The sequence below is a fragment of the Bidens hawaiensis genome, unplaced genomic scaffold (assembly GCF_021521415.1).
Source record: "Bidens hawaiensis isolate Kalapana, Puna unplaced genomic scaffold, B.hawaiensis_p1.1 tig00015206_1, whole genome shotgun sequence".
Classification (NCBI taxonomy): domain Eukaryota; kingdom Viridiplantae; phylum Streptophyta; class Magnoliopsida; order Asterales; family Asteraceae; genus Bidens; species Bidens hawaiensis.
In genome coordinates this window covers 362,629-506,807 of record NW_027492352.1, presented here as the reverse complement: position 1 = coordinate 506,807, position 144,179 = coordinate 362,629, and the positions used below count along the sequence as shown (strand labels likewise).

Below are 144,179 nucleotides of genomic sequence, written 5' to 3'. Positions count from 1 at the left end.
TTTCCACATATTGGATGGGTGACTTCATTAGTCGTAACCGTTGATTGACGGTTGATTCATGTTGAGTCATCCCGTTTGGTAGTCTATATTGGCAGGTGATTTATGTGCAATCGTCCCATGATTGTGCCCATTTTGGCGGGTGATTTATACTAAATCATTCCGTGATGTCGCCTATTTCGGCGGGTGATTTATCTTAAATCATCCCATGTTGGCGCCTGCTTTGGCGGGTGATTTATCTTAAATCATTCCATGATGGCGCCTATTTTGGCGGGTGATTTATTTTAAATCATCCCATGATGTCGTCTATTTTGGCGGGTGATTTATCTTAAATCACCATCATTCCATGAGTGCGCCCATTTTGGTGGGTGATTTATATTAAATCATCCCCTGTTGGCGCCCATTTTGGCGGGTGATTTATATTAAATCATCCCATGTTGGCGCCCATTTTGGCGGGTGATTATTATTAAATCATCCCCTATTGGCGCCCATTTTGGCGGGTGATTAATATTAAATCATCCCATGTTGGCGCCACTTTTGGCGGGTGATTATTATTAAATCATCCCCTGTTGGCGCCCATTTTGGCGGGTGATTTATATTAAATCATCCCATGTTGGCGCCCATTTTGGCGGGTGATTATTATTAAATCATCCCATGTTGGCGCCCATTTTGGCGAGTGATTATTATTAAATCATCCCATGTTGGCGCCCATTTTGGCGGGTGATTTATCTTGAATCATCCCATGTTGGCGTAACCTTTTCTGCCAACACTTACCGTTTCTGTTTCCCTTTATGTGGATGACGTGTAGTTTGGCGTTGGTGAGTGAATTAAATGCAAGTCAGTGAAACGACTGCTGGACGTGACAGTTTGACGACGGTTGCTCTGCCTTGCAGACTTTCTGCCTGTGTCAGGCGAGTGGGCGAGAATCCCGGTGACGCGCCCAGCTGTAGTGCATACCCTCTGTCACGTTATTATCGTGGTGCTTTCCGATTGGGCCACGTGTTAATTATCCTTTTTGTACCCCTGTCCCTCATTAATTGCGATTAGTATAAATATGGGGAGGTTACACCGCCTTAAGCACCATTTCTCATCGTCTTCTTTTTCTCTCATTTCTTCTCATTGCCTTCTTTATTTTCATGGCTGAGTCTTCCCAAACCTCAAAGACTAAGAAGAATAATTCTATGGTGTTCGTCGGTTGTCGTATGTCTGCCGAGGACTTCAACGATATTGTCAGGGTGTACAATCTTGGCCCTGAGTATGAGCCCGAGTTGCCTGCCCCTGGCAGGACTGCTCGAGAGGCTCCTGCCGGCAAGATTGCCATGTATCGGGAGTATTTCTTTTTGGGCAATCTTCGTTTGCCCCTTACCCGATTTTTGGTGGATGTTCTGGGTGTTTTTGGGTTGCATCTTAGCCAGATTCATCCGTTCGGAATGGCTCGTCTTTTCCATTTCGAATATACCTTTCATTGTCTCGGTATTACTCCGACGGCTGATAGGTTATCGGCTTTTTACCGGTGGCGTTTCACCCAGGGATGGTATAACTTGAACACCCGCCCTGGTGCAAAGGCCATTGCTCTGGATGAACCACCTAGTTTGCATGAGTGGAAGAGTCTGTTCTTCTACGTCTCCGCTCGTGTGGTGCCACATCCCATGTTTTTCACGGATGTGAAGGAGCTTCCTGAGCCGAAAGTGGTTCCTTATTCTGGTTCGGACTGGTTCACCACTTTGCAGGCTAGCCTGTCTCCGCTCCGTCATTATTCGGAGCGCGCGTTGGCGTTATTCGGCATGAGTCGTATCTGGGATGATGCGGCTTTTGTACCGGTCATTCTTAATGGCGGTCAAGGTTAGCAGCAGTTTTAATTTTTGTTTCCAAGTGTGAATTATTTCTGCGATGTTTTAACTTGATTTTCTTTCATAGGTGGCGACCGTTTGCTCCTCCTGCCGCCTGTGCCTGAGGGCGTCAAAGTGGGGCGGAGGGAGTTAGGTCCCCGCGAGGAGTCAATCCTTGCTCGGACCGCTCGAAACTTTGTGTTTCCTCTTCCTATGGGGCGATTACCTGCATCGCGACCGCTGCCGCCTCCTAGCTCTGTTACCCTTCAGAGTGGTAAGTTCTTCAACTGTTTCCACCCTTTGCTTTGTTTATTTTACTAACGTTTCATTCTCCTTTACAGGTAGACGATCTAACGTTGTGCGCCTTCCTAAGTGCAGTGGTAGGGGCGCAGTGGTGGGGAGATGGTTGCGTTTCCGATAGACACCGCCGTAAGAGACGCCGTGGATGACGATGACGATGTGGTCGAGGTCTCTGCCGTTCCCTTTGGGGTTCCGGCGTCGTCGTCGGTTTCATTGCTTGAAGCACTCGGTGTGAGTGCCAGCGTGGCGTCTTCCCCAACCACCTCCGCATAGGTTTCTATTGGCTTCTCTTCGCCAACATCTTCACAGCCTGTGGTTGCTGTGTCTGCGCTAACCACATCGGTTGCCACTCCCATTTTGGTGACGACTGATGTGTTTTCTGCAGCTGCAGCTTCTGGAACCGTTGTGGATACAAGTTTCGTATCTACCGGTCCATCTTCTTCCTCTTCCTCCTCAGTGGGTGGGGCGTTCACTGTTCCACACCATTTGGGTCCCACCCCTGTGATTAATGAAGATGATGAAGAGGTGCTCCGCGCCGTCAAGAAACCTCGTCTTGGCGGTTTTGTCAAGCGTGGTCTTGTTAAATCTTCAGGTATATATTTTTCTATTCTTTCTTTTGATTGAACTTGATCATCTCTGAAATCATTTGCTTATTTCAGGTTTAATGGCGATTTCTTCGTCGACTGTTTCTCCCGCAACTTCTGTCGTTACATCTTCTCTGGCGGTTCTTTTTGCCAGTTTGCCGATGATGACAAGTGTTGGCAGCTTGTCAGGAGGCTGGGCCAACTGTACAGATGCTGAGTTTGCCAATGATGGCGGGTGTGGTTGGCCCGTCTGAGGCCGAGACCATTGTGACGACTGTTCGTGCTTCAACTGGGTCAATTCCAGTTGTCTCGCTGCCGGTGTCGTCTGCGCAACCAATGAAGGCGATTGTGGACGAATCGCCTAAGGTTAGTCTTGAATCAGCGGGTCTCTCTGTCGTTGATTTTTTGAAATCAAGACAGTCCTCACCAGACAAGACTTTAATTCTTGTTGGTGATGAGGCTGTGCCGCTGCCTCCTTTTCTCCTTGGTGCGACGGTGCAGGGTAAATTTTTCGAAATCCAAGGCAGTAGCAGCGGCGGGTTCAGCGGGTGTTTGAGTGGGGGTGTACTGGATGTGGATATGGACCCCCGCGACTCCATGGAGGCGAGCCAAGTTTTCCGCCCCCGCTGGAAGGTTAATTGTGGGGCCAATTTTGAGGATCCCGCCACCTGTTCCGAGTTTTTGGAGTATGTTGTTCCTCCCGGTGAGCGCATTGCTCGTAAGATCCAGCCCCGAGGCACTTTGTACTATGATGCTGCTTTTCACCAAGTCCAGGCCTTCTCTTGTTTTGCAGAGTTGCTGCGCGAGAACCGTGCCCTTCGTGAGGACAAAATCGATGCCGGTGTTCGCATGAGAGAGATGGAACAGTTGGTGAAAGACGCTGAGGCCGGCGCCTGGAAAGCGGGTAAAGAATCGGCTGATCATCGCTGATATCATGCTAAATATTTATGTTTCCCGTGTATATTTTAATAGTTTTTGTTTGTTTTTAGTCGAGATTTGTATACTAATAACGTTTTTATGTTTCGTAGGTTTCGGGATTTGATCGTGATTAAAAAGGGCAAAAAACGACCTAAAACGAGTCGAAACGGAGATCCGTAACGCATCAGGAAGGAACCGGACAGAGAACCGGTCAGACCGGGTCGGTCTGACCGGCCCCCATAGAGGAGCACGCCGCGCCGCGCCTAGGAAGAAGGCTAAAAGCCCTTGGCGCGGCGCCTAGGCACAGCTGGGCTAGATTATTTTCGTTTTTGCTTCTTGTCGGGCCTTGTTTTGGGTATTTAAACACCTTTAACTTAATCCTGACATAACCTGAAGCCACCAGACGATTTTGGAGAGTTCTTGGAGCTATTTTACGAGTTTGTTGGTGATTTTGAAGACACGAGAACAGCCGGTGAAGAGCTTTACGTTCAAGATCGAAGACTACGGGTTTTATCGCCTTTAATCTTTCGTTTCTCATTATTTCACCATGTTTTCAGTTTCTATTACTTTGTTTGATTTAGATTATATTATGCTAGGCTAAACCTCATAAACTACCTAGATCGTGATGAACCTTAGTTCGGTTTGAGTTTTATTTGGATTTTCGTTTCGTTATGGATATTATGTTCTAAGTAAACGGTTGAGTTTTATTTAGTTGATTCATACGATTGCTTGGTTTTGTTTACTTGAATTTATTGTTTCACATTTCCCTTGTTGATTGTTTCATAGGATAGGGTTTTGTTAGTTCATTTACTGTGTGTTCTTGACTAGTTTATACTTGATATCGATTAAGATCATAGAAACTATAAAATCAATTAAACAAATAAAAGTGAGCTGCTAGTCTAAAAAGCTGTAAAGTGATAGGCTATTAATAGATCTTTGCTTGTCGGGATTGCTAGATTTAGTTCTTCGTAAGGAGTCCGTCTAGATTTGATTGTCAGCTTAGTCTATTAAATTAACCGGGTTTGCTTTGCTATCTTTTGAATTCCGCGCTGTAAGGTAGGTTTTCTTCATAAAAGATACTTAGACATATGCAATTTAATAACCGTAAGTAAGTTTAATATAAAACTGGTGAATCTTAAAACTTGTTAGAAATCCATAGGCGTCTTCTTGAAGTTCAAGGGTCATGTTCGGGTTTTTTGTCAAGGGTCTATCTTATGATCCCGGTTCCATAACTTGCGTTTTTCCATTTAAATTAATAACCGTAACTTTGGGGATTCCGGCCTGGGTAGTTATTTTAATCATCTGAATTAATCCAAGTTTTCTAAATTGTTTATTAGTTTAAAGTAATTAGGGTTAAAGGTTTATTAATTAATTAATTGAGTTTAAGGTAATGATTATGTTTTATTATTATTATATTAATTAGGGTTAGGTTTTAATTAGTTTATTATTAGTTTAATAGTTAAGTAATCATTAGTTAATCATTAGTAAGTTTTAATTATTAGTTAATTAGTATTTAGAGTTTTAATAATTAGTTTAAAACCCCCCCTTCAAACATTATTATTAAATAGTCACGTCTTAAAGTTGAGTCCAATTAGCTAGTATACGTAATTTATAGAGTCTCGTGGGTTCGATATCCGGACTTACTTAGCTATACTAGAGTCGACCGGTACATTTGTCGGTTAGTAGTTTAAGTTACGTTTAAGAGTCTAGAATTATTACTTAGTGTCTAGATTAGCTTATTTTTAGTTAATAATTATTTGACTACTTCAAGCACACCAAGTTTTTGGCGCCGTTGCCGGGGACTCTTGGCGATTGCGTTATTAATATTGATTGGACTTACTTGCTATATACGTGCTATTGTGTTTTTGCTTTTGAGTTTTTAGGGTTTTAGTTAATTAGCTTTTTACGTGTTTATTTTTATTTTTTTTATTGTGAGTCGTAGGTGTCTAATTGTCCGTGTCTTTTGCTTGTTTAGATTCTTGTAATTATGTGTGAAATTTGTAATGGACCTCATAATACCATTAAATGTCCATACAATAGTCAGGCCGGGTGGTCGACGGACCCCGGCCCGACATCCCGATAGGCCCGGATTTTTTTTATAAAATAAATATTTATATATTTTTATGAAAAACAATATGTATATATAATGTTTAAACTTAATTATACAACCACTAGCTTGGTTTAGTGGCAAATATGTGTGACTTTCAACCAAGAGGTTGTGAGTTCTAACCTCACTTGAGACATTTTAATCTATTTTTATAAAAAAAAAGTTTTTGACACAACCAAATCATAAGGTCGAAAAAATTAAAGATTATTTAAAAATTAAATTGTTTAAACCCAACAATATACCTCTTTTTATTAAAGCCCAAAATTTTTTTTGCCTTCGGCCCAAAATTTTTTAGCCGTTCTCGGAGCCGGGCCTGACAATAGTAACCTTAATTGTGATACGTGTGGTGATCCTCATTTACACTATGATTGTCCATACAAGGGTTCTCGCTTTATTTGTTATAGATGCGCTGGTTGTCATATGACTCGTGCATGTCCATATGATCGTACTAACCCTTCGGTGCAGCCGGTACAAAATTTTTCACAGGGACCTTTTCCGTATTATATTGATAATTCGTATCATCAACCTTAGCAAAACCAGTAGCAGTGTTATGATCAATTTTCTAAAAGCCTTTATGATGAGGATGTAGCTGCTATGGGTAGGATAGAAAAGATGTTGGTCCAATACATGGCTACAGATACCCAAAAGATGCTCGTTGAGCATGATACCATCTTCAAAAATCACCAGGATATTATTACAGATCTCCTACGTCAAGTAGAAGAAATTTGTAGGAGACTGGAAGAAGAAGATGAAATGGAGAGGTTAAGATCCTTGGAATATGTTGAGCATTCAGATGAGGAGATCATTCAAGTAACATAGACAAAAATGGATGTTGAAGTTCCACCTCCGGTTTCACATGCTATTATTGATTTTTGGAGTGACTCTGATGATGAGATAAACGAAGAGGAGAGTGTGCAGCTGGAGGAGCAACCGACACCTGGTTATAAGTATGATGAGAAAGGCAACTATTTGGGATATATGAATCGGTTAGGCGAGTTGTTCCCAACGTTTCCAGAAGAGGGGAAAGAGCCAATCATGAAATATGTATATGAAGAAGAGGAGCTCATCCCGGATACGGAGACACGATTGGCAGATGAAATCCCACCTCAGGTTTCACGGGTATATGTTGCTAATTGTACTGAGTTTTGTAGTGACTCCGATGATGATTGTGACGAGGAGGAGTGGGCTGCATATCTGAGATCAGTTATGGTGAAACCTGTGTTTGAGGAAGAGATAAAATTGGGAGAGTCATTCGAGCTAATGTTTGGTGTTGAGGATATGGTAAAGGTTGATAATGAGCTTAATGAGGAAGATGAATTCTTGAATCTGGAGTTGGATGGATTGTCGGATTATGACGGGGGAGACACATTAGATGTTAATGAGGATGTTGCGTTTTTCGAGGCCCTACTTGTAGAGGACAATGTAGATGAGGATGTGGTGTTAGAGGAAGAACACCATTACCGACCCGCGGACTGTGTTTTGAATGCTGATCAGGAATCAAAACCACGGGACAAGGCCGAGGATGATAGGTTACCTGAAAACCGAAGTTGCGTATACTTTAGAAGATGGTCTACGGGAGTGAAAAAGCCATAAAAAGTCAAACACGACCAGTCTTCTTGATACTTACAACGCATTCGGCTCTTACCAGGTAAGTTTAAATATAGGTGGTCTGAACTGTTACTGATTTTTAATTCTAATTTAATATTTTGCGGTTCCATCATTGAGATATTAATATTTGATAAATTCCGGGTGGAACTAAACGGGTTAGATAGGGTCCAGATTAAGGAGAAACCTCCTGATTAAGTTCAAGTGTGTGGAGGCTTCACAGAGTTTGTATAATTTATCGAGTCACTAACGTAGTATTTTTTAGTTCTTCTTTGTTTTGGTGTTTTTGAGTTTTGCTAGGTAAAAGAGAGACTGAATGAGCTAGAGAGAAGATCCCCCAAGGAAGACTTTAATGAAAAAGACAAGTGTGGGGATGGAGCATGTAGATTGTCCTCTACAAGACTTTAAGTCTATAAACAAGATCATAAAAGTAAAAAAGTACAAAATTCATTACAGACTTGATCATCCACGCTGTTAGCCATGTGAGGTCCCCTTGCTCGCGTCTCATTACCATTAAGAAACAGACCACAAGGGACACGCTACATGTAATCCCTACAGATGAAATTTTGCATACTCACCTATGGTGATGGGTTCGGGGTGTTGCTTGATAACGGGGGTATGTCATGTTGTGGGGAACACTAGCTATAAAATAATTGAACCTTAATCGTATCTAATGGCTGCTTGGTAGACTTTGATGCTTAAGCTTAGGTGGATAAACAATACCCTTGATCGTCTTAGCTATTCATGAAAAAAAAAATAGATCAACAAAAGTTTTAAATCTGCTAATTTTGAGGTTTAAGTCAAGTTGGGGTGGTCTGGTCCGGTAAAAGCTGAAAATAAGCGGGTCTTAATTGTATAAACCACTGAGTAAAAAATTGTCGGATCATATTTGTCCCGGTAAAGATTAAGGCATGGGTTTAAGTGGACAACAATATCGGTGATCGCGGTTTTTGCGTTTTTCTGAGCTTTAAAAATTAACCTATATGTTTGTTAGACTTTATTTTCCAATTCTGATCGAACTGCATCAAACTTTTTCAGGGACAGAAAAAAGAATAAGTGTGGGGATATTTGATATAATGCTAAATATTTATGTTTCCCGTGTATATTTTAATTAATATTTTAATAGTTTTTGTTCGTTTTTAGTCGAGATTTGTATACTAATAACGTTTTTATGTTTCGTAGGTTCCGGGATTTGATCGTGATTAAAAAGGGCGAAAAACGACCTAAAACGAGTCGAAACAGAGATCCGTAACGCATCAGGAAGGAACCGGACAGAGAACCGGTCAGACCGGGTCGGTCTGACCGGCCCCCATAGAGGAGCACGCCGCGCCGCGCCTAGGAAGAAGGCTAAAAGCCCTTGGCGCGGCGCTTAGGCACAGCTGGGCTAGATTATTTTCGTTTTTGCTTCTTGTCGGGCCTTGTTTTGGGTATTTAAACACCTTTAACTTAATCCTGACATAACCTGAAGCCACTAGACGATTTTGGAGAGTTCTTGGAGCTATTTTACGAGTTTGTTGGTGATTTTGAAGACACGAGAACAGCCGGTGAAGAGCTTTACGTTCAAGATCGAAGACTACGGGTTTTATCGCCTTTAATCTTTCGTTTCTCATTATTTCACCATGTTTTCAGTTTCTATTACTTTGTTTGATTTAGATTATATTATGCTAGGCTAAACCTCATAAACTACCTAGATCGTGATGAACCTTAGTTCGGTTTGAGTTTTATTTGGATTTTCGTTTCGTTATGGATATTATGTTCTAAGTAAACGGTTGAGTTTTATTTAGTTGATTCATACGATTGCTTGTTTTTGTTTACTTGAATTTATTGTTTCACATTTCCCTTGTTGATTGTTTCATAGGATAGGGTTTTGTTAGTTCATTTACTGTGTGTTCTTGACTAGTTTATACTTGATATCGATTAAGATCATAGAAACTATAAAATCAATTAAACAAATAAAAGTGAGCTGCTAGTCTAAAAAGCTGTAAAGTGATAGGCTATTAATAGATCTTTGCTTGTCGGGATTGCTAGATTTAGTTCTTCGTAAGGAGTCCGTCTAGATTTGATTGTCAGCTTAGTCTATTAAATTAACCGGGTTTGCTTTGCTATCTTTTGAATTCCGCGCTGTAAGGTAGGCTTTCTTCATAAAAGATACTTAGACATAAGCAATTTAATAACCGTAAGTAAGTTTAATATAAAACTGGTGAATCTTAAAACTTGTTAGAAATCCATAGGCGTCTTCTTGAAGTTCAAGGGTCCTGTTCGGGTTTTTTGTCAAGGGTCTATCTTATGATCCCGGTTCCATAACTTGCGTTTTTCCATTTAAATTAATAACCGTAACTATGGAGATTCCGGCCTGGGTAGTTATTTTAATCATCTGAATTAATCCAAGTTTTCTAAATTGTTTATTAGTTTAAAGTAATTAGGGTTAAAGGTTTATTAATTAATTAATTGAGTTTAAGGTAATGATTATGTTTTATTATTATTATATTAATTAGGGTTAGGTTTTAATTAGTTTATTATTAGTTTAATAGTTAAGTAATCATTAGTTAATCATTAGTAAGTTTTAATTATTAGTTAATTAGTATTTAGAGTTTTAATAATTAGTTTAAAACCCCCCTTCAAACATTATTATTAAATAGTCACGTCTTGTAGTTTAGTCCAATTAGCTAGTATACGTAATTTATAGAGTCTCGTGGGTTCGATATCCGGACTTACTTAGCTATACTAGAGTCGACCGGTACACTTGCCGGTTAGTAGTTTAAGTTAAGTTTAAGAGTCTAGAATTATACTTAGTGTCTAGATTAGCTTATTTTTAGTTAATAATTATTTGACTACTTCAAGCACACCAATCACCAAGCTTTAAACGATGTTGAAGCGAAATTGGCTAAGGCTGAGGCAGACCTGGCGGAGTCTTCCCGCGACCGCGCCGCCCGCTATAAGGAGTTTGAGGCTGCGTGCAAGAAGTCAAACGCTGATCTTGCGGACGCACGCAGCCGTGCTGTTGCTGCCAAGGAGGCTTCCGCTAGACTCGAGAGTGAAAACGCTGATCTTCGTAAGCGTATTGAAGAGTTGGAGACGGAAGCCGCGGTGAGAAAGGCGGATGCTGGTAAATTGGCTGATACGCTGGCTTCTAATGAGGAGGCCATTAAGGTTTTGACCTTTGAGCTTGCTGCCACCGCTGCCGACCGCGATTGGTTGCTGAAGCATGCTATTTGCAAGGTATTATCTTCTTTCGCTACTCTCCCCCCCCCCCTTATTATTTTTTTATTTACTCTAATGATGTTTTCCTTTGTTTAGGTTGCTCAACGCATCATTAGTGATGATGATTTAACGCGTTGCGTTGGAGCCCTTGTCAATGCTTCTCAACAGCTTGGTCATAAGGCTGGTTTTCATGATAGTCCTTCCATTTGAGGCCTATGCCCTTCACGCCATTGACGTGGAAAACGAGTATGCTGCTGCTGAGACAGACTATGATTCCCTCACGTTTCCTATTCTTTCGGAAGTTGCTCAGTATGCCAAGGAAGAGAATGGCGTGCAGCTGTTGAGGAATTTGCTTGAGCCTTCGCAGGCTGGTCCTTCCACCGCTCCTGCTGGTGATCAAGAGGATATTTCGGTCGCTGACTCTGGAAGGAGTGTCAACGATGTAGATTAGGCTTTTTCTTTTGTGTTCTTTTTCTGTATTTCTCCTCTTTTTCTTTTTGTGTGTGTGGGCGTAAGTGCTCGCCTGTAAATTTTTGCTTATAAATAAAAAGGTTTGTTTTGTGAAATTCGGAGTATCGTTTCCATTCATATTTGACCCTTGGCCTGTTTTTACAATTAGTATCGATTTACATATAACACATTCGAAATTGTGCTGCGTTCCATGTTCTAGGAATCGCTGAACCATCGAGTTGCATCAAAGTGTAGGCGCCTTTTCCCAATCCTTCCTTGATCTGGTATGGGCCTTCCCAAGATGGCGCTAGTTTGCCTTGCGGTTGTGCTCTTGATGCCTTGTTGTTGCGAAGGATGTAATCTCCGATGTTGAACTCACATATTTTCACTTTAGCGTTGTAATACTTTTGTAGTTGGCGTTTGTAATTTTGTTCTCTTATTGCCGCCAACTCTCGACGCTCTTCAAGAAGCATTAGGTCTAACTTCCTTACTGCGTCGTTGTCTTTCGGTATTGTGATTCTTGGCGACGGGACGCCAACTTCGGCGGGGATCATTGCTTCGGTACCATAAGTTAGGCTGAACGGCGTTTCCACGTTGCTTGTGTTTTTATGCGTTCTTATGGCCCATAGTACGCGAGGTAGCTGGTCGACCCATCCGGATTTGTGGTTTGCTAATCTTTTCTTGATTCCGCCCACGATTGTTCTGTTGGTGCGTTCTACTTCGCCATTCCCTTGTGGATGAGCAACAGAAGTGAATGTCTGCGTGACATTGAGCTCTTTCAACCATTTTTGGATATGTTGGTCAGCGAATTGTGTTCCGTTGTCACTGACTAAGCTCATGGGTAATCCAAACCGACAAATTATAAATTCCCAAATAAACTTCTTGATGCTCGTTGCGTTGATTGTTGCCACCGGCTTTGCTTCGACCCACTTTGTGAAGTAATCGATCGTTACGATTAAAAATTTCACACGGCCTGGCGCCTTTGGAAATGGTCCGGTTATATCAATTGCCCATTTCTGAAATGGCTAAGAAGCTGTTACCGGTATCATGGCGTTTTTTGGACGCAGGGTGTTTGGTGCATGGCGTTGACAAGCGTTGCATTTTCTCAATTCTTTCTCGGCGTCAACATGCATGCCTGGCCAATAGTATCCCGTGTTCATGATTTTCGCCACCACCATCCTCGGACCTGCGTGTACGCCACATATTCCTTCATAAATTTCTCTAAGCAGGTAATTTGCGTCCTGTTGGTCTACGCATCTGAGGAGTGGGCCCAAGTATGATCGCCTATATAGGATATCTCCTTGGATTGTGTAATTCAACGCTTTATGGCGGATCTTCCGCGCATCTACTTTCTTTTCTGGCAAGATGCCTTTCGCGAGGTAATTGATGATTGGTGTCATCCAACTTTTTTCTGCTTCCGAGCAAACGAGAATTTCTTTGTTCATTATTGAAGGCGTAGCTAGGCCTTCGATGCGGACGTCTTTTGCGAGGTGCTCGAACCCGACGGATGCAAGTTTGCTTAAGGCGTCAGCCTGTTTGTTCTCACTTCTATTGATGTGTTTCACCTTGCATGTGGCGAAAGTTGCCATTAGCGTCTTAGCTTGCGCTAGGTATGACGCCATCTTATCGTCCTTTGCATCATACGATCCTTCAATTTGGTTTGCCACTAACATGGAGTCCACATGTGCTTCCAAATGGCGGCCCCCTAGCTTTCTAGCGATTTTTAACCCTGCTAACAATGCTTCGTACTCCGCCTCGTTGTTTGTGCTTTTGAATTCTAGGCGTAATGCGTACGTGAAGTGTTGCCCTTCTGGGTTGGTTATCTTTAGGCCCGCTCCAGCGCTTTCGTCATTAGAAGCTCCGTCTGTGAACATCTTCCAGACTTCATCTTTCTTTTGATCTACATGGACTTCGATCTCTCTTTTGCATTCTTCCTCTTTTTCTTGAGGGATTTCTGCGATGAAATCAGCCAAAACCTGGCCTTTAATTGCTGGACTTGGCTTGTATTCAATGGCATATTCTCCCAATTCTATCACCCACTTGGAAAGTCTCCCCGACAATTCTGGCTTGCCCAGTACATTTTGTATGCGAAAGTTGGCGAGAACATGTATTGGATGCCCCTGGAAGTATCTTCTCAAACGTCGCGCTGTTTGAACCAAGGATAAGACTAACTTTTCCAATGTGGAGTATCTTGTTTCTGCATCTGCCAGTGTGCGGCTTATGTAATAAATGGGTGTTTGAACACCATTTCTTTCCACCATCAAGACTGCGCTGATTGTTTTTTATGATGCTGCTAAGTATACTATTAATGGTTCTCCAGGTTTTTGCGCTGTGAGTGTTGGTAGCTCTTCCAGTCGTGACTTGATTTCTTGGAACGCCGTTTCTGCTTCTTCCGTCCATCGGAATTGAGACTTCTTGAGGCAATTTCTCAAGGTTGAGACGAACGGGAATGATTTTTCAGCGTGACTAGACAAAAATCTATTCAGGGCGACTAACCGGCCATTGAGCGTTTGTACTTGTTTGACCGATTTTGGCGATGGCATTTTTCGCACGGCTTCCAATTTCTCTGGGTTGGCTTTGAAGCCACCATTCGTCACGATTACTCCTAGGAATTTTCCTTCTTCCATGTCGAAGGAACACTACCCGGGTTGAGCTTTATGCTAATTGACCTTAGAGTTTTGAAGGTCTCCTTGATATCTTTTAACATGGCTCCTTCCGTCTTGCTTTTAATGACGAGATCATCCATGTAAACTTCCAGGTTCCTCCCAATTTGAGGTTTGAACTCTTTGTCCATCAACCTTTGGTAAGTAGACCCAGCGTTCTTGAGGCCAAATGACATCATTTTATAACAATATGTTCCGCTGTTTGTTCTGAACGCCGTTTTGTCTTGGTCTTTTATCGCCATGTGGATTTGATGATACCCCTTGTAAGCATCTAGAAAACACTTGAACTGAAAGGGTACCAGTGCGTCAACTTTAAGGTCGATCTCTAGCAAGGGGTAGCAATCTTTTGGGCACGCCTTGTTTAGATCCTTGAAGTCAATACACATGCGCCACTGGCCACTTGACTTGGGTACCATTACCGGGTTTGCTACCCAAGTTTGGTACTGGATTTCTCGGATTATGCCTGCATCGCTAAGTTGCTGGACCTGCTCGTCACAGGCTTTTGCCTGTTCTGGCCCCATTTTTCTTCGCTTTTGTACCACCGGGACGAAATTTGGGTTAACTTTTAACTCATGTTCCGCTTTGCTTCTTGGGACTCCCGTCATATCCGCTGGGGTCCAAGCGAAGACATCGATGTTTTTGAGTAATAAGCTCTTGAGCGCTGCGCGTGCTTCTTCTGAGATAGTTGGGCCAATAGTTATGCGTTGCTCTGGGAATTTTTTGTTGAGCGCCCATTTTTCCACTTCTCTGATCTTGCTGGTTTTTTGCATCTTCTGCGGCGGTGTTTTTCTTTCCGCCATGTTATATTCCTTGTTGGCGTGGATCATTGCTATCCCGGTCGGGGTTGGTATCCCCACTATCCCGTGTGCTGTTGACGGGGTAGCGTTTAAGTCACCAATGGCTTCTCTTCCCAAGATTATATCGTATTGTGGGTGAGAAGTTTCCATGACTAGGAAATCAACCTCTTCTGTTTGGGAGTGGAGCCCATCGCTCAGTTCGACTGGGAATTTCAGCTGTCCCAACGGGTATGCGATACTTTGGTTGAACCCTGTGATTGGAGCGTTCACTGCTGTCAACCGGCGTTTGTCTTCTTCGTCTACTAGGTCGAAACACTGGCGGTACATGATATTGGATGTTGCTTTTGTGTCGACAAAGAAGCGCGACGTCCTGTAATTACCGAAAACAGCTGTGATTACTAAGGGTGCCTTTTTGTTCGCCCCTCCTTTGACTCTTGGAAAGATGACTTGTTCTTCCTTCCATGGCGCCCATTCTGTCCTCCTTTTCTTGCTCTGAACGTTGCTCCAGATCATATTAGCGTGTAGATCTTTGATCTTCTTTTCTGGTCTTCTGCTATCTCTTGGAGGTGGGCGTCTGTACTTCCCTTGTATGTTTCTGACAAGGTGATCCAGTTTGCCATTTTTGACACATTCTTCGATCGCGTCTTTCAAATTGATACACTGATTTGTCGTGTGGCCATGTTGCTCATGAAAGTCGCAATAACTTTTCATATATGGGCTTGGCCCCTGTTTGACTGGTGCCGACTTCTTCAGCTGGATTCCTTCGTTATACATTATATGGGATGGGCTTCTTGTCAGCGGGGTCCATCTGGATCCGTTCGTTTGGGGCGTACTCGATTGACCTTTTTGTCTTGCTTTGGATGGATCGAATGTGGACTCTCTTTCGCTGTTCAACCTCGACCATACGGAGGACATTCTTTTGCCCTGGCGGGCCCTATTAATGTCGTTCCTGGCATCGTTCTTTGCCAGTTCTTTTCCCAAACTTTTTTCCATACACGCGTATCTCTTGGCCGCGGTCATAACATCGTCTCATCGCTGCGGCATGCCATCTCTACCCGTAAGGTTCCGTATGAGATCGTCGCACTTTACGTTTTGGCGAAAGGCTGCCCGCAGAAGTTCTTCGCTTACGCCGCCGATGTTCAGGCCTTCTTGGTTGAATCTAGTGATGAAGTCTTCAAGCGTTTCGTTATCCTTTCTGATGACATTCAGAATATCCGTTGGGTCATTGATGTGTCGCCGTTGCTGGCTAAACTGTTGAGTGAACTTTTTTGCTAGGTCTTCCCAGCTTGTGATTTGGTTATCTGGTAATCTTTCGAACCATGCTCTAGCGGCTCCTACTAGGGTTAGTGTGAAGATATGGCACCATAACGGCATGGTCCACCCTGATACTAACCCCGCAGCTGTGAAGGTTTGTAAGTGATCGTCTGGATCTGAGAGACCATCATATTGACCCACCGTTGGCGGGATTTTGGGGTTTTCTGGTAGTTTGGCTTCGGCTATTCTTGCCACGAACTTTGATTTTCCCGCCGATGTTGTTGGCCGGTATGGTTTGGAAAAATCTACCGCCGCTTCTGGGTGGTATTTTACTAACTTTCTGGCCTATGGTCCTTTCCCGCTCTCTTCATAGTCAGGGTCGTCTAGGCGTGTGTCTGCCTTTTGGTTCCACCTATGGGCTTTCTCTCCTGCTTTGCTGTTTTGCTTAGCAGGAGGCGTTTTGGCGAATGGTGTTTTCGCCTGAACCGGCGTGGAGTTTTCTTCAGATTCTTCTTCGTTGCTAATAGAATCTGTCTCAAACAGTGATCTAGGTTTCACAACGGATGCCATTTTTTCTTGTACTTTGTCTCTCAACTTTTGTTGTTCAACCTCGAGCCACGCCATGATGTCCGGCGGCATGGCTGCTTTGGAACGCGCTTTTGTTTGCTGCTTATCTGTCATGGTAGGGTGAACGGTGGAGGCATTAAGGAGACCTCCGTCCGTATTTTCTACGTCCAGATTTTTTATGTTTCCCTCTAGGTTGGTTTTTTGGCCAACCTCCTTTGGTGTAGTCTTGCCACTCATCTGAGCCAAGAACAGAGTGAGTTACTGTTCTAGCTTTATGCACGGATGGCGCTAATGAAGAAACACGAATCCACCCCTCAAGGTCTAACACATTAGTCCGAGGGTAATGGCTAAGTATTCTACACGATGGGTTATAAAACCTTCTTGGCGCAGACAAGTGTATCCTGCAAAATAGAACACCGTGAGCTCGTTACGAGGAATGGGGGGATTTCCTCGTAACCACCATCCGGCGTGAGAATCAGTATTTGATAATACGAGGTAGTATAATTTGATAGTGATAGTTAGAGAGAGTCTGTCCTTTACCATTTGGAGGTTTACTGGTATTTATAGCCGGATGAGAGAGTGTGTGACCAACCACCTTGTCAGGTTCTCCACCAATAATATTCCCCACTCGTGCGGTCGTGGTGGTTGGTGGAAGTTGGTGGGCATCATGGCCTTTTGACAAGGATTTGATTGTACTGTTTGTACCATCCTTTATGTGTTGTCCAATCCCCATTTGTTTGGTGTTTATCCCTACGTGGGTTACCATCTTTTTGTCCCATGCTGGTGGGACCTTTGCATTACCATTCCCGAGGTGTCAGGAAAAGTTATATCGGACTCCACTCTTCGCGCCATGCACTATGCCCCGCGTTAGTGGCTTCCTGGCGCCTAGTGTTCCGCCCGGCGTATGCCATTAGTGTCATACTTAGCCAAATGGTGGGTTTCATACCCTACCTCTACATTTGGCGACATGGCATAGAGGTTTAAAGCCTCTAGTGCTCACGTGACAGTAACATGACACTGTAAGGAGGCTTTAAAGCCTCCTCCGCTATCTAAATGTAGTAATTTAAGAAAAAATGAAAAGAATAGTGACATGCAATATCAACGCACTTCCATAACTATTATTTTTATAGAATGATTTATTTTACGTCATAACCAACTGAATTTTTGTAAGTGTTAGCACTATACCACCATTCCATACTTTTGGTAAATAAACAACAATCATGCTCCAAAAGAGTTAGTTTCTAAATCGGCCATTAACTAGTGCTAACTATAACGAATATAAGCTTACTCTCATGGATTAAACTGCTAAAACATCTACCCAACTTTTACATCTTTAGACGTAACAAATTGTGCCTATCGTCATCATCGACCTATTTGTTTGTATAAATTTACTTTTTGTTTAAGTTCACGTGTTATTTTAAACTAAAATGCTAAAACATCTACCCAATTTATTGATATTTATACGTAATAAGTTGGTAGATTTCCATCAACCAACCTATTTGTCTAGATATATATAATTTATATCATAATTTGGTCCATTTGAAGGTCTAACCACACGACCGATAAATAGAAATCTAATGTTTCAAATAACGAGGAGCATTGTCGGGTGTTCTTGGCCCTTTGCTCGATGGGTAGTCTTAGATTAATTGTAATGTTATTGTTGCGTGTCACTCGATCTTGAGCATTTGTGAGGATGATTTGATATATTGGTTTACATTGTAATGACATTGTGTTTCTAGAGCTATAACTTTTCGAACATGCATGTACGGAGATGTTCGAGGTACAATAACTATGCCATCGAATTTTTTAAAATGTGTTAATCATCTTTTCTTTTGTTAAATCATAGGAGAGGGGTTGAGGGGTAAATGTGTCCAAAACAGAAAATTCAAAATATAAAAGTTTATACATATCACAAAATCATTTCACGCTGGTATATTGGATGAATGTATTGTGTTCTTGGTGGTCACAAAGGTCCAATGCACCGTTAAAAAATCCAAACGTATCGTGAAAAAATATGTTTTAAAAAAAACTTGTTTTTTTTAATATAGTAATACTATACTCAAATTATAAATTAAAAAAAATACTTAATTGTATGTGTATAATAACTACTCCAATAATAACATATAAAAAGTTATTTATGCTTTAAGAAAAATGATGAAACTAAATAAAAGTCAACAATGATAGTGTTTTTTTATATATGTTGTCCATCCCAACCTTATATCTCGTTCAAACTGAGTCTAGGTGTGCACCAGTATATATACGTTAGCTTTGATTTCACCTGACCTGATCGATGGTTCACAATCTTTTATTATAATTTTAGACTTCATTGCATTTTTAGCACAAACTCATGCTATACACAGAGAGAGAGAAAGTTTTGATCAAATACAAATATAATTACCGTATTAATCGTGTTGACTGAATGAAAACGGAAAATTGGTGGTGTCAAAGTTGTAAATAAACAATCAATCAATTGATTCTTTGTAAAGACTACTTAATCAAATCAATTGAGGTTGTGAATATAATTAATCAATCAAATGAAGTTACAAAACTTGAAGTTAAAGAGGGTTTCGTAGATCAGAGATCGGATGATATATTGCACAACGATTCTTCTCGATGATTCAATTAAAATAGAACTTGATCAATTCAAAAAGCAGGGCATGGGTTTTTGCAATTGTTTTCAGGTGAAATGACGGAATCAATTGAATCGATAAACTAAAATAATGAGTTATTATATTGTAAGAAACCTGTTTTGAACACGACTCTTAGCAAAAACCTTTATGTTTCAACTTCATTCTTATATAATTATATTATTTCAATTATAAAAGTACGCCTAACTTACTTGCTTTCCCTTGGTTATTGTATTGTTATAAATTAAAAGTGTTTAATTATATTTTATACTAACGGTTTCATAGTTCATACAATACAAACATGTGTTGAAATGTTGAAAGATGCTAAAAGTGATATCATCATATATTCAATGAACCTATTTTTTGTAAAAAAAAAAGTTGTATAATCAGTATTATTGTTTGACACGTAGACATGCTAGCTACAACACATCAAGTTAGATGTAACCTAACCTGACTTTTATGATTTTAGTAGCTTCTCACCGACAATTATAACTTAGAAGTACTAGGTAACCTCATTAAAACAATTACAGCCTTGCATGTAAGAATGTACTTTTATTTTAGAACCTTCCACTAATTAAAAGCAAATCAAGCATTCATTTTTCACCATAGAATAATACTCCATAACGTAGACACCATGCATTTGCAACATAAATTATAACCATATGCATGCACAATATGTCTATATAGTCATATACACTCATTATCTCTTCACCTATTCATAACACAATTCAAACATGACACATTCAAAGTCCATAGCTTTAGGAATTCAAACTCAATTCCTTATGACCTCAAATTCATTAAACACATCACCACGAAGTCTTTCCTTCAATCTCCACCACAAAAACCCGCTTATTTCAGTCAGGAAAACCCCAAATCCACAAACAAATGCCACAACTACCCGCAGCTGTTACACAACGTCTCCAAATGAGACGTTGTATGACTTGCTGGATATATCACAGAGCTGGACGCTCTGTGATATCAAAAGAGCTTACAAAAAGATGGTGCTAAAGTACCATCCAGACGTGTCAACACCTAAAAAGGTTGACGAGTATACCACGAGGTTTATTCAGATTCAGGAAGCGTACAAGAAGTTATCTGACCCGAAAGCTCGGGCTATGTATGATTGTAATTTGGCGAAGGGTTTGCACTTGACTTTCTCGGTGAAGAAAGAGTCGCTGTTTGGGGATAGACCGGAGGATATGGCGCAATGGAAACAGTCATGGGAGGTGCAGGTAGAGGAGCTGCGACAGTGGAGCACAGCATCGGGTCAGGACGGAAGGATGTCGTGGGCCTCTCGGGTCCGAAAACAACGTGAGGGTTCGAACCTAGACCAAAAGCAATAAGGGAATATCATTTTGCATATTTTCTAGTATTAACTCTTACATGTAGTGTGAATTTTATTATATTAATGTTACTAATAAGGGTTATATATAGTTGTGAGCCAATTTCGAGTATTTCATAGTTTTATCATTGTAACTAATAATGAACATTCAATTAATTGTCATCATATACAACAAACTACAAATGATTTACAATGGAAAGCAAAAAGTAATTACAAGTGAATTGAAATGAAAAAAAAAAAAACCTGAAATAAAACTCTAAGAATTTGAACCAACCACTTTACTTTTTACAGGTCAAATACGATACCACTAGGTCATGGGTTGATTTTAAAGAATTTTATGTTAGTCAAACTGCTAACGATGGTTATTATTGCGCTTTTAACCACTCAACCATCTCTCCTACAATTATTATCACCCAAAAACAAAAAAACTAGTGTCAAATTATCAAAAGTGAACCATTGAAACTTGAAAAGAACAAAGCGGAATCGTTACTAATGGTTTGATTCACATTTTAGTTTTACTGTTAGAACTATATTGTGTCGTTGATAAATATTTTATAAAAAAAATTTTCAAAATACAAAAAATAAAATAAGCTATTAAAAAACATTAAGGAGATGCGACTTATGTAACATGATTAGAGCATTTATGATGAAATCTTCAATACCCATTCATATTATCAAACTAAAATACATATTTGTCCTTCACTTTTAAAACACTCCATATTCAATTTCTGATATCTACGTATTCTAATAAATTAAAATAAATATAGATACGTGTCAATTTATGGTTAATTCTCACAATTTTTTCTCTTCAAAAATAATATATATGTCATAGATCAATAAATATTCATTTTCTTTTTACACTATATTTATATTATATACTTTTCTTTAAACTCTATTTATATTATATCTATACACTTTTATATATAAAAAATATTTACGTATTGTACTACTATACATTGTTAAAATATATTTCACAACACACTTGGTGAAATCCAAAATCAACAACAAACCTTGTTTGTTAAATAGTGAAAATAAAATAATTTTAAATGCTATCATTAACATATTTTACCATGTATATTGTTGAATAGTGTAAACTTTAATTAATTGTTGCGGGTTAAAATTTTGTAAATAGATCGTTTCGTACAAATTAAATACATTTGGCTTAAATTTATTACAGGTAAAAAAAGGGTAATCTAAATATTTTAAAAAAATTGAGAATGCAAATAGATTTATCGTCAAACTTGTTACGGGTTCAAAGTTTTGAGTTGAAAATTTAAAAAAAGTGAAAGTTAGATTTTTAAATATGATTGGGTTTCGAATTTATTTTAAGGACATTTTTGAAAATAGTCAAAAGATTCGGGATTTTGTACATTGAGTATTTTTTCCATGACTATTAAAATTTAAGAACAAATGATAAACACTTTCGACATGCCACTTCCAGAGTTTCAGGGCTATTAATGCCTCTAAGTTTTATCAAATTAGAAACATTTGTGTCAACATTAACTTTCCTTGAATAGTGATAAGAATGTTGTATGTGAAGCATGTCGTACAAATTATGCTCAAGTGAGGCAAAATAATCATAAAATTGAACAGGTTAACCTGCTATTTGTGTCAATTGGCAAAGTCGAGAAGCCTCTCAAATTTATCAAAATCTTTTTTACGGTGTAACTCAAAACTATTATTATATGAGAAGTATTATTCGAAATTGATTCATAACCAAATTTCTTTCAATTATAAATATATGTTACTGAGAATGATTTTTCAATAGATAGAGTGTTCTTGGGTAAGTTTTTGTACGTGAATTATTTTTTTTATTAAGTTAATTTTTCTTTTAAAAAAAATCATTTTGTGATATATATAAAATCAATTTATGTATAATGATACAAGCATAAATGTAATACATTTTTCTATATAGATTACGTATTGTTTTATTTGTAACTTAATTATTTACATCAGCTCGTGTGTTACACAGACTCTAAAACTAGTATATTTATAATTAATTAAATAATATATTTTTTTTCACTCAAACCACGTAAAAATATAAAAATGGGGTATGGTGAACCCTCAAATATTAGTGTGTACATTTTTTTAAAGTATAAGACTCCAATGAGTAAAGTAAATAAAATTTTATATTTCTCTCTAATTCGAAAATTGAAGAAGGGATAGGAACTCTGTTGTAAGTTTTCTTTTGTTTTCTTTGAACATCAAATTTTATATCCATCTAAAATCTCTTAAACCTTGCACATGCTATGCAATGATTTGAATCCATCACTTTCATTTTGAAAGAATGGATACCATATCACTAGATTAGGTCATGAGTTGTTATAAGTTTTCTTTAACATATTTATATATGCACATGTAAAAGGTTAAAAGAGAGAGAAATTTAATATTCATGTAAAATAAATTCATTACAAAAGTAATTGTTTCTCAATTTTGTCAATAGTTATCTTTAGAGAAGTAATACAAAAGAGAAACCAAATTAAGATACTACATGAACGACTCAATTCGTTCGTAAGTTATCTATAGAAAGAGGATACAAGATAGAAGCCGAATTGAAATAGTATAAGAACCAAAACAGAAATTAGAACGTCTAAGAAGCCTATAACCAAAATAGAAACTAGAAGACGTACAAAGGGGCCGGGGCCCCAAAGCGAGTTGTCTTTGTTATTTTCTTTTTTGCTTTCTCTTCCTTGTCTTCAAAACATAACTCATGTTTGGTAGGCCGATCACAATCTTGAATTTATAATAAGTGATCCAAGAGATTAGACAATACATATGAAGAGTATTCTTTCCTAAGTTGCACTAGAAAAATGCAATATCAAAATGTATATCTAGAGTATGTATTTTATTTGCGCGTAGTGACATATTAAATAAAAACAAAATCAAAACCAAATCATGCACTTATCTTATCACCATCGTTGATGTCGTTGTCACAATCATTGCCGCCATTGATTATCCAATTCACTTTAACTGAACCCTCTTTTGATAGACCCAACCTAATCCACGTGTTTTGACACTTATACCTATATCATAAGTAGCGTATAGATATTTATTTATGATATTTTGCATCTATTGCGCTTTGTAAATTGTTGGAGGCTCTATTCAATCACGATTATGAGTGGACTAAGAATGGGGAAAGGGGATTAACCGTCATTGTCACACCTCGATCAAAGGCGGCGGAACATGCCGGGGTGCAACGGATTGCCCAAGAACACAAGACACTATTAAAGTGACAATATTTAATCAACTCATTAATTTCATTCAATCATCAAAGTAACACATATTGTTCATACAAATTAACACCAAAATATAAGACTTAGATATTGTTCATTCTTCTAATGACCTAGCGGTATCAAAATTGAATGACGTCTTCGAACTCCAACTCAAGTAATAATCAAACCTGTAACAATGCATAAAATAATATTTGTCAACACGTATGTTGGTGAGCAATTTCATGGTTTGAGTATATATAATATGAGCGAAATCCACAAACGTATATGAGACTATAATTAAAAGCATCAATCATCATCATCATCATCATCGTACTCAGTATATCCCACCAATAGCAAAGCTATAGTAGGGTCTGAGGAGGGTAAGATGTAGACAGCCTTACCTCTACCCCATAGGGATAGAGAGGCTGCTTCCGGTGAGACCCTCGGCTCGATAGTAGTTTTGCATCAAGCCTTGGACATAAGACACATAACACTCAACCATCGGGACACCGACCGATTGGTGCATGTACCCTTGTCTTTCGGCTATCAACGCCACCACATGATGCCTGATTAACCTTCCGCCACTTTTAACGTTATTTTCACGATATTGGTAAAATAACGTCAAAATTAGTGCAATTTCGCTTTTGCCCACCCGAGGGTTCACACATATATACATTATATGCGTGCACCGCAACCAGGGCGTAATTAAAAGCATACTTGGATAAAACATATGTAAATGAGGATCCTTTCTAATCGGTAACAACCGACATACTTGGATAATGAGGCACTATTCTACTAGCACAAGGCTAAGTAGTTAGGGGAGCGTATGATCATACTTAATGAGGCTCAACAACAACATAAAAATAAACACTCGAGCACGTAAAGCATATGAAAAATATAACACACAAAATAGCAAGTATTGTAAGTATCATAAGTATCATACACCCTAAAGTTTGTGGTTTGAGAAATGTGTATAATAAATCATTCTTATTTTGAATAAGTATGCATGTTACCCCAAAAATATAAAAGTGAAAAGGGGGGATGAATGCACTCACGTTAACTAAGTAACTTGAAAGATTGATTCGTGAATAATCGGAGGTCGGGTTAACGAGCAAGACCTAGATTAAACGGGTCTTAAGTTAGTAGGTAGTCTTGGAAGGGTTTAAAGTAAAATATGACAAGTAAAGTAAATAAATGAAGTTTATGGTTTAAAAATGTAAATATTTGGGAAATTAAAGACATGCTCTAAAAAGTAAGTTTACTCGAAACCGGGTCTTGGTATTTCATTCATAAATATTACTCAACCTATGTTAAGTAACTTATGTGGGTTATAATGCACTATTGCAAGACCCTTGGTTATATAAATACCAAAACAAGGTTTTAATCGAGTGTTCGGATTTGTCAATTTGGGTTTAGATAATTAACTAAACTCAAAGTCAACTTTCCAAAATGTTTTAAGATAACTCAATAAAATCAAAAAGACTTAACCAAGTATATAGTTCTATTGTGAAGAACCTTAACGTCCGTTAAGCGAGTATTTGGTTTCACTGGTCCAAACTTGTTATAAGATTAAGTTGGATTCCAACACACCAAGTATGTTGATAAAATAACTTAAAATTAGTTTAAAATACATTCTTGAAGAAAAGATGAGTTTCGGTGGCCAAAAACACACTTGTGTGTCTTAAGCAAGTGAACTCGGCTTAGTTCGGTTTTGGTTCGACCCTTAGCTCGGAATGATACCGAGGATTGTTGCCACATACCCAAATACCATAGAACTATAAAAATGATTTGTAGAAGTTATAATATTCAAATCTTACATAAACATGTTTATTTAACTATTTCAAACAAAACTAGTAAACAAAACTATTTAAAACAAAAACTAGTAAACAAGAGTCCGGTCTTGGTTCGGTCTTGATTCAGTTCTAATCACGGGATAAAACCGAGACTAGTGACTTCATACCCAATACCATGGAACTCTTTAAACATGAATAAGAAAACTAAACTACTTACAATATAAACAAGACTAGTAAAGCATTAAAGGAAAATAGTATAATCAAGAACTACAATGAGTCCTCCATGAAGCCTTGCCTTGTAGCATATCACCTCAACCGACCATGTCCGAAGAAGATGAAAGCCGAAGAAGACAAGGGGTGCATATTATATATATGTTGTACCACAAGATTCAATTAGTAAGTAACGAAACAAAATTAAAGAAGGTTGCTGCTTGATTATTAAGAACCTTGAAGGTTAGATGGTGTTCTTTGTTTGAGAGAGAAAGAAGATGAAATGAGCAAGAGGAAATGAAAGGGATAAGCTTGTATATATAGGGTAGTAGTCAAAGTTGTTTTTCATGGTTTATATCAATACTTGCATGTGTTTAAAAAAAGTTTAAACAAGTCAAATAATACAAACAAGTAGCAAAATCCAAAAAGTAAGAGATGATTATGAAACATAAAAACCCATTATTTTATATTATTGAAAGATTCGGTTTACAAATCGGGTCAGGTTTTGATACAAATACAAATACAAATACAAAAAGAACCGAAAATGACGAATGTTACAGTCACCCACGAAAGACAATCTACACCCAAATTTTTCGGACACTCTAAGGGTTTTTTCAGTCACCCACGAAAGACAATCTACACCCCAATTTTTCGAACACCCTAAGGGTTTTTTCACAATGACACCAATAAATTTCATTTTTTAACAATGGCACTCAAAAAACTTTATTTAAAGTATCTAATATTACAAATGCTAACTTATTTGAAACAAAATAGTAAACCCATTCAAATTAACAAATAAAAGAGTTGCGTGATCGGATTGATAATGAATATTTGAGCGATAGTTGTATACGTTACATGTAAAAATAGTTGTTTAAACACGTTTGTATATGAGATGTAACTCGTAGAAAACAGTTGTCATGATACTTAGTTTATTATGTGTTTTTAATTGATTTGTATCATCTTTATCCTATCGAAACAAAAAGTTATAAAAGAGTGATAAACATCAACAAAGATTAAGAACAATCATAAAAATTTTTGGGTTCGCCATCAATCAAACCTAACTATCATATTACAAATACTGGTTAAATTCCGCACTAGTTACTCTTGATATTTTTGTTTCCTGAATTCTTAAATCCTTTTTGCTTCATTGAGTTGCAATATAGAGTATAAGTGATACTCTTTTCCTTAGTAAACTTTAATCCTTAATTTAGTTATTTGTATACGTGAAAGCTCCAATTTCATCGGTCTTATATCTTAATTTATAATTTTAAGCTTGGACTTATACATCCACTTTAGCTTCCTTGACTTAAGCATTCCTTCAAACTTTTAATTTGCCACATGCTTATCAACTCCAACAAATACAATAATATAACTCTCACTCAAACTTTTGACACCATATACCGTTAATTAAGGGGTGCTCATCGGTTTGGATATTGGTTATTCAGTAAGTTCTAATCGGTTTATTTGGATTTCAATTTTTTTATTCATAACTTAATCCGAACTGATGCGGCTTTGGTTAAAATCGATTTTCTTCTTCTTCTTTTTTTTTGTAGACATTGGTTGTGTATTGAATGCGTAATTAGATGACTTGCTAAATTTGGTTAATTCGGTTTAACTGAATTCAAAATTCAAAACTTTGTATATCCGATCCGAAAACCGAATTTACAATTCATTTTTTTTGTTACGGATATTGTTCGGTTTTCGATTTTTTTTCGGTTCCAGTTTTATTCACACCACAAGTAATATAACTTACAGAGAAGATATATGGGCCAATATTAATACATAACCATCCAGATTTAAACTAAAAACCTTAGGCCCAATTAAACAGCCCAAAACTCTATTCCATAACCTCCGATTTCATTCTGCAACTCCATTTTCTTCACAACAAACAACAACCAACAATGGCGTCTAATTTCTGGACATCAACGCACTAGTAAGCTTCCTATCATCCTCACCATTAACGTCTCACACTCATATCCGTTCGATTTCCGTTTAATCGCACCATTAGGTTCTAATTTGAACAAATAATAATAATAATAATAATAAACACTGATTAATAATTATTATGCAGCAAGGAATTATTGGACCAGGAGGAAGTGGGTGTGGTGCATAATTTTGATAAGCAGAGAGGACTCACACTTGATGATTTCAAATTGATTAAATTGCATATGACTAATTGTAAGTTAGTTATGTATCTATTTGCATTTAAATTTATGTATAACTTGTTTAATTATGTGTTTATTTGTTAGTATCGATCTATTTGCATTGCTAGTTTGGTGCTATTGATCAAAATATTGGTACCGATAATATTGGCTATATCACTGATTTTCCCGGTATTAGTTTTTTTAAGTCTTAATTGTCACTTTTTAGTGTTTAATGTTAGTGTTTTAAGTCTTAATCAGCTCCTACGTGCTACAATTGTTAGTGTTTTGTAAGTTTCAAAAGGTTAGTTTGTTAATAGTAGTAGCCTAGTAGGATAGTATACTAAATTGTTGGTGTTAAATTGCTATATATAATATAGATAAATTATGCATGGTATTAAAATTACCGATAGGCGATGTCCCACCGCGATAACTGATATCTCAGATATCGGTCCTCGTCTGATATCCGATATATTCCAGCATTAACTGCATAGATGAATTATTTTGTATCTATTTGTGATAGAACGATTAACCACAGAGGCAATACACCTTATAAGAAGATTAATGGAAAAGTATAGGGAGAAGAAGCGTGATCTACATATGGTGTTTATTGACCTAGAAAAGGCCTACGACAGTGTGCCACGACAGGTGCTCTGGGAGTGCTTGGAGGGTAGAAGAGTGCCCAGGAAATACATAGAGATAATTATGGATATGTATACCAGGAGTGAAACAAGTGTCCGTGCGCCAGTGGAGGATACTGATTTCTTTCCTGTAGAGGTAGGTCTTCACCAGGGGTCAGCGTTGAGCCCGTTTCTTTTTGCAGTAGTCTTGGATGAGTTGTCAAAGTCGATTCAGGGGACTCTCCCGTGGTGCATGATGTTCGCAGACGATATTGTGTTACTTGCTGAGAAAAAACAAGATCTAAACATGAGGCTTGAGGAGTGGCGAACAACCTTAGAGACAAAAGGTTTAAAGATTAGCCGATCTAAGACGGAGTACCTACACTGTGATTTTGGTGAGATAAACGACAGTGAAGACGTACACATCACAATTGAAGGGCAGGTGGTCCCGCAGGTAACGAAGTTCAAGTATTTAGGATCATTTGTACAGAGCGATGGGGAATTAGACAATGATGTGACCCACCGAGTTCAGGTAGGATGGTGTAGATGGAAAGCAGCCACAGGTATATTATGCGACAAGAGTTTCCCGACTAATCTGAAGGGAAAATTCTATAGGGTGGCAGTTAGACCTGCAATGCTATATGGAACAGATTGTTGGGCCATCAAGAAGGCACAAGTGCGGAAGATGGAGGTAGCAGAAATGAGAATGCTACGTTGGATGTGTGGGCACACAAGGCTAGACAGAATAAGAAACGTTGTGCTTCGCGAGAGATTAGGGGTGGCGAACATAGCAGACAAGATAGATTGAGATGGTTTGGACATGTAAAGAGAAGACAGACGACGAATCCTGTTAGATCCGTAGAAAACATTACTATAGAGGGGAGGAGGGGTAGAGGACGACCGAAATTGACTTGGGATGAGAGGATTAGGCATGATTTGATAGACTTAAACCTCTCCGAGGACATGGTTGAGGATAGGAATTCGTGGAGAAGTAGAATTAAAGTTAAGGATTTTTAGAGAGAATTGAATACCTGAGGGCTTAGACTTAACTTATTTAGGTCACATACCATAATGGTATTTCCCTTACATATTTTATTATTATTATTATTAGCTTTTATATTGCGGTTAAACTGTGACCTTTTTATTAATATTATTATAATTAGTAGTAGTTTTTATATAACTGTTAAACTTTGATTTCCTTTTTTTGCTTCATACACATGTTCTTAGAGCCGAGGGTCTCTCTGGAAGCCACCTCTTTATTCCTTTGGATAGAGGTACGGTGTGCCTACATCCCACCCTCCCCAGACCCTACCTATAGCTCTGCTGTCGGTGGGATTTTACTGGGTATGATTGATTGATTGATTGATTGTGATAGAACGATTAAGATTGAGTAAGCGTTTATGAATATGATTATAGTGTTGGGTTTAAATGCATAGTCTTTTAAAAGTAGGAAGCCGTAGGAAGGGCATCAAACGTACTCTGATTGAACTCAAACTAGCGGCATTGGAGTTGCCTACGATATTAGATATTAGGTTTTCGCCGTTTGATTTCTAGCTTGTTGATTTTAGAATTTTTGTTCAGATTATTGTGTCTTTTTTATTTATCATTGTGTTTTTTGTTTATTTCGTCATTGTATCTTTTTCCTTGACATTGTGTTTTATAATCTGCATTGTGTTATGTATTGCGATCCATTGTGTCTTTGTATCCTTCATAGATTTAGGAGACTGTGTAGGATAACTTAACCCTATGATTATATACCAGTTTGTAAGGATTTGCATGGTGATTGCAGAAATTGATTATAATAATTTGTGCATTTAACATGACTGCACTTTTTTTGTACCTTTAACGTCAAGGTTTTATAAAGTATCACATTATATTATATTGGCTGTAAAATATCGTGTGAATAGTTTTTTAATACTGTATATCTTGTTTTGTTTTTCATTCCAGACATTGCGAGATTGGCTCAAAATGTGAAAGTGAGGCAAAGGTTAGCCTCGAGTTTTGTTGTTTTTAATGAATTTTTATTCTATATTAGACAGTCATGAAAACTTTAATTCATTCATAGAACTTGTTGTTTTGGATAAATGGATAAATAGTTATATTCACGAAATGTAGTTCATACGATTTCTCAAATACTTTGTTTATTATGTTCTAGTGATGAATTCTCATTGCATTGGTTACTACTTCTCTATTTCAGGGTTGTGGCGACTGCTGTAACATATATGAGACGTGTATATACAAGGTATTTATTTCAGATGCTTTATCAATGAGTTAGTTTTTCTAGATAACAACAGATTTCTTTGCAGCAGAGTGCAAACACGTTATACTCAATAATCTTATATAGTTATAGATTAAATAAAAAATTGTACTTATACTTTGCTTTTACATGTGTTTACATATACATATACATATACATATACATATACATATACATATACATATATTATTTAATATCTTGACTCTAGTGAATTGAGTCACGAGTTGAATATTTAGGATCTTGAGGCACAAAGCGGCAATTATGGTGTTATTCGTTAAATATACACTTAGTGGTTAAAAATAATTTAGTGACATAATTTTATTTGTTGAACCAATTTGATCCGTTTGCTTTTAATTTGATTTGTTATATTCTACGCGTTTAACCTATTAGATATAAGAATTATGGGTATTGATTGCCACCTCTACTTTCTCTAAGTTAGGTTTAGTGCTTATACACACATTCTTGATTTACTTTTTTTTCCCAATCTTTTTACAGTTTTGTATAATGAAAATTTTGCTAAGTGTATATTTTATGGACTTTTAGGAAAAGTATGACTGAATTTGACCCGCGTCTATTGGCACCATCCTGCTTGTATTTGGCATCAAAATCTGAAGAAAGCACGGTGCAAGCTAGACTTCTTGTATTCTACATTAAGAAAACAAGTAACAATTTTCTTTAAACTCAAGAGAGTTCGTTTTGTTCTAATTAATGGATTAGTAACATGGCATCTTTGTTTGCAGATCCAGATGAAAAATGTCGCTGTGAAATTAAAGAAATACTTGAAATGGAAATGAACATTTTGGAGGCGTTAAACTATTACCTTATTGTTTTTCATCCTTATCATGCATTGCCTCAGTATGTATTTCCTTACAACTTATACCTATTAGTTTTGACTTTCGACTAAATTACATGGATAATCCCTATGATTTAGGGTAAGTTAGGGATTGGTCTCTAAGCTTTAAGATTTACGGATTTGATCACTAGCTACCATGTTTGCTTTAATCCATAGTTCATGAGTATTGTTAACTTTCTTAGTTAAAATTAGGGGCATTTGATGAAAATGCCTTTTGACTTTAATGTAAATTAACACTGTTATACGTTTTGACCATGGATGAATGCAAACATTGCAGCTGAAGAACAAATTCATAAAATTTAAAGCTTAGAGACCAAACCCGTAACTTACCCCAAATCACACAGGGCAATCGTGTAATTTACTCTATATGATTATATATAATTGATGCATCAATATATAATAATGCCTACAAAATAGCGTTGTTACCTTAGGAGGTAATATTTTTGGCTCTTTTTTCTTATTCGCTAAACTTGTTTCATCTTACCCGTTTGAGATAAACAAACCCAATTTGGCCCATTCAAAAGTAAGCGAGTATCTAGTTATAACATAAGGTGCTCATTTTGAGTTGAACAGGTTGGTTCATGATGCTGGTATGAGTGATGCAACACAGTTGACCTGGTAAGAGCTAGGTCACCAGCTAGTTTGACTTTTTCCAAACAATTTGACTTTTGTAGCATGATTTCATCTTTATACAATTCTAATTTAAGTGTTTCGAATGAGTTGTTTAGGGGACTTGTGAATGACGCCTATAAGATGGATCTAATTCTCATACACCCGCCACATTTGATTGGATTAGCCTGCATTTATGTAGCTAGTGTGCTCAAGGAGAAAGATAATACAGCTTGGTTTGAAGATCTACGGGTCGACATGAATGTTGTAAGTCAAGGGGTAAAATTGTAAATTAAAGTGCATAGCTAAAAATGAAACGAGTTGAACAGGTCAAATATAGCGGTGGCAATTTCTGATACAACAGAAAAATGATCAGGTTTCGGGTTGGTATATCTAACCCGACAATAGAACGCGCCATGTCTGGGTTGACATGTTTAATTGAAACTGTTATAGGCTTGTAAATGAACCGAACAGAAATGAACGGGATATGTTCGTGTTAGTTTGTTAAGAAAATTATTACGTTTGAGTTCTTGTGTTATTGGTATAAACTAACGGTTTATGAACGTAAATGAACATAACTGAACATAGATGAACACGCATTACTGAGATTAAGTTGTGGTGGATCTAAAAAATTTAACAGAATACACAAACGAACGAATCTAACCACATGTAAGCTAACCAACATAAATGAGCATAAAGGAACAAACATATATGAACATAATGAATGAACGAGCCACGTGTTCATGTTTGTTAGCTTATTAAATAAGTGAACATGAACTTCCAGCCAAAGAGTTCATTGAATGTTCGGTTTGTTTACAGGCCTAAACAGGTCGTTTTTGGGTTGACTAGTTTAATCCGCTTTGTTAAACAGGTTAACGTGCTAACTTGTTTAGTTAAAACTTAAACAGGTCGACTCACTAACTTGTTTAAGACCCATTTAACTATTTTTATCAACCCACGAGCCTGATTAAACATGTTCACATTATGTTTTGCCAACCTGTTTGGCACTTTTAGATAATGGTTAAATGGGTCGTGTTTGGTTTAGGGTTGATGTTTTTGACACGAGTAAAAACATGATGCGTGTTCGGGCCGGAAATTTTAACCTACCAACCCAACACGATTGGCACCCCCTAGTTAAATGTGTTCAAACACTTGTACGGGCCTTCTTTTGTTGCAATTTATGACGTTTTTGATTATTTGATTTAACAAGTGAAGAACATAGCAATGGAAATACTAGATTTTTATGATACCCACAAAATGATAACTGATGAGAGAGTGAATGCTGCCATGCACAAACTACCCACAAGAATATAGATTGCAAGCTACAATTTTATATGTAACCTTTATTAAAATGGTTACCATGCCCGCTTTTATGGCCGAGTACTTGAAGTTGTAGCGTTAATTTTGTTGTTGGAACAAAATTGTTGTCATGATCATTGATTCAAAAGCAAAAAAGAAACACAATTTACAGTGTTTGATATGGAATCAAATCAAAGAATTGAGTACTATTGGATTCTAGTTTTCGTTTGGAGCAACTCGAAGCCCTAATTAAGGTTTGCAAACCTTAAATGGATCAATATTAACCGTCTGACATGGTTTGCAAACAGTTCGGTCCCAAATTCATGAATTGAAGTATGAGCTTGTGTTAATTTTGATAGCGTTTTGTGGCTAAGATGACACGGTTTCAAGTTTACAAAATAGTTGTCGTCTAGACAGCTTTATGAAAACTGTCAACCTCTATCTATGGCTTCGAGAAGAACAAACCGAACTAGCCAGGCTAGATGGCTTGATTTTATTTGCTTGGTGGTTTAATGGTTTGGTTTTGGTTCTTTGGAACAATTTTATTTTATTTTAGTTTTCCAAAAAAGGTTCAATTAGTTTTTATTATAACTTTTAAAATGATAAAAATTGTTTATGATTATAATATTTATACGTAATTGTGTATATTTAGATATAAATATTATTAAGGTTGATCGTTGATGGGACAAACTTGTTAATTCAAACCTTAAATCCATTGAATCTTAAACCGATCGACTTGCTTTTATTTCAACAGTTCAGTAGGTTCAAGCGTTTAACAGTCTTTGACGACCCAATGTGGTTTCTTTCAATTTGATGGATTCAATGCCATAGTTTAGGAGTGAAGTAGCCACATGAGAAAATATGGAAGATTTCTATGAGCTTCACTAGTTAGACCACTCTCATTGGCAACCCAATAATGGTTTGGGTTGCCACATGGCAGTTATTTACGGTTTGCATTTTACTTTAGGCTTGGTTCGATGGAATCTTGAAAGGAAGAAAAAAACCCCTTGGAAATATTATTATGCTCCCAAACGCTCCTTTCACGTTCATGTAAATTGAAGAGTGTAATTGAGGTATTTATTGGATACTTGGAGAGTGATGGGGCTTAAACTCGCTATGTTTGTCTTATATCTTAATTTAAATTTGTCTTCACTTTTATCTATCGTGTTAAACTGGATATCAATACTCTTCACTCAGGATATATTTAGTTTACTTAATGGAGTTGTTTAAATTAGCTTTCTAATCATCTTACAACATTCTTATTAGAAAAAAAGATATACTTATCAGCATCAAAGTGTTTCCAATGTTGTTTAAGTCACTTAAATGGCTTATGTATAGGTGAACCACTTAACTTTCATAATGTAATGTGTTCTGACTTTATGAAATTTTTTATCTTTTACATGTTATGAAGTTAATTTTTTTATTTCTTTCTTTTATTGCACTATTTCAATGATTGGATGATTGATTGTGATGATGATTGATTGTGATGTAAATTAATGTCGTAACTTGAAAAATCTTCCGTTTTCATCGTCGATGCATAAGCCGGATTCTAAAATTTTCTCACTTCGAATATAAAAAAAAGTAGCTTGTTTCTAAATCACATAATTTTACGCCAACTAAATTGTCTTAGAAATATCAATAATAAATATTGACTATTTTCCTAACTAAATCAGAATAAAGAGAGTATCATGAATAGGATGATACAGTAATTTTTAAAATTTAGTGATGTTGCACGTGTGTGAATAGAACTCGAATTGTGATGGTACATGGGTGAATGGGTGGGTCGTTTGGGGTTGAATTGGAAGAGGTAGTGGACAACTTGATTGGTCCTGACCTAACCTAGTGGTAGGGAATAAAGGAGCTATTTTGTCTGGTCAAATGAATGTAATAACATCCTTAAAACTTGCTAAATATATACTTTGTTTGGCCCCGTCAAGTTAAGCAGAACATCTAAGAAGCATATTCTTATATGAAAAAGCTATTTTTTCTTTATGTTGTTATGTATATCCGTATTAGCGTAATTCTACATGAAGGAACACCAAACTGAATTTAAAGTAACGTAAACACAAACAAAAACTTGCAAACTACAAAAATTTCTTGTCGTGAAAATGAGTATTAATGAATACGCTACAAGAAAGTTGGGCTTTCATCTAGGGATGTAAAGTCGCGGGAAAGCACAGTCGGAGAATTACCGATGGAAATATAAAATCTATACTATATTGATGTCGGCGATAAGTGGCCAATTAACGTCTTTGCCAGGCCTTTTTAAATATTTGATTCTCAACAGTTTGTCTGACACACACGTAAATAGTTGGCTTTACACAGGTTCATATTGTCTTCCATTTGAATTACAAACATCATGTGTGTCGTGGTCATAGAGTCTAGATGCCATCCCTCACATAATCACGTGGTCTATAACACATGACTTTTTTTAATAACGTTTTGAACTACTCCAATTGCCCGAATGAGTCTTTCTGGGCATATATGTCAACCATTAATATTGAGTTTAACGTTACATATATGACTCATTCAAGAACACTGTTAAGAAAGAAACTCATTATTCTTCTAGTAAAACTTCTTGAGTCATGTTTCGAACTTTTAAAAAATATAAGATACCAAACCTATCACTCTCATAACATAAAGAAGGGAAGTTAGTGATTTTCATAAGGGGGGACGGGGCGGTGCGTGATGAGCCACCCATCACGATTGATGGGTAATTGAACACCGCCGTCGGTCCTTTCTTCAAGCGTGATGGTTATAGTTGCGTGATGGCCATCACGCAAGTGATGGGTTTGAGTGATGGAACTCTCTCTCTCACACAAAAACCTATATGTATATATATACACCCCAAATACACTCCTCTCACTCACACAAAAACCTATATGTATATATATATATATATGTATGTATATATACCAAAACCTATCACACCACACCACCCCTCCTAAAATCCATCAAATATGATAGATTTGGAGTTAGTGATGTGGCACACCACCATTGGATGGTGCGTGTGAAGAAAATGGAACCACCCCTCCCCCGTAAGTATAAATTGTTTTGACTTTGTATATAAATAAGAACACATTAACTAGATCTTTAAAAACATTAAATGTAAGACGACCATATTAGTGCGAGTTTTTGAGATCTGCAATCATAGGGATATAAAATATTCCAACTTTCAATGGAAAAAAGTCAACTTCCATGGTGGGTTGGTGGAGTCATGATGTCACACCATTCTTGACCCGACCCGAACCCAACCCAACCCAACAGACGGTTGGTGAGTGAGTCGTATAAACCCTACTTGACCACCACCACCAAAGTGACCAAACCAATACATACACACACACACCCATGTATCTGTATCTATATATCCCACACCCACACCTTTACGTATGTGTAACAGTTTGACAACGATAGCTTTCCTACCCAGATCTTGCATCCTGGGCCCACCCCCAAAAAGACACAGCCGCCGATAACCCTAATTCATCAACAACCTCAAAGATCCAAGGTTGGGATTGGATCTGTTATTATTATTATTATTACTATTACCATTTCTTCATTTTTATTATTATTAATTTAATAATTTAATAATAATAATAATAATCCAATACATACATACACACACATACATACCCTTTCACAATCTCTATATAATTCACACAAATTGCAACCGTTTTCTCTGCCCCATCTCCCATATCTCTAACCAGTGGCCACTTTTCCTTTATCTATTCAATTCATCAAAATATTAACCAAAACAATTATTATTTGTATTTTCCCATCTGGGTTTTTCAAATTAGGGATCTTTTTGATAAAAAGATTCAATCTTGATTGAAAAAGGTGAAGACTTTGATTGAAAAAATTGAATCTTGATTAGGGTTTCTGTTTCTTTCAATGGGAGCTTTAGATGAGGGTCACTATTGTGTGGTTCTTGAAAATGGTGTGAAGCTTGATGATGATTTTGAGCATCAACCAGAGACTGTGGCTATTGAAGATGCTGTCAAGGTTTTGTTGCAGGGTTTGGGGGAAGATGTTAATAGAGAAGGCCTTCGAAAGACGCCTCTTCGGGTTGCGAAGGCCCTTCGAGAAGGGACCAAAGGTAATCTTTTTGTTTTTGTGTTGAATTATGTGTTTTAATGGTTTTATTGATCTTGGTTTGGTTGAATCTGATTTGAATTTTGAGAATTGGAATAAGATGTTTTTGATAGTGGATTGCTTAAAGAAATGATAATATGTTGATTGTAGGTTAGTGGTAGTTAGATAGTGTACTTGGAAGTTAGGTGGATGTTAAAAGTGCTTGCCAAGTAGGAAGTTAGTTGAACGAGTCGTTGAAAGTCAGATCTGTCATTTTATTTCATCAGTACATGCAAAAGTACCTGTTTTTTATCTGCTGTGGTTTCTATAGATGTTGATCTCGAGGTGGCATTTTGAACTGTTAAGTTATAAATGGGTTGATCCTAGTATGTGTTATCTCTAACGGGTCAAAGTGGGAAAATGAATCTATAGCTATAAATAGGAAACTAGCTAAACGGGTCGAAAGTCATCCAAAGCGTGTTTTAAATTCTAATGTTAAAAGCCTCATAGATCATTTTAATGAATGGTTGGATTATTATTATTCGAATACTATCACCATTATAATCACTTAACGCATTAAGTGTTCATGCTCATAAAGAGATTTGAACTTGATGGATAAAAATGTTTCTGACCTGACATGTTTGACCTGTGCAAAGTGGTAAAATAAATAGATAGCTAAAATAGGAAGCTGATTAAACATGTTGAAAGTTAAATAGGAAGCTAGTTAAATGTTGCAAAAGTCATTCAAAGTATGTTTTTAGCTAATTCAGCCTGATCTTGCATGTGTTGACTTGTTAATGCAAAAGTACCCGTTTTGACCTGCTGAGGCTTTTTTAGATGTTCACCTGGAGGTGGGATTTTGACCCGTTTACTTATGAATGGGTTGATCTTGTTTCAAAGTGGTAAAGTAATTAAGTAGATAAATAGGAAGCCATTCAAACTGGTCGAAAGTTATTCAAAGTGTGTTGTAATGTCAACCCCCCACCCCCCCCCCCACCCCCCACACACACACCCCCACAAAAAAAAATCATCTTTATAACGATTGGATTATTATTAGAATGCTATAACCTTTATAATCTTTTCACATGTTGATTGTTCATAAAGGTTTTTAACATGTGTGTTGTTTTGGGCTTATGCAGGGTACAAACAGAACGTTAAAGATATAGTCCAAGGTGCATTATTCCCGGAAGTCGGTGTAGAAAACGGAACCGGGCTAGCTGGAGGAGCTGGTGGGCTTGTTCTCGTTAGAGATATCGATCTCTTCTCATACTGTGAGTCTTGTTTACTCCCGTTCCAGGTTAAATGCCATGTGGGCTACATTCCATCCGGTCAACGGGTTGTGGGCCTTAGCAAACTCTCCCGGGTCGCTGATATTTTTGCCAGGCGTTTCCAAGACCCACAACATTTAGCAGATGATATTTGCTTTGGTTTACATCACGGAATCAGCCCGACCGGTGTTGCGGTTATTCTTCAATGCTCACACATTCATTTCCCCAATTTCCAGTCGGCTTTTCTCGACTCAAACCACAAAAGATTTGCCAAAACTATAGTCGGGTCGGGTTTGGGTACTTTTGAAGATAAAGATTCGGTCAACTGGATTGACTTTTTTGGGCTTTTAAGATGTCGAGGCATAAGTTTAGATAATATTCGTTCAAGAAACTCGTTAAAAGATTCTTGGTGCCCGTCACGGTCCCAGAAAGTGGGGCCTGGTGGTAATCCTGACATGGAGATAGCCGTTGTGTCAATTTTAAGGTCGTTGGGTCAAGACCCATCTAGAAAAGATCTTGTGGGTACGCCTAGTCGGTTTATAAAATGGCTCCTGAACTTTAAATATTCAAACTTGGAGATGAAGCTTAACGGGCTTGCCACTATCCCGTTGAGGCCCATTGGGCTTGGTAATACTAAAGAACTTGTTAGATCCGAGGTTAATTTATCTTTATGGTCACTTTGTGAACATCATTTGCTTCCGTTTTACGGGTTGGTTCATATAGGTTACATGTCAGGTGAAGAAATAAACCCGATAGGGAAATCTTTATTGCAGTCGATTGTACATTTTCACGGGTTTAAACTACAAGTTCAAGAACGACTGAGTCGACAGATTGCAGAAACGGTTTCTCCATTATTAGGTGGGAATATTATGGTAGTTGTTGAAGCTAATCACACCTGTATGATTTCTAGAGGGATTGAGAAATTTGGTAGTAATACTGCTACAATTGCGGTTTTGGGTCGGTTTTCGAACGACGCGTTAGCAAGATCACAGTTTTTACAAATGATTCCGAGCTATTCTTTGTAGACGTTGGGAAGATGATGATATTTGATCCGAGTTCATACACGTTTCTTTGTGTTTTGTTTTTTGTTTGCAATTTAAGAAAGAAAGGTGACAGATTGAATTTTGGGATGCTGGTTTTTGTGGTGATCATTCATGTTTGTATCCTTATATTTTATGGGAATTTTGTTGGATTGATAGGGTAATGTTTTTGCTACCATTTATAGAGTGCTATACTACACTAACTATACCATTTAAAGTGCTATAATATTTTCCATTTGACCAACAAACACTTTTCCCCACAATTTTCAAGGTGTTTAGATTCTTTTTAAACGACCATTTGAATTATTAACGGGTAATTTACTTACCCGATCATCTCCATTTCAAGGTTTTTAGATGTAAATAACGCTTTGTATATGACTACAATAACTATACTTTTAACATAAAAACACTTGATGATAAAAAAAACATAGCCTAATATCATTTATGCTACTAATTTTTAGATGGCCAAAAACTTGAGAACATAAGTGTACTTGATTAAAACATTCAAACACCCCACTTTAGGTTAAAGTATGAATGATAAACATGTTTAACATGTCCCAATCTATGAGAGAAGTGTACACACAACTGAACTAAGAAACTGATAGGGTGTTTGGTTCGTGAACAAAATCGAATATCTACGAATATGCTCATGAAATAAAAAGGAAAGCAAGAAAAATGAAAGACTATGAATGAAGTAATACTTGGAACTGATAGTTTTTACAGCAAATAAGTATTATGTTGAAGTGTCAAGTAGTAAATATGAACGTAGTGGTAGCATAGTATCAACATTTTTGCAATTCAAAACCGTCTTCGGGTACATTGATAAACAAATAATTAGTTTAAAATAACTTATCTTGGGCCATCTGGTCTTAAGTTAAAGATATTAGCACATCATACAGATTCAACAAAGCTTTCCAGTATTATAACTTTGATGCATTACTGGTCAACAAAAAACAATAAAAAGAGTTCAATGTCCAAGCTTTCTCTGTCGTTTACTCGTTTACAGTGAAGAACCCAGGAAATTTTCTTACATGGGTCGGGATTTTTTTTGGATCGGTGCTCAACTATAGATAAATATAAAATTTTTGTGTCCACTTCGACAGTTTGGGTCGGGTCGGGTCAAATCGGTATATGTATACATATCTTTATTTTTCTGATGTTCGGCAGTTCCGGTCGGGTTAAATCGGGTTGGATCATATAAGAAAAGAATAGGCGAAGAAAATATCATATAATCAAAAAGGTACGTGAAGCGTTCTTAAAAATGCATATATAGAATAGAACATATGAAAAGTCCTTATCTACAAGTTTACAGTTTTTGAAATCTAGCTATAACATCATCTCGTTTGACATTTATAAACAAGTCTTTATCAATAAAAATCAATGTACTATGCGCATTCGTTTAATTGTTTTTAGAGGATTTGATAAAAGTTTACTAATGTTCATAAAAAAAATATTTTGGTAAATAATATCTATACAAAAAGAACGTTATTCATATATTAACGAAAACCAAAAGCTTATTGAAAAGAGTAATAAATAATATACTAAATAATGGATGAGTAATGCTAGTATGATACGCAAACAATAATGACTCTTATTTTATACTAGATTTTCATCCGGCGCATTATGCCGGGGCAATTAGAAAAAATCTCAACGTTGAAACATGGGTGTTGGTAAAACCCGAGCGTTACGTCGGTGAATTGATGTGAATTCAGTTAGTATTGTTTACGATATAGACACCATTGGTAAAACGGTAAAACCTTAGCGTCCAAAAAATATATTTTCGACAAACTAACATATAAAAAAGATAAATTATTTAAAATGAAGTTTGTTTGGTCAGTAAACCCGGACAGTGGTAAAACCCAAACGTTGTCAGTCTGGTCATTGAGGTGGTAACTGGACACAAATTCGGTAGGTTTCGGCTATATACGTTACGGTACCAGAGCTAAAAAAGAAAAAAATATATATAAAAATGGAGTGGGCCAATGGTGTGGTGTGGTGTCGGTCAGTAAACTCGGACGTTGGTAAAACTAAGTTTTGTCGGTCCCAAACGTTAAGTATATGCGAATTGGGTCGGTTTTCGTCACGCTAACAAAACGAAACAAAAACAAAAAATCAAAATTGTGTGTACAAGTAAGGTGCCGCCAAGTGGCCCAATAACGACTTAGCGACACCAAACTTATAAATTATATATATTAGATAATTAGGTTAAGTAGAAATAAAATAACCAGATAAAAGTGTGTGCAATAATATTTTGTGGAGTATATATTTATTTTAACCTTAGCTCAACATTGGGCCATGAAAGATGTAGGTCTAGTTCCGTATCTACTATCTAAACAGATATTTTTTAAACGGATATGGGTTTTATCAAACCTAGATATTTCTTAAACGGGTTATAACATCTCATTAAATTAAAAATTAATCTCACCAAATATTTGATATAAAAAACTATAAAGTATGGATAAACTAAAAATTAAAATATGATTTATTTAAAAAAAGATGTATATTATTTATAATTAAAAAACCAATTTTATAGTAAAAAAATAAGCGGGTCTTGGGTCTCATCAAATCCATATATTTTTTTTATAACATCTCATTTATTTTTAAAATAATTTATCATCAAACCATAAGTATATAATTAACTTTCATACAATAAAACAACGGATAAAACTAGTATATATATAAAAAATCATCCCACATTGTTTGTTATAGTTATTTTGATAAGAATATATATAAAAAAAATGAACATAGGATGAGACGAGATTCTAATTTTATTTAAAGGATTGTAAAGCTATCCAGAAAAACCACCACTATTTAATTTTTATTGTTTTTATTATTATTAATTTTTTGAATAAAACAATATAATACTTTTATAATTAATTTTGTGCAGAAACCGCCATATTACGTAAATAAATAGGGCGGGATGAATTTTCAATTCAACTCAATGCATTGTTTGTTTTCCCCATTCGCCTTCACTAATACAATTTAATCCTAATCGTAGGGTTTGTTAATCTCGATCAGTAAATCGATCTGTTCACTCGTTCTTCTTTCTTTCTTTGTTCCCGTAGCAATATGGCGATGGCAAGTAATAATAATTATCATCTTCTTCCCCGGGCAGTGAAGGTTAAGAATAAAACACCTGCTCCCGTTCAAATCACCGCCGACCAGATTATACGTGAAGCGAGAGACCTTCACGAACCCCATCACCGAAAGCGGAAAGAATTCGAAGACTCGGTTAGGAGAGTCAGGTGGAACAAAAGAGTCTGGGTCAAGTATGCTAAATGGGAGGATTTCGACCGCGCCAGGTCCGTCTGGGAGCGCGCACTCGATGTCGATCCCAGAGACCACACAATGTGGCTCGAGTATGCTGACGAAAAACAAATTCATTGATCGGGCCAGGAACGTTTGGGACCGAGAGTGGATCAGCTGTGGTATAAATATGTTCACATGGAGGAGATGCTCGGGAACGTTGAAGGCGCCAGGGTAATATTTGAAAGGTGGATGACTTGGGAACCCGACCAACACGCGTGGCTTTCGTATTTTCAATTTGACTTACGAAACAAGGAGACTGACCGTGCAAGATCCATCAACGACCGAGCAAAGGGTCGCGAGGGTGTCGATGAAGCAATTTTGGCGAAAAGGCGGTTTCAGTACGAGGAACAACTTGTAAAGAACCCTTTGAGTTATGACACGTGGTTTGATTACATCAGACTGGAGGAAAGTGTCGGGAACAAACCGCGAATTCGTGAGGTTTACGAAAGAGCGATTGCGAACGTGCCTCCGGCCGACGAGAAACGATACTGGCAGAGATATATTTATTTTTGGATTAACTATGCATTGTATGAAGAGCTTGATGCACAAAATGTTTCTAGAGCAAGGGGCGTTTATAGCGAGTGTTTGAAACTGATTCCACATAACAAGTTTTCATTCGCGAAGTTATTGGCTGCCCAGTTTGAGATCAGACAGTTGAATCTCTCGGGTGCGCGCTCAAATCTTGGTAATGCAATTGGAGTTGCACCTAAAGATAAGGTTTTTAACAAGTACATTGAGATTGAGCTGCAGCTTGGCAACATAGATCGTTGTCGGAAACTATACGAAAAGTATCTCGAGTTGTCGCCTGAAAACTGCTACGCGTGGAGCAAGTATGCTGAGCTGGAGAAATCTTTGAGTGAGACCGAGCGGGCCCGGGCAATTTTTGAGCTTGCGATTGCACAGCCTGCACTTGACATGCCAGAGTTGTTGTGGAAGGCATACATTGAGTTTGAGATAGCAGAAGGTGAATTTGAAAGAGCAAGACAACTATACGAGAGGCTTTTGGACCGTACAAAGAAGCTGAAGAGAAAACGGGTTGAATCTGATGATGGTGCTGCTGTACGAGGAATGCATGGATTATTTGTTCCCAGAGGAGGAATCATGGGCGTCTAATTTGAAGATCTTGGAGGAAAAAGCAGAAGGTAGATGATGAATGAATGATATACACCTCTAGGTTATTAGAAATTAATGATGTGTGTTTGCATATCTGTTTTGATTAGACTTTGAAACTGTTTAATGTGACTGTCTAATTATAAGCTGACTTGATTAGCAAGATTATGATGATTGTTTCCTATATAGTTTAGCTCTTGTAATTGTTTCCTTTGGTTGTTTGTTTGTGGTTATGGTGATTGCTTCCTTGTGTCTAGTTTTAAATAAACCCATATACAAATTATTTTTGTCTCATCAACCCATTTTCTTTTAAAGAATTGAGTCATATATTCTCACACAGATAAGTGAATAAACCTGACATAGGCGAAAAAGCCAAGCAAATAATAAGCCGGTTAGGTTATCGTTCCATGCATGGGCGGATCTAGTAGTGTAGATACGGGTTTACGGGAACCCACTGAGTTTCGAAAAATTACTAGAGTAGCTATATAAAAAAGTATGAGTGAACCTCTTAATAAATTTGGAGTGAACCCATAAACAAAAATGAAGAAGTTTATTGGTGGTAAGGGGATTTAGTTTACGTCTGTTGGTCTTGGGTTCAAGGCTAGCCCGTGCCATTTCATTTTTTTTAAATGCTTACTTTGCTATATTAACCAAAATTTCTCAAGATATTTGTAGTAGTAACTATTTTTTTTAATCATTTAACATTTTGCTCTCTTCTTGATTCTCGTTATTGGCATAGCAAGGAATCAAAATATATACAATTATGTACCTGTAGCTAGGCATGAAAATGAACATAACGTTTAATTAATTGTTCGTGAACCGTTTGACGGGAAATTTGTTTATGTTTGTTTCAATAAATGAACGAACATGAATAAAAAGTTTGTGTTCATTTAATTTAACGAAGAAAATGGACACACGTTATGGTCGTTTATTTATGTTCATGAATGTTTGTCTATTGATATTCGTTTATGTTCATTTTTGAATGAAACTTTCGCTGGATCAATTACTTAACGCTTTATATTTGTTCGTTCGTGTTCATTTACGTTCACTTATTTTTGTGTTTATTTACGTTTGTTCATATGTGTTCTTTTATCTTTGTTTCAATTGTGTTCATTTATGTTCGTTTTGTTTATATTTTAAATGAACGAACACAAAAAAACGCGCACATATTCATTTTTTTAATGAATGAACTTGAAGACAGATTTTTGTCCGATTAAGTGTTCGTCTCCGTGTTCGTTTAAAGTTATGTGAACGAACACGAACATGTCCATGTACGTGTTCATTTGGTTCGTTTACAGGCCTATCGGTCCCTATTTGTTCTTTGCTTTCCCTTATTTAGAATAAAAGCGCATTCAATAGGTTGCTATGAGACACGCTTAACAGGTACGATATTGAAAACACAGGCCTTTTCTGTGAGTATTTTTAATTGCTGACGATGATGTTTATTTTTTATTATTGTATCGTGTTTTAATTTTATTATTTGATGAACCTTACCTGACTCGAATCATCGAACAACCTGGAAAAAATTGTACTTCGTAGTATCTAAAAAAAGTGAACCCACCGAAAAAAAATTCTGGATCAGCCACTGGTTCCATGAGCCGGTGCTGGAAAAAAACTTTCATTAGTTGAGAGCTTGGGTTAGCAAGAATTTGAATAAATATGGTAAGACAAACAAATGGGACAACTGTGTAATCTTAATATAGATTGAAACATATCTGCCATGTTAGGTTGACCTACAAAGTACAAGCACATTCTGTTGGATTTTTAAGGTTCTTAGATGCAACTAAAGCTTTATATATGGTTACAATAACTTTATTATCACCTAATGATGAAAAACATAGCATAATATCATCTATGCTACTACTAGTTTCTTGATCACCAGAAACTTTAAAAGTTTCACAGTATTAACAAGCAAGATCACAATTTAAAGTGTACTTGATTAAAACATTTAGAAACGCAGAAAAAAAATGAACTGAAATGAACCGTCGGTGTGAATGATAAAAACATGTTAAACACGCCCAAATCTATACAACAAGTGTACATACAACTAAACTAAGGATCTGATTGGGGTGTTTGGTTCGTGAACAAAACGAATATCTACTAATATGCTCATGAAAAGGAAAGCAAGAAAAATAGAAGACATCAAAGTAATACTTGGAAATGATACTATTTACAGAAAACAAGTGTCAAGTAGTAAATTTGAATGCAATAATAGCATAGTATCAACATTTTTTTTTATTGCAATTCAAAACCATCTTCAGCTACATTGATATCATTAGTTTAAAATAACCCATCTTGGGCCATCTGGTCTTAAGTGAAAGATATTAGCACATACAGACTCAACATAGCTTTCTAGTGTTATAATTTTTACGCATTATTGGTCAACAAAAAACGATGAAAAAGAGTTCCATATCAAATGTAAGGCCCCGTCACCGGTAACCCTACTTTCGTGTTGGATTTACTCATAAACACAGTTCTAAATATCAGAGTTAATTAAAACTTTACGCAGAATATAAAACTTTCATAAAACATTACATATCAATTCATAATCATGTCGTAAAACATTCCTTTTGTCTTTCCAAAATTAAAACATAACTTATAAAACATATCAGGTCTTCAGATGCCAGGCTTTAGTCTTCTGCCATGTGTCCTCCACTCAAGCCAGCTGTCTCATCCTACTCACCTGCGTGCATACTAAAAGTCAGCTACGCTGAGTGAGTTCTAGTTAATCATACAATACCATACAACACCTTCTTACATACATACGTACTTAACCTCATAACTTTCTTTTATACACACATAAGTACTCATACCTTCATTCTTACTTACATACTTTCTTTCTTACTTACATACTTTCTTTACATTCATAATCATACGTTTTAAAGAGCCTTTCGCCCTATAACCTCACAGATATTATAAGGGTCTGGTCCCTAACATCACAGATATTTTAAGGGTCTGGTCCCTAACATCACAGATATTGTAAGGGTCTGGTCCCTAACATCACAGATATTATAAGGGTCTGGTCCCTAACATCACAGATATTGTAAGGGTCTGGTCCCTAACATCACAGATATTATAAGGGTCTGGTCCCTAACATCACAGATATTATAAGGGTCTGGTCCCTTGCTTTCGAATATTAGTAGGGTTCAGTTTCCTCTTCGTTACCATACAACCATGCAACATACCTCGAGTATTATTAGGGCTTGGTACCCTTTTCGTAACCATACAACCATACAACCGTCATTTCCTTCTTTTATTAACTTTATTACGTTCATAGACATAAACATACATATCATACTTGCCATATTTATAACGTTACAACCTGACAGTACGTGCAATATCCGAAGATCGTTCACGTACCATCAAGCAATCATTCATACATATCATACTTACCATATTTATAACGTTACAACCTGACAGTACGTGCAATATCCGAAGATCGTTCACGTACCATCAAGCAATCATTCATACATATCATACTTACCATATTTATAACGTTACAACCTGACAGTACGTGCAATATCCGAAGATCGTTCACGTACCATCAAGCAATCATTCATACATATCACATATATCACATATGGCATACACTTATCACTTAGGATAAATGTATTAACAACACATCAAGTATGCACACAGCCCCGAAAACATAACAAGGAATGGGGCTAGAAACTCACCTGGATCCTGTTACGCTCGCCGTTGATCGTAATTCCTTTCTTTAACTGGGCTCGGCTAACTGTATAATATTTACACATATCAATTAACTACTACTACTCGTTTTGTATTTCTATCTATATATGACCCACAACGAACGGGGGTCCGGGGGCAGCGCCCCTGGCAGCGGGGTTCTAGGGGCGGCAGCCCCTAGCGGGGTCCAAGGGGCAGAGCCCCTGGCTGGGGTTAAGCTGCCAGGTCAGCTTGGAAAAATTTTATTTTCGATAACTGCCTTAACACATTTTCCATTAGGTTTTTAATTTATTTTCTAAGCGAACTTCACTTTAGGCGAAGTTAAACCTTAGGCGAACTTGGCTTTTAGGCGAAGTTAAACCTTAGGCGAACTTAGCTTTTCAGCGAAGTTAAACCTCAGGCGAACTTGGCTTTTAGGCGAAGTTACCATTTAGGCGAACTTAGCTTTTCAGCGAAGTTAAACCTCAGGCGAACTTGGCTTTTAGGCGAAGTTACCATTTAGGCGAACTTAGCTTTTCAGCGAAGTTAAACCTCAGGCGAACTTGGCTTTTAGGCGAAGTTACCATTTAGGCGAACTTAGCTTTTCAGCGAAGTTAAACCTCAGGCGAACTTATCATCAGGCGAACTTGGCTTGCAGGCGAAGTTCATCAGGCGAACTTAGCTTTCAGGCGAAGTTCATCGCTTGAAGGCGAAGTTGCCCAGATGAAGGCGAAGTTGTCGCGCTGCAGATCTGTTGGCCCATAACTCCTTCGTTTCTTAGCCAAATAACTCGATTTTGGTACCCACGGAATCGTATGATCGGCGCCTACAAATCCCAACCATCAAATCGGCCTAAAATCGACGTTTTAGGGGTCCGATTTGGGCAGTTGGGTTTCGGGTCCGATTAACCCGTCAAATCCTAACCATTTTCAGTAATATTAGCTTTGCGGGATTAGTTCTTACCTTTCCAACTCAGATCTACCAGCAAAATCTCGGGTCTCGACTTCGGATCTCGGTCGGTTATGTGTGTTTTTGAGTGTGTAAAAGAGAAAGATGGAAATAAATGATATTTTGGGCTTGGGATGGGTATTTATATCTCTCAAGCCCACGGACCCAAGGCCCATTCTCATTTAACCCATCTTACGTAATCTAAGCCCAACTCCCTCCTTACTCGACATTAAATAATTAACAGCGTGAAATCACTAAACATAACTTTCTTTATTTATAATTAAAATTTAGGATGTTACATCAAAGCTTTCTCTGTCGTTCAAACTGTCAATCATAGATGAAATCAGCTGAGGTCGGAAAATAAAAATTAGTGTTCCAGCAAAAAAAAATGAGGAAGAAATAAAAATTTATAACGTTTCTCAAATGGTGTCTGTCGTCCTTTGCACGAGGACACGATTTAAGAAACGATACAAATTTATCAAAAAAGGACAGCTGTGTGTTCAACCTCAGCAATTTTAAGTGATCCTAATAAACATCTCTGTCGATGTGGGACAAAACATAATACTGTTACAAAATTTATAATACAAAACTACTCCTTAATACAAAGTGGACCCAAATAACATACAACATTGAAATGACAAAATACCTCACACACTTATAAAGACATCCCTAAACGACTCAAACAACCGAAGTAACTAAACATCAGTAATATGAAGACACGACTTCAGGAAGAACAGTCACAGCTACGTTAGAACTTGTCTCAAACAACCCGAGCTCCTCCAATCAATCTCTTTACCAAATTCCCAACTGCATATGACACACCCGACTACCCAAGACCACAACTACGGTAGTCAAATAAAACGTAACAGTTTAAACGTACCCCAAGAACCGTGCACCGATCAATGAGCCTTGAATATCGCTAGAAAACCGACACATACCAAAGATGCAACTGCAACAATCACCATGGTGAAGTCATTAACATTGCTTGTCTGCAAGCACATTCTGCTACTGTGGAGGGATATTTGATGCCTTATTATTACTACTCTCTGTCAGCATTTCGGCCCTGATCACACTTCTGAGCCCGTCACCTGATCGAGTTTTGCTGATAAGCGGGATCAACGATTTCTAGACCATTTCCACCTTCTGTTATGGCAGTTTTTTCTTAGTGGGTTGAATTAAGGTTAAAAACGCCTCACTGTTGATGCAAATGCAACTTAGTCTATGTTTCTTGTTGAAAGTTAATATCATAACGCGTTTAAAAGAAAGTTGGAGGGCTAAAGTGAAAGAGTTTAATTAGTATTTAGTTAATAGTTTGAATGCTTAGATTTATCGGTCCAGTAGTTTATGTTTATCTTATTAGTTTGAAAGTCAAGAAAGTAAGAGTTTGATGTTTAGGAAGTTAATTAGTTTATATAAATGGTTAGGGGTATGTAATTAGTGTACAAGTGTAAAAATTTATTATAAACATTAAAGACTTGTTTCGTGTTCTTGGGCATGCTTTCCAACATTTTGCTCTTTAATTTGGTTGATTTATTTATGTTTAATCTCAAACTGTGTAATGCTAATAAAGCTTGAAATAGATCAGATTTGTTAGTTTGCCTACTTTTGAACACTGTTGAATCTACGGGTTTGATCATTAAAGCATTATGTTGATAAAGAAATTATTGTAATCTCATATATAAGGCATTAGTTATATATTGTATAAAACTTAATAACTGAACAAAATTCGTGCGGGTCATCCTGGAGGGCCATGCTAATCTTCTCTATATCGTTACAATTTTATCGGATTTGCCCAAAAAGACGATTGTAAACACACACCTAGATAATATAAAGCAGACGAAAGTTTCTCTTCTAGTCGATGTGGGACGAAGTGCCTTGAGACTAAATAGTTACATGAACTACTTTTTTCAAACTGAGTTACATGAACTACTTAAGTATTTTAATTCTTTTCTTACTCTATTTTTTCTCTTAAATAAAGCTATGGTTTTTTTCTTTTTTTCAAACTTAATTATAATTACATTTAATGCGTATTTTTATTCTAGATTACTAATATTTTATTTAGTAAATTAGAGGACATAATGAATATAAATATAACAAATTACCAAAAGGTTATTCACGGCATATTATAACGCTAACATAAGTACATAACATCTCACCTACATACTATTTTCCAAACATTCTTTAATTCTTTAACCTTATTAAGTTGTTGGTTTATATGAACTTAGGATGAATAAGTGGTTTATCGAGAAACACACCTATAGAAACTGATGAGAATAATAATGTCGCAAATCATGCGTGCAAGATGAACACGAGATCGGATTAGTTGAAATATGAAACGAACTCCACGGTAGAACTAATTTTTTATGAAAACTCGCATACAGAATTGTGTTAGACCCACATTAGGATGACGAAATTCTAGGTTGTAAATTGTAACATGTTATATAATTACATTATTGTGGCATATATCTCAAATAAGTATATGTAAGAAATTATTAAGTGGTAATTATTTGATAGATTTAAGAAATAGGTATTATTGATAGTTGGTTTGTAAATAACCATTTTTGTAACACCCGTTTATAAATAAACAAATATAGAGAAAAAAAGTAAGAATTAGCAGCCGGTTTCTTGTCGGGACGGGTTTTGTGAATTTTGGGACATGCATTTGAAGGTGCTCTACGAAGCCCCATAATTTAATGGACCCAAATATAAAATGCAATTGATTTGGTTTTCCAAAACTACACGTGACGTGCATAGTGAATTAATCTTTTTTCTTTTTTTTAAAGGGATGAATTATTAAATAAAATAATAAGAAAAACTTAACATTATAATATAAAATGATATTATTAAACTTTGCTTATTATATTTTTTTTAACTATATCTTACTCATAACCAAATTGCTTATATTGATATCTTACATTTTACATTGATATTTCATAAATTTATTCATTAGTTCTTTGAGTTGTATAATAGTTTTTTTACATTAATTTGATTGTAAATAATATAATAAGCTTTATTTAAATGTTACATGATTTGAAATTTAGTAAACTCAAACAAAAAATAATAATAATAATAATAATAATAATAATAATAATAATAATAATAATACTTGCTTTAGTTGTCCAGTCATATGTCGTAAAGTTCAAATCTTTTGTGCAAATGATTTTTTTTTCATTTTTAAGTATGGTTGTTCGTAGAATGATCTACAAACAAAAAATGTGATGTTATTGTTTATAGGTAAAAGTGTAAAACCGTGAAACAAATCATTTTTTTTTATTTATTTATTGCAGAGTTGTATTTTAAATACCTTATGTATTTTTCCAAATTCTAGATATCATACATATTCATTTTTAGTAATTAAAATATTGTGCATATACATTTTGATATAACTTATCAAAAACATAATATGAAAATGTACCCATATTTTAAAAAAAATATCATATTTACCTCTTTTCTTAACTCGGCTTTTTTTACTTTCTTTTTTATTTTTGCTTTTAATACGATTATTTACTATGATTTTAAACAGTTTAACCGTATTTTCATGTTTTTCTTACATTATTATATGTGATTTACAAAACCCATGATATAGGGGTATTTTTCTTTTCTGAAGATTTTTGGCAAATCGACATTCCACAGTTGGGGTTGCGACATTCAATGTCTGGAATGAAGAACGAGATAGGGGCTCTTCTGTAGCCTTTTAATGATTTCATTAAAAGACTACCTCTGAATCGATCAGCCTTATGTTGGGTTTAACAAAATGGTAGAATGATACATCTAAATTGGTCAACAAACCTCTTACCCATTAGATTTTAAGATGATACTGAATGAAAATTTTGCCATTTTGTTCATTCACATGTGTTTACAACCATTAGTCTATCACTCATGTACCATCTCCTCGACCCACCGCCACCAATCACCACCATATTGGCGTACTCAACAGTAACTCGACATTTACTGGCTTAGGGTCTTTTGATAATTTAGATCTATTATAAATTAAGCACTAAGTTACTGGTGTAGAGTTTGCCAAACAGCCCATTAGGTTGTGAGGTATACACCTCTAGTGGCCACTCGTAGTGTTGAAATGAAACGAATGGTTTTACTGGTACACCGTGCCCACTTCCAATGGTCACTAGTGACAGGGTCTCTCTAAGCTAAACCATGGAGACCGCGTCCAATCATTTCTTTTTCATTCTCTTTTTTCATTTACTTTATATTTAAATAATTGGAACGATAGCGAATGATGGAGAATGGAGTATAATGTAGGTTGAATTGTAAGTTGAAGGGTGGAAGAAAAACGTTAAGGTGGCACTGATATGACGAATAGTCCAAAATGATAGATCGTATAGTATTACATTTATTTTGATTGGCGATATTACAATTAGAGGCTGTAAAATCTTGCTCTAACAAAATAATGTCAAATGTAGCTAACATGGTTTGCAACATCTTTAAAACCTTATCGGTCATCTATAGAAAGTTGATGTTGTGTCATTCATAGACCATCAAACATCAAGACATCTTACAAAAGACACTACTTTATATAACATCTTCATTGAAATGTCTATACACACCCATCCCCAAATACAATATATCTAGCAAAATTAACCATCCATTACAAAAGAAAAGCCCTAGTTTACTTGTTTCAAAACTGTTTAAATAGTAACGAAAGATTGTGCCACAAAATCGTCCAATTCTACGATATTATAGTAGGAAGGTAGTATTTCATAAGTAAACAAAAATCTTATGTGTGATGGTTCTACTAGAACTTCTACAATTCTACCATTGTTTTTCTACATAAAAGGTGATACGGTAATTAGTTGATTGAATTCATAATCAGTTCAGTTAAAAAGAAATTCTTTATTATGAGTCTGAACTTATGTTGCGTATTTCAAGGGCTTTCTAAAACATCTGAATTTTTTCATTGACAAAGGTCTAAAAAAAAGTTGTAGTGCTTAGAAGAAGTTGTATGTGTCATCGTTGAACATCTAACTATTCTAAAATAAATGTCGACACTTGTCATGTTTTGGTTAATTCTCACAATTTTTTCTCCTCCAAAACTAAAATATTAATTAGCCCTAATATATATATAATAGATCAATAATTATTCACTTTTCTTTTACATTCTATTTATATTATATGTATACATTTTTATAAAAAAATATATATATTAACATATTATTTTACTATATAATCCAAAATACTAAGTGAAATTTAAAAATTAACAACAAACTATTTTTGTCAAAGATTGAAAAAAATATAATTTCAGATGTTATCATTAACATATTGTACTATGTATATCGTAGAAGAATGTAAATAAAAACAAAACTCGAATATGTTTTCATTTTACAAAGTAATTTTTTTAATCATTAATTTATAAATATATGCTTAAAAGTCTAGCACTTTTTTAAATCTATCCATTAATCTATTATTATTATTACTATTATTATTGTAAATTGTCATATAAATTTATAAATTATAAATATATGCTTTAAATCTATCTATTTATTTTTTTGATTAATTTAGTAAACTATATATATGTTAAAAGGTAATTATAGTATATACCAATCACTTTCAGGCATAACAGAGTTTATCATATTTAATTTCTTAGTTTTTTTATCAATGATTGTTTCGGGTTTTTTTTTAACTTAAATATGATTTTTATTGGTTAAAAGTTGGTAAATAAATTGTTTGATACAAGTTAACTACATTCAGGTCAGAATTTATTACGGACCAAAAAATGAGAAATCTGAGTATTTTTAAAAGTTTGAGAATGCAAATAGACTTATCATCAAAATTGTTACGAGTTCAAAGTGTTGAATTGAAAATTTCAAACGGATGAAAGTTAGAATTTTAAACATGATTCGGGTTTCAAGTTTATTTTGAAGGGCATTTTTAAAATAATTAAAATGTTCGGGATTTGACAAATTGACTAATTTTCCTTCGAATATTAAAATTTAAGAAAAAAATGCACACACTTTCGAGATGCCACCCCACGCCTATCAATACTTTTAACTTTTATCAAATTTACAATATTTGTGTTAGCATTAACCTTTCTTTCAATTGTGAACTGAGCGTTTTATGGGAAGCATGTCATCAAAAATTATGCTCAAATGAAGCAAAATATTCACAAAATTGAATGGGTTAACATGTTATTTTTATGTTGTCATTATAACAAAGTCGAGAAGCCCACTGAAACTTATCAAAATCTTCTTCATGGTTTAGGTTAGAAAAACATAGTTTTTGAAAAACATATGTCATTACAATTTAATGCTCTCATTTTCTTCGATAGGTGGTAAATTGAAAAATATATCAATAAACGTAACACTCCTATTATACTCAGGCAAAGTGGTTAGAACTACTATTGTATGAGAAGTCTTATTTCCTAAATTGGTTCATAACCAAAATTCTTTTAATTATACATATATGACACTAAAAATGAAATTTTCAATAGAAAAAGCATTCTCGGGTACGTTGTTGCACGTGTATTTTTTTTATTAAGTTTATTTAAAAAAAATCATTTTGTGATATATGTATAAAATCAATTTATGTACACATGGTATATAAGCAATCATAGATGTAATACATTTTTTTCATATACGTTACGTAATTATTTCCTTTACTTGTAATTTTATAATTTGGGTCATCTTATGTGTGACACAGGCTCTAAATCAAGTTTTATTTATAAAAAAAGATGTATTTGTTTAAAATCACATTTATTTGATTGAATACATAGTTCTTCTATTACTATTTGTCTCTCAATAAATTTCACTATTTTAGTTTGTAATTGAAGAAAATAAGTGTTAATCAAACTTTTTTTTGGACGGTTAATTTCTTTATTATTTGTCGTCGTCTATGGGATTTGAACCCAAAATGTTTAAAGGTTTTGTCTTTGTTAATGGATCACCAACCTAGTGGTTAATCAAACTACGATTTTGATAAATAAACTGTAAGAGTTTTGTTTAATGTAGAATTTATTATTTATTATTTTTATAATAGAATTTATTACTATTATATTTAAAATATTATAATTTAACTATTATGTTACAATCATTTGATGCACATAGAATATTCGGTTGTGGACGTTAGTTTCATGCTGCACCGTTGGTTTTTATAGTACTTTTTCCCTCAAGTTTTGTTGTATACCCGACATTCAACTTTTATATATCAGTTTTTATGGTTCTAACCATGTTCTATCATTTTGTGAAATTTAATGAAATGATTTAATATTACTTTATGAAAAAACATATGTCTTGACATTGCAAATCAATTATGTCGACCATGATTGATCCTAAGATTCCACCAGTCACTAGTTTGACCAACTCAATGAATGGTCTTGTTTTAAAAACATCTGCAACCACCTTTGGTGCTTGTAGGACATTGATACAAAGGTGTGATGAGAAAGTGTCATCTTGTATTAAGAATTCGAGTCTTGTCATGAACAAAGATTATCTTATAACGAAGCTGTTTTTTCCATGCGAGAGATTGATGGGGCTTTGGTCTCATTCCTCCCGGGATGAAACCTTGATAATTATATAAATAAAGTGGGATGAAACCTTGTTATTAATATAAATAAAGTGAAACGAAATTGGTTGAAATGTGGACAAAATTTAAAGTATAATTTTGTTATACCTAAGAAATAGAACAATATCGGAATATGTTGTCCTTAATTATGATTTTAAACATTACATTTGACCAACCACCCCACACCGAATCGGCAGTTGGACATCCCTTTAGCCAATATGAAAGCCCCTAAATTCCTCATATCACATCAATTTGGAATAATAAAGAAGGGTTGTTGGTTTTTTTAATACTCATAATTTATACTCATTGGTCTGTAACACCCTCAACTAACGATTTGCCTCTCAACACTCCCAACTTGTAACGTGGTTTCTTCTATCACTCGTGAACATAACTGACTCTAACTCCATTAGTTTCTTGATGACGTGACATGTTTTTACTTATGTGACATTTCTGACATGACGTGACATTTTCTTCCCCGTCAAACCTAGCCCCATGCAAAACCACCACCGCCCACCTCGATACTATTTTCCCAATTCACGTCGACTAATTATTATTCGTCAAAATTAAAACACCTCTCCCGTTAATAACGTCATTCTTTCACCTATAAAATATTTATTATGAATTATTTATAATAATTAAAGAAAAGAAATATCATTGAAATCAAGGTATTCAACAACATTGAGAGAATCTCCCTTGTAAATTAAATTGAGAAATCTGTTGATAGAGAAATTGAAGTGAAAACATAACCACTGATAAATAAATTCACTTTAGATATAGTTTAAAAGTTGTATTTAATCATAAAATTGTTGACATGTAATTTGATTGGTCTTATTCAATGACACATAAGTACATAACATTATCTCACAAGGTGAAACAACGGCATGGTAATTTTGATCGGTTTGCTACCTATGACACATATATATTGTGACACAATTTCATTCGATGGTTTTGACACACAAGTATAGATTTTATGCATCAAACGACCTAGAAGTATTGATTTCATGTGTCAAATGAGCACAAATACGGACACGTGATAAAAACAGTTTAGAATGTACTATCGGAAATAAAAGCTTTGAATTTTATTTTCACATTTTGTTGGTCAACATGACTTTTGGACACCTAAACTTTCTCATATAACTTTTACACCTTCATTTTTATAATTTCTTTTCATAAAGTTGATCTATGTTGTCGTAACTTGTAAGCGTAAGGTGCTCAATGGGTCGTTTCACGGGTTGAATTTAACACGATTCATAGACTTTCGATCGGGTAACCCGGTCTATTTCGGGTTAAAAATAAAAATGGTCCAGCTAAATGTGGTGACCAAAAGCTTCCATTTAATTATATCTTTTAATATTAGATAGCCCATGTTACATTAATCTGAACACAATTTGTTTAAACTTAAAAACTTTGTCTTCATGGCACTTCTTTTATTACAAATTTATAAGAAGACAAATCTTAACCCGACTATTTTTTATGTGTTGAAAAAAAATATACAACTTGTTTAAATTGGAAAGATACTCTTTAAATATTTATAGATATAAACTGGTCGCCCATGATTCTTCGTCTAAGTAGTTGACCAAATACTTCAATTTAAAAAAATGGGAGTTCTTTTATTCAAGTCTCGTATGTAACAAAAAATTATAGAGATTCAGTTTGAGCTAGAATATTTTCTCACTTATGATGGGTTTCCTCCTGAATGTGAAATGAAGATGATCGGGCGGAACAGTGGTCTGTCAGCGATCTAACTAGCTGTTAAAAAAAAGTTATAAGCCAATCAATACGCAAAGTTAGCCAACAGTTAGTGACGAATCTAGAATTTTTTTCTAGAGGCTTCACTGTTTTTAGTTGATATAATTTCATAGCATCGAATATAAAATTTTTGGATCGGTTCATCGGAGTTTGCGGTCCAATTTTGATGATTTTTAGGTCAATTCGTGAGCCAAAGCGTTCGTAATGGTTTTTGATTATCGGACACTGAAACTAAACCAAACCGAACCGTTACGAACAATTTGGTTCCGGTTTGAGCTTATTGGGCCTCATGTAAAATACACAAAATAAGAAAAATAATTATGCAATAATACGCAATACAACGACAACAATAAAAATACATTATTATAGAGAAAAGATATCACCATAAATCATTTTATAGGTGTTTAGATAAGTATACAATATTGTTAGTTGTTTCCTACTAAACAGGTAGAAGAATGATCAAAAATTGAACTTAACGGTTTGAACACCCCCTTTTTTTTAATGTTCAGGTGGAGGTTCAATTCTGTCATAGAAATGACAATAGTAAAAAAAATCAAAGCGCAGAGTATTTAACAACGGCTTGAACACGAATTTTAACATAACATGTAAAAAAAAAGTTTCAAAATTTACCGAATCAAAAATCAAACCCAAGACCTTGAGTTTATTATTCCCATGACTTATTCACTACATCACTTGCTTAGTTTTTTAACAGGTTTACCCCGGTTTTTTCTATACAACATTACACCATTATTTTAAAACTTAGGAGTTTCCCATGAACCTATAATTTACGATGTAGATCCGCCCCTTCCAACAAGAACCCTTTTAGCAAACAGCTTCGACCTAAAATCGTTTCACAGAAAGAATAAAAGGAAGTAAAAACTCACTCTCATTTTTCCCTTACACTTTACCTTTACTCTTTTAGAGCATTCTCAACATATTCTTTAAAGTTGTCAAACTCATATAATTTAGGGTAAATTTTAAGAAAACCATCAAAATCACCTCTCCAATCTATTCTCTATTATATGGATGAGTTATATGGCAATTAAAGTAAATCCCTAAATATAGGGACACATTTTTTATCCATACCATATAATATATCACATATCTTCCAATCACCATTTACTATATAATAAAACAAAAGAGAAAAAAATAATAAAGAATTAATTTGTGAATATGAATAGGAAATAGAATGTGAAAGAATTTTGAAAAATAATAGATAAATATATGAAATAATGTTTTTTAGTTAAATTATAAGGAAAATATATGAAATGTGATAATGCTCTTAGTATATCTAACAAGTAATCATTACTTGAAAAGTACAAATTATGTGTACGTCATCAATCTCTTTATTTCTCTTGCAATTCACAACATGTGTATTGTCTAAAAACTTGATTACCAATAAAATATCTAATAAGATAATAATATCCAATAGTCACAATATTACATATCACAAAAAAAAACATATTAAACTCCCAAATCCACCATCCTCTTTTTACCTATCTTCTCACGTTCCTTCAACTTTATTTGCTAAAATACGCCTCACATAACCTTCTTTTTTTCCTTTATAATCCCACAAACCATCACTACCTTAAACCACACAAACACAAAATCATGGTCGGAAACATTAATTTCCAACCATTTTCCTGTTCTTTTAGATTATTCTCAACCCCAAAAGATGACCATGAATCATCAAACTTCAGATCACTTTCATTTTCATTCTCACAAGACTCTTTCAACTCTTCATTCTCCTCTAGATCAAGCCTACCGCCGTCACTCTCCACCGTTATAACACCGTCAAACACCGTTAACCCGGACTGCTTATTCACAATCAAACCCAACTCTTGTCATATTCTCTCTTTAATCCTTACTAAAAACCACCTCTTTAGTGGCTCATCTAGCAACATAATCCACCGGTGGCCACGTCACCCTGATGCCACGTCGGACGAAGAGTTTATTTCTGTTAGGTGTAACAGTGCGGTTAAGTGTTTACAAATGGTTGGTGATGATATTATTATTAGTGGGCATCAAGATAATAAGATTAGGGTATGGAAAGTTAATAAGTTTGGTATCGATATTGTTACGAGTTTGCCTACGTTAAAAGACCGGTTGACTAAGGTTTTGTTTGCGAAAAACTATGTGACAATTCGGCGGCATAAGAAGCTCACGTGGGTTCATCATAATGATGCAGTGTCTTCGTTGGCTGTGTCGGTTGATAAATCTAGGATTTACTCAGCTTCATGGGATCGGAATTTTAAGGTAATTAAACAAGTTGTGACTTGTGTGATGATTTTAATTAATTAGTTACATAAATAATGTAAATAATAAGGTGTGTATGCGTCGGTTTTTGGCTTAAACCAAGTGAAAATTGAAAAATCAGTTTTCAGGTCTTTTAAAATCATTCAGTTTCAGTGTTTTAGTTTTTTTTTTCGTGGTTGCGGATTTTTCTGGGTAACATTTGAGCTTAAAATTTATGTATGAGAAAAATGTCAACAATAATGAACTTGTGTATTATATTTTTCTGGTTAACTAATGATTAACAAATTATTACATATTTGAAGTTAAGATTTTTAAGCCACACCTTTATTAATTTTGGAAAATTACTTTAAATAGGTTTTTTTATTTCAGTTAAATTACAGTTGTCGGGCTTTTTCAGTTTTGGTGGTTAGCAAAATCAAAACAGAACAAAAAAATGTTCTTTTTTAAAATTAAAACTAACTTGTGAGTTTTTTCTTATTAAGTTTGGTTACATTGGTTATTCCGGTTACTGTTTGGTTCATTGAATTTCGTGCACAACTCTAAATTAAGCATAATTGCAAATTCCGACCCCCACATCTTATCCTTCATTTCTTTCTTGACGCACACAAAAATCGGTGAGACTCGATTTGAAGATTTAGTGACCCAATTTGAGAAAAATATGAATGAGTGATCTATTTAGAACACTTTTGAAAATTTGATACTATTCTATGAGATATTTCATATAATAAACTCTAACTAATATATTATGCCATATTATGTCAAGGTATGGAGGAGTTCCGATTTCAAGTGCTTAGAATCGGTTTCAAACGCACACGATGACGCCATTAACGCGATCATATTATCTGATGAAGGTTTTGTTTACACCGGCTCAGCAGACAGGAAAATCAAAGTATGGAGATTCAATCAACAAGTCCGAAAACATGACTTAATAAGTTCATTAACACACCATAAATCCGCAGTAAATGCTTTGGCTTATGACAATAATTTTTCCGTGTTAATATCCGGTGCCTGTTCGGGTGTGATGATAGCTTGCGAGAGAAACTTCTCCGGTGATGGCGACGGTGGACACATGATGGTTGTCGCGGCGCTTTTGGGGCATAGAAAGGCGATTTTGTGTGTGAAAATTGTTAATGAGTTGGTGTGTAGTGGTTCAGCTGATAAAACAGTGAGATTGTGGCGGAGATTGGCGGGAAAAAGTTATTCGTGTGTCAGTGTTTTGGAGGGTCACGGTGGTCCAGTGAAGTGTTTGGCCGTGGCCACAGAAAATGACGATGACGATGACGGTGACGGTGACGGTGATGGGAGAGAGTATATGGTGTATAGTGGTAGTTTGGATGGTGATATTAAAGCATGGAAAGTTTGGGTTCCTTTAGCAAATCTTGATGGTTGATTTTATTAATGTAGTTTCTATAATTAGTGTTTATAGTCACATATGAATTGGATAAAATTCGGTTCTGGAAATTGTATAATAGTTTGATTCGAGTAATATACAAGACTAGTTTAATTATATGGGACTTGATGATATTGTTTAATTTTGTTCTTAATATTTATATGGGGACTTGATGATATTAAAAATCTCGTCGGGTGTGTCAGATGTATTCCACATGTTAAGTTTTGATTAGTTTAAAAATCTCGTCGTTTATTTTACCAATATGTCGACTCAGTATATATTTGATGGGTTAATTTAGGAATTAGAACATTTAGGATCGTTTTTTCTCTCTCTTATTTTGGATATTGTTTATTTTGTTCTTAATTTAAGTGTAATAAATTAAGATAAATTGTTTTCCTTAATAAACCATTATTTTTGGTTTGTAAACTTTCGGTCACAAGCTTCCAAATATCTTATCTTTTTAGACCTAGACTTTTTGACGATGAAACCAAGGAAATTATATATATTCACCTCTTTGAAACTAAGTCGTTTTTAACTTTTGAAACTAAAGTATGAGACTAATCAAAGGAGTGAGCAAGAAAGGGTATTTGTGTAATTTGCTTTTCTCTTAGGTTTTAATTGTTTTACAAGTTTACAAATCGAGCATTTTATATTTTTAATTAAGTTAATTCAGTAAAGGGTCTTTGGTCTTAAATCTTAAGTATTAAGGTGTATGATAAAGACTTTTCTTTTCGGATGATATAGGGTCAACTCCCATAGTTTTTAAAATAAAGATATAAATTAGGAGTAGAATGTATAAAGTATGTGACTAATCGTTAAAACTTTTTTAATTAATTTTGATTTCTTAAATACATTTCATTAACCAAAAATTGAAGTTCACTAACTGATTTTATACCATGCAAATTGCGTGATTAATAACATATATTGTAAGACAAATGATTTAATTGAAAATTTGACAAGTTATCATAGATATAAAATTTTATTAAAGAAATTTTGTGATTGGTTTCTTTTTTAAGGGATTTAATACGCTTCATGTAACTTTTGTCATAGCTAATACAATGCTACTATATATTTACATCTTTTATCTGGGTAAGAACCCGAAACTCCCATCAAAAAATAAGAATCTCTACCAAGTGGTTAATTTCACATTGGCTAATGGCTATACTTGTTCGGTTTTTTTTTTCTTGGAAACGAACCCGGTAACCACTATTTTTGTCAAGTTACTTTATGAATGTTGATTATACCAGTTTAAAGCGACAAATGACAATACTGTACTTTGGTATAATAATGTAGAAAGTGTTTTTCATCTAATCCGGTTAGGTAAATTTTGTAAATAGACTTTCTTAACATAAAATGGTAATTTGGAAATAAATGATCTCATCTTTTGTGTATTTACCAATAATAAATTCATCTTTAAAAATCTATGTCAACAGTCCAACCTTTCAATCATTTTGCTCTCAGTAAACCTCTGTTAAAAAAACACTTAACGTAGTTAAATGTTTTCTAATTTCAAACCGAAGTCTTAGGATTTTGGTTAGAAGAAAGACACGAGTCGACTACTGTAAAACTTATCTTAAAATGGTGATTCAAATGACTTGATTTCTGTTAATTAGAAATTCAAACGCCTGAATTAAAACACTGTTCGTTGTTTAGATCACCATTTCGAGATAAGTTTTACATTGGTCAACTTGTATTCTTCTTCCTATCAAAAGCCCTAAAACATCGTTTTGCAATACGGAAAAAAGGTAAACAAAGTTAAGTGTTTTTAATGGAGGTCAATTGAAAGAAAAATAATTGAAAGGTTGGACGATTGACAACGATTTTTAAAGGTGAGATTATTATCGGCTAACACAAAAAAGGTGTGATTATTTATTTTCAAGTTGCTATATAAAATTTCTTCATTAATTAGAAAAAAAGATACGTTACTTAATTTTTTTCAAATGGTCATTTAACTTAATGGAATCAAGAGTTCGATTATTGGTATGGACTACAAAGTAGAACTAGGAGCATATGAATGAGAGTGTGAGTCGAAGTTCTAAAAAAATAATTTAGTTTATTCTCTGAAAGATAATCAACCATGCAGGGCCGGCCCTACAGTATTAGCATATAAAGCTAGGGTTTGAGGCCTCCAAAAAACTAGGGCCTCTGTTTAAAAAAAATTACGTATTTATATATATATACAAAATCGGATATTTATTATCAATAGTTGACAAATTAAACAAACTGGTATTCTGGCCTAGTGGTTAGTGCCTTCTTCTTCTATTCCACCTTCCTATTAAACAAAAGTCCACGCAGGTTCGATTTACTCTCCAAGTAAATGTTTTTTTAATTAACTACATGGTCACTTTTTATCTATTTGTCTCTAATTCTTTTTTCAGTTGTGTTCAATTACTTCTTTTGTACTTGCATGCTCAAATTTTAAAATAAATAATCTAAACTTTAAAATTCAAATACGAATCATGTTGGTCGGTAAATCAAAAATAGGATGAAGAGTGTGTGTATATATATCCTTTGATTTGTATTATACATTAATCAAATGAGTTTTCAGAATCATAACTGGAAGTATTGTATTTTTATATACAAAACACAACAATTGCTCGGTGAATTTTAAAAACAGATTTATAAATTCTATAATATCATCTCTCAAACTTTTGGTAAGGGCCCTAAACTTTTATTTCGCTTTAGGCCTCTAAAATGGTTGGGCCAACCCTGCAACCATAAAAGTACATACAACCACCATGTTTCTTATAAATCGCACTCATATCAAAACACTAAGTCCATCTCAATTGATTGAAATACTGCTTCCAATAAGATTCATGGTTTCAAAAAGCCACACTTAGACCTTAGAAGTATACAAGGAACACAAGAATAAAAACGATAAAATAAACAACCTAGAGAAACCGAGACAAGAAAAAGGTGACATGCAAAGACCATGAGCCTCTATGATGCTACAATAAATTTGTACAAACCTCTAAAGTCCTTGGCATTGATCCTATCTTTGTAGTATGTTTAGGGGTATTTAAAGGGCTGTTTGGTAGTTTTTAATAATTGTTCATAACCCATTAATGGTTAATTAGTAACCTTAAGTTTGAATGGTAAGATGTAACATTAAGTCTCAATGTTTAACTTTTAATTATTCATACTTAAAATTACTTATTAACTATTAAGATATAACCTCTTAATGACCATTTAGAGGCTATCAAATTGTCCCTAAGTCCATTTACACATAACCATTTAGTAGTTTGTAGATCTTGTGTGTCATTTAGTTTTAAATATTATAAAATAATAATAACATAACTAAATTTCTTTAAAGTTTTTACAATACAATAAGTTATAGAAAATATTGTTTTTAATTCTAAAGAAAAGTACGTTTACATTTATTACAAACACATGGAAGATAAAATGCAAGATGTCCTCAACTAATACTCACACCGTTTAACCGTTCAATTTATTATTACATGTGATATTATTCATCCTGCATGATTTATAAGTAAAACTAGTTCGCTACAACAAATGTCACGTCTCGTCAATACATTGGAAATCAATAATAGTTTTTGTGGTTTTAAAATGAGCGTTAAAATACACAGAAGCATATATAAAAAAATAAAAATATATCATATATATCCAGCTTGGCTTTGAATGTACAAATATTACGTCGAAACAGAGGTAAGCACAATTTTGAACCAAATTTAAATTGAAACATAGATATCTAAAAATACGCATGTTGTCTCACTTCGAAATGGGGACTAGCTCGGATTTGAACGAACTTTTTACCGAAACATAGATAAAAAATAATTATAAGAATCAAGACAATTATAAGAAGAATTTGTATTTTACTTTACGAGTTAGTCTAAATATTACATATATAAGTTTTCTTAGGATGTTATTGCGTTACTTAAAAAAATGTATTTTATGTTATTATAGTTTTTATATCATTTAAGTAAATAACACATATGTCCCCCAAACTATTAAATGATGTTACGAATTCACATAAATAGTTATTATATGTAAAATGACTTAAATACCATTAGCCTTAAAAGAAAATGTCAACAAAGTTACATTTTTAAAACGTTAGTGGTGGGATTGTCAAAATATTACGTTTTTAAATTGAAAGGGTTAAATTAGCCAAATCACAGTAGCCAAGTATTTTGTTAAAATTTTGATGAATGAAAGTAGTTATTTAGTTTCATTTTTATCTTTTCAAGTTATTTCAATATATTAACAGGTTATATAATCTCAATAACAATTCAACTTATGGCGAAAAGCAGAAGAAAGAAAGTGGATTTGACAAAAGGTTAAATTCATAGCTACTTTTGACCTAATTCATTTATTATTATCATTTTTTTTAATAGCATTTAGAGACATCTCGATAAGCCCATGCATCATCACATTTTACATTTCACACTATCACAACACATGCTCTTATATATAAAATGTGACCATTTAGCATAACGGACAAGGTATAAAGTTATGAAGGCCTACATATAAGTCAGACGTGAGACAAAACTGATTATACAACTTGTTTTGATTATTTTTATTTTTACTGCGATTAGATTTCTATGCTACAGTTTGACAGCTACCTTCTTCGTAGCATGCTCATCGGTGTTGTTTGCATATCCGTCTTTAGCCTTACTCAAAAGGCAGATAATATTCACTATGCAATCAATCTCTTCAATTTTTGGGATCACGAGTAAAGGTCATAGTTACTTTCCCGATTGGGTTTATCCTAGGCAATATATCGTAATTAAGGATTCGGTCATCAAAGAGACCTTTAGGTGACAAGACTTTGACGTGAGATTAAGTGTTTGGTACGTAGGGTAATTTGAGAATGGAGAACAGGATGTATTCTTTATGTCAATAAATTAAGACGTATTTGGTTAAAGTTGCTGGACGCATTATTGCCTCTTATTCAAATGCCTTATATTTATAGTTTTAGTTGGAACATTAATGTAGCAGTACTACGTCAATTTGACTTAGTCATGTAACAAGAACTAATCAAACCGTTGTCCTTTCTATAGGGTGTGGATGTGTCGTGTACTATTTAATATTTACTGTATAACGCAATGCCTTTTTGTACTTGATCTGGACTAGCATTGCTGAATGATACAATATATATTGTTCGAACTATCATCAGACCACAATTGTTGGTCCATAAGGCTAGGTGAGTTAAGCTCGTGTTAATGTAGGTTTATACTTAATATGATCATATTAAGTTCGATTTATCCAGATTTTACTATGTATATTCTTGTAATATCATAAACAGATAATGACAAGTACAATCAACAAGTGATACAACCTGTATGAAAGTGTTTCGTTTCGTACGACCTGTTTATCTAGGATTGTTAGTGACAAAGTGATATGAGTCTATTCATACGAGCTATATCAACATTTACCTTTTTAATTATATATTCAATAAAACTATAAATTTTTAACGGATTTAAACAAACTGTAACTTTTGTGATTTAATTTTTAAAATTATTTTTTTTATTAAAACTAGCTTTTATTTATTTTTTTAATAACTATAATCTATTTAATCAGTTTTTCAATATTAACTACTTTTACTATAACTACTTCAATATTAAAAGAAAACAAGTATATTTTCTATGCATCAAGTTATACAATGTACTAGCTTGAATACTCTCATAATCCGATAATTCGATAATCACGCTAATACTCATTAACAATCTCATCATTCGGATAAATGATACCAATATTTAATTTAATGTCTCTTAGGAGTGTGATGAGTGATAAAACTTGTACCAACTAGAGCATACATAAATAGTGGCTCTAGTTTGAAGGAACCATTCACAAACAACAACTCGAGTGATCTGAGACAACCTCAGAAGCACATCCTAATGGTATCTTTAGATGACATGCTAAGCAGTGGCGGATCTTGAATGCAATATATAGGCGGGCAAGAATAATAATTTAGATGAGTCAGACTCAATACATATAATTTTCTTCTTTTTTAACCTTTTTAGAAAAAACACACTACATAACGAAAAAATTGGGTGGGTCAGGCCTGGCCCACACAACGATCTACCCATGATATTAAGATAAGTTGAGAGAACGGATGAAAAACTCTATGAAATGTATTGATAATGTATAGTATATAGTAGATTTTGACGGAGTCTTGTATTGTATCAAATAATTTGGCACAAATAAGGAGAAAGCTTATCTTGTAGTATGGGTCGTATTACACCAATACGAACCATGTGAAAGAAAAAAAAACATGTGTATGAATCTTGAATAGTCAGTTTTATTATGGTCGTACGAACCGTATTCAGCAATATAGCACGTATCAATTTACAATGAATCTGATCTCTTGTGATATCACTAAAATAATATCAGTCACTTAAATTCAAACCTACCTTTCACCTAATCTTTTTTCGAATTTTTTAAGATAATGGCACATCATTAAAGCTCGAAATAATTATAGTATGAAAGGTCTCTTCTTGATTTGATGTTTTGAATAGTTAAAAGAGAAGAAAGGGAATATAAGAAGTGTTGGTGTTCTTTTTAGAACATTCAAAATTGTGAATGGTTAAATAACTATAGAGATTGGATAGTAAAAAGCTCCAAATATTCATGAAATAATACCTGTGGGTTATCTAGAACTTCCTCAGAAGTCATCCGCGGGTCATCTTCAGCACCCACATAGAAAAAAGAAGACACGCACTACAGAAATGCAAGTTCAAGTAATTACCCTAAGGAGTAAAAGACTACCCGCATATGCGGAAGCCTCCCAAATGTGGAACAAAGAAAGGCTGACGTCAGTATAGCAGTTGTAACCAACTTCCTCTAGAAAATTGATTCAAATACTTTCTGAAAGGGACACTCCGCTTTTCGTAAAGAGCACGTGACAAGTGGCCAATCAGAGAAGGAAAACTTGATAGCTTGTTATAACCATTCACATGGCTAGCTGTCACTTCCTATCAAATAATTCCACGTGTCCAGTCAGTTAGAAAGAGAACATTCAAGAAAAGGACAGCTACACCAATAATATTACCTAAACCCCCGGTTATAAATGCTCAACCCATCTTCATGAGGTTTTCATTCAGACTTCACATATTACATCAATCACTTTAGTACACTCTCTATAAGAATTGTACTTATTATCACGTTGGATGGTGGTTACGGGAAGACCCCCACAGGGTTGTTCTGTTTTGCAGGCCATCGTCGTCGAACTGTTTGATTTACACTTATGTTTACCTATTACCCATTCTATAATCCATACCCGATGGAATCATCGATCTAACCTATTCGGGTTTAACTCCGTACTTCTTCAATAACAATTTCAATTCATTTATAAATTTATTCGTTTTCATTTTACGTAATTGGTTTATTTTAGTGATATCACAAAAGATATACCGAGCATCTCCGTTGTTTGTTTGCGGTGCTTTTGAGTAGAAAGTTTGATGTGAAAGAGAAAAGAGAGTCGGTTAGAACGCCCTCAAAATGAATTTATATAGGCAAAGAGAAAAATGAGAGAATGTTTCAGGTTGTGAGTGGTTGATTCTGGTTTGGTAAGTCGTTAAGTGTACGTGTATTTTAGTCTTCCTATTTGACAAACCCTAACTCGATTTCTACACAACTTAAAAAGTATGTTGAATTGACCTATCTTGTGTTAGTATTTGCTTACAGCATAAAAAAAAGAAAAATCAATGGACATGGATCTGTCTGATTTAAAGGTAAACTTAATAAAACCTAATATACATTCAATTTAATAAAAAAAAACCAAGTAAAAACATGATTTATATGTATATAACTATATATAGACATATAGTGCATAATAGACATAATCACTTTAATATACAGATTATCAACATTTTATCATTAAAACTGTTTATACTCTTTTAAACTTTTATTTGCATATTTATTATAGTTGTCTTGTACAAAATAATGTAACCTTAGATATTCACTTGGTTAAATATGTCACAATGATTAAAGAACAGACATCCCATATGCAAATAATTTCCCATCACCCTTTGTACCTTTCTTTTTCTGATCAGTCTATTTCAAACAGTTTATATATTTGGACAACTTTTATAAACTAAATTCCTTCAACAATACACCAATAAGAAAACAACCCGAATTATAAAATCGACATCAAGATAACGTTGTTCGGTCTTATTAACATATCTCACGGCTCGATGACCACCTTCCCGGTAGCATGGCCCGCAATGCTCTTGGCCCAACCCTCTTCTGCCTGACTTAGCGGGTACCTCGAGTCGATAACGGTTTTCAATTTCCCTTCTTTAACCAATTTCAAAAGATAATCAATCTGTTCAGCTTTTGGAGTCACTAGTAACGGGTAAATTTGCTTTTTCGAAAACGTTAATTTATTAACCGCGTAAGTCCAAAACGTATTACCACTCGGGGTTATATCAACTACCTTCCCGGTTGGGCTCAGGTTGGGCTCGAAGGTTGACCATGGGATACCAGTGGTGCAGTTGAGCACGATGTCGTATTTCTGGCCTGATGGGCTTTTGACAGCAGCTCCATCAGGTGTCTTGTAGTCAAGAACCTCGTCAGCTCCTAAACCTTCAACGAATTTGATGTTGCGGGCCCCACATGTTGCGGTTACATGGGTGTTACCTAGTTTTGCCAGCTGGACTGCGTAGTGGCCCACGCCGCCTGAGGCGGCAGTTATTAGGATGTTGGTTCGTGCTTCGGTTTTTTCAAGTTTTAGACCGCAGGTTGTGGTAAGGGAGTGGAGAGCAGTGCAGCCTGCAATAACAAGACTCGCACCCTCTGCAGCTGATACTTCGGCTGGTCTTTGAACCGTTGAGCTTTCTTTAGCCACAGCATACTCGGCAAACCCTCCTCCCGCAGCCCCCTGTCACCCAAGCAAACGGGTTCATGCATACAACTTTCTAAATTGTTTTGTTATGTACTTATGTTATTTTGCGTGGTCATGTTTAATGCGTTAAATGATTAAACTTCCTTTGAATGACTAACCGTAGATGCGCCCACCCGACACCAAATAAACCCGACCCGCCCAGTTTGACACATCTAATAAGAACCATTAAGAAAGATGAAACTCACAAGACTTGAAACAATTTTGTCGCCAACTTTAAAATTCGTTACTTCAGGTCCAACTTCCACAACTTCTCCTGCCACGTCACCAACTGATGCAAACAACAATGATATTACCATTTATTGATTTATTAAGTAAATACAAAAAAAGATGCACACGGAATTCATTAATCTCTGTAAACAAGCGGAGTTTGAGCAAAGGTAAGCTCGCTCGTTTGGCACCTTTAAGTTAAGCAAAAAAATATAATGTTCATAAGTTATAATTCAATACCATTTATAAATAAGCCCACTGAATATGGACCATGAGCCACCCTTACTCAAACTAATATTGTTTTTTTACTTAAAATTCTACATTTTAATTGAAACAAGTTGGCTAGACTTGAGCTCAAAATTTCAGCTCAGTAAGATAAACGAGTTGAGCCAACCTGGCTCGTTTAACTTCGAGCCCAAGTTGGTTCAGCTCGACTCGTTCCCTATGTTTTATAGTTAGTTATGGATTTAGTCCTTATTTGAAATTGAATGTACAAAGATTATCACTAATTTTGAAATGGATGAACATTTATAAGACTTAATAGTTATTTGAAATTATCGGTTTACCCTTACACATACATATACAGGATTGTCGTTCTATACAGAACCAATTTTAAGTAGAGCACCACGAGAACTACCATTTGTGTAATTTACTCATAATTTTTTGCAAATAAATGAAGAAAACAACACCAACAAGTATAAAACAACAAATAGAAAACTATAGGCTAAATGATGAATGCCTTCAAAGTATCAGCAATCAAACTAACCTGGTATAAAAGGAAACTTTTTGGGTAAAATAGGGCGTACAAAGCCGTTCTGAATCTTCCAGTCAATTGGATTTATGCTTGCTGCTTCTATTTTAACCAGAATCTCATCATTTCCAGGAATAGGGATAGGGATTTCAACATGCTGCAAAACATATAAATAACGCTATCAGAATCTGGTACATCATGTATTCATGCATGATTCTAAAAAAAGTAGTCCAAAAAAATACCAAATTTAATTAACTGAATAGGCCTGTAAACAAACAGACGAACATGAACGGGGGCATGTTCGTGTTCGTTCTTTTAACTTTAACCGAACACGGACATATAATCGAACAAATTTTTTTTTGTTCATGTTAGTTCATTAATAAAACGGGCATGTTTGTGTTTGCTTGTTTAAAACCTAAAGGAACAGTTTGTGAACATAAACGAACACAAGCGAACATAACAAACAAAGTTAAATGAACACTAGTAAGCATAACTGGCCAAACATAATTACATAAACGAACAGAACAGAACATATGTTAGCATTAATGAACACAACTGAACAAGTCTAATGCATCGCAAGTCATCCAAAATTACATCAAAATTAGTGGTTTAAATTTACATGACTCGTATAAAATATCCATCAACATTACTACTAGTTTAAACGAGCCCCTTTTATGTTTATGTTTATATCTATATAAATATAACTAATTGTGTATTTACTAAAATTTAAACGAGCAAACAAAACTGAGCGTAAATAAACGAACGTTCACGAACATAAACAAACTTTCGCGGGATAGTGGTCACGAACAATCATGAACGTTCGGTTCGTTTACAGGCCTATAACTGAATGATGTTTCCATTTCCAAATTGATGTGAATTTTAAAGGTACTAATGACAAATCTATAGTAGTTTAATTACAAATACCTCCTTTTAAGTGTTAATTTTTGTTCTTTTTTTCATTATATTGGATCAAACCTAAATACTGTATAACCTAAAGCAATCGATAAAATGAAACTAAAACTTGCCTAATAATAATAATGATAACAGTTAAATAGCAAAATAATTTGCACACATGAAATAAAATGATAACGAGTATTGAATCACCTTTAAACCGGCTGGGCCTCCGCCGTAACGAGTGTACCAAACCGCCTGCATCACTTTTCCGGCCATATTATTATTGTTATTATTAATCAGTCACCGATCCAAGCAGTCCGCCTCGAAATTAGTGGTACAAGTGAGTGAGAATGTGACAGCATTTATAATTCATTTTCTATGATTCCTAAGCAATTCTTTTTGGACTGTATGGTTCACGCATTTTGACTATTTCTTTTTCTTTTTTTTTATGTGTTACAACGACTAGGTTTTTGTATTATATGGGAATAATATACAATTTATGTGAGAATGACTAAAGACTGTCATGAAAATAACATTTTTAGTGTTTAGGCTATGTGTTATGGAACTTATCGTCAAGTAAGTAGGGTTGTAAACGAGCCGAGTTGATTCAAGCCATAATGTGCTTGAGCTCAAACTTAATCGAGCTGGCTCGAACTCAGCTCTTTTCCTTTATCGAGCTGAAATATCGAGCTTGAGCTCGGCTCGTTTAAAGCTCGAGCTCGTTGAGCCTGACTCCTTTAATTTTTTTAAATTTTTTATTTATTATTTTTTTTGTATATTTTACAAATTTTGATATATAAAAGACAAAAATTATAATTTTAACATACATTATATATAAAATTTATAAACTAGAGAATCTATTACTTTATATGTTTTATTTTAATTATTCTTTTATAAGATTTTAGATATCAAGTGATAATATATATATATATATATATATATATATATATAATTTTTACTTATTTATGACTTGGTATGCTATTATTATATATAGATATAAAAATTTATGGTTTAATCTAAACGAGCCAACGAATCGAGTTAAGACCGAGTTGACCGTGCCTCAAGCTCGGCTCATTTACAATCGAGCTTTTCCAAGCCGAGTTTTTTTTCGAGCGAGCCATGGGCTTTTTGAACAACTCTATCGTCAAGTGACCATATAAGGTAGTGTTTGGTCACACTACTATCAATCATTCAATCCCTTCCACCATTATACAAAAGTGATCAAGACGTGAGGAAAAATACATGACTATGTCACATGGCTATGGAGCATTAGGATTTTAAATAGGAATAATTGGGGTAGACCGTTTAATTGAAGGTGTTTCTAATTGATAATATAATGAACCATCGCAAATTAAACTAGTGGTGTTTTCGAATTAACATAAATTAATTTATAAATACTAAGTTATATTTACAAAGTTTTTATCCACATAAAATTTCTAACTTTATTAGCAAAACCCTTTCTTCATACTATGAAATCCTAACAACCGGTATTAATATTTATTTTTTTGAATATGTTATTTATTTAGGCTATAAATTTGTCTTTAATTGGTTTTTTTATTGACTTATGAATTTGTCTTTAATTAATTTTCTTTGAAATAAAAAATAATTAAATAACGTTAAAAACATAATATATGAAAATAAAATTGAAAATAATTGTGGTTAAGCCTCTTTGCCAAATAAGTGAATTGTAGGTGATGAGAAAGACAGTCAACGTGTTATTGTAATCGAGCCTTTTGCCCTTTTCTAAGTTAGTTGTTGTAATAACAATATCAAGCATATGGCCCATCATTCAAGTCAGGTTCATGCATCCGATTGTTCTTCTATATTAAACAAGAGAAGACAAATTTTTTTATTTTATTTTTACTTTTTTTATGATGTACAATTTTATTTGTGCGAATGTGCGACACGTGAAATGATTCATACATTTTTAATAAGTTTAAATAATAGTTACGTAGTTACTAGTTAATGTACGGTGACCACTAACTTTACTACCCAAGTTAATTGTTAATTATTGGGAGTTTGGGACCACAATTCATCTATTGTTTATTTATTTTTATTTTTTTGAGATACATATAGGTGTTGAGCTTTTTAAACTTTTTTATTTGATATTTTAAAAATAAAATCATCTTTGAAAAACTTTATTTTAAAGGGATTTTGCCAAACATCTTTATAAACAAAATTTAAAAGTTCACACAAGCACCCCCTATACTTAAAAGAAAAAATAAATAAATAAAACCTTAGAGAACTCGTATGACTCCGTCTGTGTGTAACGGATTCAAATATTGTCTTTTCTTTTATTTAATTTTTAGTTAAAACCACTACACCGTTGTTAACATTTGAGTTTGTTAAAGTCTTACTTTCTACATTTACACCACAACACATGGTCCTGAAGCTATTATTATATATAAATTGGGAGTATTGTTATTCACTGGGTATTAAATTATTTAACCATGTTCATCGGATAGTATAAGAAGATAGCAAAAATGAATATGCAATTTATCTGAAAACATTGTATAAATCGACCATAGTCCATTTGCATTATCGGTGAAATCCCTCGACTGAATAACTCCATCAGTGGCAACTAAGTTATTACTAGTAGCCCATTTGTTGCTCATAGGAATGGCAATGGACCAGGTCCACCGGTAATGGTAATCCCATGCCCATACCGGCATACCCGTTTGTAAAACCGTGTTTCATACCTGACCCATTATCCGTCAGGTATCGGGTGTACCCATTAGTTTATTAAAAGAAATTTTGTTAGAATTTTCAAGTATATTTTTTTTACCATTATCATTCTTTTATACCTTTTATTCATATAACAACTATAAAATATGAACACTGCACAGATATAAACATTACAATAAATAAATAATATCATCATAATTTTTATGTTATATATATATACTTCACAACCTAAGATATATATAAAGTATCAATAACAATATATCACATAAGGAAAAAAATATTTATTTTTATCTATGAACCTATTAAAAGGAAGCATTTGTAGACAAGGGTTAAAGAGAAATTAAAATTAAAAATAAAAAATCATTCGGGTATATGTTTTGGGTGAACGGGTATGCGGTTTCGTGTAATCAGGTCAGGTATCATCTAATCCCACACTCGGCCTCAACCAGCAAAAAATTTAAATCTCAATCCCGTACCCGGTCCATACCCATCAGGTTTCGGGTATGTCCGTCCAAATATGTCGGTTTTCGAGTATACCCATCTGACTTGTGCATTTTTGCTATCCCTAACTGCTCACGGAAGTTATTACTAATTATTAGTTATAGCTAATGCATTTGCTATCAATGGACCAATTTATCACATCTCAAGAGTGACCTATTACGAATGATTACCACTTAGAACCAATAAGACTATTATTCAGCTTTCCCGTAAATTTTCGTCAATTATACAAATTCGAAATAACTTCTAGTTAAAGAGACGCAACTAGGGGCATTGTCCCAAAGAGTCCTTACCGAGGTGTTATGTGTGAAATAAGATTTAAAGTAAGCTTGTATTTCATACCTTCTAACTCATATCAATATTTATTTTATTCTCTTTTAGTCTAAAGTAAATCCAATTATAGTATTAAAATCATCACCACCTAATATTAGAATAAAAATAAACACAAGACTATTATTGAGATAGAATACACTAAAAATAGTTAATACACATGATTTCTTTGTTTAATTTTTTACTACAACTTCTATAAACCAAGACCCAAGCCTTGACATAAATACTTATACTTTCACAATTCACAATTCACAATTCACAATTCACAATTGTACATAGGTAAAACACAAAAGACACTAAAACACTATGAAACTTAAGTTTTCACCATATTCTGTAAAAGAGACTAAACACACATAAGATAAATCTCTTATGTCAAACACTCCACAACCACCTTCCCAGTAGCATGACCCTCGATACTCTTGGCCCATCCCTCTTCAACTCGGCTCAACGGGTATGTCGAGTCGATAACACTTTTAAGCTTCCCTTCTTTCACCAAATTCACAAGCAACTCCATCTCTTCTGCCTTAGGTGCCGCAATTAACGGCACGATTTGCTTCTTCGAGAACTTAACTTTATTAACCGCATAGTTCCAAAACGTACCACCACTCGGCGTCAAATCAACCACTTTGCCGGTTGAAGTCAAGCTAGCCTTAAAAGTTGACCACGAAATCCCAACCGTGCAATGTATCACTAGATCATACTTCTGGCCCGATGGGCTTTTGAGGCTAACCCCTTCCGGGGTCTTGTAGTCTAGAACCTCATCGGCCCCTAAGCTGTTAACAAACTCAATGTTGCGGGCACCACATGTTGCGGTAACATGGGTGTTTCCTAGCTTTGCGAGTTGGACCGCATAGTGACCAACCCCGCCTGAACCATTGGTTACTAGGACATTTGTCAGTGGTCCGGTTTTGTCTAGCTTCAGCCCGCCAGTTACAGTGATGGCATAAAGAGCGGTGCAGCCTGCGATAACTAGACTTGCAGCGTCTGCAGCTGAGACTTCGGGTGGTCTTTGAACCGTTGAGGTCTCTTTAGCCACCACATACTCGGCTAGTCCTCCACCCCGACCCCCCTATTATCCAATTAAGAAAGTAAATCACATTAAGCAGGTTAGAAAGTTTAGTAATTTATTAGTGTGACTATAATTCCAATATTATAATTAGCAATAAATAGAATCAAAGTTATAAAAATGAAACTTACAAGGGAAGTAACAACTTTGTCACCAACTTTAAATTTCTCAACTCCAGATCCAACCTCAACCACCTCTCCCGCCACATCTGAAACTACACCGAAACATAGATAAAAAATAATTATAAGAATCAAGACAATTATAAGAAGAATTTGTATTTTACTTTACGAGTTAGTCTAAATATTACATATATAAGTTTTCTTAGGATGTTATTGCGTTACTTAAAAAATGTATTTTATGTTATTATAGTTTTTATATCATTTAAGTAAATAACACATATGTCCCCCAAACTATTAAATGATGTTACTAATTCACATAAATAGTTATTATATGTAAAATGACTTAAATACCATTAGCCTTAAAAGAAAATGTCAACAAAGTTACATTTTTAAAACGTTAGTGGTGGGATTGTCAAAATATTACGTTTTTAAATTGAAAGGGTTAAATTAGCCAAATCACAGTAGCCAAGTATTTTGTTAAAATTTTGATGAATGAAAGTAGTTATTTAGTTTCATTTTTATCTTTTCAAGTTATTTCAATATATTAACAGGTTATATAATCTCAATAACAATTCAACTTATGGCGAAAAGCAGAAGAAAGAAAGTGGATTTGACAAAAGGTTAAATTCATAGCTACTTTTGACCTAATTCATTTATTATTATCATTTTTTTAATAGCATTTAGAGACATCTCGATAAGCCCATGCATCATCACATTTTACATCTCACACTATCACAACACATGCTCTTAAATATAAAATGTGACCATTTAGCATAACGGACAAGGTATAAAGTTATGAAGGCCTACATATAAGTCAGACGTGAGACAAAACTGATTATACAACTTGTTTTGATTATTTTTATTTTTACTGCGATTAGATTTCTATGCTACAGTTTGACAGCTACCTTCTTCGTAGCATGCTCATCGGTGTTGTTTGCATATCCGTCTTTAGCCTTACTCAAAAGGCAGATAATATTCACTATGCAATCAATCTCTTCAATTTTTGGGATCACGAGTAAAGGTCATAGTTACTTTCCCGATTGGGTTTATCCTAGGCAATATATCGTAATTAAGGATTCGGTCATCAAAGAGACCTTTAGGTGACAAGACTTTGACGTGAGATTAAGTGTTTGGTACGTAGGGTAATTTGAGAATGGAGAACAGGATGTATTCTTTATGTCAATAAATTAAGACGTATTTGGTTAAAGTTGCTGGACGCATTATTGCCTCTTATTCAAATGCCTTATATTTATAGTTTTAGTTGGAACATTAATGTAGCAGTACTACGTCAATTTGACTTAGTCATGTAACAAGAACTAATCAAACCGTTGTCCTTTCTATAGGGTGTGGATGTGTCGTGTACTATTTAATATTTACTGTATAACGCAATGCCTTTTTGTACTTGATCTGGACTAGCATTGCTGAATGATACAATATATATTGTTCGAACTATCATCAGACCACAATTGTTGGTCCATAAGGCTAGGTGAGTTAAGCTCGTGTTAATGTAGGTTTATACTTAATATGATCATATTAAGTTCGATTTATCCAGATTTTACTATGTATATTCTTGTAATATCATAAACAGATAATGACAAGTACAATCAACAAGTGATACAACCTGTATGAAAGTGTTTCGTTTCGTACGACCTGTTTATCTAGGATTGTTAGTGACAAAGTGATATGGGTCTATTCATACGAGCTATATCAACATTTACCTTTTTAATTATATATTCAATAAAACTATAAATTTTTAACGGATTTAAACAAACTGTAACTTTTGTGATTTAATTTTTAAAATTATTATTTTTTTATTAAAACTAGCTTTTATTTATTTTTTTAATAACTATAATCTATTTAATCAGTTTTTCAATATTAACTACTTTTACTATAACTACTTCAATATTAAAAGAAAACAAGTATATTTTCTATGCATCAAGTTATACAATGTACTAGCTTGAATACTCTCATAATCCGATAATTCGATAATCACGCTAATACTCATTAACAATCTCATCATTCGGATAAATGATACCAATATTTAATTTAATGTCTCTTAGGAGTGTGATGAGTGATAAAACTTGTACCAACTAGAGCATACATAAATAGTGGCTCTAGTTTGAAGGAACCATTCACAAACAACAACTCGAGTGATATGAGACAACCTCAGAAGCACATCCTAATGGTATCTTTAGATGACATGCTAAGCAGTGGCGGATCTTGAATGCAATATATAGGCGGGCAAGAATAATAATTTAGATGAGTCAGACTCAATACATATAATTTTCTTCTTTTTTAACCTTTTTAGAAAAAACACACTACATAACGAAAAAACTGGGTGGGTCATAGCCCAGCCTGGCCCACACAACGATCTACCCATGATATTAAGATAAGTTGAGATAACAGATGAAAAACTCTATAAAATGTATTGATAATGTATAGTATATAGTAGATTTTGACGGAGTCTTGTATTGTATCAAATAATTTGGCACAAATAAGGAGAAAGCTTATCTTGTAGTATGGGTCGTATTACACCAATACGAACCATGTGAAAGAAAAAAAAACATGAGTATGAATCTTGAATAGTCAGTTTTATTATGGTCGTACGAACCGTATTCAGCAATATAGCACGTATCAATTTACAATGAATCTGATCTCTTGTGATATCACTAAAATAATATCAGTCACTTAAATTCAAACCTACCTTTCACCTAATCTTTTTTCGAATTTTTTAAGATAATGGCACATCATTAAAGCTCGAAATAATTATAGTATGAAAGGTCTCTTCTTGATTTGATGTTTTGAATAGTTAAAAGAGAAGAAAGGGAATATAAGAAGTGTTGGTGTTCTTTTTAGAACATTCAAAATTGTGAATGGTTAAATAACTATAGAGATTGGATAGTAAAAAGCTCCAAATATTCATGAAATAATACCTGTGGGTTATCTAGAACTTCCTCAGAAGTCATCCGCGGGTCATCTTCAGCACCCACATAGAAAAAAGAAGACACGCACTACAGAAATGCAAGTTCAAGTAATTACCCTAAGGAGTAAAAGACTACCCGCATATGCGGAAGCCTCCCAAATGTGGAACAAAGAAAGGCTGACGTCAGTATAGCAGTTGTAACCAACTTCCTCTAGAAAATTGATTCAAATACTTTCTGAAAGGGACACTCCGCTTTTCGTAAAGAGCACGTGACAAGTGGCCAATCAGAGAAGGAAAACTGGATAGCTTGTTATAACCATTCACATGGCTAGCTGTCACTTCCTATCAAATAATTCCACGTGTCCAGTCAGTTAGAAAGAGAACATTCAAGAAAAGGACAGCTACACCAATAATATTACCTAAACCCCCGGTTATAAATGCTCAACCCATCTTCATGAGGTTTTCATTCAGACTTCACATATTACATCAATCACTTTAGTACACTCTCTATAAGAATTGTACTTATTATCACGTTGGATGGTGGTTACGGGAAGACCCCCACAGGGTTGTTCTGTTTTGCAGGCCATCGTCGTCGAACTGTTTGATTTACACTTATGTTTACCTATTACCCATTCTATAATCCATACCCGATGGAATCATCGATCTAACCTATTCGGGTTTAACTCCGTACTTCTTCAATAACAATTTCAATTCATTTATAAATTTATTCGTTTTCATTTTACGTAATTGGTTTATTTTAGTGATATCACAAAAGATATACCGAGCATCTCCGTTGTTTGTTTGCGGTGCTTTTGAGTAGAAAGTTTGATGTGAAAGAGAAAAGAGAGTCGGTTAGAACGCCCTCAAAATGAATTTATATAGGCAAAGAGAAAAATGAGAGAATGTTTCAGGTTGTGAGTGGTTGATTCTGGTTTGGTAAGTCGTTAAGTGTACGTGTATTTTAGTCTTCCTATTTGACAAACCCTAACTCGATTTCTACACAACTTAAAAAGTATGTTGAATTGACCTATCTTGTGTTAGTATTTGCTTACAGCATAAAAAAAAGAAAAATCAATGGACATGGATCTGTCTGATTTAAAGGTAAACTTAATAAAACCTAATATACATTCAATTTAATAAAAAAAAACCAAGTAAAAACATGATTTATATGTATATAACTATATATAGACATATAGTGCATAATAGACATAATCACTTTAATATACAGATTATCAACATTTTATCATTAAAACTGTTTATACTCTTTTAAACTTTTATTTGCATATTTATTATAGTTGTCTTGTACAAAATAATGTAACCTTAGATATTCACTTGGTTAAATATGTCACAATGATTAAAGAACAGACATCCCATATGCAAATAATTTCCCATCACCCTTTGTACCTTTCTTTTTCTGATCAGTCTATTTCAAACAGTTTATATATTTGGACAACTTTTATAAACTAAATTCCTTCAACAATACACCAATAAGAAAACAACCCGAATTATAAAATCGACATCAAGATAACGTTGTTCGGTCTTATTAACATATCTCACGGCTCGATGACCACCTTCCCGGTAGCATGGCCCGCAATGCTCTTGGCCCAACCCTCTTCTGCCTGACTTAGCGGGTACCTCGAGTCGATAACGGTTTTCAATTTCCCTTCTTTAACCAATTTCAAAAGATAATCAATCTGTTCAGCTTTTGGAGTCACTAGTAACGGGTAAATTTGCTTTTTCGAAAACGTTAATTTATTAACCGCGTAAGTCCAAAACGTATTACCACTCGGGGTTATATCAACTACCTTCCCGGTTGGGCTCAGGTTGGGCTCGAAGGTTGACCATGGGATACCAGTGGTGCAGTTGAGCACGATGTCGTATTTCTGGCCTGATGGGCTTTTGACAGCAGCTCCATCAGGTGTCTTGTAGTCAAGAACCTCGTCAGCTCTTAAACCTTCAACGAATTTGATGTTGCGGGCCCCACATGTTGCGGTTACATGGGTGTTACCTAGCTTTGCCAGCTGGACTGCGTAGTGGCCCACGCCGCCTGAGGCGGCAGTTATTAGGATGTTGGTTCGTGCTTCGGTTTTTTCAAGTTTTAGACCGCAGGTTGTGGTAAGGGAGTGGAGAGCAGTGCAGCCTGCAATAACAAGACTCGCACCCTCTGCAGCTGATACTTCGGCTGGTCTTTGAACCGTTGAGCTTTCTTTAGCCACAGCATACTCGGCAAACCCTCCTCCCGCAGCCCCCTGTCACCCAAGCAAACGGGTTCATGCATACAACTTTCTAAATTGTTTTGTTATGTACTTATGTTATTTTGCGTGGTCATGTTTAATGCGTTACATGATTAAACTTCCTTTGAATGACTAACCGTAGATGCGCCCACCCGACACCAAATAAACCCGACCCGCCCAGTTTGACACATCTAATAAGAACCATTAAGAAAGATGAAACTCACAAGACTTGAAACAATTTTGTCGCCAACTTTAAAATTCGTTACTTCAGGTCCAACTTCCACAACTTCTCCTGCCACGTCACCAACTGATGCAAACAACAATGATATTACTATTTATTGATTTATTAAGTAAATACAAAAAAAAGATGCACACGGAATTCATTAATCTCTGTAAACAAGCGGAGTTTGAGCAAAGGTAAGCTCGCTCGTTTGGCACCTTTAAGTTAAGCAAAAAAATATAATGTTCATAAGTTATAATTCAATACCATTTATAAATAAGCCCACTGAATATGGACCATGAGCCACCCTTACTCTAACTAATATTGTTTTTTTACTTAAAATTCTCCATTTTAATTGAAACAAGTTGGCTAGACTTGAGCTCAAAATTTCAGCTCAGTAAGATAAACGAGTTGAGCCAACCTGGCTCGTTTAACTTCGAGCCCAAGTTGGTTCAGCTCGACTCGTTCACTCTCCTACTTGAAGTAGACTAAGAGTAGATTACACAAATGGTCCCTATGTTTTATAGTTAGTTATGGATTTAGTCCTTATTTGAAATTGAATGTACAAAGATTATCACTAATTTTGAAATGGATGAACATTTATAAGACTTAATAGTTATTTGAAATTATCGGTTTACCCTTACACATACATATACAGGATTGTCGTTCTATACAGAACCAATTTTAAGTAGAGCACCACGAGAACTACCATTTGTGTAATTTACTCAAAATTTTTTGCAAATAAATGAAGAAAACAACACCAACAAGTATAAAACAACAAATAGAAAACTATAGGCTAAATGATGAATGCCTTCAAAGTATCAGCAATCAAACTAACCTGGTATAAAAGGAAACTTTTTGGGTAAAATAGGGCGTACAAAGCCGTTCTGAATCTTCCAGTCAATTGGATTTATGCTTGCTGCTTCTATTTTAACCAGAATCTCATCATTTCCAGGAATAGGGATAGGGATTTCAACATGCTGCAAAACATATAAATAACGCTATCAGAATCTGGTACATCATGTATTCATGCATGATTCTAAAAAAAGTAGTCCAAAAAAATAACAAATTTAATTAACTGAATAGGCCTGTAAACAAACAGACGAACATGAACGGGGGCATGTTCGTGTTCGTTCTTTTAACTTTAACCGAACACGGACATATAATCGAACAAATTTTTTTTTGTTCATGTTAGTTCATTAATAAAACGGGCATGTTTGTGTTTGCTTGTTTAAAACCTAAAGGAACAGTTTGTGAACATAAACGAACACAAGCGAACATAACAAACAAAGTTAAATGAACACTAGTAAGCATAACTGGCCAAACATAATTACATAAACGAACAGAACAGAACATATGTTAGCATTAATGAACACAACTGAACAAGTCTAATGCATCGCAAGTCATCCAAAATTACATCAAAATTAGTGGTTTAAATTTACATGACTCGTATAAAATATCCATCAACATTACTACTAGTTTAAACGAGCCCCTTTTATGTTTATGTTTATATCTATATAAATATAACTAATTGTGTATTTACTAAAATTTAAACGAGCAAACAAAACTGAGCGTAAATAAACGAACGTTCACGAACATAAACAAACTTTCGCGGGATAGTGGTCACGAACAATCATGAACGTTCGGTTCGTTTACAGGCCTATAACTGAATGATGTTTCCATTTCCAAATTGATGTGAATTTTAAAGGTACTAATGACAAATCTATAGTAGTTTAATTACAAATACCTCCTTTTAAGTGTTAATTTTTGTTCTTTTTTTCATTATATTGGATCAAACCTAAATACTGTATAACCTAAAGCAATCGATAAAATGAAACTAAAACTTGCCTAATAATAATAATGATAACAGTTAAATAGCAAAATAATTTGCACACATGAAATAAAATGATAACGAGTATTGAATCACCTTTAAACCGGCTGGGCCTCCGCCGTAACGAGTGTACCAAACCGCCTGCATCACTTTTCCGGCCATATTATTATTGTTATTATTAATCAGTCACCGATCCAAGCAGTCCGCCTCGAAATTAGTGGTACAAGTGAGTGAGAATGTGACAGCATTTATAATTCATTTTCTATGATTCCTAAGCAATTCTTTTTGGACTGTATGGTTCACGCATTTTGACTATTTCTTTTTCTTTTTTTTTATGTGTTACAACGACTAGGTTTTTGTATTATATGGGAATAATATACAATTTATGTGAGAATGACTAAAGACTGTCATGAAAATAACATTTTTAGTGTTTAGGCTATGTGTTATGGAACTTATCGTCAAGTAAGTAGGGTTGTAAACGAGCCGAGTTGATTCAAGCCATAATGTGCTTGAGCTCAAACTTAATCGAGCTGGCTCGAACTCAGCTCTTTTCCTTTATCGAGCTGAAATATCGAGCTTGAGCTCGGCTCGTTTAAAGCTCGAGCTCGTTGAGCCTGACTCCTTTAATTTTTTTAAATTTTTTATTTATTATTTTTTTTGTATATTTTACAAATTTTGATATATAAAAGACAAAAATTATAATTTTAACATACATTATATATAAAATTTATAAACTAGAGAATCTATTACTTTATATGTTTTATTTTAATTATTCTTTTATAAGATTTTAGATATCAAGTGATAATATATATATATATATATATATATATATATATAATTTTTACTTATTTATGACTTGGTATGCTATTATTATATATAGATATAAAAATTTATGGTTTAATCTAAACGAGCCAACGAATCGAGTTAAGACCGAGTTGACCGTGCCTCAAGCTCGGCTCATTTACAATCGAGCTTTTCCAAGCCGAGTTTTTTTTTCGAGCGAGCCATGGGCTTTTTGAACAACTCTATCGTCAAGTGACCATATAAGGTAGTGTTTGGTCACACTACTATCAATCATTCAATCCCTTCCACCATTATACAAAAGTGATCAAGACGTGAGGAAAAATACATGACTATGTCACATGGCTATGGAGCATTAGGATTTTAAATAGGAATAATTGGGGTAGACCGTTTAATTGAAGGTGTTTCTAATTGATAATATAATGAACCATCGCAAATTAAACTAGTGGTGTTTTCGAATTAACATAAATTAATTTATAAATACTAAGTTATATTTACAAAGTTTTTATCCACATAAAATTTCTAACTTTATTAGCAAAACCCTTTCTTCATACTATGAAATCCTAACAACCGGTATTAATATTTATTTTTTTGAATATGTTATTTATTTAGGCTATAAATTTGTCTTTAATTGGTTTTTTTATTGACTTATGAATTTGTCTTTAATTAATTTTCTTTGAAATAAAAAATAATTAAATAACGTTAAAAACATAATATATGAAAATAAAATTGAAAATAATTGTGGTTAAGCCTCTTTGCCAAATAAGTGAATTGTAGGTGATGAGAAAGACAGTCAACGTGTTATTGTAATCGAGCCTTTTGCCCTTTTCTAAGTTAGTTGTTGTAATAACAATATCAAGCATATGGCCCATCATTCAAGTCAGGTTCATGCATCCGATTGTTCTTCTATATTAAACAAGAGAAGACAAATTTTTTTATTTTATTTTTACTTTTTTTATGATGTACAATTTTATTTGTGCGAATGTGCGACACGTGAAATGATTCATACATTTTTAATAAGTTTAAATAATAGTTACGTAGTTACTAGTTAATGTACGGTGACCACTAACTTTACTACCCAAGTTAATTGTTAATTATTGGGAGTTTGGGACCACAATTCATCTATTGTTTATTTATTTTTATTTTTTTGAGATACATATAGGTGTTGAGCTTTTTAAACTTTTTTATTTGATATTTTAAAAATAAAATCATCTTTGAAAAACTTTATTTTAAAGGGATTTTGCCAAACATCTTTATAAACAAAATTTAAAAGTTCACACAAGCACCCCCTATACTTAAAAGAAAAAATAAATAAATAAAACCTTAGAGAACTCGTATGACTCCGTCTGTGTGTAACGGATTCAAATATTGTCTTTTCTTTTATTTAATTTTTAGTTAAAACCACTACACCGTTGTTAACATTTGAGTTTGTTAAAGTCTTACTTTCTACATTTACACCACAACACATGGTCCTGAAGCTATTATTATATATAAATTGGGAGTATTGTTATTCACTGGGTATTAAATTATTTAACCATGTTCATCGGATAGTATAAGAAGATAGCAAAAATGAATATGCAATTTATCTGAAAACATTGTATAAATCGACCATAGTCCATTTGCATTATCGGTGAAATCCCTCGACTGAATAACTCCATCAGTGGCAACTAAGTTATTACTAGTAGCCCATTTGTTGCTCATAGGAATGGCAATGGACCAGGTCCACCGGTAATGGTAATCCCATGCCCATACCGGCATACCCGTTTGTAAAACCGTGTTTCATACCTGACCCATTATCCGTCAGGTATCGGGTGTACCCATTAGTTTATTAAAAGAAATTTTGTTAGTATTTTCAAGTATATTTTTTTTACCATTATCATTCTTTTATACCTTTTATTCATATAACAACTATAAAATATGAACACTGCACAGATATAAACATTACAATAAATAAATAATATCATCATAATTTTTATGTTATATATATATACTTCACAACTTAAGATATATATAAAGTATCAATAACAATATATCACATAAGGAAAAAAATATTTATTTTTATCTATGAACCTATTAAAAGGAAGCATTTGTAGACAAGGGTTAAAGAGAAATTAAAATTAAAAATAAAAAATCATTCGGGTATATGTTTCGGGTGAACGGGTATGCGGTTTCGTGTAATTAGGTTAGGTATCATCTAATCCCACCCTCGGCCTCAACCAGCAAAAAATTTAAATCTCAATCCCGTACCCGGTCCATACCCATCAGGTTTCGGGTATGTCCGTCCAAATATGTCAGTTTTCGAGTATACCCATCTGACTTGTGCATTTTTGCTATCCCTAACTGCTCACGGAAGTTATTACTAATTATTAGTTATAGCTAATGCATTTGCTATCAATGGACCAATTTATCACATCTCAAGAGTGACCTATTACGAATGATTACCACTTACAACCAATAAGACTATTATTCAGCTTTCCGTAAATTTTCGTCAATTATACAAATTCGAAATAACTTCTAGTTAAAGAGACGCAACTAGGGGCATTGTCCCAAAGAGTCCTTACCGAGGTGTTATGTGTGAAATAAGATTTAAAGTAAGCTTGTATTTCATACCTTCTAACTCATATCAATATTTATTTTATTCTCTTTTAGTCTAAAGTAAATCCAATTATAATATTAAAATCATCACCACCTAATATTAGAATAAAAATAAACACAAGACTATTATTGAGATAGAATACACTAAAAATAGTTAATACACATGATTTCTTTGTTTAATTTTTTACTACAACTTCTATAAACCAAGACCCAAGCCTTGACATAAATACTTATACTTTCACAATTCACAATTCACAATTGTACATAGGTAAAACATAAAAGACACTAAAACACTATGAAACTTAAGTTTTCACCATATTCTGTAAAAGAGACTAAACACACATAAGATAAATCTCTTATGTCAAACACTCCACAACCACCTTCCCAGTAGCATGACCCTCGATACTCTTGGCCCATCCCTCTTCAACTCGGCTCAACGGGTATGTCGAGTCGATAACACTTTTAAGCTTCCCTTCTTTCACCAAATTCACAAGCAACTCCATCTCTTCTGCCTTAGGTGCCGCAATTAACGGCACAATTTGCTTCTTCGAGAACTTAACTTTATTAACCGCATAGTTCCAAAACGTACCACCACTCGGCGTCAAATCAACCACTTTGCCGGTTGAAGTCAAGCTAGCCTTAAAAGTTGACCACGAAATCCCAACCGTGCAATGTATCACTAGATCATACTTCTGGCCCGATGGGCTTTTGAGGCTAACCCCTTCCGGGGTCTTGTAGTCTAGAACCTCATCGGCCCCTAAGCTTTTAACAAACTCAATGTTGCGGGTACCACATGTTGCGGTAACATGGGTGTTTCCTAGCTTTGCGAGTTGGACCGCATAGTGACCAACCCCGCCTGAACCATTGGTTACTAGGACATTTGTCAGTGGTCCGGTTTTGTCTAGCTTCAGCCCGCCAGTTACAGTGATGGCATAAAGAGCGGTGCAGCCTGCGATAACTAGACTTGCAGCGTCTGCAGCTGAGACTTCGGGTGGTCTTTGAACCGTTGAGGTCTCTTTAGCCACCACATACTCGGCTAGTCCTCCACCCCGACCCCCCTATTATCCAATTAAGAAAGTAAATCACATTAAGCAGGTTAGAAAGTTTAGTAATTTATTAGTGTGACTATAATTCCAATATTATAATTAGCAATAAATAGAATCAAAGTTATAAAAATGAAACTTACAAGGGAAGTAACAACTTTGTCACCAACTTTAAATTTCTCAACTCCAGATCCAACCTCAACCACCTCTCCCGCCACATCTGAAACTACACCAACAAACGGACATGGTTATTTAAGGCTTGGTGCTCGGATATGTTGTTGTCTCATTTTCTAAGTCGTACACTTGTATGTCTGAGTTGAATACTTGTACCATCCAATATAACGTGCAATACACTATATTGTACATTTGTACGGTACAAGTGAAGTCAACCAGACAGGTGTACGACTGAAAATAAAATAACTAATCTTTACTCGGTTTTGAAACTAACCAGGTATATAGGGAAACTTTTTGGGGAAAACGGGTCGAGCGACTCCTTTTTGAATTTTCCAATCGATTGGATTAATGCTTGATGCTTCGATTTTAAGCAGAATTTCACCCTTTCTAGGAGTAGGAACAGGTATTTCAACATGCTGCAGAAGACATAGATTCAGCATCACTAACTAACAAATTCTTTGGAACAGGTATTACTAATAACATTAGCAATATTGACTATTCAGCTTAAGTGTCATTAAGTGGCATTGTCTATCTAACAAAACTACAGGCTAAACAACCTCGACTAAGCTAACGGCTCGTTTAAGTTATAGAGAGCTCGAGCTCGAGCTCGGCTTCATAAGTAATTTTTCAAGCTCGGTTCGTTTATTATTTACTAATTAACTTTTTTTAGTAATTTTATATACATAATAATATAATGTATATTATTTAGTTGTTTTTATCGTAATCGTATACATATTAATAACTAGCTTGAGACACTTGTACTACACGTACAGTTATTTAAAAGAACTATTTAACATATAATCAAAATACACTTTAACAATATAGTTATTTGTAAATACAAAGCCATAGTACAGTACAATTTACAACAAACTAAAAATAATCAATTAGTTGATTACCTGACATTATTTGTTGTTGTGTTTCTTTGAGACTACACGAGTTTTATAAGAAAACGTTAACGTATAAACAAAAAAAATCGTTCTATATAATGTCAATAGCACTGATCTTGTTAAAATTTAAAGATATAAGGAAACCAAAATCGTTAGGATTTTTTAACTTTACATGCATACTCTAAATATTTTATGTAAAAAAATTATAGACATAATAGTTAAGGGTCAAGCTCGTTTTAAGCTCGTATCGATTCAAGCTTTTTACGAGTTGATCTTGAGTGAATCGAAGTGAGGTTTGATTGTATTATTACCTTTAAACCGGCAGAGCCTCCACCGTAAGAATCGTACCACACCGCCTGCATTAGTTTTCCGGCCATATTCTTATTATTATGTTACGAGCACTTTCAGTCACAGGTTGTGTTATGAAATGTGTAGAAGGATGGATAATGTGTGAGATATGTGACAAGAGTTTATTGATTTATACACAAAAACAGAACTTTAGGTTGAAGTACATTAGTAGAATAGTCTTAGTATTCATATAAAGGCTCTCACCAGGATGGTTCCTTCAAGGGTATCATTTGAACACCAAGTTGCATGACGGGGCCATAATGAGGGATTGAGGGTGGTCATGGTGGATGCCTTACACCCAATAATTTATTTTTTAATTTCTTTTATTTTTTTTTATTTCCTCCATTATCGGTTAACTTCCGATTACCACCCACCGTCGTCAACATTCTCTTTCAAGCATCAACCACCGTCTTCACCTACATCAACCGCCTCTTTTACTTAATACAAATATTTTTGTTCATGTTGTTCGTTTAAAAAAATCAACATTATCGTTTTCGTTTGTTAAAAATCTAAAAAACCTACAAATTCAATTGAAAAAGTCCAAACGTTAAAAAAATAATGAACGTAACAAACTAATATATACATATTAAACCAAAACAAAATTACGTTAAAAAAATAAAACAAATCATTATAAAATATAAAGTAGCAAAACTATTAAAAACAAAAACCTAAATAAACTTCCGTGACACAGGACTTAAACTAGTGTATAATTGGAAATTGAGTTTTATTTGAAGAAGATCAATATAATATATTTTTATTTCTTATTTTGAAATTGAATTTTATTTGAAGAAGATCAATATAATCTTTTTATTTCTTATTTGGTTTCCTGGTTGAACTATGAATTTCACCTGTAAGTTGATTTAAGGCTTATTATTTAGTAGCTTTATTTGTAGTTTTATTATTGTAAAGAACATTTTTTAGGTTTACTGAACCATTTGATTCGTTGATAGCTTTCGTACACACATGATTAAATTTTATGAAATGTCTACGTTATCAGGTATATTGGAAATTTCAAACTCACGAAAAAATTAAAGGCGGTCTCAAAACCGTCCAAACCCTAATGAAGCGAGTGCTACCTGTCCAAATTATTTCGGGTTTCAGATATTTCCTTCGAGTTTGTGTTCATTTCGTTGCCATCCCTAGTTGCAAAATGGATCGGTATGAAGACGTACATAAAAATTAATAGAAACAATCTAACAATATATCCTTTTAACAAATAAACATAATAGTATGTTTACTTTTGAATGGAACTTTTTGAGTCAAAAACCATGGCTATGACCAAAATAAAAGTCATACTCAGATACATGGTCGTAAATATTTGGACTTTTCTTTAAAGCATTTCTTGAACATAATTTAATGTTTTCATATTTATTTCTTGAAGGCAAACTTATATTAAAAAAAAATTCTGCGGTTAACAAACCGCCAACCCGGAGAAAAACAATCAATTACATGAAGAGAACGGGGGGTTTTCAACCCCTCTGTCCAACCAAACTTGCATTTACTATCACGACTAGAACACCACAAACACGAAATGGAAATAATGGAATGATTCGAATACTCCGTGAAGCCGAAAAGATGATAGCTTCGATCAAGTACTTCTTTGTCCTCGGGACATGATTCGAATCCGACCAATTCAAAATGGATTGTTGGCTTTTTAATGCTTTCATATTTATTGTTTCACACTTAGATATGAATTAGTTGCTTCGTGAAATGCGTCGAGAATTTTGTACAACTTATTACTATATTTTTACGTGTTTGGTGTTACTCTTTAGGCTCCGACATCATGTCGTAGTAAACGTGTTCTTCTAACAAATGGCCAAATACTCGAATCCAACTTTGTTACTCAAGAATAAACGATAAACGTCATGAACAACTTCAACTCGTGATATTAAACTAGAATTTGAGACCAAAACTTCTTTATAATCAAAAGACAATAAGTATTTAACCATTTGGGTTGCTTAAAAGATCAGAGAACCAATTTGCATAAAAGATGTGTCCGATCTATAAACTATCGGTTTTACCCCTTGAACCGTTAGGTCAATTACATTCATTTACGTGGAATAAGATTTAAAATGAATAGACATGTATTTCATGTTAAACGAGACGATATTTAAGGGCGGTTCGGTAAATCTCATGGGATGGCTTGGAGGAGATTTAAATAATAATTCGTTTATTATTTATTAATAAGTTAGTCTTTTTTTTAAGTTAGTCTTATCATAAAACCTATTTGAGTTAGATTCAAATTGGGTATTTGAATACGAGTAGGACTCGAATTAAGGGTGTTATATAAACCCTTGGTTCACATAGGTTTATTAAGTTTTTTCGTGTGTCGTTTTCTTAATAATAATATTGAGTTGTTTTTGTTTGTCAAAAAGTCTTCGTCGTCCACTGTTTGCAATTTGAAAAGTGCAGCCATCATCCAAAGCTTTTTATTCTTTCTCCTTGCTGTACGTACAGCAACAATAAGAAGATTTACTATTGTGTGCAGCTCAACAAAAGTTTGTCATCTGCTTTCTTTTGGTTCGACTAACAGTGGGTATTCTTTGAGTTGTGAATAACAAAGTCAAGAATAAATATTAGTTTTCTTGCTCTGCAAATTAGTCAAGTTAGTTCTTGATTACATCAGGTTGTTTTCGGCTCAACTTATATTCAACATTTCATACCTTCTATATTTATTTTATTCTCTTTTAGTCTAAAATAAATCCAATTATAATATTAAAATCATCAACACCTAATATTCGAATAAAAGTATTTAGTTTTAAAGTAAATCCAATTATAATCATAATATTAAAATCATCAACACCTAATATAAGAATAAAAGTAAATACACGACTATTATAGAGATACAATACACTAAAATAGTTAATACACATTTTTTTTTTGTTTAATTTTTTATTACAACTTCTAACCTTCTATAAACCAAGACCCAAGCCTTGATACATATACTTATACTTTCACAGTGGTACATATTTAACACACTAAAACACTATGAAACTTAATTCTGTAAAAGAGACTAAACACACATAAGATACATCTCTATCTCAACACTCCACAACCACCTTCCCAGTAGCATGACCCTCAATACTCTTGGCCCATCCCTCTTCAGCTCGGCTCAACGGGTACGTCGAGTCGATAACACTTTTAATCTTCCCTTCTTTCACCAAATTCACAAGCAACTCCATCTCTTCCGCCTTCGGTATCGCAATTAACGGCACAATTTGCTTCTTCGAGAACGTAAGTTTATTAACCACATAGTTCCAAAACGTACCACCACTCGGCGTCAAATCAATCACCTTCCCGGATGGAGTCAAGTTAGCCTTAAAAGTTGACCACGGAATCCCAACCGTGCAATGTATCACTAGATCGTACTTCTGGGCCGATGGGCTTTTGAGGCTCACTCCTTCCGGGGTCTTGTAGTCTAGAACCTCATCGGCTCCTAAGCTTTTAACAAACTCGATGTTGCGGGCCCCACATGTTGCGGTTACATGGGTGTTTCCGAGTTTTGCGAGTTGGACCGCGTAGTGACCGACCCCGCCTGAACCGTCGGTTACCAAGATGTTTGTGAGCGATCCAGTTTTGTCTAGCTTTACTCCGCCGGTTGTAGTGAGGGAGTGGAGAGCAGTGCACCCTGCAACAACTAGACTTGCAGCGTCTGCAGCTGAGACTTCAGGTGGTCTTTGAACCGTTGAGCTTTCTTTAGCCACCGCATACTCAGCTAGTCCTCCACCACCACCGCCCTATTATCCAATTAGAAAAGTAAATTACAAAATCATAATAACCAATAAATAAAACCTAAGCTACAAAAAAGAAACTTACAAGGTAAGTAACAATTTTGTCACCAGCCTTAAATTTCTCTACTCCAGATCCAACCTCCACCACTTCTCCCGCTACATCGGTAACTACAACCAACAAACAAACATGGTTATGTAAGGCTCGGTGATCGGATATGTTGTCTCATTTTCCAAGTCGTACACTTGTCTGCCTAAGTTGAAGATATGTAAGGCTCGGTGATCGGATATGTTAACCGGTGGATCAGGCCCAAAGGTTGGTTGTGAATAAACAGGATCTGAACAAGTGGGGCAAAGTGAATGTGTAAGGGCCATAGGCGGCGATGAGGAAATCGATGGCTTTGCGGATTCGGTTTGCACAGTAATGACATCATCCAAGAAATTTGATAAATTAAGTGAATTCGGTTCTTGAGAAGATGAATGACCCGCAAAAGGAAAAAAGGATTCGTCAAACCGAGCATGACGGGTAACATACACGCGGGAGGTTGTCAAGTCAAGACATTGATACCCTTTGTACTGAGAGGAATATCCGATAAAAATACACGGAAGAATTCGTGGAGCAAGCTTATGATCGGCATAAGCACGGAGATAAGGGTAAACCCGACAACCAAAGGTGCGAATATTATTGTAAACCGGTACCCGAAGGAAGAGGAGCTCATACGGAGACTTGTTGGTGAGCACGGGTGTCGGCAGACGATTAATAATATAAACAGCGGAGCTGAATGCATGCACCCAATAGGAAGCGGGTACATGAGCATTGAAAAGCATAGCCAAACCCGTTTCCACAATATGACGATGTTTTCGTTCAACGCGGCCATTTTGTTCAGGCGTGTAAGGACACGATAATCTGTGAAAGGTGCCATTTGTGGCAAAGAGAGTACTAACATTGTTATTAACAAACTCCGTTCCACCATCACTTTGAAAAACCTTAATCTTACGGGAAAACTGAGTCTGAACGAAATTCATAAAGGCCGTCAAAACCGAGTAAAAACCTGATTTTGATTTTAGTGGATATAACCACGTAAAACGTGAATAGTCATCAACAAAAGCTGCATAATAACGATAACCATGTATAGATGTAACTGGAGATGGCCCCCCATAAATCACAATGTACTAAGTCCAATGGATGTAAAGAACGTTTTTCATTCAACTCAAATGGTAAACGATGTGCTTTTGACAGTTGACAAGAAGAACAAACATTTGGTTTTGGCAATATTGAGGTAACAGAAAGACAACCCAACTTATTTAAAAAAGAAATAACATCAAACGCCACATGACCCAAACGATTATGCCAAACTTCAAACGACGCCTTAGTTCCCAAAGTAGCAACACCAGCAAACTCTTTAGGCCAATCATTCAGGACATATAAACCTTGCTCACACCTTCCTTTTGCTAGAACCCGTCTCGTTACCCTGTCCTGAATATAAAAGAATGGTTGAGAAAGTAAGACGTCCACTTGATTGTCGGTTGTTAGTTTGCTAATTGACAAAAGAGGTTTTGTCAAATTAGGAACCACCAACACGTCACGTAACTGAATATTGGGAGTAATTTGGGTATGAGAAATAGGAAGAATATTACCGTTGCCAAATGTCACATTTGCATTACCCACATATGGAGAGGCTTGTGAAACATGAGTGGGAGATGGGGCCATGTGAGCTGTAGCACCAGAGTCAGCGCACCAATCCGGTTTAGATTGATTAAAAGCACATTGAGCATGAAATGCTTCTGCTAGTTGGGCTTCATAGGGGATGGCGTTGGATGCATAAGAGGGTAAAGTTGGACAAGCATTTGCAGAGTGACCGTCAGTTTTACAAAGCTGACAACTTGGTGGTCTACGACCCCTATAACCACCAGTATTACCACCCCTATAACCAGAACCACGATAACCATAAGATCGACCACGCCCACGGTTCTGAGAATGGTAACAAGACTGTTCAGCATTGAAGGCTGCAGGTGGAGCTGAGGAGCCATGAAGAGACTGTGAAAATAACTCATGACTCTCTTCTTGGGATAGCAGATCGCGAAAACCTGGTAATGGTTTTACAGCCCTTATGGCCGTTGAGAAAGACTCAAAACCAATGCACCTTCTCTGAATCAACAACAGGTTCACCAATAGCTGCTAATTGATCACAAAAACCTTTAAACTTTCTGCCAAATTCAGAAACTGAAAGAGAACCTTTGGTTAATTGGCGAAGACGATGACGTAAAGTATGAACCCGTTCAATAGAGAAGTTACTGTAGGCAGATTCTAAGGCCGTCCAAATATCCCTAGAAGTTGATAAACCAAGAACTTCAGATACGGCTTCCTCAGAAAGAGAGGAATGAAGAAGGATGATGGCTCGTTGATCAGTACTCAAAATCCAAGTAAGTATCCATAATTCCATATTGGCTAGTGATGCACAAATCCGGTAGGAATTGGTTCGGGTTATGGTCATGGTACCGTTTATATAGTGAAACTAGGTTAGATAGAAACCCTACCCTGTAGAACCCATTGGGGTCGGCTCGGGTAGAAATTTACCAGCTCCTAATTCGGTTTGTATCGACTTTAAAATATTTAATTAATAACTTACATATATAAAAAGAACAAAATATATAAGTTCATATCTAAAAAAAAACATTGCATACCTTAATCTTTAGCTACCACTGAAAGGACAACATCGGATTCTGATGATTCTTGTTAAATGCAACCTACTTCTTTTGCATGCATGGTTAAGAATGACGAGGTTAGTCCTTCTTTTGTTATTTTCTGATAGATTAATATGTAAACATTTGTTTTTGAAGGTTTCGGATCGTGCAAATTCCCAAGTGTGACAATATGAAATGAAAAATCTAATGTAATTTGAATATTTTTTAAGTATTTTCTAGACCATGAGTCATTTACCTTTCATTGAATAAGATGTCATAGCAATTATAAGTGGCATTTGGGTAGTTTGTTTCATTAGTTTAAAGAATGGATTGTGTTTCTTTCTCTTAGAACGAAAATGTGTGATTTAAGTTTTAAATGTACTTTATTATATGCTAGTTATGTGATTTTAATGAAATGCTATATGGACCGAAAATGATAAAACATCCAAGATTTAAATCACGATGACAAGAGAATAACATCGATTGATTTTGGAATTTCCTTTTCTAAAAGGTGTTGCTTTGAAAACTCATTATGACAAACCGGGTTATTTTTGTTGAGGTTTGTTTATAGTTAGGGCAATCACAATAGCTTCTCTATATTTATTGTGTGTGTTCTTTATATTGTGTGAAATAATTGTATTTGATTGTTAGTGAAGAAAAGAGATAATATTATATATTTCTGTTGATGTTTATGGTTAAAGCAATAACAATAGCTCCTCTATATTAATGTGAGTGAGTTTTTTATATTGTATGAAGTAGTTGTAAGTGATTGTGAGTTGAGAAAATAAAAAATGTTATTGGTTAAATTTGAAGAAACAATATTCAGTCATTATAAATTTTTAATTATTTTTTATAGTAGTTGTGAAAAGAGGAAATATAAAATGTTACCATTAATAGTTACATTTGGAGAAACAATTTAATGATAATACAATGTCTAAAGAAGAAATCACAATAATTCAAAGATAATAATATCACATCAAATCCAAATTTGTACATCGAATATCCGAGTTGTCGTCCAAGTATTTGTCACACTAATACAACAAAGTATAGGCATTCTTTAGTGTTGTAAACGAACCGAACGAACATGAACAATATCTTGTTCATGTTCTTCGCTAAGAAAATAATTTGCTCACGAACACTTACAGAACGAGATTTTATGTTTGTGTTAGTTTATTAAAGAAATGAATGTGTTCACGAACACAAACAAAATCAGCAAAGCCTAGAAATTGAGGCTGATATATTAATCAACGTGAATAGTGAAAGCATGTAAACAAATCGAACGAACATAAACAAGGGTATGTTAGTGTTTCTTCATTAACTTTAAACGAACACGAATGCTTAATAGAACAAATATTTAAGTTTTTGTTCGTTTATTTAAAAAATGAACATTTGTTGTTGTTTATGTTCGTTTAACATAATTGAACAAAGTTAAATAAACATAAATGAACACAAATTAAAAAATACAAAACTTTTAAGTAAATAACTTATCCAAAAAAATATTTAATTATTTTCTATTAACACATAAATGAACATAAATAAACAAACAGAAAGAACGTTCATAAACATAAATGAACGAACGTAACATGTGTTTATTTCGTTTGTTTAGTTATACAAACACAAATTTTTTGTTCGTGTTAATTGGCGAAGGTTTCTTAGGGCCAGGGGTGGCCCCGCCCCCCCTGTTTTTTTACGCAGTAGTGTAAATTTACCCGTTTCGTCCGAAATTTTTTATACGTAGTGTAAATTTAGCCGTTTTCGACCGAAAATTTTTATACGTAGTGTAAAATCTAGCCGTTTTTGGCCAAATATTTTTATACGTAGTGTAAAATTTACCCGTTTCAACCTAAATTTTTTATACGTCGTGTAAATTTAGCCGTTTCCGACCAAAATTTTTTATACATAGTGTAAATTTAGCCGTTTTCGGCCCAATATTTTTATACGTAGTGTAAAATTTAGCCGTTTTCGACCGAAATTTTATATAAGTAGTGTAAATTTAGCTAATTCTGGATGAAAATTTGAGCCCACCCCCTTTGTTTGTGAAAGTTTGTATACATTTTGAGTCCGGCCTTCTCGATATTTTAGTCCAAGCTTCGCCACTGTTCGTGTTCTTTCGTTAATTAATTAAACAAACATAAACAAACTTTCCGTCGAACGATTCACCAAACGTTCGGCCCATTTAGCTTTCTTTCAATAAACTTTTGATACTATCCAATAGAAATGAGTACAATACAATATCAGTATTCTAGATTATAGTCACGTTGTGATAACCAGACCGATTATTTTGACAAACCATGTTTAGTTATAATATCATAAAAGTACAGGAAACAAACATCATTTACTTTCCATTAATGAGGTCAGAGACTTTAGCACCAGATTCTCTTCTTATCTTTTCCCCACTCACCCTTTTGAGTCCCACAAAACACCCTTTCTTTCAAATTTAACCCTAAATAATCTTCACCATCTCAACGGCCATATCATGATATTAAACTACACTCTGAACCTTAAACCAAACCGAACCAAACCAAACCAAATCCCCAAAATGGGTTTAATCCTTCTCATACTCCTCTCATTCCTTCTCATTTCCACAAATGCCGAAATTGCCCCTAAACCAGGTATCTGCTACGGCCAACTCGGCAACAACCTCCGTCCACCGTCACAATCCATCGCCTTAATCAAATCCTTAAACGCCGGCCGCGTCAAACTCTACGATGCCAACCCCAAAATCCTCAAATCCCTCGAAAACACCAAACTCCAGGTATCAATCATGCTACCTAACGAACTCATCACACCCATATCCTCCAACCAAACCTTATCCGACAACTGGGTCCACTCCAACGTTGTCCGGTTCCACCCCAAAACCATGATCCGCTACCTCCTCGTCGGCAACGAGATCCTCTCGCAGCCAGACAACGTGACGTGGCACAACCTCGTACCGGCCATGCGTCGGATTCGGAAGTCGTTGACTTTTTATAAGCTAAAAGAAGTCAAAGTCGGCACGCCGTTCGCGATGGACTGTTTGGAAGCGTCGTTCCCGCCGTCCAGTGGGAAGTTCCGTGCAAGTGTAACGGATTCCGTTATAACGCCGTTGTTACAGTTTATTAACCGGACCAAGTCTTTTTTCTTTATTGATGTTTATACTTATTTCGCGTGGGCTGCAGATCCGGTTAATATTAAGTTGGATTATGCGTTACTTGAACCCAATGTTTCGGGTTATACGGATCCGGTTACCGGGTTAATGTATACTAATTTGCTTGAGCAGATGCTTGACGCGGTTTATTTCGCGATGAAACGGGCCGGGTACCCGAATATCCGGATATTTATAGCGGAAACGGGTTGGCCGAATGGCGGGGATATCGACCAAATCGGAGCGAATATTTACAATGCCGCGGTTTATAACCGCAATGTGATTAAGTTGTTAACGGAAAAACCCGTTAGGGGTACCCCGTATAAGCCGTTTGTCGTGTTGCCGTCTTTTATATTCGCCTTGTATAACGAGAATCAGAAACCGGGTTTGGGGACGGAGCGACATTTTGGGTTGTTGTATCCGAATGGGACGGGTATTTACCCGATTGATTTGTCGGGTAAGACGTTGGAGTACCAGAAGGGGTTGCCCGTGCCTACTAATAATGAGCCGTATAAGGGGAAGATTTGGTGTGTGGCGGCGCGTGGGGTTAATGTGACGGCGCTTGGTGGTGCGCTGTCGTATGCGTGTGGCCAGGGGAACCGGACTTGTGACCCGATTAAACCGGGTGGGAAGTGTTTTAAACCCGATTCGTTGATGTGGCATGCGAGTTACGCGTTTAGTTCGTATTGGGCGCAGTTTCGGAAATCGGGTGGTACTTGTTATTTTGATGGGCTTGCTGTCCAGACAACCAAAAATCCAAGTAAGTTGTAGTTAGTTATATATCCTTGATCTCCTATTGCACGAATATTGGCATTACCATAATTATATGTTTTTATGTTTTATAGGTTTTGGGTCTTGCAAATTTCCAAGTGTAACGTTACAAGACAAGCTCTAGAAGACTTGGGTGTAGTTTTCCCTAACTATTTATTTGTATCTTTTGTATCACATGTATCATTAAGTAGGACGTCATTTGTGACATTTGGTATGTTTGTAACATTAATTTAAGCATGGGCTTCAATTTTTCACTCGCCCGGTTACACTCGCGCAAACATCTACCTCGTGCAAAACACCTACCGATAAACGTCCACCAAATTTGTAAAGATTAAAATCTGATTAAAGTTGACAAAATCGAATGCCAACAAAAAGACACTACTCACTTTAATTTGATATGAGAGGTTAAGTGATGTTGCAATTCTGAGAATACGGTAAACTAAGTCCAACACATTGGACCATTCAAACTAAGATCACATGTAGAGGTACTAAGCGTCTAGTGGTTGTGCGACACGTAACTTTACGTCTCAGTGCCCCCTAGCAATCATTACTTTTTTAGCCTTCTCTCACATAACCTCTTGTGTACACAACGAGCACCTCCGAAACGAGGCTCAAAACTGAAGTAAAGATTAGGTGCCCGGATTTTTTTTGGTGGGGGGGGGGGGGGTCACTTAGATTTGGAGCTCAATTTGCTCTCACAACAATATCAATACGGGTGGTCTTAGCCTGATTCTTGACTTGACGGTTCATGGTTAGCAGCCTAACATGTTGGAGGCATGTTGCTTTTGTGTGGATACCACGGAAACTAGTTAAAACTTTCTTATTACATATATGTAAACATATGTTCATTTTTGAAGAAATCGATTATTAATTTGACATGTTACATATATGTAGATAGTAAACTCACACGTATGTAGAACATTTAATAAGTAAATTGAGGATACATAATCAGTTTTGCATAAATGAACACATTTTCAAGATTGTTATTACTTTTTTGAAGGCCAAATCTTATAAAAACGAAAATGGGGAAAACTTATAAGCCGCATGTTACCCAAATATACAAGGGAAGGAAAATAAACAGCAAAAGTACCACCTTTGGTAAACAATTACAAAGGAAATTTGACAAAATTAAACATGCTCCATTTTTCACAATCATGGTCTAGTATTTTACAGTTTTACTTCAATATTTCACCCTTATGAAAGAGGTAGTTGTAATCTCATAGACCAAGTCGTTTACCTAAGAGCTTTATTTTTAAAGACTTATTATTTCTAGTTTTCTTTATCAACATAAATGAGCATTTCTTAAACTATTCTAAGTTTTTATAAAATCGGGATCAAGAAACTCGGGATCGTAACTTCTATCTACCTAATTTTTGCTTACAAACCCGGTACCAAACTGAGCATTTTCGGCACCATGTGCCGGTGTCACACCCCCATCTAGGGCCTAGGGGCGTGACTCGATAGTTGGTACCACATTTGTAAATAAATCAGAGTTACGGTTAATTAGCGGAAGACTTATAAAATATAAGGATCAAAGTTATAAAATATTTACATTACAAAAGATGGAAACAAGTTCCATTTGTGTTTACTTGTTTTAAGTTTACAAAACCACCATTTTAGTTATATTAACATTTAACAAAAATTATCCGAGCCATCGGATTCTTGAGCCTTCGTCCCTTAGCTCTAATCTTGGTTACCTGCAAAATGTTATAAAAATACGTCAGCAACGAATGCTGGTGAATATGCTGACGCGAAAACATTTTCTTTTACTTTGTTACCCCTCGAGGGTTACGCGTGCCTCGACCCATCTTGGCTTAGGAATAACAAAGTTAAAACAACATCATTATAAACTCGAGCCTCTACCTAGGTCACCCCAGCAAGACACCGCAGCGTCCCGGCGTACTTAGGTACGCCGAAAAAAAACACAAGGTCATTCTCACTCGAACATACTTTGGTTCGGCCCATCGTGGCTGGAGGTCGTGACCAGGCGTGGTGCGATGTGCCCACCGCATTTTACCACATATGTAAGGATCCAGACAAACGTTTACTACAGCCTGAGGGCTAGGCTTTTACTCTTATTCATAATGTTTTTAGAGACACTTAGTCTTATGTAAAGTTTTACACATAACACGTTTATTTATTTGAAAACAAGTTTGTAAAAGTGGAGCGTATTCACCTTTGATCGTGATCGGTTTCCAACACCGTCCTTGCGTAATCTTTCTTGCTATCTCGCACCTATAGTACGAGTATAACTTTTATTAGTCGGATATACAATCCGGCTTAAGACCTTTAGTCTTATTACCTCGATGAACCTTTAGTTCATTTCTTTTACTTTAAAACCTTTAGTTTTAAAAGCAATATTTATAAACCTTTAGTTTATTATAAAAACCCGACGTTTCTTCTTTTCTAAGAAACTTATTCTTTTTCTTTTATCATATAAGAATATCCTTTATTACTTATATATTATTCATAACAAGGAATTATATATATTTCACACACACACATATACACACACTTCCATATTTCTTTATTTTCTTTTCTTTGTTATATAATTTCTTTCCATAAACATCGAGCATAATCCCGACTTAGGGCATTAAGCCTTTATAATATTTTATTATTATTTTAGTCGGGTAGTAAGCCTTACCTTTTCTCGGCTTATTATTCCCTAGATACTCGAGCAGCACTTCTACGCCGCTTAGCCTTTTCAACACTCGCCTTGATCGTCACTTCACTTCGGCACGCAAATCGAGACACCCAATCTTCTCGGCACGCACTTCGAGGTGATCGTCGGGTTGTAAGAACGCCATGTCACACCCTCAGAATCCACTAACGGAGTTTTACCGTCAGATGGTGTGAACTAACAGGATCGGAATCATTAGTTATAATCAAACCATAAAACAAAGTTTCAAAACCATGAAAAACGTTTACGAGTAATTAAATGCGGAAGCGTAAAAAAAAAACCTTTAACCAAAAGTTGCGTCACGCAGGACGACTTAAAACCAATGATAACCGTTAAAATTAAGTTTGCATAACAAAAGCGCTTTCAAGCAATGCATGTTCCTAAACCGCGCGCCCGCCTCGGCTACCTGAGAATAACATACTAAAAGTGTCAACACAAGGTTAGTGAGTTCACAAGTTTAAATAAAAATAAAGCGATTAGCGTTTGCGTTCAGCGTGTTGCGTTAAGCGTTTTGCGTTACAGCGTTTTGCGTTACCAGATAGTGTTATGTCAATTATATATCTATAGGTAGCTAGCCTATAAAACAAGTATCACTAAGTGTTCGACACCGAAGCTGACTGTTTATCAATTTGCCTTGCCACCAGGTCATCCAGACCATGGTATGTGTTTAGCCAAGATTACACCCGCTCGACATCCAGTCGAGTTTAGCGTTGGGTGGGGTTTGTCAAACCCAGTAGTACTACTCAACAGTGACTCGCTATTATCCAAATATTAACCGGTTCGATGTTATGAAGGACTTTTAGTTTACGCGTTTGCCACTTAGTCTTTACAAGTGATATATAATCTATATTAACAAAATCTCAAATGCGTTGCGGAGTATGTTATCTCCCCCAAGTGAAAAGCGTTTAAAAAGTTTAAAAGGGGAAAGTGAAACTCACTGTTTGCGAAGAAATTCCCAAATTAATTCACCAAGATGCGCGTCACAGAAAAACTCTCTCTAGCGTTCTAAAACAACAAAGAGATTTTTCTAAGTGTCGGAATATTATCGAGTCTCTAGACCCGGCACATAATACCTATGCACATAACATGTTTCGTGTTTCGTTTGTGAATCGTGTGTGACTTTAACAAATATATTTGTGATACATTACATGTGTAAGCAATTATTTACGTGTCACGTATTCATAAAGTACATCACTAGCAATTACTCCCCGTAAGAGCAATTTGTCAACTCATAAAAATTAACTAGCAACTTTTCCCCACGAGGGCAATTTGGTCAAATCATTACAATCAATTAGCTATTATTCCCCGCAAGGGAATTTTGGTCAAAACACGACAATTAATTTGCAATCATTCCCCTCAAGGGCAATTTGGTCAAAACACAATGATAAATTAGCAAGTATCACGTTTCATGCATTTTCACAAAACTCAGCAGCTAGTTTCACCGAGACAGAAATTCTACTTGAAAGATCGTACTATTCCACCGATCATAGCATCTCAATAAATTTACCAAAAATCATCACAGAAGCATTTATGTCTTAGGTTTCCAGAACATATTTTATTATATTTTTATTCCACATATTTTTCTCACAATCATCAAATCATTACAGCAAACTCATAACAGTCAAATTTATGCGCAACAGAATGTTATTTGCAATTCCCGTTAAACGAAAAATCCAATAAATGCAAGACCACTTGGGTTAGGTTCCTAACTCAATGAGTCAACTTCCAGAAGTGGAACCAACCCAATTGGTCTTGTAGTTCATGAGATATAACATTTACAAAACAACCTAACAGCAGGTCTAACAGCTCAGCTTTGCACAACGTTTTTGTAAAATCATAAAAGTTAACCTTTACTTGTCCAAAAATTACAAATTTATATTCTATAGAAACTAGACTCAACCTAGTTTACTTTAGTATCAATAATCTCAACCAATTTTCAGATTTACACTTTTTTACAGTCACTTAAACATCAAATACACATTCTGTCCAGAAACTGTTTGCATCCAAACTCAACATATTAACAATCTATGAACTATCATGCATTCATATAGGACGCTAGACTCCATAAACACCATCCATGCACATCAATTACACATTACATACATGATTAGGGTTTTTGTTTGAACTCAAATCAAAGACACAAGCAATTAACATGTAACAATATCCAATCTAGTTATCAAATCATTATCCAATCAACAACAATCATAGTAACTATCTATACACATAAAATCGGCCCCCTAGGGTTTACAATTAACCCAATAAACATCAAAATTAAGTGTAAATGATGCATAGGATAGTCGGTTATACCTTCCTAGCACCTTAATCTTCGATCAAAACTTGAAATTGATGGTTGAATGTGTGTGTAAAAGTGACGGCAGCCAAGGGAGGGTGAGAGGGGTTTCCGATCGGGATCTTGGGAAAAGAAAAAAAAATGGTTAGGGTTTATTATAACATAGTATTTATAGAATACTATGTTACACTTTCGCCCCTCCACTTTCAATTGTTGTTTTTCTAACTTAAATAACTAGTTTACGTCTTGAGTTAACGTTTATAACCATGTTATCACACAACACATAAGTCTAACACATAATTATCACATAATTACTGTTTTGACGTTTTTCGTTTATTCATCAATCGTTTGCGTCAACTCGTTTGCGTTTCGGTGCAACTCCCGAAAGACTACACATGTAGTAAGTGTTAAGCGTCATTTAAACCCTAGTTTAAATGTAATGAAGTGTGCGTTATAGATTCAGTGATCTTAAGTTTGAATTGACGGAGTTGAGTTAACGGAGTTAACCTGAAATTGACGATTGTCACATCATTCCCATGTTAAAGAATTTTCGTCCCGAAAATTTGACTTAAGTCGTGATGAGTATCTGAAAAAGTAAGAAAAATTTCAGTTTGTCATATCATCCCCTAGTAGAAAGAAATTTCGTCCCGAAATTTAATTCATACCTCCGGTGATTTCTGACGGTTTGCCGGGTTTCGCGGTTTTCTGTGTTTGGTTAGCCCTTCAAAAAGGTGAGGATACTTTTTCATCATTTGATCCTCGCGTTCCCACGTGAACTCCGGTCCACGTCTCGAGTTCCAACGAACTTTAACGATTGGAATTTTGCTGTGCTTGAGCGTTTTGGTTTCCCAATCCAAAACCTCGACTGGTTCTTCAATGAAACGTAACTGTTCATCAACTTGTAGTTCATCCAAAGGGACTACTTGGGTTTCATCAGATAGGAATTTCCTCAAATTGGATACGTGGAATACATTGTGTACGCCACTGAGTTCCGTTGATAGGTCCAGTCGATACGTCACCGGACCAATGCGCTCAGTTATTCGATAGGGGCCAACATATCGTGGGTTGAGTTTGTTTCGCTTACCAAAGCGAACCACACCTTTCCAAGGTGAGACTTTGAGTAACACTCGATCATTCACTTGAAATTCGAGAGGTTTTCGGCGCTTGTCGGCGTAACTCTTTTGGCGATCTCGTGCTGCTGCCATGCGATTTCGGATTTGAACAATCTTTTCCGAAGTTTCGAGTACCAGTTCTGGACCAGTGATTTGGCTGTCACCCACCTCTGCCCAGCAGAGTGGTGATCGACACTTCCGTCCGTACAGTGCTTCAAACGGCGCTGCTTTAATACTTGCGTGGTAGCTGTTATTATACGAAAACTCTACCAAAGGTAAGTGAGGTTCCCAACTTTTTCCGAAATCCAACATGCATGCACGCAACATATCCTCCAGTGTCTGAATAGTTCGTTCACTTTGCCCATCCGTCTGAGGATGGTATGCTGTGCTCATATCAAGACGGGTGCCTAGTGCGCTTTGCAGCGACTTCCAAAAGTGCGAAGTGAAACGAGAATCTCGATCAGAAATAATTGAGACAGGCACTCCGTGTCTAGACACCACTTCTTTCATGTAAACGCGAGTCAGTCTTTCCAATATGTCCGATTCCTTAATCGCTAATAAGTGTGCAGACTTAGTCAACCGATCAACGATCACCCAGATGGTATCGTATCCCGTCGGGGTCTTAGGTAAACCCGTGATAAAATCCATTGAGATGTGTTCCCATTTCCACATTGGGAGTTCCGGTTGTTGTAGTAGACCAGATGGTTTCTGGTATTCTATCTTGACTCTGGCACAAGTCAAGCATTTGCTCACGTAGGTGGCAATGTCGGCTTTCATGTTCGGCCACCAATAAAGTGCCTTTAAATCATGATACATTTTATTTGAGCCAGGGTGGATAGAATATCGGGACTTGTGTGCCTCGTCCATTACCATAGTTCTCAACTCTCCGAACCGTGGAACCCAAATCCGGTTCTCAAAATATCGGACCCCGTCCGATCTGGTTTCAAGTTGCTTGTTCATGCCCCGCATGAGTTCCGATGGAAGATTATCATCTTTCAAAGCTTCAAGTTGCGCATCGCGAATCTGATCGGGTAAGCTTGCATGAATCGTGAGTTGCAATGCTCGCACTCGTCTGGGTTTATCTGTTTCTTTTCTGCTGAGAGCGTCGGCCACTACATTGGCCTTGCCAGGGTGGTACTTGATGACACAATCATAATCCTTAAGCAGCTCGACCCAACGACGTTGTCGCATGTTCAGCTCCTTCTGATCGTAGATATGTTGGAGACTCTTGTGGTCGGTGTAAATGGTAAACTTGGTACCGTACAAGTAATGCCTCCATATCTTAAGAGCAAACACCACAGCTCCAAGTTCCAAATCGTGGGTCGTGTAGTTCTTCTCGTGAACCCGTAGTTGTCGAGAGGCGTAAGCTATAACCTTCTCGAGTTGCATCAGCACACAACCGAGACCTTGTATAGATGCGTCACAGTGTACCTCAAAATTTTCCGTTCCCTCGGGGAGGGCAAGAATAGGGGCGCTACAAAGTTTGGTTTTCAACAGTTGAAAAGCGGATTCTTGCGCGTCACCCCAGTTGTACTTAGTACCTTTGTGAGTCAAAGCGGTGAGGGGTTGAGCAATCTTTGAAAATCCCTCGATGAAACGCCGGTAGTAGCCGGCCAGTCCTAGGAATTACCGCACCTCAGTCGGAGTTTTAGGTGCTTCCCAGTTTTTGATGGCCTCTACCTTACCGGGATCGACATGGATACCATTCTCGTTGATCACATGCCCTAAAAAGTGAACCTCGCGAAGCCAAAATTCACATTTCGAGAGTTTAGCATATAGTTGTTCCTTCTTCAGCAATTCCAGAATTACCCTTAAGTACTCTTCGTGGTCAGCTTCGTTCTTGGAGTAGACGAGAATATCATCAATGAAAACAATCACAAACTTGTCGAGATACGCCTTGCATACTCAATTCATGAGATCCATAAATACGGCTGGTGCGTTGGTTAGGCCAAAAGGCATAACTGAAAACTCGTAGTGACCATACCGTGTTCTAAAAGCCGTCTTAGAGATATCTTCTTCGCGCACTCTTAGTTGGTGATAACCAGATCGCAGATCGATCTTCGAGTAATAACTCGATCCTTGAAGCTGGTCAAACAGATCATCAATTCGGGGTAGAGGATAACGGTTCTTGACCGTCACCTTGTTCAACTCCCGGTAGTCGATACACATGCGGAAAGTCCCGTCCTTCTTTCGGACAAATAAGACAGGGGCTCCCCATGGTGATGAGCTAGGTCGGATAAAACCCTTATCCAACAAATCTTGCAACTGAGTGGACAGTTCCTGAAGCTCCGCCGGTGCGAGCCGATACGGGGCTCGTGCTATGGGTGCTGCACCGGGTGTCAACTCGATTTGGAATTCGGCTTGACGAATAGGAGGGAGTCCGGGCAAATCCTCCGGGAAAACTTCCGGAAAATCTCGCACAACAGGTATATCTTCAATTCTTTTCTCCTCCGCGGGTTTCTCAATGATTTGCGCCAAAATTGCCGGATGACCCTTTCGTAGGTACTTCTGCGCCTTCATGAGGGTAATGACGCTGGTGGTTATGCCGCTTCTCTCACATCGGACCGAAAGGATCTCGCCGGAAGGGGTGGTAATGTGAACTATCTTATCGTGACATATAATCTCCGCTCGGTTCTCGGATAACCAGTCCATGCCGACCACGACATCGAAACTACTAAGCGTAAAAGGAATAAGGTCGATATCAAAGACATGACCTGACAGTTTTAACTTACATCCCGCAAGTACATGAGTCGTTACTATAGTCTTACCGTTAGCTAATTCAACAGGAAACTTAGCATCTAACGGAGTTGGAGTTAAGTCTAAGAGTTGGCTAAAGGCTTTCGACACAAAACTCCTATCAGCTCCAGTGTCAAACAATACAGAAGCAAAACAGTCGTTTACAGGGAACTTACCTGTCACCACGTGCGGATCATTGCGGGCTTGACCCGACCCAATTACAAACGCTCTTCCCTTGCCATTGCTTCCACCACTACTGCCACTTCCATTACCTCCATTGTTGTCGTTCTGTTTCAGCTTGGGACAATCTTTCCTGAAATGACCTTCCTGCCCACATTCGAAACATCCCTTCGTCGTCATAGGTGGCTTAGGAGCACCCTTTGCCGCAAGGTCTCCTCTACATTCCTTCGCCTGGTGACCCATCTTTCCGCATCTCTGACACTTGACACGGTCACACTGGCCAACATGATGATAGTTGCACCTATTGCACTTCGGATATTTCCCAGCATATCCGCTCGAACCCTGCCCGCTACCATTGTTATTGTTGTTGTGACTTTGATTGTTAAAGCTCCGAGTGAATTCGGGCTTACGGTAGTGTTGTTGCGGTGGGAGGTTCGAGGACGAGGATCTGGTGTTGTCAAACTTCCTCTTTCCGCTGCTCGGGTTGCTGTTGCTGTGGTTGTCATTACTCTGGTTGTCACGGGCTTTAGTGGTTGTACCCCTAGGTGGTAACGCACCTTGGGTCACAGCTTGATCCGTCAGTTTGTGAGCTAAACGGATCGCTTGTTGAATAGTGGCTGGTCTGGAAGACGTCACCATGCCCTGAATCTGCGGTGCTAACCCATCAAGATACATTTCAATCCTCTTACTCGGCGGATCCAGCATCCGCGGACACATCACAGCCAACTCGTGAGAACGGGTGGTGTAGGCTTCGATTTCTGAGCCCACCATCTTCAACGACCAAAATTCTGACTCTAATTTCGAAATCTCCTCTCTCGGACAGTACTCCTCTCGCATCATGTTTTTGAACTCCTCTCAGTTCATCGCGTTAGCCAGTTCCAATCCAAGGATCTGTACGTTCGAATTCCACCAAGTGAGGGCAGAATCCTCAAGTGTTCCAGCAGTGAATTTGACCCTACTGGCAGGGGGACAATTGCACATTTCAAATGCCGACTCGGCCTTCTCAGCCCAACGCAGGAAGCCTATAGCTCCCTCGGTGCCCTTAAACGAACTGGGTTTGCAGTCAAGGTAATTCTTGAAGGTACACGTTCCAATTGGACCTCCAGCTTGGTTCTGTACATGTGCGGCTAGAGCGGCCGCCGCGTGGTCGTTCAGCAGAGTTTGGAGTTCTGCTGCAGTCAAGTTGATGTTACCACGTCCGTGTCCAGCGTTTCTTCTAGCCATTTCCCTTCCATCTAGGTGTTATCATCCTTAGATGTCATCGTCTGAGGAAACCTCTGAGTGTTCCTCTGGCTCAGCCGGTTCCTCCTCCGGTTCCTCTTCGGGTTCCTCCTCGGGATCTTCCTCGGGATCCTCCTCAGGCTCTTTTTCGGGATCTTCTTCAGGTTCCTCTTCAGGCTCTGCCTCAGGTTCGGCTGCGTTCTGAGCAATTTGCATTTGTAAGACATCGCAACGCTCTAAAGCTATCTCGGTTCGAGTCCTTGCTACTTGTAGTTGCTCTTGCAAGTCTATCATCTCGGCTTGCATCTTTCTCATAATCTTCATCTGTTGATCACTAGCCTCTTGCATTTCCTTCATTGCCGCTGCCATGCGGGCAATCTCCTCCTTAGTCTCGGTTCCGTCTTTCAACAGTCCGGAAACGTTCGCTCTCGTATAGCGCATGTAACCCACGTCACGCTCCAAACATGAAACAACAGCTGCGAGAACTCGCTCTACAGGTTCGGTTATGGGTGGTAGGGTGTTGGGGTAAGCAGGATGGTTCGGGTGAGGTAACGGGAGAACTTGTTCGCGATAGACCATACGTCTGATCATGTTAGGGTACCACTCCCAGCTAACGTCGTTTTCGTATATGTCTCCGGATAGGCGGTACCTTTTCGGTGCGGGAGCTTCGAGTTCCGGGACTACTCGGGGTGGCGATGCGGTAGGTAACTGCGGTTCCTTCCCGTGAGCATGAGTCATCGGATCAGATGATGATGAGGGTGGCGGCGTCGACATTCCTACAGGTAAGCCGTGTATGCGCGCGCGTATGAGTGAAAGAGGTAAAGAGATAAGATAACAAAGACTACACAAATCTATGCAGTGCGTATCATTATAACTAATGGGTCGTCGCGGTTATATTCTAGTATGCATGCAGCTTCTAGTTCGCTATAACCAATGGCTCTGATACCAATCTGTCACACCCTCAGAATCCACTAACGGAGTTTTACCGTCAGAGGGTGTGAACTAACAGGATCGGAATCATTAGTTATAATCAAACCATAAAACAAAGTTTCAAAACCATGAAAAACGTTTATGAGTAATTAAATGCGGAAGCGTAAAAAAAAACCTTTAACCAAAAGTTGCGTCACGCAGGACGACTTAAAACCAATGATAACCGTTAAAATTAAGTTTGCATAACAAAAGCGTTTCAAGCAATCCATGTTCCTAAACCGCGCGCCCGCCTCGGCTACCTGAGAATAACATACTAAAAGTGTCAACACAAGGTTGGTGAGTTCACAAGTTTAAATAAAAATAAAGCGATTAGTGTTTGCGTTCAGCGTGTTGCGTTAAGCGTTTTGCGTTACAGCGTTTTGCGTTACAGCGTTTTGCGTTACCAGATAGTGTTATGTCAATTATATATCTATAGGTAGCTAGCCTATAAAACAAGTATCACTAAGTGTTCGACACCGAAGCTGACTGTTTATCAATTTGCCTTGCCACCAGGTCATCCAGACCATGGTATGTGTTTAGCCAAGATTACACCCGCTCGACTTCCAGTCGAGTTTAGCGTTGGGTGGGGTTTGTCAAACCCAGTAGTACTACTCAACAGTGACTCGCTATTATCCAAATATTAACCGGTTCGATGTTATGAAGGACTTTTAGTTTACGTGTTTGCCACTTAGTCTTTACAAGTGATATATAATCTATATTAACAAAATCTCAAATGCGTTGCGGAGTATGTTATCTCCCCCAAGTGAAAAGCGTTTAAAAAGTTTAAAAGGGGAAAGTGAAACTCACTGTTTGCGAAGAAATTCCCAAATTAATTCACCAAGATGCGCGTCACAGAAAAACTCTCTCTAGCGTTCTAAAACAACAAAGAGATTTTTCTAAGTGTCGGAATATTATCGAGTCTCTAGACCCGGCACATAATACCTATGCACATTACATGTTTCGTGTTTCGTTTGTGAATCGTGTGTGACTTTAACAAATATATTTGTGATACATTACATGTGTAAGCAATTATTTACGTGTCACGTATTCTTAAAGTACATCACTAGCAATTACTCCCCGTAAGAGCAATTTGGTCAACTCATAACAATTAACTAGCAACTTTTCCCCACGAGGGCAATTTGGTCAAATCATTACAATCAATTAGCTATTATTCCCCGCAAGGGAATTTTGGTCAAAACACGACAATTAATTTGCAATCATTCCCCTCAAGGGCAATTTGGTCAAAACACAATGATAAATTAGCAAGTATCACGTTTCATGCATTTTCACAAAACTCAGCAGCTAGTTTCACCGAGACAGAAATTCTACTTGAAAGATCGTACTATTCCACCGATCATAGCATCTCAATAAATTTACCAAAAATCATCACAGAAGCATTTATATCTTAGGTTTCCAGAACATATTTTATTATATTTTTATTCCACATATTTTTCTCACAATCATCAAATCATTACAGCAAACTCATAACAGTCAAATTTATGCGCAACAGAATTTTATTTGCAATTCCCGTTAAACGAAAAATCCAATAAATGCAAGACCACTTGGGTTAGGTTCCTAACTCAATGAGTCAACTTCCAGAAGTGGAACCAACCCAATTGGTCTTGTAGTTCATGAGATATAACATTTACAAAACAACCTAACAGCAGGTCTAACAGCTCAGCTTTGCACAACGTTTTTGTAAAATCATAAAAGTTAACCTTTACTTGTCCAAAAATTACAAATTTATATTCTATAGAAACTAGACTCAACCTAGTTTACTGTAGTATCAATAATCTCAACCAATTTTCACATTTACACTTTGTTACAGTCACTTAAACATCAAATACACATTCTGTCCAGAAACTGTTTGCATCCAAACTCAACATATTAACAATCTATGAACTATCATGCATTCATATAGGACGCTAGACTCCATAAACACCATCCATGCACATCAATTACACATTACATACATGATTAGGGTTTTTGTTTGAACTCAAATCAAAGACACAAGCAATTAACATGTAACAATATCCAATCTAGTTATCAAATCATTATCCAATCAACAACAATCATAGTAACTATCTATACACATAAAATCGGCCCCCTAGGGTTTACAATTAACCCAATAAACATCAAAATTAAGTGTAAAGGATGCATAGGATAGTCGGTTATACCTTCCTAGCACCTTAATCTTCGATCAAAACTTGAAATTGATGGTTGAATGTGTGTGTAAAAGTGACGGCAGCCAAGGGAGGGTGAGAGGGGTTTCCGATCGGGATCTTGGGAAAAGAAAAAAAAATGGTTAGGGTTTATTATAACATAGTATTTATAGAATACTATGTTACACTTTGGCCCCTCCACTTTCAATTGTTGTTTTTCTAACTTAAATAACTAGTTTACGTCTTGAGTTAACGTTTATAACCATGTTATCACACAACACATAAGTCTAACACATAATTATCACATAATTACTGTTTTGACGTTTTTCGTTTATTCATCAATCGTTTGCGTCAACTCGTTTGCGTTTCGGTGCAACTCCCGAAAGACTACACATGTAGTAAGTGTTAAGCGTCATTTAAACCCTAGTTTAAATGTAATGAAGTGTGCGTTATAGATTCAGTGATCTTAAGTTTGAATTGACGGAGTTGAGTTAACGGAGTTAACCTGAAATTGAGTTAACGGAGTTGAGTTAACGGCCAAATTTGTGACATGACTCACAAGGACGGGGAGTTAGATGGCATCGACCCCTATGGTATTTCTTGCAAGTTTTGCATTGTGGGATTCCGGAGTTGAAGCCCGACCTTCGTTGGTCGACTCCCTTACCCTTGAAACGGGTATTTCCATCCTTCCTCGTATCTTGCGTCGACACGACCTTCTTATCTTCTTCTTTATTGCGGATCATTCCGCCCATTAAGTATCCGGCCAATTCCATCGCGGAGTCGGCGGTTTGAGGCAAGTGCGACCTCACCATGTCACGAATTTCCCGCGGTAGCCCCCATATATAGCGTGTAACTTTGCTGGATTCCGGGGTAACCAGCTGGGGCACCAAGCGGCAGTACTCGTGAAATTTGGTATTATACTCACGGAGGTTTGTTCCGACGACCTTGTGATCTAGGAACTTGGTTTGGATTTGGTCCGTTTCATGCATCGGATAGAATTTTGACATTAACAGTTCCTTAAACTCGCTCCATGACAACCAATACATTGCCTCCCTTCCTCTACTCATGATTAGCGTGTTCCACCACTCTAGCACTTCGCCTTTGAAAATCAGGGCGGAGTATTGAATTTTCTCCTCTTCCGAACACTTGCTCGTGATTACAATCATTTCCATCTCTTCAAGCCACCTAACAGTCGCGATGGCTCCCTTATCGCCGTGGAATTCTTTCTGCCCATAATACTTGAAGTCCTTGAACGTACACCCACCAATCTTAAGCCTCTTAAATTCTTGACGAACGCCTCCATCGGCGTTTGATTCATGTACACTCTCATCTACGTGCGAGGGTCAAGAACGGGGTTTGGAAACAGATTTTCGGGACGGATTAACCGAGTGAGAGTGAGAATGTTTCGTTTGACGAGATTGGGACCTAGCCATGGATCCTTCCCTAACAACGTCTTTAATCATCTTTTGAATTCGATCCATAAATTTTTCGGGAATTGGATCTTCTTGTTCTATTTCAGGTCCTTTTCCTTTTTCTTTTTGTTTTTCAGATTCCTTTCGGGAAACCTCAATGTTATTACTTCGTTGAGACATATTAACTTTTTCTTTTTATTCTTTTATATCTGAAATTTAACAAATGTTCTTTATTACACACACATTTTATTTCATCATTTGTATATACCATGCATGGTATATACAAGGATTATTACAACACACTTATATATACATTCATATCCGATGTATATATATTTATTTTCTTATCCATACAACACATTACAAGCAAACTACATTACACACACATTCTTCCTACGCCATTTCCACCATCGTCTAAGTCCTTCAGAAACTTCTTGACAACCCTCGTCAGCTTGTTGCATTTGTGAAGAAGTTTCTCTCCTATCTTCTTCTTCTTTTTCCCTTCCTCAGCCATCTTCTTCTTCCAGTCATCAGTCTCGTGCAATGCGCGATCAAGGTGTTCTTCGTATGACTGCGGAATAACGTCGGGGTATCCATATTGTGGCGGTGGGTCACGGTAACCCAGCGTCACCATCTTGAAGTGGTTTCTTAGTTCAGGATACAGGACGTAAGTCTGATCAGATGCAAGGTAGAGGTATGTCTTGGCGGCTTGATTTTGCTCACGAATCTCATCAGCTTGTTCTTGAATTGAAGGAATCCTTCCTTGAAATGGCGGGAAGCTTGATAAAGCTTGGTTCCTTAACTGCTCAAGATACTGCACATACGGATCGACAGAACCGTAACTTGGATTGTTGGAAGTGAGTGATCTATCAATGGATGTTGATATCTCATTAGGGTTGTCGGGATGCTCTTCTTCCGGTTCGGTTTCTTCCATATGATCCTCCTCTTCGGGATCCTCCTCTTCTTCCTCCATAGACTCTTCCTCCTCTTCCATATACTGAGCGGGTTCGTTGATTATCGCAGGCATCTTGAAACTCTCGTAAGGAATCGTCACCCTCATTCTTGGCTTACGGGATGATCCTTCGCCATTGTTGGGTTCTGAGTTGACTTCTTGAGCGGTAGAGCTTCCAGTATGCCACCTTCTCTGGTCAGAGTGGCACTGCATCCAATCAGAGGATGGGGATTTTGGTTCTTCCTTTATGGGTCGGTTTGAAAGGAAGGTATAGGATGGGTGTGCATTTGGAAAATATCCGGTTGGGTAGTATTGTGGTACTTGTGGTGGTTGGTAGGTGGGAATTTCCGAGGGGTATGCTGGTTTATACATAGGCATTGAGGGTGGATAATAGCTCGAGTGTCTTGAGGGTTCGATTCTTGGTGGTGGCGGACTATCGGGTAGTTTGATTGGGCATTGTTCAGTTCCGGGGAAGTATATTGGTTTAGGACGTTCAATGTATTGGTTTCGGCTAAAGAAGGCCTCAAAGTAATCTTCATCCATGACATCTTTTGGAAACTTGTAGTATTTCCTTGCCCTTCTTGCTTCATTATCATAATACTCCATTAATTTCTCATAAGACATCTTTGGGTGGTTTAGAATGTAGAGAGGGAAAGAAAAGGTTACCAGCCAATCTTATCCCTATTCAAATAAGCAAGTAAGATAATTTTCCTATGCTTGGATCGAAGCTTGGGTATTGTTTTATGATATCCAATTCGCTAAGATCAATGGCTTTGATACCAACCTGTCACACCCCCATACTAGGCCTAGGCGTGTGACTCGATAGTTGGTACCACATTTGTAAATAAATCAGAGTTACGGTTAATTAGTGGAAGACTTATAAAATATAAGGATCAAAGTTATAAAATATTTACATTACAAAAGATGGAAACAAGTTCCATTTGTGTTTACTTGTTTTAAGTTTACAAAACCACCATTTTAGTTATATTAACATTTAACAAAAATTATCCGAGCCATCGGATTCTTGAGCCTTCGTCCCTTAGCTATAATCTTGGTTACCTGCAAAATGTTATAAAAATACGTCAGCAACGAATGCTGGTGAATATGCTGACGCGAAAACATTTTCTTTTACTTTGTTACCCCTCGAGGGTTACGCGTGCCTCGGCCCATCTTGGCTTAGGAATAACAAAGTTAAAACAACATCATTATAAACTCGAGCCTCTACCTAGGTCACACCAGCAAGACACCGCAGGGTCCCGGCGTACTCAGGTACCATAAATATACACAAGGTCATTCTCACTCGAACATACTTTGGTTCGGCCCATCGTGGCTGGAGGTCGTGACCAGGCGTGGTGCGATGTGCCCACCGCATTTTACCACATATGTAAGGATCCAGACAAACGTTTACTACAGCCTAAGGGCTAGGCTTTTACTCTTATTAATAATGTTTTTAGAAACACTTAGTCTCATGTAAAGTTTTTACACATAACACGTTTATTTATTTGAAAACAAGTTTGTAAAAGTGGGGCGTATTCACCTTTGATCGGGATCGGTTTCCAGCACCGTCCTTGCGTAATCTTTCTTGCTATCCTTTTCAACACTCGCCTTGATCGTCACTTCACTTCGGCATGCAAATCGAGACACTCAATCTTCTCGGCACGCACTTCGAGGTGATTGTCGGGTTGTAAGAATGACACCACCTTCTTGCTCGGAACGTCGTCGGGGAGTGGTACGAATATCGAGGTATGGCACGTTTATCGAGTAATCGGGGCACGGTTTTCGAGGTGGATCGTTGGCATGAATTTCAAGGTGTGAGAGATGTTTAGAGAGAGAGTTGTAAGCTGAGTTTGGTGTGAATTGTGAAGACCCCGGACCTGCTATTTATAGGCAAAAATTTGGACCCTATCGCGATACGCGATAGACTCCTTGTCACCCATCGCGTAGCGCGATGTAGCTTTGCATCGTCACCACGTAGGTGTGCCACGTGTTGCTACGTGGCAGACAGTGTGCCACGTGTTAACACGTGGCGAACGATGTGCCACGTGTTGCCACGTGTCGGACACGTGGCGAGAGGTGTGCCACGTGTGGACGCGTGGCAGTCTTGTGCCAGAGGTGTCGGGACACTTCATCGCGATACGCGATGACGTAGGTTCAACCAGCGATCGCGTATCGGTGTTGACCCTTCCAGAAGGTTTGACCAAGCCCCATCGCGATACGCGATGGCTTGTCCCTTGTCCCCATCGCGTAGCGCGATAGGATAAGAAAACAGATTTTTCATTTTTAACTTTGGAGTTTGAATTTGGCAGGATTAGTCCCTTAACTTTGGAGAGTTGTCATTTTGGCCCAAAATTCCCGTGAAGTTACATCCTCCCAACCTTGAAATAAACCTCGTCCTCGAGATTGCTTCACGAGAATAAGTGGGGGTATTTCTTTCTCATTTCAGACTCGCGTTCCCAAGTATACTCGGGTCCTCTTCGGGAATCCCATTTTACTTTCACTATTTTCAAAGTTCGTCTTTTGAGCTTCTTAAGTTTTGAATCTTCGATTTGAATTGGGCGCTCAACAAATTTTAAGTTCTCATTAATTTCAACATCTTTTAACGGCATCGAGAGGGATTCATCGGCTAAACATTTACGCAGATTCGAGATATGGAATACATCGTGTATCCCTTGCATTTCCTCGGGCAGTCGCAATCGGTATGCGACGGTACCAATTCGTTCAGGTACCTCAAAGGGTCCAACGAATCGAGGACTTAACTTTCCTTTCTTGCCTAAGCGGACTACGCCTTTCCATGGCGATACATTCAAAAGAACTTTATCACCGACATTGAATTCTAACGGCTTACGACGAACATCGGCGTAACTCTTTTGGTGATCACGTGCCGTCTTAAGTCGTTCACGGATTTGGAGGACTTTGTCGGTAGTTTCTTGGACTATCTCGGGTCAAGATAATTGGTTATCTCCAGTTTCAGACCAACACACGGGCGTTCTACATTTTCGACCATACAAAGCCTCAAACGGTGCGGCTTGAATGCTCGCATGATAACTATTGTTATATGAAAATTTCATTAGGGGTAAGTGATCATCCCAACTTCCACCTAAGTCAATCACGCAAGCTCGGAGCATGTCCTCCAACGTTTGAATTGTCCTTTCGCCTTGCCCATCAGTTTGTGGATGATAGGCGGTGCTAAGGTTAAGCTTTGTGCCGAGTGCTTGTTGGAAGCTTTTCCAAAAGTGAGACGTGAAACAACTATCTCGATCAGAAATGATGGACAACGGTACCCCATGTAGGGCCACAATATTGTTAACATAGATACGAGCTAATTTGTCCATTGAGTAAGACTCGTTGATGTGTATAAAGTGTGCAGATTTTGTTAATCGATCCACAATTACCCAGATTGCATTATGTTGTCGAGTCGTTTTAGGGAGTTTAGTAATGAAATCCATAGTAATCAACTCCCATTTCCATACGGGAAGTTCGGGTTGCTGAAGCAATTCGAATGTTTTTGGTGTTCAGCCTTGACTTTTAAACACGTCAAACATTTCGCCACATGCGAAGCGACATCTTTCTTCATTCCATTCCACCAATAGTTCTCCTTGAGGTTATGGTAAATTATGTCACTCCCGGGATGCATCATGTACTTAGACCTATGGGCTTCGTTTAAGATTTTCTCACGCAATCCTCCCACAATTGGTACCCAAATCCTGTTGCCAAGTCTAAGGATACCATCGTCACCTTTGACTAGCGAGTCAATGGTGCCATTACGTTTTTCATCAGAGATTAGATTCTCGTTGATTGCTTGAGTTTGGGCGGATTTGATTTGGTCAACAAGATCGATTTGAAGTTCTAGCCTTAACGCTCGGACTCTTTTTGGCTTTTCGTGCTCTTTACGACTTAAGGCATCAGCCACAACATTGGCTTTACCTTCATGATAAACTATTTCGCAGTCATAGTCGTTAAGAGTCTCCATCCAGCGTCGTTGGCGCATGTTGAGCTCCTTTTGATCAAAGATGTGCTTTAAGCTCTTATGATCGGTGTACACGATAAATTTTAGTCCATAGAGATAGTGCCTCCATATCTTAAGTGCGAAGATTATGGCGCCTAACTCTAGATCGTGAGTCGTGTAATTCTTCTCGTGTACTTTCAATTGACAAGAGGCGTAAGCGATTACTTTCTTTCGTTGCATCAATACACATCCCAAGCCGGAATGGGACGCATCGTAAAAGACGACGAAATCTTTGATACCTTCTGGCAAGGCCAGTATAAGAGCTTGGGTAAGCTTTTGTTTAAGTATATCGAACACCACTTGTTGTTTTGTTCCCCATTCGTATTTGATGTTCTTTCGAGTCAAGGAGGTTAAGGGAACAGCGATTCGAGAAAAGTTCTAGATGAACCTTCAATAATAGCCGGCCAATCCCAAGAAGCTTCGAATCTCGGTTGGCGACTTTGGGATCTCCCACTTCGAGATAGCTTCAATCTTAGCGGGGTCTACTTGAATACCATTGACGTTGATGATATGACCAATAAATTGCACTTCGTGCAACCAAAATTCGCATTTTGGGAACTTGGCATACAATTTCTCGACCTTAAAAGTTTCAAGTAACGTTCGAAGGTGATTCTCATGATCGGCCTTAGACTTAGAATAAATTAATATGTCGTCGATGAATACAATCACAAACTTAATATACACAAGGTCATTCTCACTCGAACATACTTTGGTTCGGCCCATCGTGGCTGGAGGTCGTGACCAGGCGTGGTGCGATGTGCCCACCGCATTTTACCACATACGTAAGGATCCAGACAAACGTTTACTACAGCCTGAGGGCTAGGCTTTTACTCTTATTCATAATGTTTTTAGAGACACTTAGTCTCATGTAAAGTTTTACACATAACACGTTTATTTATTTGAAAACAAGTTTGTAAAAGTGGGGCGTATTCACCTTTGATTGTGATCGGTTTCCAACACCGTCCTTGCTTAATCGTTCTTGCTATCTCGCACCTATAGTACGAGTATAACTTTTATTAGTCGGATATACAATCCGGCTTAAGACCTTTAGTCTTATTACCTCGATGAACCTTTAGTTCATTTCTTTTACTTTAAAACCTTTTGTTTTAAAAGTAATATTTATAAACCTTTAGTTTATTATAAAAACCCGACGTTTCTTCTTTTCTAAGAAACGTATTCTTTTTCTTTTATCATATAAGAATATCCTTTATTACTTATATATTATTCATAACAAGGAATTATATATATTTCACACACACACACACACACACATATATATATACACACACTTCCATATTTCTTTATTTTCTTTTCTTTGTTATATAATTTCTTTCCATAAACATCGAACATAATTCCGACTTAGGGCATTAAGCCTTTATAATATTTTATTATTATTTTAGTCGGGTAGTAAGCCTTACCTTTTCTCGGCTTATTATTCCCTAGATACTCGAGCAACACTTCTACGCCGCTTAGCCTTTTCAACACTCGCCTTGATCGTCACTTCACTTCGGCACGCAAATCGAGACACCCAATCTTCTCGGCACGCACTTCGAGGTGATCGTCGGGTTGTAAGAACGCCACCACCTTCTTGCTCGGAACGTCGTCGGAGAGTGGTACGAATATCGAGGTATGACACGTTTATCGAGGAATCGGGGCACGGTTTTCGAGGTGGATCGTTGGCACGAATTTCGAGGTTTAGAGAGATGTTTGTAAGCTGAGTTTGGTGTGAATTGTGAAGACCCCGGACCTGCTATTTATAGGAAAATATTTGGATCCTATCGCGATACGCGATAGGCTCCTTGTCACCTATCGCGTAGCGCGATGTAGCTTTGCATCGTCACCACGTAGGTCTGCCACGTGTTAACACGTGGCGGACGATGTGCCACGTGTTGCCACGTGTCGGGACTCGTGGCGAGAGGTGTGCCACGTGTGGACGCGTGGTAGTCTTGTGCCAGAGGTGTCGGGACACATCATCGCGATACGCGATGACGTAGGTTCAACTAGCAATCGCGTATCGCTGTTGACCCTTCCAGAAGGTTTGACCAAGCCCCATCGCGATACGCGATGGCTTGTCCCTTGTCCCCATCGCGTAGCGCGATAGAACAAAAAAACAGAATTTTCATTTTTAACTTTGGAGTTTGAATTTGGCAGGATTAGTCCCTTAACTTTGAAAAGTTGACATTTTTGGCCCGAAATTTCCGTGATGTTACAGCCGGTACCGAAATGAGCATTTCGATAATGGTTTTGGACCTCTGGTACCATTTAAGAGAAATTGGGATCGGGAAATTTGGGGATCGTTACGGTTATCTTCCTATTTTTGCCTACCGTACCAGTGCTGGTACTGTACTAGTACCGAAACAAGCATTTTCGATATCGGTGCCGATACCAAGTCCTATGGAAACGTGGAATCGATTCCGGTTTAATATCGACCTCATCCATATCGTTAGGTGTGTAATAAAATAAAATAGTTATTTTATACGTACCTAACTATATTTTAATGAAATTTAGTGTTGTACGGAAACATGAAGGTATACATGTCAATATGTCATGTCTTTTTTATTTTCTATTTTTATCATTTTACTCGTTTTCATGGGCATTGAAACAATGGCACTTGAACACCTTATTTACCGAAATAAAATAAAAATAAAAATAAAAATCATCTTATAAGACGTAAGTAAATTGTTAATTGGAAATAGAAAGAATTTATTAGATATTGGAGATTTAGAGGTGACATGTTGGCATGATTTATAGCATCTCTTTTGAAGTAGCGAATTTTCACTTACAAAAAAGGAAAAAGGAAGACAAAATGGCAAATCTCGTTATTTATGTTTGTACGTTTTTTCAGTTATCGTCCTTTAGCAAACATAATGACAGAAAGCATCCTTTATGTTCAAAAAACTTTGCACGGTTCGTCCTTTTCACTAACGAGGGTTAGTTTTTCTCGTTAAATCCAGTCATATGCACATCATGTGAGGGCAATTTAGTCTTTTTACCCCCTGTGGGATGTTACATCACGGAGATGTATGAGGTTACAATGTTCCCATGTTGACAACGCACAAGTATGTAGACCCCGCACCCTTGCGATTGAGGCGTATAAGACATGGCCCGAAAGAATCATGTGGTGTGTTACCATGTTATGAACATATGTTCAATGAATTATCGTGTTACATTTCTAGATCTCACACGAACACATTACATCTCAAATGCTACTTGTCACCGCTAATTTGATTAGGTTATTTAGAAGGATACAATGTTTCATGATTCTAAGTAAAAACTATCTGGACTTAGGTATGTTTTAATTGTCTATAGTTGTAAACCCCATGTTAGGTTTATGATCTCTATAATAACAATAACAAATGTACGTATTGTGAAACAACTAGTTCAAACATACAAATTAAACTCAATTTTTACTTGGTATATATGTCGGAAAACTACAAAGCATACCAATTTAAACTGCCCTTTACGTGATGCGCTCTTTACTTGCCACATGAATTCAATCCTTGGGTTTTGTAGCTCATTGTAGTTGCTCTAAGAGCTGACAATTCTTTAAGGATATTATAACTTGTTCTAACACTCACTTTATGAAAGAATATTCATGAAGTGCAACCATGAGCCACCTTCAAACATAATTTTATCCACCGACTAATATTTGAAGGTTAATTGCGCGATTGGTCCAAAGATCACCAACCATGAGGTTGACCCTTGATACATACATCCTTGTAGTTGATCACCAACCAAGCGTAATTATGCATGCATGCATCATTTTCACAATCTTTTAAAAATTAACTTTGTCCCCTGAATTGTTAAGTACATTTGACAGGTTGTGTAAAACTAGTGAATCAGTTGCTTTCAACATGTTTATTGTAGCATATAACCTATGTCACAATATCTTATAGAAAGATGCTCTTTATACTTTAGTACTAGTTTATGATATATATAATTTGATTAAATGTATTACGTGTCACCTTACGATTGGTCAGCTAACATCTTTTTGGAATGGCCATGTCACACAATATTTTCTCATTTGTATCTTGATAGGTGTTCTGTCGTATACTACGGAGTTTCTGGTTCATTTGTGAAAAATTCATTTATATGTTTTATATAAAAGATTATATTAAAACTATAAGCTTATTAAATTAAATGTATTATAATGTTAAATTGTTAATCTACTTGAATGGGTCGGTACACTTTATATGGTTGAAGTCGTGGGGAAGATCAAGTCTTTGATCTTCTGTTGGATTAAAAATAGATCGTCTTTTAAGTCTTTGTCTTAGAATGATGGATTTTTTTTCTTTTGAACTGCAAGCAAGTTTTATAACAAAGAAAACATGAACCACCAGCCGGAAGCAGGAACCAACAACAAAACAAAAAACCAAGCACTCGAAAGCATCAACCTATTACAGCGGATAAAGGAGAATTAAACCAATCTAACCAAACAATCTCCTAATTAGAGGACCTAGATTTAATCCAACCAAAAATGTTTAGCATAATCTCCCCCATAATTTCATACGTGGACAAACTGTCACACCCCATACTAGGCCTAGGCGTGTGACTCGATAGTTGGTACCACATTTGTAAATAAATCAGAGTTACGGTTAATTAGCGGAAGACTTATAAAATATAAGGATCAAAGTTATAAAATATTTACATTACAAAAGATGGAAACAAGTTCCATTTGTGTTTACTTGTTTTAAGTTTACAAAACCACCATTTTAGTTATATTAACATTTAACAAAAATTATCCGAGCCATCGGATTCTTGAGCCTTCGTCCCTTAGCTATAATCTTGATTACCTGCAAAATGTTATAAAAATACGTCAGTAACGAATGCTGGTGAATATGCTGACGCGAAAACATTTTCTTTTACTTTGTTACCCCTCGAGGGTTACGCGTGCATCGGCCCATCTTGGCTTAGGAATAATAAAGTTAAAACAACATCATTATAAACTCGAGCCTCTACCTAGGTCACACCAGCAAGACACCGCAGGGTCCCGGCGTACTTAGGTACCATAAATATACACAAGGTCATTCTCACTCGAACATACTTTGGTTCGGCCCATCGTGGCTGGAGGTCGTGACCAGGCGTGGTGCGATGTGCCCACCGCATTTTACCACATATGTAAGGATCCAGACAAACGTTTACTACAGCCTGAGGGCTAGGCTTTTACTCTTATTAATAATGTTTTTAGAAACACTTAGTATCATGTAAAGTTTTACACATAACACGTTTATTTATTTGAAAACAAGTTTGTAAAAGTGGGGCGTATTCACCTTTGATCGGGATCGGTTTCCAGCACCGTCCTTGCGTAATCTTTCTTGCTATCTCGCACCTATAGTACGAGTATAACTTTTATTAGTCGGATATACAATCCGGCTTAGGACCTTTAGTCTTATTACCTCGATGAACCTTTAGTTCATTTCTTTTACTTTAAAACCTTTAGTTTTAAAAGCAATATTTATAAACCTTTAGTTTATTATAAAAACCCGACGTTTCTTCTTTTCTAAGAAACGTATTCTTTTTCTTTTATCATATAAGAATATTCTTATTACTTATATAATAATCATAACAAAGAATTATATATATAGTTCACACACACACACATATATATATACTTTCATATTTCTTTCGTTATTGCTTTTCTTTGTTATATTACTTTTCTTTTAATAAACATCGAGTATAATTCTGACTTAGGGCATTAAGCCTTTATAATATTTTATTATTATTTTAGTCGGGTAGTAAGCCTTACCTTTTCTCGGTTTATTATTCCCTAGATACTCGAGCAGCACTTCTACTCTGCTTAGCCTTTTCAACACTCGCCTTGATCGTCACTTCACTTCGGCATGCAAATCGAGACACTCAATCTTCTCGGCACGCACTTCGAGGTGATTGTCGGGTTGTAAGAATGACACCACCTTCTTGCTCGGAACGTCGTCGGGGAGTGGTACGAATATCGAGGTATGGCACGTTTATCGAGGAATCGGGGCACGGTTTTCGAGGTGGATCGTTGGCATGAATTTCAAGGTGTAGAGAGATGTTTAGAGAGAGAGTTGTAAGCTGAGTTTGGTGTGAATTGTGAAGACCCCGGACCTGCTATTTATAGGCAAAAATTTGGACCCTATCGCGATACGCGATAGACTCCTTGTCACCCATCGCGTAGCGCGATGTAGCTTTGCATCGTCACCACGTAGGTGTGCCACGTGTTGCTACGTGGCAGACGGTGTGCCACGTGTTAACACGTGGCGAACGATGTGCCACGTGGTGCCACGTGTCGGGACACGTGGCGAGAGGTGTGCCACGTGTGGACGCGTGGCAGTCTTGTGCCAGAGGTGTCGGGACACGTCATCGCGATACGCGATGACGTTGGTTCAACCAGCGATCGCGTATCGCTGTTGACCCTTCCAGAAGGTTTGACCAAGCCCCATCGCGATACGCGATGGCTTGTCCCTTGTCCCCATCGCGTAGCGCGATAGGACAAGAAAACAGATTTTTCATTTTTAAATTTGGAGTTTGAATTTGGCAGGATTAGTCCCTTAACTTTGGAGAGTTGTCATTTTGGCCCAAAATTCCCGTGATGTTACACAAACCCCGGTGGACAAAAGTTCTTGCATTCGCTGCTTCCAGATGAACCACATGGATTGCATTTCGCTGCTTCCAGAATGATGGATGTAATTTCTTATTTTAGTTGTGTTGTTGGGTTGGGCCTCTAGTATCTTACTAGGCACATGTTGTTTAAGTGAAAATTGATATTCGAAGAAAAAACTTGAATGAGTCGGTTCGTTTGTATTTTGTGATTATGAAAAACAATGTTTACGGGTTAGCTCTTTTATCATTGAGTTATAAATATATTATAAAAGCTAGCCATGGACTTTAGAATAAATTGACATACATGTAAGCATGAATTTTAGAGGAATTTTAATTACTTACTGCGGTTTTATTCTTTCGGCTAAATGAATTTTTAATGTTCGCTTTCGTAAATTTTGATTACAAATACATTTTTAATTTCTCTTTTATATACGGTTTTTATTATTACGAACGGAACGTGCACGTTACACTATTTTACGTGAAGCAGCCACAACTTCGTATGAAGACATTTATGCACTTTAACCCAACACAAAGCTTGGGTCTTATTTACTAGTTACTCATCAATTACAATGGTTTGTTTTACCATCACTATCTGTGGACTATCATGAGAATTCTAGTGAAGAAAAATCATGTTGCAAATAGCGAGTACGATTGTTTTTCAGCGTAGTGAATTTGTAGTTACCGTGCTAACTGGTGACAAATTTAGCATCTAAACTATTTTGACACACCCATCGAATTCGTTACGTGACAAACTCTTATAAACTTGTTTTTTACTTAATTTTTTTATTATATTTGTTTTATTTTGTTTTTTATATATGACGGCTTTGCAACAAATGCTTTGAATTTACCTTTTAATAATTTATATTTTTATTTCTATGATGGTGTTTAGACATGTTACACATGTAACATTTGTAGAACTATGTTCGTACATATATTCTCAAATATAAGTCTAGCAATTTATTATTTAACAGTATCTCGTAATTTTTGTCTTCTAATTTCACTTTTATTTTACAATGTGTCACAATCTTGTGTTGGACATATTTCGTGGATTACAGGGAACACTTATCAAATCAAGGAAATCCATAAAGATACACTTGTTTTTATTTTATTTTGTGTAATTCTAGAAGCTCTAAAAGTCCAATGACCCGATTTAAAAATTAAATTACGAAATAAATATATCTAAAATAATGATCATTCAAAAAAGATAAGGTTTAATACAAAACACTTAGGAGTTTACTGTAGTATGGTCATGTATAGCAAAGTGATATGTTTTCGTGTTATTACCTATGTCATGGCGCTCTATATATGTGGTACTGCCTGGTTTGTGGTGTGTTTGGAGTTGTGAATTGTGATGGTCGGTGCTTGCTGCAGCGGTAGCAATTGTAGATGTTGGTTGCGACGGTGACAACTGCAGGTGATATCATGTTTTGCTAGGTTTAGATGGTGGTAATGTGTTGAAGGTGGTAGTAATTGGTTGTGAAGGTTCATACACTTCACTTAAAGGCGTTCTATTATCCTGGTGATTTCCAAACAATTTTATTTCTATGTTTTTACTCGTATAAACTCATTCTGACTCGTTCTTAATTAACCATTACCCAATTCACTCCATTGCTCATTTAAGTGGCTATTTGTAACACCCACATTTAGAAACATTATCATGATATTCTAGCGGTAATAGAAAGTATTTTTAATATCAAAAAATGGCAAACTGAAACATTATTTTATAAACAGATTGCATATTAGTATTGTACGAAGAAAACATCCGATAACATAGAGGGTAGGTTTCATACAAACTTGTTCCTTTTCAATATCACAAACTCCCCAAGTATTAACCATATACATGTATTCTTTTACCTTGAAGGGTTTTAAAACTAACATTATTTGTTAACACAAAATGTGAACATACTATCACGATGAACACATTCAAAAACTAAAATAAATTATAAAAATTCAAAAATGTTTTACAATGTTCAGTGTACTAGCACGCCCTTCACAATACTAGTGCGCTACGCCCCAAAGCCAAAAACAACGCATAAAGATCATGCATATGTCACATACTTTTCCATAATTTCAAAATTAACTTCACAAGTACCGAACTAATTAATATACCCCTCACCGTACTAGTAATCTTGTGGGATCAACATTTGGTTACGGTTTTAACTTTTCATTTCAATCTCAAACTATATGGCATTACTTTTGTGGATTTGTCATTTGTAGAGTTCTTGGATACATAATCAAAAGGGTTTGTTCTAATGCTTCAAATGCATTAAAAATCACGATCCAAATCATATATAAAAACGTTGTAATTACAGCCAAACTGGTCATTTACAACTTAACAAAGGAAAAACCACACAACTTCTAAGTTTGGAACATGTAAAAGCTATAAAAGTGAGAGATAACTTACCTCCACATTAAGAACCTTGCAAAATAATACATGAGAATCCAATAGTCGATGTATTAGTCTTAAACAACTATAATTCAATAATATTATGCTTAAACAATGTAAGATGTCATGAGCGTAATATAACATGAATCATTCATAATAAAATATGAATATTTTGTCATAATACGAACTCCCTTAGCTACTTGAAGACCCTACTTCTCGCCTCTTGACTGCTCCTATAAGACAAACTAAACATAGTTATACACACTTGCACATCCATTTGTCATATTTTTATTACTCGCTATTTTATTATTCAACACATCCCACAAGTCTTTACTTGCATATTTGGACTATATTCATATTTCTAATGAAACTTTTATTATAATATGAACCCTTTAGTTTATGTTTTAACCTGTTTAATTAGAAACTCAAACTCGAATGGTTTACGTGTTTTATAAACCTTTTGGGTTCCAACACCTCATAAATATTATAACCACTCTTAGCCAATAAAATCATCCAAGCATAGTTTGTACAGTTATTTTATGACTAAAATGGCATAAAATATCTTTTTAATCAAATTACCAAGTTTCTCATCTTCCCTCTAGCTTCTTCTCCCTCATTAATATACCCCACACACTTACCACTCAAAACTTGAACTTTCTGGATAATTAAGAGAGCTACATGGCTTTTTCCAAATGTAATCCAGCTTTTTAGTTTAAGTTTGGTCATGACAATTTTAACCTTTCAAGTTTGATCCAGTAACTTACTTTTTAACCTTAACAATTAAGAGTGTTCACAACGAAGATCAAGAGTATACATTTGTAATACAAATGAACACTACTACTTCACAAAGGAACATAGATATGTTTTTTTAGAATGACGATTTTCTTGTATTTAGGTTACCGCACTTATTAAATTGAAGGGCCCCGATGGCCCACTCTGACCAGACTATGTTATGTTGACCGGACCCATACTGATTTCAGAGTTTGGTTTGGACGTTCTCCCAAAAAATCATACCTACTTTCAGAATCTATATATTCCATGTTTAAATTAATCTAACTATACTAATAAAAGAAAATAATAAGGATGATGTGGCAATCTCACATTCAATCTTGGCTTAATCTCTCTTCTCATTCATCTTACATATCCATGGGTTATTGAGCAAAACCATATTGAAAAATGGGTTACATATCCATGGGTTATGAAGTATTGAACTTCCATGGTGACCCCATATAAAACATATTTTATATAATCTTTCATCTCATTCATCCTAACTATCCATTGGTCATGGGTCAAAATAATTTTACCAAATGGGTTATAATTTAATTTCTAATTCTCTAATTTCTCATCTTATTTATCATACTTATCCATGAGTCATGAGACAAAACAAATTTGAGAAATTGGTTATAATTTCTCTATAAATTCTTTAATCTCTCATCTCATTATCATAGTTATCCATGGGTAATTAGTCAAAACAGTTTTTGCAAATGTTGAATATAAAAAAAAATCGAATTTGTAAACTTGAGATTCTATACTTCTTATTGTTTGTACTATATATTTTATCTTCTTTTTATCTATAATTTTGTTCATTCTTTCAGATAATAAGTTTTTATATCTTTATTATTTTACAAATCCCGTGTAATACATGGGTTCAAAAGCTAGTAATATATATATATATATATATATATATATAATTTCTTTTGAGAACCGCTTTGAGTTTTAAGAACTCGAAAGAACTCAACGTAATAAATTTTTTTTTTTAAATTTTTTTACACATGTGTAATACGTAAGTGTAAGTGATGTACAAAAAATTACGGTATTTTTTTACACACCGAATCGACTTTTTACACATGTGTAACTAACGTTTAAACTTGTGTAATTATCAAAAATACTTATTCTCTCTCCTGTTTCATTTTTTAATTGAATTTAATCTCAGCCACATATTTCACATCATTTAATTAAATGTGTGGTTCAAAATTGAGTTCTTAAAGTTCTTACAACTCACCATGGCTCTCAAAATAACCCTCCTATATATATATATAGAACTTTAAGAACTCAATTTTGAACCACACATTTAATAAAATGAGTTACAATATATATATATAGGGGAGGGATATTTTGAGAACTTGATGAGTTGTAAGAACTTTAAAGAACTCAATTTTGGACCACACATTTAATTATATGAGTTATAATATGTGGCTGAGATTAAATTTGATTAAAAAATGAATCAGGAGAGAGAATAAGTATTTTTGATAATTACACAAGTTTAAACGTTAGTTACACATGTGTAAAAAGTCGATTCGGTGTGTAAAAAAATACCGTAATTTTTTGTACATCACTTACACTTACGTATTACACATGTGTAAAAAAAATTCGAAAAAAAAATTGTTACGTTGAGTTCTTTCGAGTTCTTAAAACTCAAAGTGGTTCTCAAAAGAAATCAATCTTATATATATATAGGATTAGGTTCATTTCAGAAGTAACTTTTATTGCGAGAAGTGCGAGAAGTGAAGGTGTAACTCCATTAATCCCTAATTTCACTCTCTTTCTTATGTGTAGGTGCATATGTATGTGTGTAGGTAAGTATGTTTGTATATGTGTACGTATGTTTGTATATGTGTATGTATGTTTGTATGTGTGTAGGTACATAGGTTTGAATGGGACTCGGTACATATATATGTTTGTAGGTAGGTTTGAATGTGTAATTAAGACATAAATACAACCAACCTACATATATGTATGTAACATCATATGAAAGGGAGTGAAATTAGGGATTAATGGAGTTACATTCACTTCTCGCACTTCTCGTTGTAATATCACTTCTCGCAAGATCCATCCCGAATATATATATATATATATATATATATATATATATATATATATATATATATCAATGGTTTCTTATAGATTATTCCAACCTGTTTCCTCTACTTTGGGTTAACATATAGGTTTACTTTTGTTTTAAACTAATAAAATATTGATTCTCTCTTTAGTGGAGAACAAGTTGTGTTGACATGCGAGATCGAAACCGTGGGCTACATTAATTAATTAATTAAAGATACTGTTATTTGAAGGCTTAAGATTATAGGAATAGTGGCTTAGATAGCACATTAATAAGCCCATGTATAAAACTAAACTGAAATTCGAGCCAAAATATTTTCGGACCTCACATCGTGTCGGAAAAAATTAATACACGCCTTCAAGAAGATGAAGCGTCTTCATTATGTTGTCGAGCTTAACGTAAACATGTTTTCAAGCTAATTTACAAAGATTATCGAATCCATCATTGTACGTAATTCTATTAGCAAAATGAGTTACATTGACTATGGGATACATAGGTGATTACCGACTGAACACCAACATATAAATCAAAACCCAAAACAAAAATGCATTATAATACTCATTGTTGATATGTCTGTAATCATGAACTGATCATTGTGGGAGCCAACATATCACGCGGTAAAAGAAAACTAAAATTGGTTGCAGATGATCTTTTGGAAGTCTGTGATAATTTGCCACGAACGCATTAAATCATTAAATAAAGGATTATGTTTCATATAAGATTTTGTTATGTGTTTTCAGTTGTTTTTGGTTGACTACGCTTTGTTGCGGATTGTCTATCATAAATTATGTAAGTTATGAAGATACTATTACGGATGAGATTTATTTTCATGTTTTTCAGTATACGTATGTTGGTGGAGAGGGAAATATCAAAAGGCATATCTTCACTGATCTATTGGTAAGTGAACCATCGGTGATACTGTCATAGTGACCACATATTAAATTTATTATTGAATGAACTATTGGTGATTCCTCACATAACTTAAGACGGATAACCGTCGGTTTCTATTAACAAATAATATCAACGTGTATAAGTTACCATTTTTTTTTTAAAAGTTGTCTAGTAGTATTTCATTTGATTTAAAAAAACTCGAATATACAACTAACGTGACAAAATTATAAGAATTAAATAAGAATGATTATTGTGGTGTGGGAAAAAGAATGGAGATATATAAAATATTTGTAACATTGCAAGTTGTTGTTTAAAGACTACCAACATAAATGACGACTCCTTTTGTATTCTAATAGTATTTATTTATGTGACAATCGTGTATCGGTGGGTTGTTTAGTACATTGGTTATGAATATGAAATGATACGGAATTGAATGATTTAAAAAGGATTATTGTTTTATTCATCTCTTTCAACGAATAAAGCCCGATTAGTCGGGGTAATCCAATGGCTTGAGGCGACCAGTTACGCCCTTGAATCTTGATCACATACATCGTTAGATAGTCCAAACCTACCAATTTTGTTTCTGGGAAAACCCGTCGTCCGAATACTCATTACGGTAAAACCTAATTAAAATCGGATTCAAACTTAAGACATGTGTCGTCTATCTCGAATCATCACTTCCCATTCATTTTCTATTGTCCAATTGAACTATGGCTATTGGCTATTGTTTTATTGATAAATTCTAAACTTAATGTTTGTTTAAGATGATGTTTTTTTAAGTTAGGTTTACAATTTAAATAATATAATCTCTATATTATCTTGTATATATTTCTCAAAATTTCTCATTCTAAGTTATATTTTGTACTAGCTTTTAGCACATGTATTATGGTTGTTTTTTTCTTTTTTTTTAACATATGTGGTTTATAATATTATGAATATATGTTTTTGAATTTTTGTTTAATTTATTGTAAAAAAGTTTGTAATATACTTGGACTTTTTAAATTTAGCTATGTTCGTTTATGTTCGTTTTTGGATGAAACATTGAATGAATAACACACTTAATGTTTTATATTTCTTCGTTTGTGTTCATTTAAGTGTGTTTATTTATATTCATTTACGTTTACTTGTGTATGTCTACGTTTGTTCATATATGATCGTTTACATTTGTTAAATTATGTTCGTTTACGCTCGTTTATGTTCATTATTGTTCATTTATATTTTAAATGAACGAACATTTAGCCCGTGTTTGTATCATTGAACATTAAGATAAAATATTAAATAAGATATGCTTTTACAAATTTAAGATAGCATAGCAAGTTAGTAATCTACCACAAGTAACAAACGCTATAGGCCTAAAATCAAGGTCGGCATGATGGTGGTGGTATAAGTGATAAAGATGAAATTAGTTTGTCCAGGATATGGTTTCATAAATAAAATAGGTGGTAAGGGCGACTAGATTTGAGCCGGTGGCCGGTTAACCATTGTTCATTCGGCGATTCAAGAAGTTAATTGCTGATGAAGATGATAAACCGACCACAAAGAGTAAGTAGAGTAGAGAAATTAATTTAATTTTGCTATGATTAAAAGGTTTCATAAATAAAATTAGATGTTATAACATGTTTAAGGCTATTTGGGTTTGGTGAGATCCGTGACTACGAAAATTAATGTTTTATGATAAAAGAGTTTTACAAATAAATATGATATAATATTCTGTTTAAGGGTTATCCTGATTTGGTTAGACTTATTAACCGCTTATATTTAATTTAAATGGATCAAACACATAGAATTTCACAATTCAAAAATAAAACAGTCTGATGATACCAAGAGCAACACCTAGTATTTTTTTGTTATCAATCTTATTATATGAAGAGGTAGGTCCCAGCAGAGCCCAGTTGGACCCGCAAGACTCACATTGAACAGGGACGTCTGCGCGGTTGGACCCGCAAGACTCACCTTAAACAGGGACGTCTGCGCAGTTGGACCCGTGTAACATCCCGAAATTTCCAAAATGATATTAATTATATTACTTAATAACAGAGGGAAAGTTGACTCGGGTTCGGGAAATAAATAATAGAGTAGGAGTTGGTATGAGTCGGGCTAGTGTTAGATTAATTGAGATGGGTTAAATGAGAATGGGCCTTAGGTCCATGGGCTTTAAGGGATATAAATATCCCCTAAACCACCATAAAACCCTAAACCTCATCTCTTTCCATTCTAATCTCTACACATTCAAAACACACACACCATAAACGAGCAGGATCCGAGAGAGAGTAAACGTTAGTTGGTGCTAGATCGTCGTGACGAACCAAAGCAACAAGACCAGCTCGTGTTCGTAAGTTCGACTCGTTCAAGGTACGTTTATGGTTAGAAATCGTTCGTATAGGTTCGGTTTGATTTGAGAAATGGTAGATCTGAGTTTATGGTCAAAACGAATCCAACAAAGCTAAACTTACTGAAAATGGTTATGATTTGATGGGTTAATCGATTGATAAAAAGGACCCGTAACCTATATGCCTAAATCGCACCCTCTAAACATCGATGTTAGGTCGATTTGATAGTTGGGGTTTGTAGGCGCTGGTCAGACGATTCCATGGGTACCTAAATCGAGTTATTTGGTTAAGAAACGAAGGATTTAAGAGCAAACAGAACCTGCAGACGACAACTTCGCCTGCAAGCTAAGTTCGCCTGATGAACTTCGCCTGCAAGCTAAGTTCGCCTGATGAACTTCGCCTAAAGCTAACTTCGCCTAAGGTTTAACTTCGCCTAAAGCTAAGTTCGCCTATGGTTTAACTTCGCCTAAAGCTAAGTTCGCCTATGGTTTAACTTCGCCTAAAGCTAAGTTCGCCTAAGGTTTAACTTCGCCTAAAGTTAAGTTCGCTTAGAAAATAAATTAAAAACCTAATGGAAAATGTGTTAAGACAGTTAATGTAAATAAAATTTTTCCAAGCTGACCTGGCAGCTCGACCCCAGCCATGGGCTCTGCCCCTTGGACCCTGCTAGGGGCTGCCGCCCCTAGACCCCGCTGCCAGGGGCGCTGCCCCCGGACCCCCGTTCGTTGTGGGTAGTAGTTAAGACTGGAAAGATGATATGAGTAGTGATAGTTGTTTGATACGTGTACTTGTTATACAGTCAGCCGTGCACAGCTGAAGAAAGGGATTACGATTAACGGTGAAAGTAACCGTGTTCAGGTGAGTTTCTAGCCCCATTCCTTGTTATGTTTTCGGGGCTGTGTGCATACTCGATGTGTTGTTAATACATTTATCCTAAGTGATAAGTGTATGTCATATGTGATATGTGTGATAGATATGAATGATTGTTTGTCGGTACGCGAACGATCTTCGGATATTGCGCGTACTGTCAGGTTAAAAATAAAGGTACGAATATTATATATCGAAGATGTATGAATATTTCAAATGAATACTTGTCGGGGCGTGAACGATCTTCGGATATTGCACGTAACGACAAGGGGTATGGTTGTTAAATGAATGAGGTAAAGAATGCCTAGAGTGTTCTTATGTTATAATGTAAGTATGTGTATATAGGTACACGAATGGCATGTGAGTTCTACGTTCGACATAGTAAGTTAGGATGGCAAATCCCTCTAGCTTCTGTCGGACATAGACTCGGCTGGTGATGGCGTAGTTAAGGACTGCAAGCCTTATACGTGAAGTAGATGATATATGTAAACGTAGATAAGGACTGCGAACCTTATACGTAATGTAGATAGGCGTCAGCATAGGAAAGGACTGTGAACCTTATACGTGCTGATTTTGTAGCATAGGGGAGGACTGCGAACCTCGTACGTGCTATGAATTAGGTTGCAACATAGGGAAGGACTGCGAACCTTGTACGTGTTGTGGATGTATTTCAGCATAGGAAAGGACTGTGAACCTTATACGTGCTGATTTTGTAGCATAGGGGAGGACTGCGAACCTCGTACGTGCTATGAATTAGGTTGCAACATAGGGAAGGACTGCGAACCTTGTACGTGTTGTGGATGTACTATGGTATAGGGAAGGACCGCGATCCTTGTACGTACCATAAATGGTGAACATAGGTAAGGACTGCGAACCTTGTACGTGTTCACGACCTTGAGTGCAGGTATAGACGGTGAACTATGAACGTACTCTCGGTAGACTGAGGTTAGTGATTGTAGATATGTATGTATGTATGGTAGCAAGTATGTATGTAGAACAGAAGGGTAACTAGTGAAGTATAGATATGTATCTACAGATATGTATGTGTATGTATTGTATGGCGTTCGATTAACTAGAACTCACTCAGCGTAGCTGACTTTTAGTATGCACGCAGGTGAGCTGATTATAGAGTTAGCATGAGGATGACACATGGCATGGATTGAACGGCTGGCATCTGAAGAAAGAAGTAAAGATGTTTTAAATATAAAGTTTTGTGTTATGGTATCAAAGAAAAGATTTAATGTTTTGTAACAAATGATTGATGTTTTATATTCCGCGAAAAGTTTTAATAAACTCTGATTTGAAGAACTGTGTTTATGAGTAAATCCGACGCTAAAGTAGGGTCACCGAGTTCGGGGCCTTACAACCAGCAAGACTCACCTCGAAGAGAGACGTCTGCGCAGTTGAACTCGCAAGAACCTTAAAGAGGGACGTCTGCGCAAAGACCAACTGGATCCGCAGGACCAACAATGCTCAGAGACGCGACGTCCTTACGCGCAGTACGCAAGCTGTTCCCGCAGGAAAAGCCTCCCAATGGTGACGTACTCCGCCTGTTCCCGCAGCTACGGATACTAGCCATCAGGGAAGGCTACCCGCACAGCAAGGCTACACGCACAGCAAGGCTACACGCACAAGGCACTAACTCTCAAATAATTCAGTAATGTCACCTGAAGAGGGAATGAGCAAGCCGGGAATACTCCCGCCCAAAGCCGGGAATTCTCCCGCCTAAATGAGCCAGTCCGTACGCTACTGGAGGACCTTTTGTACTATACCTGCCAAGGTATGGACAAAAGATCTGACCAAAGCTGCGACAGCTCACTGACAACAGTACGACGAGCAGCACGCTCTAGTACTTAATGTCACTATCAGCCGCTGCCTACTCACCAACCCTTGTCGTGGCACGTGCATAGCCTGCAGTTGGTGGAAAAGGAATAGTACACAGCCGGCCATGTCACTATCAGCCGCTGCCTACCCACCAACCACCAGCACGGCACGTGCGTAGCCCACAGTTGGTAGAAAAGGAATATAATACAGCCGGCTGTACCTTCTTGGACACCTACCTTCGGCTATAAATACTCCAACACCTTGGAACGGTATCATCATCTTCTCTCTAGCTATTTCTCTTAATATACACTTATATTCAAGAGCAATCTAGTCTGATTCTCACGCCGGAGGGTGGTCACAAGGAGGTACCCCCCCCCCCTTCTCAGTGACGAGCTCACGGTGTCTGTTTTGCAGGTCATCAGAAGAATAACCATCTTGCCGGACCTAACCCTCGTGGGAAACATTTATTTAACCCCCAGATTATCCGTAATCTGCTGGGGTCGATTAGTGTTTCTTCATTGGCGCCATCCGTGCATAAAAGCTAGAACTTATTCGTTTTCAGTTTTTTCAAAACTTCTGGAAAGATGGTTAACGTTACTCCGGTCCCAAGGCCAGCGAGTGACCAAGAAACCCCGGTAATCACAACCCCAGCTACTGGGAGGAACACCGGCGAGTATACAGATTTTACGAACACTACCCCGGTTACTCAAGCCGGGGCAAGTGCAGTAAATTTAACGAACACTACCCCGGTTACCCAAGCCGGGGCAAGTGCAGTAAACAATCATCCCCTGGGATTCATTAATACCCAGGCGGAAAGCCAAAGACGAGGCTCCCCCGCCAAACACTTGATCAAGTTAAAGCGTGGGCGGAAGCACATCAGAAGGAATTCCAAGCTGAGTTGGACGAACGCTTACGTTCACTCCAACAGGCTGACGAATTCGGAAGCACTCGACAACGGCTCAACATGAGCAATGAGTGCGAGTCCTCGGACGATGATCGGGAGGAATCCGACAGTGACGCAAACCCTCGCCATAGGGCGAAAGGGAAGCGTTACGAAACGGACTTCCAACCGAGAAGGAATTTTGGAGAAACCTTCAAACAAAGGAACGCGGGGGGAAACCCACGTGACTTCTCCAAAACCTTTAGACCAACTGCTGCAAATGCGGGAACATCCAAGTTTGCAAGGGACATTGCGGAAGCAATCGCCCCGAAGAGTGCTAAGCAGATGCCCAACATCGGCATTTATGATGGTATATCCGACCCAGACGATCACTTGAACAGATTCATAGCGGGGGCAACCGTCAGCAACTGGACGGAACCCACGTGGTGCTATATGTTCCAGATGACGTTGGTTGGAGTGGCTAGAGCGTGGTTTGACCGTCTACCGGTCCACCACATCTACGATTGGGCGGACTTCCAACATAAGTTCAGCCAACACTTCAGTCAACAGAGGAAATATACTGAAGAGCAGTGGACGATCCTCAACTGCGTTAGAGAGGAGGATGAATCTTTACTAGACTTCATCACTCGCTTCAACTCGAAAAAGCTGAGTCTGGGCACTATAAGCGAAGATCTTGTTCGCGCCGCTTTCATCCAGGGCGCCGAATACCCAGAGCTTATCCGCACGTTGACGGGTAAAGACGGCATGCCATCCACATGGGATGCCATCATGACGGCGGCCAAGCGCTTTGCCGAAACAGAGAAGCAACTGGGTGGGGATCTACCCCAGAGTACAAACCTCTACGCGCAAAGGATTAGAGAAAACAACGTCCGGACCGCCCGGCAAAACAAAAAGAGGAAGCTAGGCATTTGGCAGTCAAGGGTAAACTTTGACACCTCATCCAGCTCTCGCTCTTTAGTAGGCGGAAGGGATAACACGCACCCATCAAGCCGATACCCCCGGTGGACGCCGCTCACCAAAAGCGTCACGGAGATATTTGCCACTGAGAAACTCCCATGGCCAAAAGCTCCAACGGTCCGGCACCGACCTGACGCGGATCAGAGCAAATCCTGTGACTTCCACGGGACAAAGGGTCACACCACTGAGAAGTGTATATCCTTGAAGGATATTGTTGAAACATTCGTCAAGGATGGAAAACTTACACACCTTGGGGCATCAATCAAGAATGGAGGGAAGAATGACAACCGATACAAAAGCAACGGACGAAAACCCGTTGACATCAGCATCCACATGGTTCATAGTAACATCAGAGGAAGAAAAAGACGGACGACAGAACCATGCGCATGGAAGGAAGCTGAGGTGCGCTTCCCGCGAGTGCCAGGAGGACCCAGCAAAAAGGGCCCTATCGTCATCAAAAGCCAGCTGGGGCATTACATCACTTCCCGCACTCTTGTTGACAACGGCGCCTCGTCAACGGTTATGTACAGGCAGTTCTTCGACAAGCTAGACGACGAAGACAAGGAACGCCTGGAAACGGTCTACGCCTCGATGGAAGGGTTTGACGGCAGCACAAACACCCCCTGGGTATCCTATCCTTCCCCGTCATTCTCACAGAGGGGAAACACTCCCGCACAAAAGACGTGGACATTGTCGTAATGAGGAAGCCACACCACACTTACGACATTCTCTTCGGGAGAGACGGGATGGCAAGATTCAGTGCCGTGGTATCTTCAGTCCACGGCATGATGGGATGGCCAACAGCTGAGGGCGTAGCGATGGTCACCGGTATTCCCCAGGTATGCATCGCATCTGTCTCATCAACACCCAAACCAAAGATGGCTAAACCAACCATCACCGAACCAGAAGAATGGGCCTTCAATGGCAAATACCCCGACCAGGCGGTTACCATTGGCCCAACAGTCACTGATCCTACGCGCACCTTACTCAAACGCTTACTACAGAAAAAGGCGGACATCTTCGCGTGGACACCAGCTGACATGACTGGTGTACCTCGAAGTAAGGCAGAGCATAAGCTCAAGTGTGACCCGGCTTTCACGCCAGTCATACAAAAGCGCAGAGTAATGGGGGCGGAACAAGCTAACGCGTGTAGAACCCAAGTCAAGGAACTCCTTGACGCGGGCATCGTACGCGTTAGCAGATATCAAACATGGGTTGCAAATCCCGTCATGGTACCGAAGTCTAACAAGCAATGGCGCATGTGCATAGATTTCAAAGACTTAAACAAAGCATGCCCCAAAGATTGTTACCCGTTACCTGAAATTAATCTTAAGGTAGATTCGTTAGCACCGTTTTGCCTTAAATGCTTCCTTGATGCGTACAAAGGGTACCATCAAATCCACATGGCCGTTGACGATCAGGACAAAACCGCATTTCGGACGCCCGATGGCACATTTTGTTATCAAATGATGCCATTCGGACTTAAGAATGCCGGGTCCACATGCCAACGCCTGATGGACAAAGAGTTTCATACCCAAATTGGGAGGAACTTGGAAGTCTACATGGATGACTTGGTCATCAAAAGCCTTGACCCAGAAACAATGTTGAAAGACATCGAAGAAACTTTCAACACGCTCAGAAAGATAAACATGAAGCTCAACCCGAGCAAGTGTTCCTTTGGGATGGAAGAAGGGAAGTTCTTAGGAGTCATTGTTACTAAAGATGGCTTCAGAGCTGTAACGATTCCGGCAAATTCAGGTATACCCTAGCCGGAATATACTATTTACGTGTTATTCAATACTGAATATATGAATTATAATGTGTTTATACAAGTATATAAGATTCACAGTACGAATTATACTCGAATGAACAGTTAGTCGTATTAGAATTACGATTAACCGATGAACGGTTATTGAAACCCGAACGAATCGGGGATTACGTCATAGATGAAATATATGATGTTTAGTAAGGTTTACGAAGTATTAAGGATTCGGGATAAGTGAATTATAGCACAGAAAAAGGATTTCGATTTATTAGTACGTCGGTACGGTAAACGAAACCTTTAACATCAAACCAAGCAAGAGACGATCGATCAAGCCGAAAAAGATGCACAATTACTGACAATACGATGTGTTAAGTCATTAAATGTCATGGTTTAAGTTTTTAAAGTTTTTTTAAATCAGTTTTATATAAATTTCATTTTTAAGCCGAAAAACGACCGTTTTGGCCTCGTTTTGAGCGGAATTAAACGTTTAACCGAAAAACGAACTGAACCAGATTATCCACAACGTTATCTGGATTACACAATCCAAATGTGTGGCCATGGTTGGAGTTGTGGGCCCCCCCACTAGCATAACATGGACCGATCGGTCCATGCTACACACATATACACATTCATTTTCTTTTTTCTCCAATCTTTCTCCCAAAATCCTCTCAACCCCTTTACACATTCATCCAAAATCTTTGATTTCTAACAAGATTCTCAAGGAATAAACTTGGTTTTAATGGTTGATTCATAGTTTTAATTCCATAATCTTGAGAAAATGAGGTTTCAAATGAAAAATGGGTGAAAACCCGAGATGAAACCGATTCTTGGAGGATCAAGTGATGTATACAAGTTATACAAAGGATCTTGGTCCAAGAAAGTAGTTAAAAGAGTCAAAAACGAATTTTTACGGTCAAAATCTTTGTTTTGATGTTTTAATCGAAACCATGAAAGAAATGGCTTGATTGTGGGTATAACTTGCTTGGTGTGGTGTTGTTGTGCTTGTAAGTGTTGTATCTAGTGGCTAGCAAAGGCTAGAAACCAGGATCTTTGCGATCTAACGCTAGAAAACACAAGGTAGTTCGGTTTTCGTATGATTTAGATAATTTGGACAGATTGTGATAGACCTAGAGTTGGGTCACGAAATTTCACAGAGATGATCTACACATGAAAATATGAGATCTGTGAATTTTTGGTAATTTTTGGATAAAGGATTAATATTTGGTGAATTTAATGCTCGGTTTTGGCCAAAAATGGTGAAAAATAGCTAAACATCATGAAAAATAATGGAAACTTTAAGATAAGCTTTTAATAACATATAAAAGTCACACACAAAATTTCAGGTTCATTGGAGAAGTCTAAGTAGGCTTTTCGGTAAAAAGAGTTCTAGGGATTTCTAGCTCGGTTTTGGTAAAAATGGCATGAAAAATGAGTTTTTGGTTCTGGAAAAATTACAGGGAACTATGTGGGTGACAGGGGTCATCCCAGAAAAATTTGGGATTTTTCGAAGGTCGTTTGGTATTTTCGACATATTTGGTGTTTAAATGACGTTTAAAAATGGTTAAATAAATTTTAGATATAAAAATTAATTCTGGAAAAATTTTATAAAATTCCTTACTGTCAAAATATAGTTTGTACAAAATTTCAAGGTCCGAGACTAAACGGATATTTATTTGTGCTAAATGGAACTTAAAAACAAACTTTTAAAGCTTAAAACGAGTAAACCGGCGAAGTTCGCCTAAGCGAGCTGACTGGTGTTTGAAAACCTTAAAAATGGATGATTTTTATGAAACTAAGTTAATCAAGTAAAAATAAATCATCCGAAAATAATTCGGATGATTTGGGTAATTTTACCCGACTTAACCGTTTCTGGTGTATTAAAGGCGGAAACGGGCCCCGCGGCCAAACGGGGTGTCTAACCGAGCTCTAATTTCACCACTTTAATTAAAATATAAATAACAACTACTTTCGGGTCGTATGTGGCCAAACTCATTTTTGAAAACATAAAGACGGATAACCGTGCTAGGCACGCAAAACGAGAAAACAAACTATCGGTAGTTTTGACTAAAGAACTCTAAGTGATATCACAATCTAAGTCCTGAAAAGTATTTCGGGGTTAACATTGTCCCCGGATCGTGTACTGTACTGGGTTAACAGTGTCCCCAGACGTACCGGTTAACACGAAATTAAGTTATATTGATAGAAATTGTGTAGTAACGATTTGGGGATCGTATTACAGATCTGTACCAGTAGCCGTGCACCGTAGTACATCTTGCTCACAAGAAGGTGAGTTTTCACGAGCCCCTTTTTACTGAACTGTTTTAAATATTTTCCCGGGGCGGAAAGCATGTTTCTATCAAAGTGTTTAAGTACATGCTAATCGCATGGAAACGAATGTATTTATATAATGTTTATTGTACGGAAATCGTACGGTAATGTATAAAGATGGTAATTAACTGAGTTGCTAATATTGTAAGGCCCGAAACAGTGTTCTGGGTTAACAGTGTCCATAGAGGTTATTAAATGTATTTCTGGGTTAACAGTGTCCCCAGAGGGTATTGGAAATGTTCTGGGTTAACAGTGCCCCCAGAGGTTATTAAATATGTTTCTGGGTTAACAGTGTCCCCAGAGGTTATTAGATATGTTTCTGGGTTAACAGTGTCCCTAGGGGTAATTTGATGTGTTTCGGGGTTAACAGAGTTTTCACTTGTGAACTCAGTATAATTACATCGCTTATTTAGGATTTTTATAATGATTTGTCATGGTTTATTTAAATTAGTGAAACT

General features: G+C 36.5%; 8 protein-coding genes, 1 non-coding gene and 2 pseudogenes across 10 annotated transcripts; 6 read left to right on the top strand and 5 right to left on the bottom strand.

Moving 5' to 3' along the window:
* Positions 1–19,523: 19,523 nt before the first annotated feature.
* LOC143548634 (chaperone protein dnaJ 20, chloroplastic-like) lies at positions 19,524–20,283 on the top strand. The gene has a single exon (XM_077039741.1). The coding sequence runs from the start codon at positions 19,634–19,636 to the stop codon at positions 20,240–20,242; it is 609 nt and encodes a 202-aa protein (XP_076895856.1). The 5' UTR covers positions 19,524–19,633; the 3' UTR covers positions 20,243–20,283.
* Positions 20,284–27,212: 6,929 nt separating this feature from the next.
* On the top strand, positions 27,213–33,549 carry LOC143548633 (cyclin-C1-2-like). The gene is made up of 9 exons (XM_077039740.1): positions 27,213–27,389; positions 27,528–27,634; positions 30,165–30,204; positions 30,415–30,459; positions 31,018–31,136; positions 31,215–31,329; positions 31,901–31,945; positions 32,056–32,207; positions 33,147–33,549. The coding sequence occupies exons 1-9, from the start codon at positions 27,358–27,360 to the stop codon at positions 33,248–33,250; spliced, it is 759 nt and encodes a 252-aa protein (XP_076895855.1). The 5' UTR covers positions 27,213–27,357; the 3' UTR covers positions 33,251–33,549.
* A 3,294-nt stretch (positions 33,550–36,843) lies between these two features.
* LOC143548650 (GTP cyclohydrolase 1-like) lies at positions 36,844–39,775 on the top strand. The gene is made up of 2 exons (XM_077039755.1): positions 36,844–37,328; positions 38,443–39,775. The coding sequence occupies exons 1-2, from the start codon at positions 37,124–37,126 to the stop codon at positions 39,594–39,596; spliced, it is 1,359 nt and encodes a 452-aa protein (XP_076895870.1). The 5' UTR covers positions 36,844–37,123; the 3' UTR covers positions 39,597–39,775.
* Positions 39,776–42,680: 2,905 nt separating this feature from the next.
* On the top strand, positions 42,681–44,033 carry LOC143548641 (pre-mRNA-splicing factor clf1 pseudogene; annotated as a pseudogene).
* Positions 44,034–50,347: 6,314 nt separating this feature from the next.
* LOC143548651 (U6 spliceosomal RNA) lies at positions 50,348–50,448 on the bottom strand. Its single transcript, XR_013137994.1, has one exon. It is a non-coding gene; the product is annotated as a U6 spliceosomal RNA (small nuclear RNA).
* Positions 50,449–59,425: 8,977 nt separating this feature from the next.
* Positions 59,426–61,583, top strand: LOC143548632 (protein JINGUBANG-like). The gene is made up of 2 exons (XM_077039739.1): positions 59,426–60,164; positions 60,928–61,583. Exons 1-2 carry the CDS (start codon positions 59,520–59,522, stop codon positions 61,552–61,554), a joined length of 1,272 nt encoding a protein of 423 aa, XP_076895854.1. The 5' UTR covers positions 59,426–59,519; the 3' UTR covers positions 61,555–61,583.
* Positions 61,584–69,555: 7,972 nt separating this feature from the next.
* LOC143548648 (chloroplast envelope quinone oxidoreductase homolog) lies at positions 69,556–72,555 on the bottom strand. The gene is made up of 4 exons (XM_077039754.1): positions 72,480–72,555; positions 71,391–71,532; positions 70,603–70,685; positions 69,556–70,393 (listed from the first exon to the last, which is right to left on the bottom strand). Exons 1-4 carry the CDS (start codon positions 72,543–72,545, stop codon positions 69,698–69,700), a joined length of 987 nt encoding a protein of 328 aa, XP_076895869.1. The 5' UTR covers positions 72,546–72,555; the 3' UTR covers positions 69,556–69,697.
* A 3,594-nt stretch (positions 72,556–76,149) lies between these two features.
* On the bottom strand, positions 76,150–80,523 carry LOC143548640 (chloroplast envelope quinone oxidoreductase homolog pseudogene; annotated as a pseudogene). Its single transcript, XR_013137993.1, has 3 exons — positions 80,520–80,523; positions 76,980–77,062; positions 76,150–76,851 (listed from the first exon to the last, which is right to left on the bottom strand). The product of XR_013137993.1 is annotated as a chloroplast envelope quinone oxidoreductase homolog pseudogene (transcript).
* A 773-nt stretch (positions 80,524–81,296) lies between these two features.
* On the bottom strand, positions 81,297–84,347 carry LOC143548647 (chloroplast envelope quinone oxidoreductase homolog). Its single transcript, XM_077039753.1, has 4 exons — positions 84,272–84,347; positions 83,183–83,324; positions 82,349–82,431; positions 81,297–82,139 (listed from the first exon to the last, which is right to left on the bottom strand). The coding sequence occupies exons 1-4, from the start codon at positions 84,335–84,337 to the stop codon at positions 81,444–81,446; spliced, it is 987 nt and encodes a 328-aa protein (XP_076895868.1). The 5' UTR covers positions 84,338–84,347; the 3' UTR covers positions 81,297–81,443.
* Positions 84,348–87,889: 3,542 nt separating this feature from the next.
* Positions 87,890–90,058, bottom strand: LOC143548646 (chloroplast envelope quinone oxidoreductase homolog). The gene is made up of 4 exons (XM_077039752.1): positions 89,987–90,058; positions 89,063–89,204; positions 88,758–88,840; positions 87,890–88,629 (listed from the first exon to the last, which is right to left on the bottom strand). The coding sequence occupies exons 1-4, from the start codon at positions 90,050–90,052 to the stop codon at positions 87,928–87,930; spliced, it is 993 nt and encodes a 330-aa protein (XP_076895867.1). The 5' UTR covers positions 90,053–90,058; the 3' UTR covers positions 87,890–87,927.
* An 8,907-nt stretch (positions 90,059–98,965) lies between these two features.
* Positions 98,966–100,521, top strand: LOC143548645 (putative glucan endo-1,3-beta-glucosidase A6). The gene is made up of 2 exons (XM_077039751.1): positions 98,966–100,320; positions 100,406–100,521. The coding sequence occupies exons 1-2, from the start codon at positions 98,976–98,978 to the stop codon at positions 100,453–100,455; spliced, it is 1,395 nt and encodes a 464-aa protein (XP_076895866.1). The 5' UTR covers positions 98,966–98,975; the 3' UTR covers positions 100,456–100,521.
* Positions 100,522–144,179: the final 43,658 nt, after the last annotated feature.

Coding starts and splice junctions, on each gene's coding strand:
- LOC143548634 (XM_077039741.1), top strand. CDS start 19,634: ATGACACATTCAAAGTCCATAGCTTTAGGAATTCAAACTCAATTCCTT.
- LOC143548633 (XM_077039740.1), top strand. CDS start 27,358: ATGGCGTCTAATTTCTGGACATCAACGCACTA. Junction 31,946..32,055: donor GATGCAACACAGTTGACCTG/GTAAGAGCTAGG, acceptor TGAGTTGTTTAG/GGGACTTGTGAATGACGCCT. Junction 32,208..33,146: donor GGTCGACATGAATGTTGTAA/GTCAAGGGGTAA, acceptor TGATTTAACAAG/TGAAGAACATAGCAATGGAA.
- LOC143548650 (XM_077039755.1), top strand. CDS start 37,124: ATGGGAGCTTTAGATGAGGGTCACTATTGTGTGGTTCTTGAAAATGGT. Junction 37,329..38,442: donor CCTTCGAGAAGGGACCAAAG/GTAATCTTTTTG, acceptor GGGCTTATGCAG/GGTACAAACAGAACGTTAAA.
- LOC143548632 (XM_077039739.1), top strand. CDS start 59,520: ATGGTCGGAAACATTAATTTCCAACCATTTTCCTGTTCTTTTAGATTA. Junction 60,165..60,927: donor CATGGGATCGGAATTTTAAG/GTAATTAAACAA, acceptor TATTATGTCAAG/GTATGGAGGAGTTCCGATTT.
- LOC143548648 (XM_077039754.1), bottom strand. CDS start 72,545: ATGGCCGGAAAAGTGATGCAGGCGGTTTGGTACACTCGTTACGGCGGA. Junction 71,533..72,479: donor GAGGCCCAGCCGGTTTAAAG/GTGATTCAATAC, acceptor TATGTTTTGCAG/CATGTTGAAATCCCTATCCC. Junction 70,394..70,602: donor ACAAAATTGTTTCAAGTCTT/GTGAGTTTCATC, acceptor CTTGGGTGACAG/GGGGCTGCGGGAGGAGGGTT.
- LOC143548647 (XM_077039753.1), bottom strand. CDS start 84,337: ATGGCCGGAAAAGTGATGCAGGCGGTTTGGTACACTCGTTACGGCGGA. Junction 83,325..84,271: donor GAGGCCCAGCCGGTTTAAAG/GTGATTCAATAC, acceptor TATGTTTTGCAG/CATGTTGAAATCCCTATCCC. Junction 82,432..83,182: donor AAAGTTTCCTTTTATACCAG/GTTAGTTTGATT, acceptor TGTTTGCATCAG/TTGGTGACGTGGCAGGAGAA.
- LOC143548646 (XM_077039752.1), bottom strand. CDS start 90,052: ATGGCCGGAAAACTAATGCAGGCGGTGTGGTACGATTCTTACGGTGGA. Junction 89,205..89,986: donor GAGGCTCTGCCGGTTTAAAG/GTAATAATACAA, acceptor TGTCTTCTGCAG/CATGTTGAAATACCTGTTCC. Junction 88,841..89,062: donor AAAGTTTCCCTATATACCTG/GTTAGTTTCAAA, acceptor TTGTTGGTGTAG/TTTCAGATGTGGCGGGAGAG.
- LOC143548645 (XM_077039751.1), top strand. CDS start 98,976: ATGGGTTTAATCCTTCTCATACTCCTCTCATTCCTTCTCATTTCCACA. Junction 100,321..100,405: donor CCAGACAACCAAAAATCCAA/GTAAGTTGTAGT, acceptor TATGTTTTATAG/GTTTTGGGTCTTGCAAATTT.